General features: G+C 33.9%; 7 protein-coding genes across 11 annotated transcripts in view; 6 read left to right on the top strand and 1 right to left on the bottom strand.

Annotated features, from left to right (window-relative positions):
* The window catches only part of LOC111050150 (piezo-type mechanosensitive ion channel component), a 153067-nt gene extending 112038 nt beyond the window's left edge, over positions 1-41029 (top strand). Inside the window, exons 34-49 of the mRNA XM_039422810.1 lie at positions 2704-2873; positions 3281-3372; positions 3867-3923; positions 8602-8863; positions 9926-10089; positions 11078-11380; positions 12628-12775; positions 14065-14279; positions 14447-14605; positions 15050-15176; positions 15902-16149; positions 17654-17835; positions 19281-19529; positions 29747-29984; positions 37043-37163; positions 37992-41029. Of these exons, the coding sequence (XP_039278744.1) occupies positions 2704-2873; positions 3281-3372; positions 3867-3923; positions 8602-8863; positions 9926-10089; positions 11078-11380; positions 12628-12775; positions 14065-14279; positions 14447-14605; positions 15050-15176; positions 15902-16149; positions 17654-17835; positions 19281-19529; positions 29747-29984; positions 37043-37163; positions 37992-38165 (2909 nt within the window). The 3' untranslated portion in view covers positions 38166-41029. The remainder of the gene's footprint in view (positions 1-2703; positions 2874-3280; positions 3373-3866; positions 3924-8601; positions 8864-9925; positions 10090-11077; positions 11381-12627; positions 12776-14064; positions 14280-14446; positions 14606-15049; positions 15177-15901; positions 16150-17653; positions 17836-19280; positions 19530-29746; positions 29985-37042; positions 37164-37991) is intronic.
* An 890-nt stretch (positions 41030-41919) lies between these two features.
* On the top strand, positions 41920-44291 carry LOC120350466 (piezo-type mechanosensitive ion channel component-like). The gene is made up of 3 exons (XM_039423907.1): positions 41920-42398; positions 43183-43303; positions 43911-44291. The coding sequence occupies exons 2-3, from the start codon at positions 43250-43252 to the stop codon at positions 44061-44063; spliced, it is 207 nt and encodes a 68-aa protein (XP_039279841.1). The 5' UTR covers positions 41920-42398; positions 43183-43249; the 3' UTR covers positions 44064-44291.
* Positions 44292-71281: 26990 nt separating this feature from the next.
* LOC120350465 lies at positions 71282-71910 on the top strand. Its single transcript, XM_039423905.1, has 2 exons — positions 71282-71392; positions 71460-71910. Exons 1-2 carry the CDS (start codon positions 71354-71356, stop codon positions 71724-71726), a joined length of 306 nt encoding a protein of 101 aa, XP_039279839.1. The 5' UTR covers positions 71282-71353; the 3' UTR covers positions 71727-71910.
* An 11794-nt stretch (positions 71911-83704) lies between these two features.
* On the top strand, positions 83705-88454 carry LOC111050148 (putative mediator of RNA polymerase II transcription subunit 26). The gene is made up of 3 exons (XM_022336409.2): positions 83705-83860; positions 85841-86946; positions 87561-88454. Exons 1-3 carry the CDS (start codon positions 83825-83827, stop codon positions 87733-87735), a joined length of 1317 nt encoding a protein of 438 aa, XP_022192101.1. The 5' UTR covers positions 83705-83824; the 3' UTR covers positions 87736-88454.
* On the bottom strand, positions 88278-141652 carry LOC111050151 (cyclic nucleotide-gated cation channel beta-1). Of its 5 annotated transcripts, none has more exons than XR_005570795.1 (18): positions 131007-131231; positions 130465-130667; positions 129282-129375; positions 128381-128531; positions 127237-127373; positions 126423-126569; positions 124952-125211; positions 124006-124095; positions 122145-122332; positions 119960-120101; positions 115385-115544; positions 114639-114820; positions 112676-112839; positions 112063-112164; positions 111350-111446; positions 110892-110975; positions 110011-110240; positions 88278-90272 (listed from the first exon to the last, which is right to left on the bottom strand). XR_005570795.1 is itself a non-coding variant. In XM_022336419.2 (17 exons), exons 2-17 carry the CDS (start codon positions 130489-130491, stop codon positions 110115-110117), a joined length of 2151 nt encoding a protein of 716 aa, XP_022192111.1. In that variant the 5' UTR covers positions 130492-130667; positions 141483-141652; the 3' UTR covers positions 109861-110114. The 5 variants fall into 5 exon arrangements, 3 of the variants coding, with proteins under 3 accessions (XP_022192111.1, XP_039279838.1, XP_022192112.1); XR_005570794.1 differs by lacking the exon at positions 88278-90272 and adding an exon at positions 102249-102562; XM_022336419.2 differs by lacking the exons at positions 88278-90272; positions 131007-131231 and adding an exon at positions 141483-141652 and having other exon boundaries at positions 109861-110240.
* Positions 93991-109259, top strand: LOC111050149 (fibroin heavy chain-like). Its single transcript, XM_039422809.1, has 3 exons — positions 93991-94070; positions 104074-106291; positions 106430-109259. The coding sequence occupies exons 1-3, from the start codon at positions 94041-94043 to the stop codon at positions 108235-108237; spliced, it is 4056 nt and encodes a 1351-aa protein (XP_039278743.1). The 5' UTR covers positions 93991-94040; the 3' UTR covers positions 108238-109259.
* Positions 134812-142541, top strand: LOC111050152 (venom serine carboxypeptidase-like). The gene is made up of 6 exons (XM_022336421.2): positions 134812-135239; positions 137005-137188; positions 137897-138043; positions 138528-138605; positions 139882-140048; positions 141508-142541. Exons 1-6 carry the CDS (start codon positions 134910-134912, stop codon positions 142051-142053), a joined length of 1452 nt encoding a protein of 483 aa, XP_022192113.2. The 5' UTR covers positions 134812-134909; the 3' UTR covers positions 142054-142541.
* Positions 142542-144179: the final 1638 nt, after the last annotated feature.

Genomic DNA, 144179 nt, shown 5'->3' with positions numbered 1-144179 from the left:
TCAATACTACTCCTGTTATTAAATCAAATCCTGGTGCTTTTTTTGTATTCAATTTTTTTATTTCTTTCTCTACTTCATCCAGTGTAACATGTCTAAACTCTTCGCTCTCCTGAATAAAGTCCTCTCCAATTTCTAGCTCATCATGATTGTGTGGTTGAAATGTGTTTACCAGATGATCAGCAAATGCTTGAACTTTTTCTGTATTGCTTCTAGCCCATGAGCCATCCTGTTTCCTAATTGGTGGTGCATGCTGAATGGGTCTTTTCAATTTCCTGGCTGCCTTCCAGAGAGAGTAGTCGGTGCTTTCATCTCCTGTTAGATTTCTCAGATAATTCATTGATTCATTCTTAATTAATTTGTTGGATTTCTCTTCTGAGCTGTTGAGTTAAATGATTGAGTTGTCTTTTATCTTGTGAAGTTCTTGTTTGTTGTCATTTTTTCCTAGCTCTCCTTTTTTCAGCTATCATTTCCTTCACTTCTGTTGGGTAACTATTTCCTACAGTTCTTCTTCTTAGTTGTGGGGTGTTCCACCAGGCTGCCTGTTGCACGTCAATGACAAATTTTTCCAGTTCTCCATGAAGCTGTTCCATGCTTCTCAATGGTACATCAAGGATTATTTTTTCTTCCAGCATCTGTTGAAACCCTTCCCAGTCTGTACGGGTATTAACAAGCCCTGGCCGTTCATTTTGTTTTTGTATTAGAGTTTCACTCAGCTGTAGAAGAATTGGAGAATGGTCAGAATCAAGGTCGAAACTTTCCTCAATACTCAAGTAGTTGGAACTCACATTTTCAAGAAATCTATTAGGTCTGGAATTTTTTGCATATCTGAGGGCCAGTAGGTTGGTTTTCCGGTAGAAATGGCCTCACAACTGTTCTCCATAATAGCCTTATAGAGCTCTGCCTTTCGTGGTTGTTAAACGTGACCCCCAAAAAACGTGTTTTGCATTAAAATCACCTCCAAAAATGAATTTTGTACCCAACATCTCAAATAAAGCTATGTATTCTCCTTTTCGTATTAAATGTCTTGGTGGGCAGTAGATAGCAGCCACAACTAACTTATAAGTTCTTGTTTGAACAGCTACACTAGTTAATTGCACTCTTTCTGACTCATATTTAATTTCTTCATAAGTTTTTCAGGTAGAAAGCAATATAGAAACAGATGTTACTCTTTTAATTTCGACCATATGATTTGGTGATTTTTTAATGAAATCGAATGTACCATTAATAAAATTTAAAAATTTATTCTGAAAAATCTAGATGAAAAATTAAAATTTGGGCTTCCAGGTGCACGAGATTGATATTTTTAGAATCTATGTTCAAAATTTGGAGATCTAAATCATTCCCGTTTTTCCGGTATGCAATCCACAAGTTGACATGTTTTGATGCGAACAAACGAACACACAAACAAACACAACCCTACTCTCTCTTATTATATAGATGAGATTCCATAATAATAATAGAATAGCTTTATTTACATTCTTAAAATTTCATTAAGAGATTTTTTCATTATACAAGCATATTGTTGAATAGTTTTTTTATTATTACTTGAGTTACATTCATTGAATTTCCTTATTTCTGGTTGGGTTACCTGTGCCTGTTATTTTCTCCATCAAAATCAGCAGAGCCAAAAATTTAGCGTTTTGAACAAGCGTTTATACAAGGAAAGTTAATTGAAGTTTACTTGATGCAATAACCTTGATTCAAATAACTTGGCTTCTGTTAAAGTCCCTTTAGAAAGAAAGTAAGAGTTGTTCCTCCCCAGCCGTTGTGTGAGAGAGAGCTAGGAGAAGATAGCCCTATAGTAAGAGAAATCTCTCAGGTTAGATGAGTGGTAACAAACGCTCGGTATGCTCTCTCTTAGAAAAAACAATCAATCAATCTCTGTATAGTGGCTAAGCCAATTATCAATTACAAGCAGGTGTAACCCGCGGTCCGCAAGGGTCTGTGGAAAACACTGATGGATTGCATTATAGTTTCATGCTGAATATTAAACGTATTAGCTTATCAATTTTTCTTGAAATCACAGAAATTTTCAATACAAAATCAATTTAAAAAACTTTCGAAAATAGAATAATTTCTCATTACACGGATAGTCTTCATTCAAATTGAAAATTCATTGTAACATTTAGTAGTAAAATTTAAGTATTGGCTCCGGCTGGGATTGAACCGGATATAATTATAATATAGGTCAAATTGATTGGTCAAGTCGCATATTGAAGGAATTCGACGTAAAGGTCAGCTCTGACATCAGACCAGAGCCAGCCAGGTCACTTGATATTATTATTTGAAATTCTTGCAATATTTTCGTTAACATAAATTCAACTTCAATTTTAGTCAATTCCATACCAGTGTCCACTCTGGTTCACAGAGTGGACACGATTCACCACTGCAATTTTGTGTAGAGGGGGCCTCGCATATAGTCATGTCTCTTTATCATCGTGAAACGTGCCACTGCCACTGCTGCCTCCCGTGAGAGTGAACAAGGCACTCATTGTAGGATTCAACAAAAACTAACATATCCTTTCTTCAGCCTCCTCTTGCAATCTGACATCACGCTTTTCACTTGAAACAGCTGTGTGCAGATAACTCTTTGCACTAGAATAACTGTTCACAACACCAGGCTGAGTTATCCCTGATCTCTAGATCCCTGCTAATGTTTGTTTATAATACTATTTAGCTAAAAAAAATAATTTTATATTCCAGATAAAGAAGAAAAACAAGAAGAAACAAAAGCCTCATGCCTATTGTTCATGAAATTCCTGTGGACATTATTGGTTAGCATCCTTGTATCACTAACCAACATGTTCAATCGTTTCTCGAAAGACTATCGGTTCATCATGAGGATTCTTTCTGTAGAGAAAAAATTACTGAAGGTAAGTTGAAAGAGATGTTGATTCATTGTTCATGAAGAATGGGACACCTCACGTGCCTCTTCATGAGACTAATCCGCTTTTAATTAATATTTTTCCTACATTAATTCAATTTTATTATTCAAACTGTCTTATGAAATAATATTATTTAACAAGAGATTTATACAAATTATATAGATTTCCATTACAGGAATTTGTATTCTTCCATTCGAACGTTGCAATAAACTTATACTCTTATTTTGTTTCCATCCATGCATATCATTTGAGAATTAAGCTGTCTATTCCATATGAAAAGCTCACTCAATAATTGAATAAATGATACGTCTTCATTTTTACGTTCTCTGCAATCTATATAGGTAAATTTATTGGATTCTATTGGATTGGTAATCCCTTTATGTTTTTTTATTTAGGAAACAAGTGGATTCGGCCAAGGTGTTAGAGCCGGCTCAGCCATGATGTGGCACCCAAGGCCCGACATTGTGTGTTCCAAGCCAAAGTTGTCGTAAGTATTGTCTTTATATTATCTATGTTTTCACCATAAAGAGTATTACTGTTATCAATATACTGTATATTATCAATAATGTGACTACTATTCAAGTATTTCGATAGTGATGATTTGAGCGTCTAGTATACTGCTGTAATATTATCCTCATATCAAACATTATTTCGCGAAATCACCGTAACTATTCTCTTGCTTTTCATTTTAAACAAGTAAATTTGAATGAATCAAAGCAAATATTTAACTCCAGAATGATTGCATGGATATATATTATAAATTGATGTTGATATTTCAATATTATCGTTGCTCATTGTACATTATTAATTGTAGAATTGCAAAAGAGTTCAATAATACCGAAATTATGTGTACTGCAATAGATGTATAATGCAATGGAAATGTCTTGAAGCTTTTTAATCATTACTGGTCACTCTAGCAAATCTTGTAAATTTCTTCTTCATTCATCTGCGCTTGAAATAAAACTCGTTTGAAATTTCCAGTCTAATAAAACTGAGTGACAGTTCAACGAGCATTGATATCACCGATAGTCACGAAAGGTTTGACTCCATTAATTCTCTTCCATATTCATTTTCCTGGCGTTTCTTAACTATTCCTTTGCACGTCCTCTTTCTTATGCATTGTTACCTTATCATCCTTTTAAACCCATATTTTAAAATATCGTTTACTGTTTAACTGGGAAGTTTGTTTTGAGAATGGGGTTCTCTTTGAAGTGTTTTTGAATTACTAGTATGGATTGGTGAGTTTCACGCCATCATTGAGTGTGAAATTTAACTTTGAGTTCTATTTTTGAAGTCTTTCAAGCATGAGCATTTTCCATGTATTGTTTTATTTATAGACTGTTGAATCGTTTATTATCAAAACATCACTTGACCTGCTTCATACAAAAGCCTTTCAATATGAAGGGTAATACCAGGTCGTCTGTCTTTTCAAAGAGATCGGTCTTCAGAAAAGCCGATTGGCCGTTCAAGTGTCGACCAACACAGAAATAACTATTTTTGTTATTGATGGTATCAAGTTACCCATGATATCAAATTTCATATTTTTGGCCTCAAATTCGGCTGATGGCCAATCTCAATAACGGTCTCAGGGCCGAAAACATAGAATCTGTTGTTATGGTTATTTTTGTATTGATCTTATTGTATACTTGAGAAATTGGCCTCAAGTCCGGCTGGTTTACTATTCTAATAGCCGATTCTACTTTTGGAGGAATCTTAACTGTGTAATTTTCATGTCTTATCCTTATCACATGGTTGAGAGAGAACAGCAATCATTTTTCACTATAATTCTTAATGCCATACTTTTAAACTATTAAAATAAGGTTTCAGAAGCATTACCCAAGTAATTACCCAAGTGTGATAATACAATATACGATTCGACTAAATAATTGATTTAAACTATCCTAGTTTTCTTATTCGTTATTAATTTTACTCTTACTTTCTTGATCGAATTGAGCATGATATTCTTATCAACTAAACTACAGTACCAGGCTATTGACTTCACATAAATGTAGCCTATGATGGGTTTGATGTTGACAGTTGCATTTTCAACCAGCTTAAACCCCATTCTTCTAATTTTCATATGTTATCAGTTTACACGTTTCTTCTACTATATTTGTTATTTGAATGATATTTTCCATATCTAGTATTATATTTCTACAACTGTTTGAGCGCCTTGCCATTCCTTTTTTATCTGTGTTGGAATTGTCTTGTATACTTCATTTTTATTGAATTGAATATAATTATTTCCTATACTAATTCTTGATCTGTAATCAATTCATTGCTCTTCAAAATATTGATTCTATATATTTTTTTTGATTTCTCAAATTAATAAATTCCACAAATCACGATAAATAGTCTTCAAGATTCTATCAAAAAATTATTTATTAGTTGATACAATAACAAATCATATGAATATGATAGGGAAAGAACAACAGGCATAGGGCATAGCCCAAAACTATTCTGTTCCCAAATTTTGATAAATAAAAATAACATGTCCGAAAAAATTGGTTATGTTCTTATTGTGGGAAGATAAAGTTCAATTTCTGTCTAAAAATATATATGAGCGAGAAATTTTGAATTTAGAATGATTAAAACTCCAAATTATAGTCAAATATTATTACACCTAATATCACCGCACTTTTAATAAATTGAGTTATTTCAGAAAATTTTAAAGCCAAAAATACACACAACTTTCTTTCCACTAAGTACAGCTGTATAATTAATTAACAATTTGTTGACATATTAATTGACAATTATTATTGACAAATTAAGAATTAAAAAAAATGTATGTTTTTATTCTAATACTAACTTACCCGGCGAATTTCATACCGCCAAAAAGTCAATGTATCTTATGTCACACTTGAATTTATTTGGTGAATCATGAAATTTATCTGACAATCAATATTTTCATTTACTTCTCAATGCGGACTTCCTATGTGCTTAGTCATACAGCATTTATTAATTTACTTCTCAATCAATTGGTAGTAATATCAGTAAAGTATTGAATTAAAAAAAATAGATAAGTTAAATCAGTGTTTGAAGATGAATTTAATGTTTTCATAGTTGTTGATTGTCAATAGATGATCCAGGAAATATGCGATGTACGATGAATTACACAGAATTCCATATTCTTCCCATTTTCCATTTTAGGATGAATATAAGCTAAGCCAAATTAAAAAAAAAGTAAATTAGTCATTCTTCAGTAATTAATGAATGCAATATGAACAACTCTCTTTCATGAGGTGAATAATTTTTTTCCAGTTTCTCAATGATAGGGGAGTGATAATTATTTGTATAGGTCTTCTAAGAAACGATTACAGTATCTACAGCTGGTACCAATCAACTACACTAACTTCAACTCCAAACTACCGTTTTAATACCAGTACACAATTTATCACAGGATGCGTGTTTATTATACAGCTGGTAAATCATAATATCACAATATTATCTTGGATCATGATCACTTTTCCATTCTTCGGTGGCCGCTTGGCCGAAAATTTCGAAAACATAGGTCTTTAAAATGGATTAATAAATTATTATTATTAGCAGCCCCCCCTATTAAAATTTCTGGTCAGAAACCATCCCCAATATTCGCACAACATATTCCCAAAGTTCCATGCCGTTCTGTCAAGTAGTTTTCGAGTCTATAGGGAACAAACAAACACACAAACTGACATTAATTTTTATTTATATATATTGGCCTGTGGCACAGCCTACTATAGATAGAAAGTAAGCCATGCCTGTGGCCTTTCTTAATCATCTGTATTTTGAAAACACTGTATTATCATGTTGAATCGAATGTGATTTTCTTAATTCTATAATAAACATCACTTCCGTGCAATGAGTAGCCTTGATTATGATATCCTATATTTAATCATTTAACCATATTTGCTATTCATGGAATATGACATCTATCCCATAAGTAGTTAGAGCATATCCAGATTCTATTAATTTTGGAAAATGTTTATCCATTAAAGTTGTTCATGAGCTCTGCTTATTATAATTGACCGAGTGAAGTGAGGTCTAAGATTCAAGTCGACGGTTTGGCATTTCTCTTAATGTTTAAATGTTTTTATGTTAATATGTTTTTATGTTGCGCATTTACGGCGAAATGCGGTAATAGATTTTCATGAAATTTGACAGGTATATTCCTTTTTAAATTGCGCGTCGACGTATGTACAAGGTTTTTGGAAATTTTGCATTTCAAGGATAATATAAAATGGAAAAGGCCTCCTTCATACGCCAATATTACCGTAAAAATCAGACTACAATTATTCATCATAAATCAGCTGTCTAGTGGACTATAATACTACCCGTTCAAAAACATCGAACATTTTGAAAATTGTATCTTTCCATCAACGTTGTAGACAGTTGCAGCCAGGCCTGATAACAGCGCTCACACTCACATTCCGGGACGATATAGGACAGAAAGCTCTATGTTTATTTAGGATTTTTTCTAGACATTTTTAATTGATAAATTATTTATTAATTTTTGAGAAAGCATAACAACAGGTCAATGTAACTCACTGAGCGCGAGGTCTACTGTTCACAGAACTAGTAGTTATATGTATAAGAAATACAAAATGAAATTATCAGAATATTTACTTTTACTTGAATAAATATTACGCTGTTCAAAAATTTCTTGAAATTATCGTTAATTTCACCTTTAGCCTATTTATTATGTTGAAGCTCCTCATAGGAAAACATCCTTCATATACTGTATGATTGAGCATGTTTTTTGAATAGATCTAGCATGGTATTTGAGTTTCATCTCGAGTTTGACTTAGTCTAGCCTATCATTTTATTAACTATGTGTTAATTTTCTAGGCTTAACTACTTGGTAACTTTTTATTCTCAAGCAGCTCTTTTTGATGTTATTCCATTATTTATATAATTTCAATCACATTGTTTGATATCAACCATTCAAATGTTTTCAAATCAAGATTTTTTAAAATTGTACTTTCAACTAATATAACTTGTTTACTTGTAGGCAGAATTGTTAAATCCAGTAGGCTCTAGATGATGATGATGAAGATCAATTTTATCTTTCCAATATTACAACTGGAATGTGCTGAGTTTAAGAAGATGGATGCGGAAATATCGCATCAAACGTTTATAAGCTATTTCTAATTTATAAGACATCTCATGAAAGAGTCATGAACCGTTTTGAAATTGGGATTTAATGAGTTTATTGATTTCAATAAGGGAAGTCTTTACATGAGGATTCTAAATGTCAAATAGAAACAATTAATTATTGTTATTATCAAAATTGTGCATGAAAGAAACTCATCTCATAAACCTTGTTTTAAAAAATATATTTAATGCTTCCAATGCCAGTTTATCATGCTCTAATATGAAGACTCTGCATGTTTTCTGATGAATGAATAACATCAATCACCCTATCAATTCATGTGGAAGATCAAACAATCAAATCATCATAGATATCAAAATTGTACGATATATATATATATATTGAAACATTCTATTTGGAACAGAGTTGAATAAGTGAGAAAGCTGAAGAATAAGTTTCCAATATAGTGATATCAATTAATTTATTTCAATATAAGTTTTAATAGTGAGTTGATGATATCAAAAGAGTCAAACACTAACAATCAGTCATTTTTGCCATTCAATAATTTTCATAATGTACTCTTGCTATTGTTTTATGTTTTAATAATTGTAATTTATTTAGTATAATTCTATTTTATTCTTGCAGAGTGGAATCACTAGAAGATCTGCAAACAGCTAAAGACAAGAGAAACACTGAAAAGTGGCTGATAATTCAGTTCATCCAATCTCTGTGGTTTGCTCTGATGTCACGTTCTGAACTAGTTTGCTACTTTATGATATTTTTGAACCAAATAAAGTCAGCCACTCTGCTTTCTCTGCCTTTACCTTCTATGGTCTTCCTATGGGGTACTCTCACCGTTCCCAGACCCTCTAAGAACTTCTGGATCTCCGTCATTGCCTATACACAGGTAAGATAAATAATCAATCCACATTCACAATGTACACACCGTGTCTCACGAAGAGGTTTAGACGTTTAATTTTATATTACGTGCCCATTCATGTACCGAACTTAAATTTTACACAGTTTACAAAGTAGGTTCTGAAAATATTCTGGGAAAATTTCAGCTCCCTAACCTTTGTAGAAACAAAATGGCGGCATATTGAAAATTTTACTAATTCGTTTTCTATAAAAACTACTTTTATGAGTTATTATGTGATTTGTTTGCTTAGTTGCGGAAGTCTTGGCTCATTTGATGGTGCTAGAAATGGATCAAGCAATCTTCCAACAAGATTGTGCTCCACCTCATTTCGCAAATCATGTCAATCAATTAGTAAATGTATAATTTACGGCCTCTTCATGGCCGCTGGATTGGTCGTGGAAGTGATTTCTTAGATTGGTCACCAGATTTAACTGTTTGTGACTTCTTTTTATGGGGTTACTTGGAGGAAAAAGTTTATACCCATAGCTTCAATAATGATGAGGAACTAAATCGATCAATAGAAGAGGAACTTCTCCGGATACCGAGGAGTTTCATTGTTAAGAGCTTATGAATCATTTCTTAAGCGCTGTTATCAGTGTATTGCTATGGATGGATTTCAATTTGAATGATTTTGGACTTTAAGGTTTTTCATTAGGCTATGTTCTAGTTTTTTTTATTTGAAAGTCATATTGCAAACAAAAAAGTGCAAAAATGAAAATATTTTATAAAACCAAATACACCTTTTTAATGTTCTTTAAGTATCGTTTTTCAATATGCCGCCATTTTGTTTCTACGAAGGTTGGGAGTTGAAATTTTCCCAGAATATTTTTAGAATCTAGTTTGTAAACTGTGTAAAATTTTAAAAAAATCGGTGCATGAATGGGAACGTAATATAAAATGAAACGTGCAAACCTCTTTGTGGGACACGGTGTATATCATTATGTGGACAAAATCATATATACACATATTCTACTTCATATATTGAACTTTATTCATGAAGTTCTTAGTGATATTCAATAATTAAATGTATTTAATGTTCTCATTTCGCAGACTGTGATTGTCATCAAGTGCCTATTCCAATTCAAGATTTTGTCTTGGGATGAACAAGCCCCCGATAATAGACCTTTCTTCCTGCCTCGCATCATTGGCATTGAGAGGAAGCCAAACTATGTCACATTCGATTTGTTACTGCTGTTAATGGTATTTTTCCATAGGTAAGATTCCATAGTAATATAATTCATTTATAAAATTATACAGTTATTCTTCCAACAAAAGTATTCTATATCTGTAAGCACCCTATTCAAGATGTCAGAATGTTCAGATTTGAATGAACCTTTTTAGCTAATGAATGATCACTCAATATTTGTAAGAAAACAATGAAAAGACTTATGAATTATCGATTATTTGATCGAAATTAGTTCAATTATTCAGTGTGATTTTATCACATTTCAATTTCTGAACAATATACAACAGTAGAAATGACAAGTTCCAATAGCAACAGATTTTATAAACTAAATTGAGAATTAATTGAGTTGATGTTTCATGCACATTGCTTAGTTCAACTTGCATCGCATTCCCATAATTCCCGTTTCTCATTTACTATGACTCACTAGGCTATTGGCCTCATTCGTCTCATAGTTATGAAACATTCAAGTAGGAGTCCAATTCAATTCTATTTATTCGAATAAAGAATGATTACACAAAGTCATGGACTCGTCCATTCGATTCAGCTCTTCCACTGCATCAAGGCGCTACCATGCATAGCAAAAACATTTGATCAACTAATTGAGCTTTTGTCAGCTAATTGAGTCAAGATTCTAGCAAGCCGTAATTTTAATTATGAATACAGCAATCAGTAATGCGCAGGCTCATTTCAACTTCCGCCCACCCCCGAACCGAACTAGTGGGGGACTTTTCATTTCACCAAACCATACATTTATTATTGTTATAGAATCACAACTTGAAGTTGCCGTTTCTAGGACACTAATTAAATCTTATGGATCATCAAATCTTTAGGTTTGATGGATCATCAGATTTTATAAGTTCCTTAGAAACCGGCCTTGTACTACTATATTATGTATATTGTCTGTGCAAGACGTATAGTTTAATCTATGCATGCCTCACACATAATTTTGTGTTATATAAAGGATTCAATTATTCTATTCATTCAATCATTCTATAAAACAAAAATTCGGTTGACAGATCGGTGCTGAAGTCGCTGGGCCTGTGGAAGACGACGAGTGAAGCGAGCTCGCAAACAATGCTGCAGCTGCGTCAGATGGAGAGTGAGGCGAACCTGTTCCAGGGTGGCAGCGGGTCGGAGCACAAGCAGAACATCCGCGAGCGTCTCAAGCGCTTCTTCAGCAAAGAGGCGTCGGTGCCCACTGATGTGTCCGAGGACCTGTCAGAGTCGGCCGACGGGTCACGTGACCGGAAGAGCATGCTCACCATTCGCTACCCTGTTGAGACGCCTTTCGAGTGTCTGCCGCAAATAATCCCGCTCACGTAAGCTTCTATCTATAGCTTATATTCATAGAACTCCACTGGAACTACATTTTATTCGATCTCATTCATTGTGACATTCATACTTGGAAGTACAGATAATGAATTATAATTTTACTTCCATAGAGCATGAAAATCTTCAAAACAATATTGCATTATTGTAGTTAAAGTAAAAATTAATTAATATAAGAGAGGTATACTCATTCGTAAACAGCTTAATGTAAAAACATAAAAGGAGTTGAGAAACGGGCCACTTGTTGATGTGATGTGATATAAGACCACTTTATTAGGCCTACCAATTCTCAGCAACCAAGCTAAAATTATGAACAACATAAAAATGACGATCGATAATCAACATTCCACACTATACTAAATTGAAAGCTATCAAAAAAATGAATAGTGATAAGAGGAGGAGGATGACGACTTAAAATTTACAAATTATACATATCATAATTTCACTACTTATCATTATGTTTACCTACCTTTTGGTGCATTCACTTCATACTGTCAACATTCCCTTTTCATTTACAGTAGAAGCTCTCTTAACCGACCTCGGATCAACCGCCTGTCGGATTAACCGACCGTTTTCAGGAATATACAAACTTCCGCTGCTGCTGCGATAACGATCCAAAAATAACTTTCATGTTTCAACAGGTCGAACATATGATTCCGTAGCAAGTCAAAGTTCAGTCAGTTGCTCTCAATATTATGTGCGGGCAGTTTCTAGTGTGCTAACTGTGTTTGCAAACTTTGATATTTAACAGTTTTTGATTCCGTAATTGTTTATGTAATTGACTTTGTTAGTGTAAAGTACAGTAGTGTAAAATGAGTGGTGTTAAACGTAAGAGACTGGTTGTGACGATGGAACAAAAACAAAAAGCAATAGAACGGCTTGATAAAGGGGAATCTGTTAAAAGCATTAGCGATGAACTCGGTGTCGGTGTTCATCAAGGGACATGGAAGATCATAAGGACTATTGGGTGAGTAATGGCTACAGTAGTTTTAAAAGTTTAGGAACAGTTTTTAAAAGCTTTTTTTCACGTGTTTGAATGATTTTAACACCTATTACGACTATTTACAATTTTATTCGGTTTAACCGACCTTTTTCGTTATCCGACCACGGTCCGGTCCCGTAGGGGTCGGTTAAGAGAGCTTCTACTGTAAATCAAAGCTAACTGTTTGTAAGTGAATCTCACAATAACAGATTTATTATTTAGATGGGTAATTTTCATTGTGATCAATTTTTTCAGGGCTTCAAAATATTTCAATCCTGCAAAAGGATTTTTCAAGTCTCTTCTTGAACCATCTGTGAGGGTAACAGCAGATGTCTATGCTTACATGTTCTTCTGCGATTTTTTCAATCTCATCGTGATCATATTCGGATTTGCTGCTTTTGGAGTAAGTAATCTCCAACTTCCATAGTACTACTATATTAATAAAATTGAATCCTGATCGAAAATACATCGTAGTCCAATTCAATTCGATTTATTCGAATAAATAATGATTACATAAAGTCATGGACTGATTTATTACTTGATCCCTGAATCGATGATCCCTTTCATATAGCATCAAGGCGCTACTATGCATAGAAAAAACATTTTATCAACCAATTGAGTTTTTTTTCAGCTAATTGAGTCAAGATCCTAGCAAGCCGTAATTTTATACTTGACAAGAATATAGAGAGTTCACTTATTGTAATTCAAAAATGAGGTTGAGCATTCAATTCAACACTATGTTATTGTATTTCAATTTCAGATTTAATCCTAGACTTGACTCTAGTACCAAATTGATCTTAAATAATAGGGTCGTAAATCATAATTGAATATCACTGGAGGGTTTGTATTTGTAACTTTCAAGTATTTTTAATACTATAATTTTTATTAATTATCAGAAGTTCACAATCTGTTGAAACTGATTGACATCATAATATCTGGTCAACTGGTCATCATCGACCAAGAAATAGTTCGGATTGTTGTCAATAATATTACTTTATGTTATCCGGTTTAACAACATAGAGCCCCATTTGCACAAAAGCCTGTTCAATTTTAATCATGATTAAATGCCACGAGAACCACTCGGAGATGGCTTTTTCCAAAAGAAGGCTTCTCTGATAAGTTCTCATGATATTTGATCAATTGAAAGAATGAGACGTTGATATTGTCAATACCACTATATTTGTTCTAATATAAATTCACATAACAGAACCAGATTCATGATAACACCTACCACATCTTCAGCTGAACTCAGTGGTATTGACTGACAATATCACAACATCTGAAGAAATACCACAACATCTCGTACCATACAATCAAATTACATTTGTTAAAGATAAAATTTTCACAGCCTTTTGTGCAACCGGGACTTATTCATACATTTAAAACCTATTTCATTCTATTTTACTTCTTTCCAATTTACAATAAACCCTCACTTCTTTACAATAAACCCTCAAACTTTATACACTGATCATTACTACCTTGATATTTCTTTATAATTCAAGATTTATTCCTCCAAAGTTTTGGTAATTTTGATAGTTACTGCGAATTTTGCTTTGTTAATGTTTATGGTTGACAATTTCTCAATAGTTCTGATGAGTTTCTTCTTTGTTTTATGCATTCAATGATAGAATAAATCTCTTTAGAGTAGGAAATCATAATTCATTTTCTACTAATCGTATGCTTGTTTTGCAGTCGCAGCAGGGTGACGGAGGAGTGGCCAAGTACATCGAGGAGAACAGAGTTCCGATTCCATTCCTTGTTATGCTCATTCTCCAATTCCTGCTGATCATTGTTGACCGCACCTTGTATTTGCGCAAATACATTCTCGGCAAGATCGTCTTCCAATTTATACTTGTCATTGGTATCCACATTTGGATGTTTTTTGTACTACCTGCAGTCACTGAAAGGTACATCTAGTCACAATTATTTATCATATTAATCTATTCTGTAGCTTGATTAGGCAACGTCAAATAGGTAGTTACTCTTATTTTTTAATTCATGAAAGCTGAGAGTATTGCAAAGCTGTACTGAAAAATATATATCTAATATAATGATTTCTTATGTTCATTTTCAGACAATTCAATGCAGCATTACCACCTCAAATATGGTACATGGTGAAATGCTTCTATCTCTTGCTGTCGGCTTACCAAATACGTAGTGGTTATCCTACAAGAATTTTGGGAAATTTCCTCTGCAAGAGCTACAATATTCTGAACATGTACCTGTTCAAGTTGTGAGTATCTCTTTCTGTTTCTATTCCAAATTTATTTGACAAAACCTAATAAAATCAGAGAAAAAAGTCGTTTGAATAACATAGCAAGATACATAAAAATTACTATCATTGTAGTAGAACATAAAAATATTAATGTTCTTTGCAGAATTTCCTTGAGCGAAAGAGACTACGGTAAGTCTACCGATCAGTCTCGGAATTTATTATTATTTCTTCAGTCCACTGGTAAACTCTGGAAATGTAGTTTGTTACAAAAAATGTCACATAGCTACATTGTCATAATTGTATCTTGTCATTTGTCACAATTAAATTTCTCCAATATTACCTCACAGTTATAAGTCTATCATTTGAAATGATTGAAATATTTTTACGTTGATCAATATTTTACTGAACTTGAATTTATCTACAAAAAATGCAATTTTCATCCCTGACTTCACTTATTAACAGGTTCATGTTAGTGCCTTTTGTATTCGAAATACGAGCTTTAATGGACTGGATTTGGACTGATACATCAATGACACTTCCCGATTGGTTGAAAATGGAGGATATCTTTGCTCACATATTCCAGCTCAAGGTATTCAATTCACGTAGCCTCTCATCCTATGAACATTCCCAATACCTGAATTTCATGACTAGTTTTCTTTTGGATAGAGATTTCAAACGTCTATCAAAAAGCCAAATGAATGACTTTATATCACATCTTTGATTATTTTATATTATTAAGATTTATTAAAAATATATCTTAATATATATCTTCCGAGTTGTCGGAAGATAAAATACGGATACACGTATGTCTTTTATAATTATTATACACTTCTCGACTTGCATCATTAAAAATCCAAATTCATTGACTGAAAAACTCTTTGAAAGTGTTGCATGATGTGAAGTTTCAACTAATGTAAAGTTTTGAATGTATATATTAATGATTCTATTGAGAGTTAGTTTTTTGAAGTGCTCTTGTTATAAGAAACCAATATAAATTGCTCATGTGATACTGATTAGGTAGGTTTTATTCTATCATAGATATTATACGTTTCATATTATACGTTTTCTGTAGCTTTGTGTGTTTATAGTTTACCAACGTTTCTACTCTCTTTGCTGTTTATTGACTGCCCCTATTTAAAAAAAACCGTTCTATTCTCTTCTGTCTATTGACTGTTCTGATTCAAAAATTATGATTTAAAAAAATTAATAAATTCACTTTCAATACTTCCTTCGACTAATATTATTCTCTCTCACCCAAGCTACTGTACTCTACCTCTACAATGAATAATAATAGCTTTACTTGTCTAATTACAGTGCCAGCGTCGTATGGAAACCGAGTATCCTCAAGCCAGAGGAGAAAAGAAGACAGCTTCTTCCAAGTATATCTATGGTGGTGGATTCTTATTCGGTATTTTCGCGGTTCTATGGTTCCCACTGGTGTGGTTCGCGCTCGGTAACACAGTCGGTGAACCAAACCTGCCTTACGAAGTATCTGTGTCTGTGAGAATAGGCGGCTACCAGCCCATATACTCTATGTCTGCTAGGAACAACTCCATCCACAAGTGAGCTCATTTTCTAATACTAATTATATTTTCCTACAGCTACGTTGAAAAGTGGCCATTGCTGCACTGATTACAGAACGCAAAGAATCACTTTTCCGCTCTAGTGCGGGAAAAATTTTTCTGCACTCCAGATTTGCAACATTGCAACGCAAAATACTTAGTAGGTTATATGGAGCAACAGTGCAGCAAAATCAAAATGAAGTTGGTAACAGTGAGTGGGCTGCTATAGTGAGCAGAGGTGCAACGAAGCACAACGCACTAATTATTAATTAGATATTATAACCAAGGACAACGAGGACTTTAGGATTTTAGGATTAAGGTTTTTATCAATAATAAAATTACACAGAAAAACATTTGATGGATTTCAGGCAATTTTACCCATAATTACCCACTTTTGATATTCAATGGTAACTGTAGGAAAAACTTAATGTGAAATACGTGCGCAAAGTTCCTCTGCTGCACTCAAGAAACCATTCCGCCCTCGCCTACGGCTCGGGCGTAAACGTTTCTTTCGGTGCAGCAAACTGTCACTTTGCGCACTAGTTGCACAAATAACTATTCCATCGTATTTTCAAAAATAATACCATCCGACATCATATGTTAATAAGAAATCATTAATGTAAAAAAGTAAATTTCTAATAGTTTCTAATTGTTTTAAAAAATGTTTTAGTTTTTATGTTAGACATGAAAAGGGGGTGTGCTTGCAATTTATATGGAAGTTCTGATTTTTTATTATATTATTTGGATACATGAGAGAGGTCCAGAACCAATTTTTTCATGCAAAATTTCAAGATATAACGTAGCCCAAAAACCTCGGTTCATTTTCCAGTTTTCAGATATTTCTGCCAAATCTCGTAATCGGATAGAAAAATTTGCTCTCGCCTTTTTTTAGATTATAAAATCAGATCATTCGGAACTCTCTATCTCCAATGAGTACTGAGTTATGATTTTTTTTAAATTAGTAAAATTTGAAGAAAAAATAAATTTTGATGAATTTTAGTTTTTGATCAACAATATTTTCCGATTTTTAACATTAAAATGTATGATTCAAAATCCTTCTGGGCGTATTCTTGTGCTCTACAATCTGAGATCAGGTAGAGCGCTCTATGTCATATAGATTTCCAGGTACACCAGACAACAATGCTCCTTGTATTGTGAAAAACACCTAATTTTCAGCTTCAACCATCATCACCAACTACATTGTCTTCACATTGATATTTCGCACAATGACATTAGTTCACAAGATTATGTTCAATGAGAATCACCCGTTAGATACACTTCATTTCAGCATTCCCTAGTGGAGAGGCGCGCTTAAGGACACCTCAAGGATCAAAATTTCAAACACTTATAACTTTTGGCACAATTCTCAGATTTCATTGTACTACACTTCATTCTTCTCGGCTCGTCAACGCGGTTCATAATTATGCATCACACGTTATCCAATGAATAACATGTTATGTATTTAATTCCATTGTCTGTTATCTTTGTTTATGTTTTACTTCAGATTGAACGAGCAGCATTGGGAAAGGATTAACTCAGTATACAAGAGATCAAGGAAAGCGCAAACGTTCTTATCAAGTTACAGCTACCAAGATGTCGGTGTCGTACAGTTCAGTTCACATTCCACTTCCATCTGGACGATATCTCCTCCTGATCTTGGCAGTCTCATCAAAGAAACGCAGTCAGGTATTAATTATTTTTAGATGGACCTGATGAAAGGATAACATAACCAACTATAGTAGAGTAGTATTCTTCTAGGTTTAGTATCAATCTGGCTAATTTGTAACCTACGGTAATATTAATTTCAGTAGAACTTTGGATAAAAATCTTGTTCATCCGAAGCAAATAAATTGTAGTCAGAGATTAGACTTTTAATCATATTTTCAGAATGTCCTTGAGAAAGATCAACATAAAAAACTATTGCAATGAAACCATTATTAGATGGACCTATAAAATATGTTTTGTGTATCATGTAATGATACACAATACACAGTAGTTATGACTCTTAATTCAGATACCTCTTGGTGATTATTGTGTTGGAAAATTATTCAACATTTAACTGACTTTATAGCATATCTTCTAAAACAAAAAATAATTTCATACAAAGTTGATTCATCAATAAAATTTAGAAAAGAAAGAATTTTTTATTATGAAAAATATCACAACATCCCCTCCCATACAATCAAATTATTAAAAATATCGGGGTACAAAGCTTCGCTCTGGAGTACAAAAGCATATAAAATGTATTACGGAAAACGAATTTATAATATAGCTATTTATAGTTTATACAGAAAGGTTCTATCTAATCACAGTGGATTGAGATTAATTCCAAGTGGAATGCAAAAATCTCGCTCACAAAGGCCGCACAAAAGCCGGTTAAATTTTAATCCTAATTAATTTCATTGGAACCAAATGAGAGAAGACCAAATCAATTTAATCAAATTTTAAAAAGACGGCTTCTATGATTGGTTTACCTGGAATCAATCAGGTTTAAAACTTAACCGGCTTTTGTGCAACCGGTACTTAATACCTGATTGAATGATTGCAATAGTTCAACAGCTGAGTCATAATTTTGACTCAGTCCCACACACATGCCTCGCTCACTCAACTCACTTCCATTATCGACAGACGACGAAATTATCAGCTGTTTTTCCAAGGATGAATAATTATTATCCTTTTTTTGCCCTTGAGCGAGTTTTCCCGGAGATGAGACCTAGTGCAATCGAATTATATCATAAACCTACTATGTGTTCAAAATTTTCGTGAAAATCGTTAGAGCCGTTTTCGATATCCGTTGGTCATACATAAATACATACAGAAATTGCTCGCTTAATATAATAGGATATAAACAGAAATTTCTCGTTAAATAGTTTGAGAACTGAAAATATTCTATAATTTTTAGAGACTTCTCATGTGATTTGCTGTTCTTTCTCTTCGGCTCCTCAGCTCTACTTATAAGGTCTTTTATGGACGCCATAGTCCTTCTCTGTGTAACAATACACCTATAGCTTTTTCAATGTTATTTGCTTTGTACCACTATTGAAAATTGCAGTTGAAATTATCTAATGTAGTAGATAATCTGTTGTTCGCTTGGTTTAATAATAGACTAATGACTGGTTATTCAATTTCAGTAAATCCGATGACAATAAAGATGGACTGGTCAGCACTGAAAATCAGCACCAACCCAGAGGAGCCTTCGCAGCTGAACTCGGGGACGGAGGTGGTGCTGATGCCTGACGACCCCAACCGACAGAACCTTGTCAACCTACTTCAGAACAAGGATGAAGGCAAACCTCTGTACCTCAAGAGCATATTTCCCAAATTCATTAAAGTAACCAACCGAGGAACTATCAACCCTATTAAGATGTTAATGAAAACTGGTCAGTAATTTTCATTGATGTTGATTGAATCGTATTAGAAACGTTGAATCTTTCCTTCTTCTTAGTACAGTGTCATGGAATTGTTTTTCACATTCAGTTGAGTGTTCAACCGATATGTTCTATGAGTTGATAGATAATAGAATTATTAAAAATGAATTGATTATTCACTACCAGCAGGTAACCCGTGCTCCGCAAGGGTCTAATTAAAAACTCGACGTAATGAAATCTTGAAGAATTGAAAATAGGCCTATAACCATCCTCGGTTAATTAAGAATCTATATGCATAATTTCAAGTTAATCAGTCTAGTAGTTCAGACGTGATGATGCGTTATTTGTGAATTTGCTATCTCGTACGTGTATAAGCCGATTCTTTATTTTATCTTAATATACTAAAGATCCTTATATTTTATAATTGAAAAACGAATTATCAACAAACTCCTAACCAAAGAGACTCCATAATTATACAGCTTAGTACAGTGTCATGGAACTGTTTTTCACATTCAGTTGAGTGTTCAACCGATATGTTCTATGAGTTGATAGATAATAAAATTATTTATAGGTTAATTGATCCTTATATCTTCTCTCTTCTCTTCTCTTCTTATCTTATATATTATAAAAGGCTATAGCTATGTACACATGGTAGCGTCGCACCGCGCGGTGCGACGCGCGTCCAAAATTCTGCAGTTGTACACATGCAAGCGTTTTATACGCGGCGTCCACCTCCAGTTTAGCAATGGAAGTTGAATAGGTAACATGTATGTGGCTTGTGTATCGTAGATATAAAGCGAGAAAACGAAGGCAAAGAAACTTTTGGGTTCACCCTATTTTGACCGATAGATTAACGCATGGTGCTTTTGTGACACTTTACCCTAACCTGAGAAAATACGAACCCAAATTTTTTAACTATTTGCGAATGCCGATTTCATCTTTTGATGAGTTCTTGGAGATATTGCCAAAGACGACTTGGCATCAAGTTCTTGTTCCGTTCTTGTAATCAGGACTCGCCATATCCCATATGACATGTCGACTTTCTACTTCTTCTATAAACAATTCTGTGTCAACAATTGTTCATTTCCATGTCTGCACACTGAACAGAGTTGCTGTAAAATCACTACACAAAACAAGTGAACTAGATCAAAACTCGCGTCCGACTGCTCTCATGTGTAGAATCCAACTGACTGTAGTGTACTGGGAACTGCGCTGTCGCCGCAGGTTGAAAGTCTGGGCGGCGCAGTGCGCGGCGCGTCCACATTTGAGTGAGCAGTGCATGTGGACGCTGCCATTATCTCCATTGTATATCGCACCGCGCGGTCGGACGCGCGTCTCAAACCGCGCGGTGCGACGCTACCATGTGTACATAGCCTAAGCCCCGACAGATTGAAATCACACCACAGCCCAAACTACTGAGCCTAAAAACTTGAAATTTTGCACAATTGTTTATGGTAGCCTCAAAACATCCACTAACAAAGGTTTTTCAGAAATTTGCCCCCCTGAGGGAGCTGGGCCCCCCAAAAATTTTGTACTTTTTAATCGCTCATTGCACAGCAAAGTCATGAGGTATTTTTCTGTTCAGCTACGAAAAAAATTACATCCATGCAGAAAAATTCCAATCAGGTACACAGGGGGGTTAAGAAGAGGGCATTTTTCGAAAATGTTGATGTAAAATCACACTACAGCTCAAACTAATTGGCCTACAGACTTGAAACTTTGCACAAATATTCTTCAAACATGCTAGACGCGCACTAAGAACGGATTTTGAGATATTTTACCTCTAAGAGTTTCAAATGATGAAAAAGGATCCTATTAAGTAAGGTTATGAACATGGTAAGGTGAACGCCATAATTTGGAAATGAGATAATTGACACATGATATTCTAACATATGTTGTAATCATTGAAAAGCTTAAAATAATCTTATAAATCAGCTGATCAAATTCATTTTTCGTTTATCGAGAGCGCGAGCTTGCCACGTGTTTGTTCCATTGTTGTATGCTTGGCCAGTTCGGTATGCGCCTTCTATCAGCTGTATAATTATGGAGTCTCATAAATTCTGATTAGAACAGAGCACAGAGATTTTCTTTGGTTAGGAGTTTGTTGATAATTCTTATTTTTCAAATTCAAATTTTATTGCCTTAAAAAATCGCATTGAAAACTTCCTCAATAGACAACAAGATTACAAAAACAAAATGTCAAACATATACTTACATTTATTTGTAGCATGGCCAGAAAAAGACAAACTTGAGTACTAGCCGTGAGTTCATTTAATATAACTTATATATATTTTTTGTTAATATTTTGTGAATAAGAAGTACGAGTTGAAAGATGTGAGTAATTTCTTATATTTGTTCCAAATGTTTATTCATATTGTAGTAGTCGGGGTCACTGCAATCAAAAGTTTTTTATTCTGTAGCTAATAAATTTCATACGTATTGATTGTCCATAATGTATCCAGTGTCCATAATGGAAGTGATTGGACTACTCAAAATTAATGGCTTACTGTTCCCTCATAGAATTTATAGTATTCCTGGTGATTGAGCCTGTCTTTTTTCAGCTTTGACTATTTTAATAATAAAGCTTTATTTACAACTAGCTTACCCGGCGAACATCGTTCCGCCAAAAAGTCAATGTATCTTATGTCACACTTGACTTTATTTGGTGAATCATGAAATTTATCTGACAGTCAATATTCTCATTTAAATCTCAATAGGGACTTCCTATGTGCTTAGTCATGCAGCATTCATTATTCCGAAAACATATTCTTCTCAATCAATTGGTAATAATAACTATCAGTAAAGTGTTGAATTAGAAAAATAGATAGGTTAAATCAGTGTTTCAATGATTAATAAAATGTTTTCATAGTTGTTGATTGTCAATAGATGGTCCAGGAAACATGCAATGTGTTTAAATATCTTAATAACTTCTTAGCCATTTGAAGCAACCATCTTTATTTACGTAGATAACAAACTAAACTTAGTAAACAACTTATTATATTATCAAACAGTTATCATGTGATTAAGTAACATCACATGATATACAAACATCTTCCCCTTTTACTTTCTCAAACATTTTCTTTTCCAATCTTTCCTTTGATTTCATCTTCTTCTTAAGAACCTCTCATTTCTTCTTAATATTCTTCCGCTATTGGACTTCACCACATAGACCGTGGGGCATCAGCTTCATTAATAACTACTCCAGGCTCCCACAATTTTGTTCTCCAATCTTGGATATAAATGGGCTGATTTTCTTTGAAATAAGAAACACGTTTCCGTGACTGCTTATCGTATGTTTCTTTCTGTTGAAATTTATGGTTCTTCATTTGCACTGCTATTTCTTTCCGAGGAAGTTGATGAAGTTTCAAAATATCTTGAGGATAAGGGAACTTTGTTCTTATCATCCGACCAAACATTAACTGAGCAAGGAGAATAATTGAGACCCGCAACACAACTATTCCGATAGTTAAGCAAACTCAAGTTTAAATCGGTTTTGCTTTCAGCACACTTTCTTATCATAGTCTTTGCTATGTCCACCCCCTTTTCAGCTAAGCCGTTAGACTGAGAATAACGAGGACTCATTGTAATAATTTTAAAATCCCACTCCTTTGCGAACTGTATCATTTCTTGGGAGCCAAACGGGTTATTATCAGCTATTATAATCTGCGGAATTCCAAACCTGCCAAATAACTGGGATAAAATAGATTTAACAGCTGAACTTGTCTTACTGTTCATTTTTGTTATTTCAAGCCACCTTGAATAATAATCCACAACTATGAGATAAGCTATTCCTTTTAATTCAGCTATATCCACTCCAATTTTTAAAAATGGAAAATCGTGTATTTCATGAGAAAGCGTTGGACTTCTTACATTGGACCTTCTATATTTTTGGCAAAGCAAGCAGGATTCAGCCAGATTTTTTATGTTTGCTCTTATTCCTGGCCAATAATAGAATTTTGAGGCAATGCTGTTTATTTTTGTTTCTCCTAAGTGCGTTTCATGGAGCCTCTTCAAAATAAAATCTCTCAAATTCTTGGGTATAATAATTCTTGAATTATAATACAATAGACCCTTGCTAAATTTTATTTCATTTCTTAGTTTGAAAAAATGCCTAGTTCTCCTCCATCAGCAATATTATTAAGCCAGCCATTTTCACAATAATCTATAACTTTCCGAAGAACATCATCATTGTGTGTTTCTTTTACAAATTCATTCAAGCGTTTCTCTGAAAAATCAACTTCACCATTTTCAATAACACAATGAACCATATCCGCCATGATCAAATCAACTTTTTCTTTAGTTCTTACACCGCACCTTGACAAATAATCAGCAATATACATGTTTTTCCCAGGTAAGTACTGGAGGCTAAAGCGGTAAGGCATTAATTTTAGTCTCAATCGACGAGCTCTGTTATTCTGTATGTTGTTTAATGGTTTCTTCATTATTGAAACTAATGGCATATGATCAGTATGTATAGTCAATTCATCATGACCGTATCATATAGGTGTGAAATTTATCACAAGCAAATACAATAGCAAGGAGTTCCTTCTCAATTTGGGCATATTCACATTCAGAAGAGTTCATAGATCGTGATGAGAAATAAATTGGCTTGTTGTTCTGTAGTAAACAACATCCTAAAGCGTCTTGTGATGCATCACCTTGGATTAGAACTGGAATCTTGTACGATGAATCACACAGAATTTCCATATTCTTTCCATCTTCCATTTTAGGATGAATATAAGCTAAGCTAAACTCAAAAAAATTGTAAATTACCTATTCTGTCATTCTTCAGTAATTAATAAATACAATATGAACAACTCTCTTCCATGAGGTGGATTATGAACAACTCTCTTTCGCACGTGAATAATTTTTTTCTCGTGATAATTATTTGTATAGGTCTTCTAAGGAACCATTATCTACAGCTGATACCAATCAACTATACTTCAACTCCAAACTACCGTTTTAATATCAGTACACAATTTATCACAGGGTGACGTGTTTATTACAGCTGGTAACTTTAGATGCTAAATCATATTATCAGAACAATTTCGAAAACATAGTTATGTAGAATGAATAAATAAATAATTATTATTGGCCCCCCCTTTAAAAATTTCTTTTCAGAAACCATCCCAATATTCACACAATATATTCCCAAAGTTTGATGCCGTTATGTCAAGTAGTTTTCAAGTCTATAGGGAACAAACACACAAACAGTCATTCATTTTTATATAATATAGATTTACATTTGGCTCAAACAAAAGTCTCTCTAAATGGAGGTAGAATGATAAGGTAGACAACTTTCAGTTCTGTTGTTTTAACATTTTTGTTTTCAAATCACTTTCAAAAAGTTCATGTAGTACCTACCTACTATTGTGTTTGAGACACTTCTGGCGCTATCATAGTTTCACCACTATTCTGTTCCAGTCCTATCTCTTGCAGTCGTTTACTAGTATATCTTCTATAATATACTAAGAGAGAGTAGGATTGAGTTTGTTCGTTTGTTTGCATCAAAACATGTCAACTTGTGGATTGCATACCGGAAAAACGGGAATGATTCAATCTCCAAATTTTGCACATAGATTCTAAAAATATCAATTTCGTGCACCTCGAAGTCCAAATTTCAATTTTCCTTCTAGATTTTTCAGAATTAATGTTCAAATTAATTCATGGAACATCATAAGGCATACGGTACCTACATTGTTGTAGATGTGTTTGTATAAAGGAAGCTCATAGAGAAATTGATACGCTGGTAACAATGTGTTGCAATATATGTGATTGGACACAGGAAGCTCATGTTTCAATACCGGAGTTTTGATACAAATGCTGGAAGCTTATAGCGATTGTGATAATATTATATTATTGTGAGTTGTTAAGTTTTGAATAACAACATTTTATTGATCCTAGATTCTAAATCTTTCAAATTTTCGAAAAGCTGTTTTTTTAATCTTTAAATACGATATTAAATACTGAAAATCATCTACCATACAACACTACCGCCGCCGGTACGAGCGGTGAGTTAAATTATGTTATAGAATAATTATGTAAGAGTTTTGATTTTAAATGAAATCAATACAATAATATAGTCAACATACAATATTGTTACACTGACAAATTCCTAAATTGGCAAAATATTGACAACTTTTTCTTAACATCGGAGATGTAATTCAAGTATGATGAAGGTTAGGTACGGTACCGTATGTAGCCTACTGAAATCCGTGTAACATCAGAAACGAAAATTTGTTGAACCCAATTACTAGCTATATTATTCAGATTTTTGAACAAACATTTTAAATAATATGTGTCGAATTATTTTTAACAAAGTGCTATGAATAATCATTTAATATAATAATCTCTTTCGGGGGCGAATTGAATCGTGGTCCATCCTAAAATATAACAGCATATTTGAATATTGCTGATGGCATTTTCTTCAATTTATTTGTATCACTTCACAAGTAGATGCAAAAATTAATGAATATCGTTATGAATTATAAGACAGGAACGAATTGAATCTTTTTTTAAATGAAATATACCACTATTTTCATTCTTATCTAGGTAGCAAAATAAGAATAAGGATAATGCGATGCGATGGACGTTATAACGTTGTTTCAAGACATCTGATTCTAACCAAAGTCGTGGCGTATTGGTAAAGCAGTCGGCTTTGAAGCGAAAGACACTAGGTTCGAATCCCAAGACTTTCAACTTTTTTTTTGTTCTTAATTTTTTCCCTCGAAACGTATTATTATAAATTATTTTTAAAAGGAAGTTGTTTTCATTACTATTGAACTTGAATTTTATCAAATACTTATTTAATGTAAAATTTTGCAATCAAATTAATTAATTATTATTATTACTATCGTATTTAATAAAACTTTTAATTGAAAAAACACTCACATTCTATTGTAATTATTATTAATAGATGACATTTCCAAAAATCTTTAGCATTGACTTATGGATTTTAATCCATCCATGTCTATCATGGATCATTGTAATCTATCTATGTCTGTTTGTTTGAATGAATTTTCATATTCATCCTAAAATAGAAGATGGAATTCTGTGTAATTCATTGTACATCGCATATTTCCTGGACCATCTATTGACAATCAGCAATCGGAAATTTACGCACAAACAAAAATGCACCTTTAGAAAAAACATAGTTTTGAAACTTCGTTTTTCTGATGCAATGTATAGGGCTACACGTGGCATGGATTATTAATTTTCCAGCTAGAACAGTTTTTGAGACAAAGTGCTAAATAAACGTCTAAAGTTTTATCAATGCTGCATCGGCAATATGAATACACATACAGTTAATATGTCTTTGAATAAAGGTGTTGATATTTTTACATTATATAAATTATTCTCTTCCATTCTTATTTAATTACAATTCCAAAATTATTCGAGCCCTGATAGAATGATTGACTCAGTGTACAGTCAGTCGAAAATTTTAATATTGAAATGAGGGGTATTTTGGCAAGCTGAACAAAAAAATAAGGTCCTATGCACCTTTTCGATATTTCATCAAATGAAAAATGAGTTTTGTAGGGTTGACAAAACTCCCCCTAAAAGGGAAACTATTCAACTTATCCTATCATTTAGTAAAATAACAATGATTTCTGCATTGAATCACATGTTTCTTGCCAATAACAATCGAACTCTTTGTGGATTTAGATATGATCTAAACTGTAGATTTTTTATAAAATTCTCTTAATTAAATTCATGAGAATTTAAGTATTTATTTCAGTCAGTCCATGTTTAGTTGATGGAATTGATTTACAATTTTAAAAAAATTATTATAATTTTAACAGTACAGAATTAGTTGAATGAATTGTTGTACTAAGTTCTTGGTCAACAATATTTCAATATTGGTATTTTTCCAGATGCTATTTTATTCGAATTAGAAAATATTTATTAGGTCTTATCAATTTATCATTCCTAACAATGAATTGTCCAAAACATGAATTTAATCAAAATAAAAAAAGACCCATATACTTCTGTATTCATGTTCGTGAACGTGTTCGCATGTTTACACTTGTGATGGATAGCCAAAGTTGCAGAGCAAACTGCACGGCGAATTGTAATGGAGGACTCTGATTGGCTGAAAAGTTCAGCGTTCGGAGTGCGGTATGGCGAACAGTTAAAACTGAGGCGAGCGGCACGGCGAACGGTTCGGAGTACGGTACGGCGAATGTTTAACAGCTGATTTTCAACTTTATGAAACATGCTCATGTTCGCTGAAAGGCGCGATGTTCGGCGGAATGCACGGTTTGCTGCGCGGTTCGTGGTTCGGTTCAGCATGTGTGGTAGCACCTTTAGATGTTACAGGACATTTATACAGATCACAGGCCAAAGCAACATAATAATCTATACTATAATAAAGGAAAGAACTGGCTTATACACTTAAGGAATAGGAAAATTATGTTTGACACATAATCAAGTCTTAACTACTGGACTGATTAACTTGACATTTTGCAAATAGATTCTTAATTAACCGAGGATGATTATAGGCCTATTTTCTATTCTTCAAGATTTGATTACATCAAGTTTTCAGTTTTTCAGGCTTCCAGTTGTTGTATGGAAGCAGTTGAACATTTCTTTTGAAAGGGAAATTAGAAGATAGGTATGATTTGGAATCATATTTGAATAATAAAAACAGGTTTCCCATCGACCCAAATTTCGTCCACCATTTTTGAGCCGCCATTTTGAATCCAACTTTTTTTAAAATTGAAAGTTGGTCATATGATATATGATCTCGATACAGGATTTCAAGAGAAAATATGGTTAAAACCGCAGATTGATATCTCAAACCTCTCAAAAGTTATTTTAATTCAAAGATACTGATATATAATCCATCTATCTATCATCTTCTATGCTATAATGAAGGAAAGAACTGGCTTATACACGCATATACACCTGTAAAGGATAGGAAAATTATGTTTGACGCATCATCACGTCTGAACTACTGGACTGAGATGTTGCATATGAATTCTTAATTAACACGCATATACACCTGTAAAGGATAGGAAAATTATGTTTGACGCATCATCACGTCTGAACTACTGGACTGAGATGTTGCATATGAATTCTTAATTAACCGATGATTCCTATTGATGAGGCCTATTTTCAATTCTTCTAGATTTCATCACGTCAAGTTTTCAGTTTGTTACGTTTTAAAATAGACCCTTGCGAAGCACGGGTTACCAGCTAGTTATATTATAGATATAGATTACAATAATAGTAATTTTGTTATATTCATGGCCAACATTAGAATACTCTCTAGTCAATACAGTACTAATAGAAAAAAGGATTCTTTTCTCCTTCTCTTTGATGGCCCGCTGAATTTTCACTTCTATCGTTATTTTCCCTCTTCTACTCATATCACTATGTATTTCATCCTGCATTGTAGTCAAATCCTGCATTGTAATCGTGCATATAATTTTATCATAGCTTACTCAGTGTCCATAATCCATCCAATATTGCGCCAGTTATTGTGCTACTTCTCAATTACAGTCATTTTAAAATTTCATGTTCTTATTAAATGCCCAAGTAAAAAGATCCATTCATTTATCATTCTTCTTCCATTTACTTTTGTTCCTTCTCTCTTTTTCTCTCTCCATAATATTTTTCATTCGTAGTCATTATCCTATAATAGCCTATACTATAGCTTAAAGTTATTCATCTTTTTAATCTAATCAAAGTGAGATTACAATACAAATGAGAGATAGAATTTTTTCAAATGCTGAAGAATACGGTATACAGTACAATAATTATGAAAAGAACATCAAAATTAAATACAATATCAGGATGTTCACGCTTTTGTCAATGTTTGCAGTAGGAGACGTTTTCGAAGTGGTTGACGGCATCTAATTTTGGTATTCTTTTCTTAGTGATGATTTAGTTAAGTAATCTTATTTAATTTGGTTCTCAACTTTCCTAATTCTAAATTCCTACTTTATAAATATTTTGGACTTAAAATTGGAAAAAATCGTAAAGTGTAAACATAACCTATTTTTGGACAATTTCTATCTAAATTTGGGAAAGGAACAGTTTTGGGCTTTAAGCCTGTTGTTCCTTTCCCAACCATTCATAGTTGAGAATGATATTGTAACCTATGTATCAATGTATAAATAAATAATTTATTATTCGATTTTTGTTGAACAGAGGATGATGTTATTATCATTTTGTGTGTTTATTTTGTATAATTATTTGATGATTTATAATTTTGTTGTGTGCAGATGATGAAGGTCCGGACGGTGACGAGTTCAGGAATGTGAGGATGGACCTGCACAGACTGAACGCAACCGGCGAAGAGCCGACGGTGATGTGGTGGGTGATCAAGGAGGACTGCAACGACACCATCTACAAGGACATTTTGTCCAAGCTGCCCTACGAGCACACCTGTGACAACCTCATCATGTACACCTTCAACGACAAGGCCTTCCCGCCCACCTTCAATTTCATCTCTGGAAAAGGGTGAGTATTATTTCAAGTGAATACATTCGAAATTTATTCTACATCAGCCAGTCCAGATCCACTCAGCTTAAATTTCCAATCAGGAGGCCCTCATTCACTGGAATTTGAGACTAGAAACTGAGTCAAAAGAGTCAAAAACTTTGTTATTTTTTGTAGGATACGATATTACAACTATGTAGTTTATTGTCTATTCATATTGGACAGATCTAATACTAGTCCAGTCAATATAGACATAAAAAAGGGGGTGTGCTTGCAATTTATATTGTAGTTCTGATTTTTTAATATATTATTTGGGTACATAAGAGAAGTCCAGAACCAATTTCTTCATGAAAAATTTCCTTGTGCTAGATACAGGGTGACCAAAAAACCTCGTATTTTCGGCTCATTTTCCAGTTTTCATCTATTTCTGCTAAATCTCGTTATCGAATAGAAAAACTCTATTATTTTTTCTAGATTATGAAATTCTGAATAGAATGAGATTATTCGGAACTCTCTATCTCCAATGAGTTCTGAGTTATAATTTTTCAAAAATGAGTAAAATTTGAAGAGAAAATCAAATTTGATGAATTTTAGTTTGTGATCAACAATATCTTCCGATTGTTATCATTTAGATGTATAATTCAAAATCCCTCTGGGCGTATTTTTGTTCTCTACAATCTGAGATCAGGTAGAGCGCTCTATCTCATATAAATTTCCAGGTACACCAGACAACATTGCTCCTTGTACTGTGAAAAACACGTAATTTTCAGCTTCAACCATCATCACCAACTACATTGTCTTCACATTGATATTTCGCACAATGTCATTAGTTCACAAGATTATGTTCTATGAGAATCACCCGTTAGATACACTTCATTTCAGTATTTTCTAGTGGAGAGGCGCGATTAAGGACACCTCAAGGATCAAAATTTCAAACACTTATAACTTCTGACAAAATGCTCAGATTCCATCGTACTACACTTCATTCTTCTCGGCTGGTCAAGGCGGTCCAAAATCATGCATCATAAGTAAAATTCGGTCGAAAAGTGGAAAATTTATTGTTGATTGTATTTAAGCCCATATTCCAATACACAAAAAATGACCAATTTCTATATTCAAAGCTGCATATCTTTTGAAATACTTCTGATAAAATTTCCTAATCTAGTGAAGATGTGAAAATTGTCCCCCTCTGCCCATTCCAATAAATAATGCTTTCAATTCCAATACTGTACCATTCGAAAGTTTCAGAAGATTTCAAAAATTGCGATTTCAGTTTTTACATTTTTTCGTTATTTTACTGTTGATCAAGAGTTTCTAAAACGAGTTTGACACATCATAGAAACTCACGATTGATTCTAAATTCTAGATAAATTCATCCTCTACAAGCTGAGTTACCTAAAATCCATCATGAATCACTTTTCCCTATCATAGTACTGCCAAAACCGTTAATATGATAAAAATATCTACAATTTCCGGATTTTTTTCAACAATCAAATCTCACTCTACGAAAATAATTTTTCATAAATTGTCTACAACAAGTAAAAGAGGAAGTTATATTGTACATTTCAAGATCAAGTAATGATTTTTATAATAAGGGGTTACCGAGATACATAGCTTTGAATATAGATATTGGCCATTTTTTGTGTATTGGAATATGGGCTTAAGTACACTCAACAATAAATTTTCCACTTTTCGACCGAATTTGACTTATGATGCTGTTGTATTGAGAGGTTGGTGACACTGTCAGATGATGATGGCACAGGTGTGGTGCGTGTGTGTGTTGTGGAATGACTTGACAACATATAAATATCAATACCACTTTCCATACTATCAGGTTTTACAGGAACAAAGCAGTTATTAAAAACAGAAGTTACTCTTAAAGCTTATGGGGGATTTCAAATTAAACCTGTGGGAATAGTCAATTTAGATTGTACTAGGAAAACTGGAGAAAATATAACCTTTCCTTTTGTTGTAATTGATAGTTCACAGTTGAAAGAAAATATACAGCCAATTCTTGGTTTACAGGCTGCAATGAAACTAGGGTATTTGAAAAGTATTGAGACACTTAAAACAGGTCAGGGTAATAATAGTAAAGAGAGGTTTATAAATGAAAACAAACATGTTTTTTATGGTACTGGGAAATGTGAATATTTCTGTCATATTGAACTAAAAGATGATGTAAGTAACACCGGTAGTGAAACCACCTAGGAGAATACCGTTTGCTATAAAAGATAGATTGAAAAGCAAATTGGAACAATATTAGAGAAAGACCAGATTATTTCTAAAGTGGATCAACCTAAACTGGATGAGTAATCTCCAGTAATCTCAGTGGGTGAGTAATCTTGTTGTAATTGAAAAAAGTGACAAATCTCTTAGAATATGTTTGGATCCAATTGATTTAAACAAAGCTGTAAAGCGTGAGTATTACATAATTCCCACCTTTGATGACATTTGTAGTAAATTATCTAACAAGAAATTCTTTAGTGTTTTGGATATGAGGGAAGGATTTTATCACATACCATTAGATGATGCTTCTAGTGAGTATTGCACTTTCAATACAGAATTTGGATTATATAAGTTCAATCGTTTACCATTTGGTTTGATTAATTCAGCAGAAATATTTCAGAAAGTAAACTCACAAAATTTTGGGGATATTCCTAATATTGTAATATACATTGATGATATACTTGTTGCTACAGAAACTGAAGAAGAACATAATAAAATAATGAAGCAAATTGTAGACAGGGCTTTGAAGTTGAACATAAAATTTAATTCAGACAAGCTCCAGTATAAAGTAGATGAAGTCAAATTCTTTGGTCATGTTTTTACTGCTAAAGGGGTCACTCCAGATCCAGAAAGTGTTAAGGCATTGTTGGTACTGGAAAATCCCAAAGATAAGACTGAATTACAACGATTAATGGGTCTTTTCAATTATTTGAGGGCATTCATCCCAGATATGGCATCTATAACTGCACCACTTCGAGAAATGCTCAAGAAAGATGTTAAATTTCAATGGCTGGATTGTCACACAAATGTATTGAATAAGTTAAAAAGTCTGATAGGAAAAACTCCAGTTTTAGCTAATTTTGATGAAACAAACGAAATTTCTATTCAGTGTGATAGTTCAAAAAGTGGAATAGGTTGTTGTTTATTGGTTGATGGTCAGCCTATGTTATATGCATCCAGGAGTATGTCAGATGCTGAGCAAAATTTTTCACAAATTGAGAAAGAATTCTTAGCAATTATATATATATTGTAGGAAAGTCAAGGTGCTAACAGATCATAAACCTTTGGTGTCTTTGATGAATAAGCAGATTGCCAATATAGTTTCACCAAGTTTACAACGGTTAAAACTTAAAGTGTTGAAATATGATTTACAAGTTGAGTATTTGCCAGGTAAATCAATGTTTGTTGCTGATTTGTTGAGCAGGGATTATTTGAAAGATAGTTCTGACAGATGTGATGATTTTGTGAATGAAGTTGTTCACTGTGTAGGATTATTTAATAATGTATTGATTTCTGATAGAAAGAAAGAATTTATAAAAGTTGCTACTAAAGATGATGAAATATTACAGGAAGTAAATTAATTATTTGAATAATGGATGGCCTAAAAATAGAAATAATGTAAGTGATAGAGCTAGATTGTATTATACGTTGAAAGATGATCTGTGTGTTGAAAATGGTTTGCTTTTTCTAAGTGAACGAGTTGTCATTCCTACAAAAATCAGGAAGGAAATTTTTAATGATTTGCATGTAGGTCATTTTGGAATTAGAAAGACAAAGTCACGGGCTAGACAAGTAGTGCATTGGCCTGGTCTTAATAATGAGATCTGGTTTCGCAATGTCTTATTAGTGAAAAATTTAAGCCTAAAATTTAAAAGAATCGTTAATACCTCATGAAATACCAGATCTTCCATTCCAAAAAGTTGCTGTAGATTTATTTGATTATGCAGGAGATAGCTATTTAGTACTAGTAGATTATCTGTCAAAATGGTTGGAAGTTAGGAAATTGAGGAATAAAAAAGCAAATGATGCTATTCGAATACTATCATCAATTTTTGCAACACATGGTATACCAAATTTTGTTGTAGCAGATAACGTTCCATTTAATTCAATTTTGGAAATTATCAAAATATAAATGATAATAATCAAAATATTGGTTTAAGGAGATCAAGATATGGTAGAATAATTAGGAATAGAGGGCGATTGGATTTGTAAAATTTATTCTCATTGAATTGAATTTGTAATATGTAGAATTAAGTTTATATTATGTTTGTATCATTTTATGATACCCTTTAAGGAGGGAGATGTTGTATTGAGAGGTTGGTGACACTGTCAGATGATGATGATGGCACTGGTGTGGTGCGTGTGTGTGTTGTGGAATGACTTGACAACATATAAAAATATAATGTATTTTTCATTTTAGAATATGTGTTTGTAGCCTTTGTAGTGGGAATGGAGCTTTAATTTGTTAACTCAGTGCTATCATAGATTTTAAATGTGTTGTTTAATAAAATATTCAACCAGGTACATGTAACAAAATACAGATAATGAACTCTGATTTAAGTTCAGTTGTTCCATTTCTACAGTTTTTTTAATGTTACTGATAGACTAATAGATTAATTGTATTATCGGCTACATTAACCTACTAACCTGGTAATCACAGTTCTCTTGGCCCTATTCTATTTTTAGAAGAGTTTGGTTCTCAAAAAATAAATAATAGTATAGTATCTCATCATTTTCAGGATATTTCGATGTAGAAATAGTCTATTTTTTAATAATACAATATAAATTTGTTTTTGTTGCTAGCATTGAACTTCATCAAGAAATTTTCCTTCAGGAATATTCAACAACATTTTCAAGTTTTTCAATTTTCCTTTTTTTTTATTAAATCGGAAAAATCAAGATTATCACATTACTATTTTCCGTTGATTATTGAGTATTAGAACGTTTGGGTATGCAAATTTGATAGAATTGTGATGCGGTCCAATATTGATGCGTTATTATGCATGTTACTCGGTTTGTATTCCCTCAATTTACTTAATTAATCAACTTTACTATGATATTGATACTATTTATCCTATTAACTATTTAAACCAAAATGTAGATTAATTTCGTAAATGGAAGTTTGAAAATGCATGCTTTCATGCTTGTTAAAGTCTTGAATAAGTTTATAGCGTGATTTTCCTTGTATCATTCAATAATACTTGAATGTTATTGTCTAATTGTATAATTTCTGTAAATCAACAGTTTTCCAAGTAGATGCGTTATCAAAATTTCCTTGATTGAATTAAAAAAATGAAATTGATTGTAAATTTAAAATATTAAGCGAAATATTGAATTAAAATCGATTGTAGTGCAAGTAGTAACTAGGTATTTTAATATTGTGAACTGATGTTTAATGTAGACGAATAAATAATTATTATTGACTGCTTGCTTGAACAATCTACACTCTGATACTATAGTTGTTCGAATTGTTGGAGCAACTATTGAGTTTTTGCTAGTCAGTGATACTGCTGTGAGAACACTGTGTATTACAATAATAAATTGTTGTATAAAACTACTTAATCAATATAATTGAATCTTATTCGACTAGATTTGATAGAATAATGAATGTTGTCCTCTTTATTGATGTAGATAACCTTCGAATCCCAACCAGCAGTGATTAGAGCTACTACCTAGTATATCTATCGGGTTGAGTGTTATTTACCTTTATGATTCACGTTCTACTCGTACTTTAACCAATTTTCTTTTAACCTCTAACATCCATTCCCTAGCACTAACTTTAAATACACATTTTCCTGGTCGGGAATGCCCTGCCCTGCCCTGCATGAGAAGAATGCGACAAAACTAAAATCGTTGGTCGTCCATACATCAAGGTAATTGAAACCTTCTCTTCTCATTGTTATCCATTCTTGCTTGTGCTTGATTGTTCATTTCATCTCCACCTCTGTAACCAATGCAACACTAGAAAGTAAATCATCCATCATAATTGTATCATTCATCAGCTCGTTTTCTCATTTTTCCGTGTTATCAATGCCTGTGTATTTTCTTGTGCACGTTCAGTATGTAAATTATGGGAATGTCTATTTTCTTTTTATTGATGTGCCAATACATTTGCATCCACATTTCCTTCATTCAACAAAATTTGAGAGGATTACTATTCATTTTGCATTAAAAATGAATAGTTTTTAATATTAATTTAATATTATTAATTTAATTTACTATTCATTTTTTCCTGTGAAGTATGTTTCTTGAATTCCCATTCTCCATGTATAGAGCAATGAATGAATACTGAAAACTATAGTGAATGGACAATAAAATTCCCTTGATCTTTGAACATGTAAATTCTCATATCAGGATATTCATTCATTCACAGCACAGCAGACTGTAGTACAATCGATGTAGTGATAAATTTATTGTATCGGCAAGAATGAATATCAATGTTGAGGTAATAATTGGTTTGCCAAAGTAAAATACTATTGGAAATATTAATGGCTAATGACAATTAATTTGATGAATTACAAAATATCTACATTCAACATGATTAATCTATTATTTAGACCACCTTGATTAAGGCTAGCTAAATTGCCCCCATTCATCCAGAATGATTAAGTTGACCTATTGTTGTTCTATATATTTGTTGAATAGTACTTTGTTGCTTTTAGTGTTTTATCCAAATTTATCTCATTGTTATGTATACGATAAAAAAATGTATTTGTATTTGTCATAATGTTCATCTTAAATCTCATCATGATTTTTTTTATTTGTATTGATTGTGTCAATGTCTTCCTTTATCAATTTTCCTCTTCACTGTATAATCAGTACCCGTATACTACTGTATCAACATATACTGTAGTTGTGTATCTTCTTATGCTTTCATTCACATTCATTTTGATCCCGTAATGCTTCTTTGTTAAAAATTAATGCTGATTGTTTGAATTTTCTATATTTTGAACCTTTGAACGTAATGCGTGTTTTATGAGCACATTGCTTACTAAAAAAGAACTTGAAGCCATTCAGGCCTTTCAAATTGATTGCTGTAGATATATCATCTTAATATTATTGTTCTATTACAGGATTATTGGAATGTACACAACATTCGTGATCGTTGTACACTCATTCATAAGAGGATTCTTCACTGGTGTCTCATTCCGTATCATGTTTGATGACATGCCTTACATTGATCGTGTTCTTCAGGTAAGTTTTCAATCAAACTAGTTCAATTGAGAATTATTCTGTGCATAGTTGATAGTTTTTTGTAAGATTCAATTTTACAAACCAATGGATCAGTTTTTGAACGAAATTACTCATTGTAATTAAAACCTTCTTCTCAATTGCAATGTCAATCAAATTTATCTTATATGTTCTTGAAAAAACGTATAAGATTTCATTTGGATAGTATTTTCCATTCTTTAATAAATTGACTTTATTTTCTGTCATTGTATTCCATTTTTATAATAATTAATAAGAATTAAAAAAAAAATGTTTTGATAAGTATTATTTCAGTATTATTTCTCATGTTTTCTCAAATGCAAGTATTGAAAACAGGTTTTATGGATTGATTTGACAATAGTTTATGGATATTTAAAGAAATTTATAAAGAATTATCAGTACCGTATCCTTTATTATTTTTTCAAGACACGACGGGTTCCGGCAAATTATGTTATTTTGAAATAATTATGCAAATTTGGACACTTGATAATAGCATTATTGGCCGAAACCGGTCGTGTCTTCGGAGAAAAGAAAAAAGTGTATTAGTGATTCTATAAAAAAACTATCAAGTAGTCCTATAAAGATACATTAAAATTCTGATAGATAACTCATTTGGATGTTAGTTACTTAACACATAAGATTTCTGTGCTAAATAATTATGTGATTTTTTCTATTTATAGAATTGTTTTCATTTTTATCATTTCACTTGCGATTGATTGATTGAATGAGATGACTCGTTTCTCTTTATCCCTTCTATTTTTGTTACACTAAAAATCTCGTGTTGCATTAATAACTTGGTTCTGCGATTTTCAGCTGTGCCGTGACATCTATCTTGTGAGAGAAAGTGGTGAACTGGATCTGGAAGAAGACCTATTTGCTAAATTAGTGTTCTTGTATCGTTCACCAGAGACGTTAATAAAGTGGACCAGACCTCCAGACGAAGTGCCTGCTAATGAAGAGGAAGACATTCCACCATTAGAGAATTGAGATTAGAGACCCACCCAACTCCCTCAATTAGCTTGTTAAACATGAACCAAAACTACGATAAGTACCCAATTTGAAAATCATCCTACATTGAGAGTTTTGTAAATAATCTTGCTATCTTTGAAATATTTAAATATCTTGACTATTCAAGATTTTCTGAGCTCTTTACAGGAGATGTAGAAGTAGTTTGTCGTATTTAGCGTTGATATACAAGTGATTGTTTTTAGTCATGAGCTTCACTGGTGATTAATAGTTTAAAAATATTGTATCTTCCATATCTTGTCATGATAATCATTTTGAGACCTTTTAAACCTTGCCCTATAAGGTTGAATATTTAAATACGTAATTAATATATAAGTCAGTTTGTAATCTAAAGTATGTATTGTTCGATTCAAACTATTGTATAGCTAATCTGTGAATCGGAACTAGTGGTAGCTTTTAAGTACTTGATTTCAATTGAGAATGAAAATCATTGCATACAATTTGTGTTCGAAGAAGCATTTATCGATGATTGTTTTTTCTTATCGGATATTCTCATGATACTTATTTGAATGAAATTCATCCATCCACAGTAAAGTCTAAAATAGGTATAAAGTTATTTTGTCTAGTCAGAGAAGTCATTGTGATGAATATTTCATGAGCAGTAATTTTACTATATTTTATTACATTTTTCGCTCCTAAATCATCATACTAAGTCATTTGCATAGTAATCTCATCATCCAGATAAAATGTGTTTACGTTCAAGTTATCAATAAGGTCTAAGCTGAATTGAGATTGCTTATCATTCAGACAGAATCTATCAGATAATCCACTCATAGTGGATCATTGTTATTGAAACCGCAATTTCGCAAGGAACTCATGACATATTTGTAAACGAGTAAGCTTGTAAATTACAAATATATAGTAAATTACAATTAAAAGTCAAAATTAAAGAGTTGTGGAAACATACAATGCAAAAAAAAACAACCACACCCAGATAATATTATCCACTAGCATCCATTTTGTTTCTTTCTCTATCTTGAGTAATTGAGAAAGTACATTTTGTATTTTAATTTATGTATTTTACATCGATCATGATCGCTTCCTAATGTCCAATTTTTATCTAGAGAGTAATTTTAAAGCGACTCTGTACTGTACCAACCTCGTATACGTCTAGGCCTAAATCATCTTTTATACTCTTAAATCGTCAATGTTTACAACTTGACTCATCTATTCTATTTCAATTGATTCACCAATTGTGCTTTATTATCACCTTCCTCATCGTATGCCTTTTCATGGACCCCAGAAAGATATTAGCTTCAAGGATAGTTCAGAAAATATAAACACATTGTTCTGATATATAACTCATCAATCATATATAATAAATTGTAAAATGTTTAGGATTTAGAATGTTAAAAAGTTTATATACTAGGAAGGTATGGATATAATTTTATTTCGTTTTTATGAACCTATTCGTAGGTTTACTTACTATTTAAGATGTAAAACATTAGTCTTTAGCTTATAACATTGAGTCTTTTGTCTCAACTTATCAATGAATTTTGGGAAACCTGTGTATGTAGTGTGTAGTCTAATATATTAGCGCACAATTATCATTGTTAATGCATTTTAAAAATGTACTACTATAACGTTATTATTCTCTTTTGATTTTTTAAAGCGTTTGATATTGAATTTAGAATAGAAAAAGATGATAGAAGTAGAATAGATGTAACGCTTGAGTAAATCATCATTCAAATATCTACTTCTTTTCAATGCGCATCTTATTTTAATGATAACAATCATTTACAAATATCAAGAAAAATTAATATATTCGGTTAATATTATTTATTTGTTATTAATTTATAGTTTTTATTTCATTTTTATGTTTTATTGTTTTAAAATTATTCCTAACATTTTTATCGTTTTCTTACTTAATCACCTAGCCCTTAGAATAATAAAATATGATGCTTAACTAGACAATCATTCTCATATATCATGTAGAACTCTTCATTCTTCAAGGCATCTCATAATAGCTAGGTAGTAAGTCCCAAACAGTACAATTCTTGCAATAACACATGAACAATAAGACAATTTTTTATAACTTTATTTAAAATGCTCATCTATGGCAGCAATAATGTACTTCCTACTTCAAAAACATATTCAATTCATCTTTATTTTATTATCTCAACATGGAGTGATCATATAAAATCAAGTTATTCTGTGTTATTGTACTTACATGTTTTATTTTACAACACTCAAGGTCTATTATAATCTTCAACTATATTATTTTGTTTTGAAAATACTCATTTAGTTCAAAGAAAAGAAGAGAAATCTTGTGTTGGAATTGTTTAATTAAGCACTGTATCAATTTCAATTACAATTCACTCAGTGAAGAGATTCTTTGGTTATTTCTTCAAATCCATGTTCCTTCCTTTGAACACATAGCGCTTTAGCAGAACCTCTCTCTATTTATTATGTAGGAAGTCCTGGATTTAGTCAGTCATGAGGATAATTTATTTACTTGAGGAATTGTTATTATTATAAAAAGCATATCCTGTACTTACAGTTCTTTGAAAATAAATGTGTTTATAAATTCCTTACTAAACATAAAAATAAGTTAATTACGGTACGTATTATATACTGTACCCGCCCTAATCAATAATTTTTTGCATACGTCCATTTTTATTATTGATCAGCCTATATTCTATCCTTATCATTTAAGAGAACTATTATGTAGAAATGTTATTTGGTACACTTTTTTGTCGGGATATCATCGTTGATGATAATTAAAAACATCATCAAAATAGGGTATTATAAGATCATTGAATGGTGCATTTTCCTTTTTGAACTAGTGTTTTGGAACTAATTATATGAATTGCTAAAGTACAAAAGTCTCAGAATATTTATTTTTTCAACAATACACGCAATCATTTTCTTGAAATATATTGTTCCAAGACTGTTTCAGAAAAAAACCTTCTATGATTGTAAATGTTCATGTAAACCCCAATCATATAATATGCTGATTCTCGTTTCTAAAATTATATTTTTACAATATCAAATGTTACTGATTAGAAGTATAACCATTGACATTCAGCTGGAATATACTTCTAATATGCGACTTAATAACATGGTTCCAGTAGGATGAAATATGAATAAACATTATTCAACACTACTGTAGTCATAAGAAATTCTCAGTGTTTCATTGTGCTTTGTGAATAATATTCGCATTTATTTACTCAAATGTCATATTGCTGTAGATTTTTGACTGAATAATACTGGTTTTGTTGATGAGGTCATTTCGTTGCTGTTTATTGTAATTCTACCTATTCATCATACATTGATTTATCAAACCTAAGTCTACGGTGATTTTAAGCGTCTTACGATACTTCTTAGTAAGTTTCTGCACCATCTTTCAACTGAGTTCACATTCGATGTAAAATTTATCTGAATCTGAATATAATTTATTTGTTTAGAAAAATTGTTATTAAGGAAACCGTGATTCTAATGAAAAAATATAAATTTGCAAGTAGATATTTATTTGTTCTACCTACAAAGAAATTATGTTGCAATTTATTCTCTGTAGGCTTCAGGTCTATCTATTTTGACCTGTGGCTCTTATACGGTACTTATTATTCAAACAATATCCAGATCAAGAGTCGATGAGACGTGAAGTTTCTTAAATCTTAAAACACTTGAAAACCGTTATTAAAATAGGTAGTTGATAGAGATAAAAAATTGAGTCATTACGGTACTTATTATTCAAACAATATCCAGATCAAGAGTCGATGAGACGTGAAGTTTCTTAAATCTTAAAACACTTGAAAACCGTTATTAAAATAGGTAGTTGATAGAGATAAAAAATTGAGTCATTGCTCGGAATATGTTTTCTGGTTGAATCTCTTGACTATCATTACAATAAATTCTTCATCATAAGATTTAGTTATTGGAGAAAGAATTAAGTGTTTGGCATAAGTGTTTTATTCTAGATCATAAGATTTATTTTGCTTTCGACTATCATATGAATAATGATCATTAGCAAATTTGTTAAGAGACTATTGAAAGAGTAAAAGTATTTCTAGATTGAAAAGTATTTAAAATGTGAATACTCAAGCAATTTTTCAAGTTTTTAGGAATAGGTAGACCAGTGTACACCAGTGTATCTCTTACTTCTAGAAAAGAATGCAGTACAAGTTTCCATTAACATTCTTTTCCAGTTAGTGGATTCGTAAAAAACGTTTCTGACTTATCTGAATTGAACTGGTAAGACTTTTGCACTACTAGATATCGTCTTTTTTCTCCATTAGAAGAAGAAATGTCTTTCAATTTTAGTGTAGGCCTAGGTAATATACATATTTTATTTTCAAATTGTGTACTCCTGTTCGGGTTTGGTATTAAAAGTTTCTGTGGGCATTCATTATTTTTAGATGTACCGTATGGATGAACATTTTGGAGTACTTCATTATTATGACCGCGATAGAAAATGTTTTTAAATATGGAGTATTGTATTTCGGTATAACTAATTGAATTTTGTGTAAATGTCTAATAACTATTCATACATTAATCTGGTTTGGGAAATTTAATGTCAAAGCTGTTATTATTGGACATTTTTCACTATAAAGAAACTTTACACTTGATTTTTCTACAATCAAATTTCCAGGTGCAAAATATTAATTCGACATATTTATTACAATCAATAAAGTCTAGAGGATGCAATAATTTCTAATAAATTATCATGCTTGAAATATATATATTTTTCATTTTTTATTTAAAGATGATTTCAGTTTAAATTGATTGTCTACTAATTATTCTTGTTTTTGAATTAGTACCATATTCTAGTTGTTATTTTTGAGATAAAATTTTTAAAAAATGAGCTGCGCAATTTAAATTTATTCTCCATTCAGTGCAGCCTACTTGTTCATTGTATAAATAATTGAATTTTTCAAAGACTTTAAAAAAAAAAAATTCCATGCAATTTATAATAATACTCAAATAATGTAACAAGACTTCCATGATTGATTAGTAATGAAATTATTTGTGATTTCAGCTTGATTGGTTTGTACTCCCTCACCATATTTACGGTCAACAGACTGATACGAACATGGAGATTCCGCATGTCCTTCAGGATTATGTTCGATGATATGCCCTGCGTTGACTGGATTCTACAGGTACTGTTCTTATTCTATTCTAATACTTTTCTTCGTTTAAAGTGTAGACTTGCTCATTTGTTCTGGCTGCTAACCAAAATTCAATGTATTCTAAGGACTTTATAACATGTTTTCTGATAGGTACTACTACATTTATGTTGAATCGATTAAACATTTTGAATTATTATACCTCTTCCAGATACGATCACACTTATTTCTCAGTTGTAAATTGGAAATCAGCTTTTATGTATATACGTATTTGTGGTCAAATCATCCAATATCTCTTCACAATATTTCAATTTTTTGGTCATTGTACTGCAGAAGAGGAACTCTATATAGGAAAGGAATCCACACATATTTCATAGTTCCCAAAATATGTTAAGCCCCTCTTATTAATCACGTTAAATTATATGAATGTATTGTGTTGATACTGAACTTTCCCTTTCTTTTAAATACGATATTTCCTGTTCTCATAACTGCCTGCCATACTTTGTATTGATGGAAGTTCCGTTTGTATGAGTGAGATCTACCTCTGTAGATACAAGTATTTGTTTGATCCATGTTGAGTAACAGTGTCCAACTAGGATAAAAAATGAATCTAATGCCTATTATTGTGTTTTTGTTTCAGTTGTGCTGGAATATATACTTGGCCAGAGAAAGCAAGGAGTATTCTCTGGAAGAAGACTTGTATGCAAAATTGGTGTTCATCTACAGGTCACCTCAGACTCTCATAGAGGTCACGAGACATTCGCCCGATAAGTATAAGATAAAGGATGAGTGAGGTCGTTTCTCTATATGACTTCCTTTAGTTATATATTTTATATTATCTAATACACTCTTAGCTCCTTTGAATGTATTTGGTTTCATAAGAGTTTAGAGCGGGTAGATTTATTTCAAATGTATAATATTAGTATTTTTAAAATAGTCTCTAATTATATGTTATAACAGCTTACATTCTCAAGATAGTTTAAGGTGGTTGGATATTTTTTATAAATGGATTAAACTTCCTTCGTGAGTTATAAGTTTTAAAAGGGGCCCCAATCTACGCTTCGAAAATATTTCAGTGCAGAAAAACATAAATTTTTCTTCGTTAAATTATTGGCCACGCCGACAAGCGCTTTAGCATTTAAGAGTCTAGAATTTATTCATATTAAATTTATAAGAATTTGTAGTTGATTAACTATCCTCCGCTGCCTGAACCACGACCCCGAGCATTTTAAAAAATATTTTTATAATTCATTTTTTCACTATTTTTTCAAAACTGTTCAATTTTATCAATTGTAAAATTCTGTCGAATCACGCATGGTATCATGCAAGCACAAGAACACTTTTAACTCCTTTTGTTAATGCTAAATTATTATCAACCTGTAAATCAAATTCTGAACCTGCACTGTATGATTACATATTTTATTATAATATATTTCAGTTTTGTTAATTCGCTTTCTGAGTTCGATTATTTCTTAAGCCTGTCAATTATTGTGTCTGATACGTTCTATATCATCAAGAACCGATCGAATACGATCATTGGAATAATTGAATCAAGCTGGATATTGGAACAGGTCTAAGTGGATGTAGCGAGTGGGGTCAGATCGAGATATTTATTCTTTGTCCTTACCTGCTCATATATCGGCTTTTATCTGTTACCTACCTCGACTTTGGAGCGAATGCATCAATTGTACAGCAGAGGCAGCCATAGATCATATAAATTCCTACAATAGAGCTTAAAACCCGACAAGACTCTGTTCTCGAAATATATTCTGAACGATATTTGGTTCAAATACCGTATTTTAATCCTTCAGAACTTATTAGAGACGCAGTCCCGTAAATTATCTACATCGGGATTTTTGCTCGACCTGTATGATTTTGTATGCTCATTCTTCACAGGTAATAATTTTAAGGTATCCGTATTCAGTGTTTAGCGTCCGCTACACTACTTATAAAAATTTCATCATTATACAATCTGTCATTAGAAGAATCAAGGGTGAGCGAGCGTTTAGGCCTCCCGCGATTCCGACAATTGTATGAATCTTGTAGTGAATCAATCAGTCTGGTGTTCACTCAGCGTCCACACACGCATTGCAAAATTTATAGCCTCTACACCATTGACTCAGTACAAGATTCACCCTACATGTGTGAAGCCGTTAAAAAACGCACCACATGATTTGCCGGCCCAACGTGAGGCATTTAGATTCAGCACTACATGATTTGGCAAATCTCTCTACATATGTGAGGCGAGTCAAATACCGCTCCACATGATTTGGCGCCCAACAGTGATAGGCATTGAAGAGGTGGATAATCGACTACGAGGATTATTTAGTTGCTCAGTATACTATAGCGCTGACAACGGGAAAATTTTTTGAAAAAATTCATGGTTGTGAATTTTTTCGAATTTAATATTGACTGTTCACTGTTATATAAAATAACAAGAAGTACCATACCCAATTTTTGAACAGAAAAGAAATTTATCGATTGATGAATTTTTAGAGAAAAAATCGAACTCAGAATTTTATTATCGTGTTATTCGAAAATTGGTCATACTATAAGTCATAGGTATAAGAGATATCATAAGAAAGGTCATATTATTTGAAGAATATTAGGTCTATATTGAAACAATTTATAAATATTTACAGAAAAGAGGATTGAAGTTATTTACATTTTTAAAAGTTTTTAAAACATAAAGAGGGAAGTAAAATTAAATCACGGATATATTGCGGAATAATTCAAACAAAACACTGCCCCTTTTATATAAAATTTTGCAAAGAACACTAGCCTATATATTGAATTGCGGCAAGAAATTATAAAAGTAAGATATTTATAATAATAGTAATAATAAATTATAAGAGGCGTACCTGTATTACCGCATAAGTGTTCACTGTGTATCCTGTATGTTCTTGTCATTTTTATGTTAACGATATTGCTAACTTGACTCATTTTATCACTGAACACATTGCTAAACCACTTTTTCTGTATTTCACTCACTACGAAGCTATCACAATTTCTATTGGATTCTTATTAATTATTTTGTATATCACAACACTTTCACGTTTATTCACTGCACACTTTCGTTGCGCTATTTTTCCGCAAACTATGGCAGGAAACGACCAGGTCAATCCAAGTCTGTCGGACACCGAAGACATCTCACCCGATTGTTCGCCGCCATCCGCATCTGCCGCCGCATCCGCCGATTTCCATCCCAATGTACTGGATGATTTATCTTCGACGCAGGTGGAGGAGAGCTGCATTCTGTGGAGGATACGTTGGTAGCCCAAGAGCCGGAGGATGAAACATCAGAAGAGCACTCAGTCGATGACGTCTCAGAAACAGGAACTCCCATTTCTCGCACCGTTGCTCGGATAAAAAACCAGCGGCTAACCGATAACCATGCACCCACTCCCGCCGTTGACTGGACCTCATCCTGAAAGAAATAAGGAAAACAATGAAGCAATAAATAAAACAAATGCAGAAATAAAAAACTTAAATGAAAAAGCGACCAAACAAAGGAAGAATTAAAAGAAGACAACAAACAAACAAAGGAAGAATTAAAAAGGAAGTTCAAGAAGCAAAGAAGGTAAATGAACAGGGTTTGGAGAAATTGAGTCAGCGGATGGATGGAGCATTCCGTGACACAGATAAAACCATCAAAAAATTAGCTGAGTGTCTGGATAAATCAATTTTAGAAACAAATAACCGATTGGATAGGATATCTGAAGATATGCATATGGGAAAAATCAGCGTCGAAGTCAGCATTAAGAAACATATACATGTGGAGAAGGATACAATAAAGGTGGTTAAAGTCAAACAAGCAAGCGAACATAACACATGTATGGAAAACCAACCCACCGAGAATGTCAGGATTGAAGTCGCGCCGCACCCCGCAGAACGCCGAGAGGGACCAGCCGACATCACCCGCCAGGCCGAGGACGACATCCATCAGGTAGAGGGACAGCCCGTACCACCGCGCGCCGGACACCAGGAGTCCAAGGACGTTGCCCGCCGCGTAGAAGAGCAGCCCGGACCGCCGACCGCCCACATCACCGTCCATCCACCGAGGACAGCGCCTGCAACATATAAACCCAGCATTCATGAAGATAGTCACATAAACAATAGAAATGAAACAGAAACCCACAACAAGTCAAAGTCACAACTGAAAATAAAAACCTCTAAATCAAAACAACACACAAGTAAAATAGCAGCTTCACAAAAAAGAAAAATGGTCTCAAGAAAAATTTATCTACACCGCCGTCATGTTAGGCTAAAATCTTACATCACGATTCCCACCGACATGCAAGGAAAAAGGAAGACGATATCCAGAAGAACCTACAACCACCGCAGTCATGTCCGGTTAAAATCAAGTAGACTGTACACCGGCATGCAAAAAAGGAAAATATCATTTGGAAAGACACACAGACACCACCGGCATGTAAGATTTAAGGATATCAAACTACATGTCACCGGTAAACAAAGAAGGACAACATTGGCTGAAGAGATCTACCTACTTCGCCGGCACATTCGTTTTAAGCCAAGTTTGATAAAACGGATAGTTGCAAATTGGAATTGGACCTTGAATAATACCGAAATCAAATTTAGATGGGGGCTTAAGGAAGAAATAATCTTTTAACCAACTGGAAGCTACGTTGTGAATTACACAAATCATCAAACTTCTTCATAATCACAGCCTACCCATTGAATCACATCTTTGCAGACTAGCATCTTTCTACTGCAGCCTAATCAATCAACATAACCTAAACTTCGCCGCATCTCAGCTAATAAGGAAATATTATTAATCCACATCAAATGAAGAAATTATTATCAACTTTAAATCAAGAAATAAAACTGAAAACAACTTTAAGAATTTACCAACCTGATCAAGCCATCCACCTCATGTCAGAGTCATCACCGAAACAATCGCCTGGTATCATCTGCACAACTGAAAAATAGAAACAAGAATTATATTATCCACGGAAAATAATTATAAATTAGAAATCAGATGAAATTAGTAGTGAATAGGAGGAAAGAAAATAAACAAAGTTTATTTGAAAAAATGCGTAAATATAACCTCAAAATACAGAATCGATCAAGAAATCTATTCAGAACCAAAGCCTGTTCGTTCGATAATTTTCTTCGTCACCAACCAATGTGTGCGAAATCACAGAGTCAATCATTATGAATCAAAGCAATATCGTTGTTAAATATTGTAACCTATTATTTAATGTGGAATTATAAGTAAAAAACGCAAACAAAAATATATATTTATGTTAATTTGCACGAAATGCGCATGTTCTGTGTTATATGAATGTATCTCTAAAAAACTCCAAAGAAAATGAAATTCTTACCTTCAAATGTGAAATTTATTACTGTTGCATCAAAAGATCATGAATTGAAATTCAAATTGATAAATGTAAGACTTAATATTTGTAACCAACATTGATAAAAATCAAGAAAGCCATTTCAAGTGTAACCCTGTTTGTACGCAACGTACTAAGCGCAAATAAGAAATTGCTCGAGTCAAACGGTAGACGATTGTCAAGTCACCGAAGTAAAATCACACTCTCACCCAATTTATGTAAAAGCCAAACCAAAGAGTCGAAACTTGTAATAACCATGAAAAAATGATGAAAATCTATATTTGTTGCAAATACTGTTCAAATCTTAAGAAGTAATATGTGAAATTTTGTATATTTGTTATAGTTATGGGTCTGCTCATAAGCCACCCGTGAATGGAAGTTGTGGAGTTGTTTTAATGAAGGATCCAAAGAGACCTCATTAATTATTGTATTTCGATTGTATCCAATGGAAGGAACAATCAATTATTTATTTTCTCGTAGCCAAAAGTGCACGATATATTGTTTTTAGTGTTAAGTGTTGAGTTTTCGTAGAAGTAAGGAGATGAAATAGTGTATTCATCACAATATCGGATTTTTCAAATAGTCATTGTTTCGACTCGTCTCCCAATTACCTATTTAAAATATCCTGGGGGCTTTTGTGTGATGAATCTTTCAAATAGATCTCATGAAAAGAGAGAAAAATTGTGATTACCTTTTAAAATGAAAGAATTTGCTAAAGGAATAGTTAGCGACCGAGCGATAAAGCTTACTTATCAGTAACTGTATATTTGATAAGAGTACCGTTCTGTACTGAATATTTTTCTAGGAAAATTATTCAATAAAATTATAATTATTTTGCAAATAAAGCACAAATTATTTACGAATTGCTCATTGATTTTGAGGTTACACTTTGTTTACTATCGATCAGATGTTTTTAAAACAGTTCGAACGCAGCTGACTGATTCAAAGTATTGTCAAATGTCACGCTGGCTTCACGTAAGATATAATACCATCTCTAAAAATCAAAACTATCCATAAAGGATCAAGAATTTCAAATAAAAAAATAAAATGTATGTGTTATCGTTGAAATTATTTATTATTTAAGAAATTATATTATATGTCAGGTCTTATTGTAACTAAATAGGTCATAGCATGAAATTATATTATTGATAAAATGGCAGAAACTAATTATAACAATCTCAAACCTAATAAAAATTGTACAAGAGTATTAATTTATTAACGATTTAATTCAACTGAACCACATGGTAATTAAATCTCTTTGGCAGGTCTAAGCCAATCACAGTGCATAGAAATAGCACCAAGAAGGTGATCGTTTGAAAGCAACACATGTTAATCTATTATCAGACACCAACCCTGCCTTATCATTACGCTAGCACATGTACATTGTATGAGAGGAACTATGTCTAGAAGATTAAGCAGTTTTAAGAATTACATAAATTAAATTATTATTGTAATTAAAGGAATTGTATTCTACTGCTTGCCACTGACGTCATGTTTACGTCACAAGCGTTCTACCAATGGCAAATTTTTATGCAAATTATTACATCGAGATTCTGAGAAGCAAGGTCTAGCCTAGAAGCTTAGAGAAAAGACAGCACTTCCCTTTTGAAATCCTCACCGTGCAGATCTCTTTTATAGTTACCAAGACCTATTTGTGAAAATTTCTTGTTCGATTTTAAATGTTCTATTTGTGAGCCGATATTTTAGGCCAATTTATTTGTTATTTGTAAATTTCTGTTTTCATCAATCGATAAATTTAAAAGTTTAAAGTAAATTATCCCTTAATTAATTCGGTGAAGGAGATATTTAAATTAAAATTCCCCACGTGCTGAAACCGAAGCCTGGATTGCCGCCGATCAAACGATTTTTGATCTAAAGAAGAAAACCACGACCGCCAAGGAAATTCACGTGAGTTATAAGTTTTAAAAGGGGCCCCAATCTACGCTTCGAAAATATTTCAGTGCAGAAAAACATAAATTTTTCTTCGTTAAATTATTGGCCACGCCGACAAGCGCTTTAGCATTTAAGAGTCTAGAATTTATTCATATTAAATTTATAAGAATTTGTAGTTGATTAACTATCCTCCGCTGCCTGAACCACGACCCCGAGCATTTTTAAAAATATTTTTTATAATTCATTTTTTCACTATTTTTTCAAAACTGTTCAATTTTATCAATTGTAAAATTCTGTCGAATCACGCATGGTATCATGCAAGCACAAGAACATTTTTAACTCCTTTTGTTAATGCTAAATTATTATCAACCTGTAAATCAAATTCTGAACCTGCACTGTATGATTACATATTTTATTATAATATATTTCAGTTTTGTTAATTCGCTTTCTGAGTTCGATTATTTCTTAAGCCTGTCAATTATTGTGTCTGATACGTTCTATATCATCAAGAACCGATCGAATACGATCATTGGAATAATTGAATCAAGCTGGATATTGGAACAGGTCTAAGTGGATGTAGCGAGTGGGGTCAGATCGAGATATTTATTCTTTGTCCTTACCTGCTCATACATCAGCTTTTATCTGTTACCTACCTCGACTTTGGAGCGAATGCATCAATTGTACTGCAGAAGAGGAACTCTATATAGGAAAGGAATCCACACATATTTCATAGTTCCCAAAATATGTTAAGCCCCTCTTATTAATCACGTTAAATTATATGAATGTATTGTGTTGATACTGAACTTTCCCTTTCTTTTAAATACGATATTTCCTGTTCTCATAACTGCCTGCCATACTTTGTATTGATGGAAGTTCCGTTTGTATGAGTGAGATCTACCTCTGTAGATACAAGTATTTGTTTGATCCATGTTGAGTAACAGTGTCCAACTAGGATAAAAATGAATCTAATGCCTATTATTGTGTTTTTGTTTCAGTTGTGCTGGAATATATACTTGGCCAGAGAAAGCAAGGAGTATTCTCTGGAAGAAGACTTGTATGCAAAATTGGTGTTCATCTACAGGTCACCTCAGACTCTCATAGAGGTCACGAGACATTCGCCCGATAAGTATAAGATAAAGGATGAGTGAGGTCGTTTCTCTATATGACTTCCTTTAGTTATATATTTTATATTATCTAATACACTCTTAGCTCCTTTGAATGTATTTGGTTTCATAAGAGTTTAGAGCGGGTAGATTTATTTCAAATGTATAATATTAGTATTTTTAAAATAGTCTCTAATTATATGTTATAACAGCTTACATTCTCAAGATAGTTTAAGGTGGTTGGATATTTTTTATAAATGGATTAAACTTCCTTCGTGAGCTATCGGTACACATTGGTATCACACATTGGTATTCGATACTATGTGTTAGAAAAAGTTGAAGACGTCATCCATTCAATTTGATAAATTCTATTATTGTATTCATCTGTATTAAGTATTCTAAGATCAGATTTAGTGATAAATCAATTGGAATTGATGCCCTTGAATTTCTAAACCAAATCTTCAATACTTGAATCTCTCAAATCGATTTTTTTAAATCAGGCTATCTCACTATATTATTCTTCCATGTATGATTTTACTTTTAATTCTCATTTTTGGACTAATAATTCGATAAAGTAGGAGGTACTCGAAATTACGTTCTCCTGATATTAAAAGCATGACGCACTCATAAACATTGAAATTTAAACCCAAATTGCTGGCAAGTGTGTAAGGCTAGCTACACACACATTGATGTTTGTTCGTACGGTATTTTGCCGTCCTTATAAATTCTATTATATTAAACAGGTGATGTTTGTCAGTTCAGTTTAATCTGATAGAATTCATAAGGACGGCAAAATACCGTACGAACAAACATCGATGTGTGTGTGCGAGGCTTAAGACATACATTTGTGCCAAATTTAAACCGTCCGAAGTTTATTACTACTGTCAAACTATAAATAAAAGATACCGTATTCTTTCATCAATTAGTGAAAAGAAGAAAAAATTTATTTTCCTGCCGGATGATGATTCGCTTGTGCATGACTAATGATAATGACATTAGGTGATTACTTTAAATATCAAATGTAGGCCTACAGATGCTTAGCGGGATTAGAATCTATGACTGTTCAGAACTATAAGGTTGATATAGCTTGCGCAGTCAGCAAATATAGCCTCACATATTATTTTTAAATGAATGAATCAATAACATTACTACTATTATAGCTTGAATGCCCGCTGCTGCCAAACACCAAAAATTAAAAAAAAAGTTGAGAGACTAGTAGTGTATTTACAAAACATAGATGACTGCCAAAACCAATAATTATTAAAATTTACAAAAAATGGGGAAACGAAATTTAAGTGATCAATTTTCCCGACTTTTTAAAACCACTCCACGTGAATATTATTTTTTTTTCATTTTTTGTAAAATTTTCCCTATTCATATTAAATTTCCCGTATTCCATTTTGAATTACAATAAAAAGTATTTACTGGCTCCAGAAGTATAGAGGACTTCAAATTTTTAAGTCCTGCTTCTTGTGAATTACTCCATTGCATTTTTCTGTAAATTTGGTGGAATTCTATTCATCAAGATATAATGCTTCTAATTCAAATTGATTTCTTTTAAGCTTTTATTGATGAAGTGATATGAGCCTACTTTTACAATAGAAATAGAAATCTCTATTTGTCATAAGGGCCATGCCCTATACAAAGAGTTGCACACGAACATCAATAACAAGTACATAAATTACAAAAACATCAAAAACAGAGCAGACTAGAAAGAAAAATTGATAATCACAGAAGCACAATTTGTAACATCAACACAATAAAGACTAGGTATAACAAACAGAATAAATGATCCCGGATCAATAACATTATCAGGTAACGATGCTACTTGTACACTAAAAAATGGCACATTGCAAATTCATCAATTTATTATGGCACACCACAGCAATATCCTCTTCTATTTAATGATTCCACAGTGTATGAATAAATATCTAATATTTTTTGCCTTGAGAAATTTGAAAGTAAAACTATAATCTTATCTCTATCGTCCACAATATTATTTATACATACGTCGCAATGTACCGTTCTCTTACATCCTGATATACTCCACAGCTCAATAGACAATGGCTCAAAGACTCATTCTGAGTGTTGCAAGATGGGCAGGCTTTATTAATGTCAAGTAAATATCTTCTACTAGCAAAGTTGAGTATAGTTCCCAAGACAGTAGGAATTCTGAGCTGAGTCACGCATCTTGAAACATTAATCGGAATCCTACATGACAACAATTCTGACATTTGTGAATTAGGGTTTATTCTCCAATACATGCCACAGCTCTGCGATGCGAACGCATATTGGGCATCTTCATTCCTAATATGTGTCCTATAATCATCCAATAAACGCTTGTAGTTGTTTGTGAGATCAACCCTACAAAAACCATCATTTCCCCACACTTGACCAAAGTTCAATGTGTGAAGCCAAGATTTCACGTGGGTAACCCAATTTCGTTCCCCAAATTCAGCTTCCAGAAGAACTCTATAACAAACGTACGGGTACCTAGACTCACACATATTTAGAATTTTCATGAGCCATAATAGAGTCAACTTGAATATATAGAATTTTAAATGAGGGCGACCAATTTCCAACCAAACTGAATCACGGGAACAACCTAACTGAATTTCCATCCTGGTGAAGCCCGCCCCAGTAACAGTACTCTTCTATAAAAGAACAATTGAGCCTTCTCTAATGCTTCTTCCATGCCCTGCGACCAAATTTCAGCTCCGTAGAGCGTAGCTGGAATCACGATAGATTCGTATAACCTTGTCTTAGTCTCCCAAGTATCAGATTTAAGCTTTGATAAGGTATTCATAAGTGCAGCGGTCTCTACTTTAGATTTATTTAACGCTCTACTACACATATTTTTGAAACCACCTGATGACTGAAAAACTACTCCCAGATAATTATATTCCTTGCAAAAATCAATTCCCCCCCCCCTGACATGCAATACTCCCCATTTTACTAAGACGTCCCTTGTGGAATGGCATTACTTTTGTCTTATGATAGTTTATCTTTAGCCCCAGTGATTCGCTAAATTCGAACAAACAACGAACTTTATTTCTAGTATCTGGAATACTGTCTGCAAAAATGACGATATCGTCTGCATATTGCAGCATAAAAATATCATGATCCCTTCCAAGTCGCAGGCCACTCAATCCCCTCTGTCTAAAAAACGATTCCATGTCCGATATGTACAATGCAAATAAGAGTGGGCTCAAAGAGTCCCCCTGCAAAACCCCCTTTGTCACCTGTATAGGTTGTGATTGCACTTTACAATGATCCTCTTCCTGAACCTCAATACTAAAGCAAGCTTTCGAATATAATTCTTGTAAAACTCTCAAAATATTTCTACTCACATCTAACGATCCCAGCTTATTCCATAGCCCTATATGAGGAACAGAGTCAAACGCGGACTCATAATTCACGTAAACGGCGAAAAACTTTTTCCTTTTATTTATTAAATAATACTTAATAAGAGTGTTCATTACGAAAATGTTGTCTAAGCAGCTTCGATTTTTTTCTGAACCCAGATTGGCTTTCTTCTAGTATGCCACAGATATCAACCCCTACTTTTACAATAGGCTAGACTAACTCAATATTGTAATTTCAAAAAAATGGTACAGCATAAGCTTTGGGGAGCTTGTTAATAAACTCAAACATGATAAAACCATTAAAAAGCATTATGCCTAGTTTTTGAACAATATTAAGTGTGATTGATAATAGTAGTGATAATTATTTGAAAAACTAATCCAAGCGTATACTTGAAAGTAGCTATAGGTAGTCTTTGAAACTAAAAAAACTCTAAACTCGATGAGGCAAATTTGATAAGCCTACTCAAATTGAAGCAATATTGAAACCAATAGATATACATAATAAAACACTCATGATATTTTCGAAATCATATATTAATATAGGACAGTCTAGGCCTAATTATAGCGATAGTAATGACATAGATGATAGAATAAATAATCAACAAAAACTCTTTTAAGCGATTTTTCTAATATTACAACTACTACTACTGTATACTCTATTGCTAGTGGAATAATATACTAAAATGTACATTCAATAAAATGTAATTGTAGTACAATTTATATATTTGTAAATATGAATAAAAAATAACAAGTTCGAATATTTTCTATCAGTTTGATTTACCCTCCTGTTCTGTAGTGTTCTCCATATCCTTCATAGATTACACACCTTACTTTAGGGTTCAAATACTACTATAAAAGTCCGATTATAAGAGTCTCATTTGAATTTATGTGAATCCAGAACAACTGACAAAAACCAGTAATTAATATTGTAAGAATCACGATATAAATTTGATTGAGTAGATTAAACTTTCGCGATATTGACTGATATTATTCTAATTTATTGGGATATAATCATGAATAATTTTGTGATTAGTCATTATGTATTCACTGGCGATTTTTCAAGCCTAATTGGAACAACATATTGAAGATTATATTTCAAAAACAGCAGCCCCCAGTATTTTCAATTACCGTACCGGCCGCCACTGAGGCATGTTATTATTATAAAATGTGGTAAAATACATTCTCCAGCATTGCAATATATTAAATAAATTACTGTGATTTGAACAAGATATTTGTTGATTAAAATTATATTTTCACACGATCAATATCCTAATTTCTAAGAAGCATTGCATTCACTAGATTTTAGAAGTATTCTTTGTGAAGTCATTCTTTTTCTAGATTACTTATATAAAATTAAGACTGGGTGCTTATGTTTACCGTATTTTCGAAATTCCAGGTTTATTTAAAAAGGCTTTATTGTTTCTGTTAAGAAATTGATATTGGTAAGTTAATGTTCCGTCTAAGCTGATGGAAATATTTATGTGGAAATTTCACTAGAAATACTCTATTGTAAAGCTGACTCCCACTTTGGAGCCACCTCTTATAAGCAGTTGAGTTGTTAAGTAGTCTAGGAACGAGAATAGTTTTATAGTGATTCAAATACTGTAATCCCAATTGAAAATTGGCAAAGTTCTGAAAGCGATTAATTCTTCAAGAATAGTGCAAGTGCATCATTTGAAGATTTTTGTGTTGTAATATTGAAATTGAACAAGGACAAAGGCCACTGTGATTACCCGATTAGTAGCCTAGGGACGACTGTACAAATAAAGCATTCAAAAGTAAGGTATATGCAGGCTATGTATTTTCAATCTAAATCCAAATAATATACAATCTCATCAGCAATTGGATAAGTTTCAATACAAAATAGAAAAATAAATTCTCCATTAATACTGAAGGTCTTTAAGAATGAAATTCTTCGTTTGTGATAGGTAATGATTTTTTATTATAATCACTGTGATACATAATTTTTTCTCTAGTATGATTTGAAATAGTTGTTGCCATTCCTATCCCATACATTTTAAAAATCAAGTGTACCGGTAGTTAAGAAATAACATGAACCCTCACTAAAATTCTTTCAATTACATTTTCACAGAATGCTTGGAGCTTACATACTTATTTATGCCATATATACCATATCAAAAACCCATATAAGAGAAGTATATAAGCTCATATATCTTGAAGAGACACCATGTGTTGATCGAATATTACAGGTGAATCTTTCAGCCTCTCGAGTATTTTATCTCTAGCGTATAACTTTTCCTGATTAATTTAGTATGAATAGTATGAATAGCCGATTAGCATACAGTAGAAAGGAGCAGAGCTATGACTAATATTGTAAACTGGATAAACTATACATTATAATCCTAGGTAAATCCTTCAAATGTATTAGAATCACATTTTTAGACACTTATGTTGATAACTTGAAAGCTGATTTACTCCAAAAATATTGTGATCATCTCGATTTTAGACTTTTAAAGGTAGGCCTATAAATATGTTCAATGACGTGGAAATTGAGAAAACTTATTTATCTCGATGAATGATCACAAATGTTTTCATCAACTGCAAGGCAGTTCTTGCAGATTCTGAGATAATTCGACTTCGCCGTTTTTCTAATCTTGAATTGACAATTATTTTGTTTTGAAATTAGGCCTATTACCTAATAAAAAAAATAATTTTCCAGTTACTTTTGAGTATTTACATGGCGAGAGAGAAAGAGGAATATAAAATGGAAGAAGATTTATTCGCTAAACTCAACTTGCTGTTCAGAGACAATGAGCTGATGATTGCATACACGAGACCTCCAAATAGCAACATCGAGCCAATTAATTAATAGATGAACATGAGTTGAAACTGTATTCAATGAGCAACAACTTGATGTTGTTGAGTGTAATAGGAAATTGAAATTACGGCCATTGATACCTTTATAAACTTCAAATTAAAAACTGTTACATGAATGAACTAGAAATATAGATTGTAAAACCGGATTTTCAAAGGTAAGCGCTGTCAAATATTCATTCATACCTGTACAGGTGCTTGAGGCGAAGAGTCTAGCATTCGTCATTGGAGCAATGGTTCAAGGCTATTACCATTTGCATAGCAATATATAGATAATACTAAAAATTCCAGTACGCAGTTATGAATTGTAAAATACCTAAGTAATCTATACAATTTGATACTCAATACAGTAGAAATAACTTATAAGTGCATTGGACTCTTAATTGTATTGTATATTATAATATATTATGGACCAAAGAAATGTGATTACCAGTGAAAAAAATTATCTTATAGGCCTATTTTTATTATATCCGGTAGTTGTTTGAAAATTTATTTAGTATCGAAATAATTATTATTAGTTATAATAAGTTGTGCAAAGCCAATAAAATATGACATACCTACGAGATATTAATTTCAACTCCATGTCTATAATTGCTCAAATTATACGTGTTTGTGTTTCATAAAATCACAAACCTTGTCCTTTTCCTCTTGTGGTGCCTCCACAGTAGACTACCTTAATTTACAAGGGTTCCCACTGGGTGGGGGGGGGGTTTAGACGCAGATTGCGTCCTTGGAATTCTGGAGGGGCGGAAGATTATATCTTGGTAGGTCCCAAAAAGAGTCAGCAGTGTTTATAATGACAACAATTCATGGATGTTTCCAACTCAAGGGGGGTAGCTGAATTTCTCTAATTTCAAGGTGGGGTGTGTCCATATGGTCTTTCAGGTGAGAAGTAGAGAACACAAAAACGTTGTTCATACCTACATCAATACCTATTCGAAAATACAAAGTGTTCAATTCAAAAAAGAACTCAACTCTCAGTTCAGTGTGTGGATAACAATTTATTGACAAACACTTGAATTACGAACTTACAGCAGTTGTTAAAATGTTGTCCATCCATTTCAATGCACTTATCATCACGTTTCACATTTGTTCCTGGCCACTCTTTCTAGCTTTCTCTGTCGATTTCATCAATAGCATTAGTGATTCAATTGTCTCCAATTCCTGTAGGGTATTAGGATTGCTCCTGTAAACAATTTCTTTCAAGTAAACTCATGGAAAGAAATCAAGGCTAGACAGATCCATAATCCTCTTCGAATGACCCTTACATCAAGAAATAATTATTAAATTCCACAAGAAACAATCAGAGTTTTTTTTTAGAAGAAGGCAGAGTCAACAGCAACCGGGTGTAGGACAACATAAATTCACTGTAATGACAGAATTGTAAATATTATAATTCAATTGACAAACTTGGATCTACTCTCATAACTTGTGAGCCACTTAAATTATATTGATATTATTGAATACCCAGGTACCGTATTGAATTTAAAGATTTTTTGTAAGGGAGAGCTTCAAACTGTCATTAAATAGTTTTGAAAAAAAAAAAGCTCCAAGGTTAGCAAATGAGATTCTCCTTCCTTCAAAAGACCAGTCATAATCATGTTCTTGAATAACTATTTTCTACATCCTTTGGACATTCATATTCCTTTCCTAACACCTCTGGTTAGCCCAAATTACAAGCGAGAGCAGAGGACTGTCGATAAATATAAAGAGCAAAATATTGAATGATAATATGCTAGAATAAAGAGAGCAATAATTAATAGATTGAATGTAGTAAGTAATATTTTCAGCATTAAATTCATACCAGAAGTGACTTATTTGGTTACTCACCAGCACATAGTTTTCTTCAAATACTAAATACCAACTTACTCCAGGAATTGGAATTAGGTTTGTGGTAGGACAAGACGGAGTCGGGAAAAGGTGTTGGCCCATCTTGTACATCTGCTACCCCTATCCGATGTATGTTAATACGGACTTAGAATTGTAACGCAAAATAATTCTAGCATGAAAAAAAATACAAATTCGAAACAAATTGGGTTCATATCCAGCCTGGAGGACCATAATGGTTAGCCCAAATTACAAGCGAGAGCAGAGGACTGTCGATAAATATAAAGAGCAAATATTGAATGATAATATGCTAGAATAAAGAGAGCAATAATTAATAGATTGAATGTAGTAAGTAATATTTTCAGCATTAAATTCATACCAGAAGTGACTTATTTGGTTACTCACCAGCACATAGTTTTCTTCAAATACTAAATACCAACTTACTCCAGGAATTGGAATTAGGTTTGTGGTAGGACAAGACGGAGTCGGGAAAAGGTGTTGGCCTCTCTTGTACATCTGCTATCCCTATCCGATGTATGTTAATTCTGGCATCAATTTAATTACTGATCAGTCCGAAAATTGCTTGGAAGATAACTTTACTATATTGACTATTACTTTACACTGCTGTACAATTCAAAGTCCGATCACATTAGTTGAATATTTCAATTTATATATTCACAAATAACAAGGAAAAACTGTACTTTTCCCCAACTTGGGACAGTTAATATATCGATAATAATTTTAACACAATGACGAATGTGTAAAATTGAATTTCAACGGCAACAATCGAAAAAAAACAGCAACGATCCTGTTTTTTCACCGTCCGATCTGAGCTGACAACTTCAACTAATGATTATGCGATAGAATAATCTAAATACTAACTTATCCGCTAGGGCGCAGCAGCTGCCGGCCTCGCCACTACAACTACCGCTAGACTTAAAACTAATTTAAAACTAGACTTAATTTAAATACGCTAAAGGGCGTCACCAACCTCAATCTTATTGATTCTGTGAAAAATAATTATATTCTATGATTTCTAAACCCATGTCCATTATAAATTTCACCTTACATTCAGAAAAATGAAATATCTGAGTAGATGAGAGAAGATAATAGAAAATAGTAGATACAGTACCATGGCTTACTTTAGATAAAGGCTGGAGCGCACAACTTGGCAACGTCGCAGTGAAGCTCAGCTTCAGGCCAAGCAAATTGAATTCACTTGGGTAGACTCCCGATTAACTACCAGCTTTATGCCCTTTATCAAATACCAATACTGAGAAATTCAATTCAATGATAGTAAGAAAATATATAATATTAACTGATAGACTAATTTAAACATTAATTCTAGGAGTTTCAAGTATAATGCCTAGCTTGGCAATATATTACACTGTACTTACTTTCTGTGTCTGTATTTCCTACAAGCAATTTTAATGATCGAATGTATTTCATTAATGGACGAAAGTATTGAATAGTACCTTCTAAATGTAAAATAAAAATATGAAAGTCAAATATTGTCTTCTTTTTAAGAAACTTCTGAATTTAATGCATTCGCTTTTTGTGCATCTATAATTAACTACGGTATACACCGTAATGATAATCGATAGTTCAATAATATCCATCAAAAGGAATATATTCTACTACCATTTAGTTTTTGTTCGTAATAATATCTATTTATATTAAAACACATCATCAAGTACCCTATCCTTTATTATAATTTTTTCTTTTAAAACAAGACTTGTTTCAACTCATCTTTTTTTATTCAGGAAAAAGGCTTTAGATGAGTTGGAAATAGTCGTGTTTTGGAAGAAAAAAATACAAAGAGTACGGTACTTGAAGATTTAAATCATGTTTTAATAATTTCAAAGTAACCATATAAAGAGAAGTGATAATTCATATTAATAATGAATTAATAGGTTAAGTATTGAAAGAATAAATTGCTTGAATAATGATAATTCATTCAACTTTGTTCATTAACTCAATTATATCTAGGCATAATAGTATACAACAAACTTCACAGAAGAATTGATATCCAATAGCAATAGTTTAATCTATCTTTACATATCTTTGTGGGTTTATAATCAAATTATTGACATAAATCAAATACTTACTATCCCTACTAACAAATACAAATGATTCTACAAAATACAATTTTTCTGATGGTGTAATGAATCTATGCATATCAAGTAAAGCATGGTCGGCCTGAACAACACGTTGCCATATTGAACATTACATCTATCTATGTATAGCCTATATAAGGCTATGACAGTACGGTACTGAGAAAAGCACAAAACATTTTACTTCAATAATTGAATAAAAACGCACATATGTTGTCAAATTCTACACAGTTCTGTGTAGAATTTGACAACATATGTGTGCTTTCATTCAATTATGGAACGGTTCTACAATATTGACAATAATGACCCAGTCGAAATTTTACTTCAACTTTTGAATTCCATTTTAGATTTCTTGGGCTCTTCTATTTCATTCTATACAGATTCAATCACTTATTGCGGATATGGACTTTTAGAGTGATTTTACGTTTCAAATTGGATGAGATGCCTTCAGTTGATTACATTCTGAAGGTAAACATTTTATACCGTACGGTAATTTTAATAATTTTTCCTCTATATAATTCTCTCTAATCCAATGATCTAATTGAATCAAGCTGGAATACAAAATGAAATTTTGCAATTCAGTACAATAATATTTCAACTAATTCACACTTTTTTAAATAAAATCAAGCTCAAAGAACTTGCTGTAAATCCCCTTTATAAATTTGTATCCCAAAAACCGTACTGAACCATTCACTTGTAATAATGTAGTTTTATGTGACTAAGCAAACTGAGCAAAGATTCCGTACAATTGGGCGCTCATGCTTAAGTGCTCTTCCTTGCCATAGCACTACTTTTTTCGTTCCTCTACTTGGTCAATTTTTATGTGTGGGTTCGCACTATACAACATCATTCAAAATTCGTCTGCAGGGTTCTAGTAAAGGACTCATATTTCATCAGCGGCAACTGTACTTGAATTCAATTTTATAGTTATTTATTTTAATATAATTTTCTATATTCAGGCTCCAGACACATTTGACCTTATAGTTCATCTTTTCTTGCCATATTCTGTATTATTATTATTACATACTGCCTCATATTCTATATGATGGCTGCTGATATTTTGAGCAAGATTATTTCTATGTTTTCTTCTACCGGCTGAAAACTTTTGAAAACTTTATTACTTTCTGAATTTACCTTGATTAAAGTGTAGAAATTATAATTCAAAAAATGATATTTTATATTTTCTTGATAAATAACTACAAATTGTAGGCTAATGATTCTTGAATACATTTCACAAAAAAACATTTATATTTATTTGCAAGTTTAAAATTTGTCAATGACTACAGAGTTTCCTTTTGAATATTGCAGTTGTGTGAAGATGTTTATATGGCTAGAGTGGCCGACGAGTTCCAAATTGAAGAGGACGTTTTTTGCAAGATAATATTTATTTTTAGTGAGCCATCAGTCATGGTTCATTGTACAAGAAGTAGGACTGAACGAATTGTCAGTGGGAGAATAAGTAGTGTTCAACATTTATGCCTATAGATAGGCTACCATACTCTATGTAAGTCCATGCTGAATGCAATTGTCCTGCGGCTTACTGTTTTCTCCATTACCATTCCTATTCTTCAATTATCATTTTACATATCAACTTATTAAATTGGAGATTATTTGAGTGATTGATCTCTGAGAGTTTGATAAGCATAATTAACAGAACAGTCAATTTTATCCTCTGCTTATTTTATTGTTGCCTACATTATATAAGCCTTTTTATTGCTTACCTAATAAACCTAAGTTATTGAATTAATAAATTGGTTATGGAGTGTTATTGAATTAATAGAATGTGTTTGGCAATCAAATCTTCTAATTATATTTGTAAATCTTGAATGATGTATTGTTCATAAGAAAAATGCATTTCCTTTCCTTCCTACTTCTGCCAAAGCTGTTAGCATTCTATAGTAATAGCTCTCACCATTTTATTTGTTTCCAGATTTGAGATCTATGAGGACTATGTATTAGTTCGCTCTCTACAGATTACTTTTTATGCTTTAACAAAAACGTAATCTCATAGGTTTATTATTTTCTTTCAGCCAATTGAAAGAAAACACCAAGCATAAAATTTCTTTCTTCAATGTTGTTTTCCATCACGAACTGCTTATTATTAAATCACTTTTTGCTTTTAGAAAAAACGACTAGCAGTCAGATATTGGTTTACAACCAAGAAGATGGCGGAACTGCTGAAAGATCTCGTTGTCACAGTGAGTGATTAATTCATTTATTGTAAAATATCTGACTGCTAGTCGTTTTTTCTAGAAGCAAAAAGTGATAAAATTTCACTTTAATATATTCCTTTTTGCAGGCTAATTGGTCTCTACATACTTTTCATATACATGTCCTTCATATTATTCCGAAATCTATCATTCCGACTTGCATATAACATAATATTTTCAGAGATTCTATATGTGGATCGTGTATTACAGGTATGTAGATGAAGTTGTAAAAAAGTAGTACTTACCTCATTATGTTTAGTTGTTTTTTTTATTACGGCACATGTAGTGTGCTAAACGTGTGTACGGTGAGGTGTTCTATAGTAAAAGTATTGGTGTTTATAATATCATTAAAACGTAGTTCATGTCAATTAGTAGGCCTATATACTTTTCTAAAGGCGAGATTTTTTCACCATGACATGAAACTTACTACTTACTCAACCTGTGAATCTTGTGTTGAGCCTCAGCCATTGAAATTATTGACTTGATAAAAATTCATCCAAATTATAATGCAAATAATTTATACAGAGTGTCCCACAAAGGTTGTAACAGCCGTTGACCATAGATTCTTCACAACATTTCTGACAAAAAATGTTCAGTAAACTTTTCTCCTATCGACCTTAGTTTTCGAGATATATCGATTTTTCGATATTTTCAGAATATGCCTACTTCCGTTCATTAAATACTCAATAACTCGAAAACTACTGGTCGAATTTTAATTTCAAGGGTATTGTTGGGGAGAGAAAAACATTTTAATCAAGATTAATGTCATTTTATCTCTTGTTAGATATTTTGTAGTTTTTTATTAGGGCTTGAACTTGAAAAAATGCTATTCTTCAAATTCAATTTCAAACCGATTTTCTCGATTTTTCTCCGGGTAGTTACAATAGTTTCAATATCTCAAATACTTCTCCATTCCATATGCTTTTGAATGAGTATAAATTCAAAAAGGTAAGTTCCATGATAGAGTGTTCACAATTATTGCTCATATCTGGAATGAACACCTTCAAAATGAGGAAATCCACAAACAGGTGGGTGATCCTAAAGCCTAGAACCATCAAGTGGTGATCCTAAAGGGGAGAAATCACCTGATTTATCTCTGACAATATTCATAAGTTTTATCAACATTCCAACATTCTACAATGATATTACTTTTTCAATAACTTGCATTATTTCCTATACCATAAATCATGAATAAAATAACAATAAGTGTATCTTTCAGCCTATTTTCAGTGTGCTTTCCAGTTAATTGGCATGATATGTATCAACTTTGTCTAGTAGAGAAGTGTTCGCGTTCATTATCATGAAATTTATCTTGATTGAGTAATTGAACATGTTATTGGTGTGTGGATGCAATTCAAGAGAGGCAGAGAGAGTATACAAGAGACGTTTTCCTGACCGAAAACACACATCTCATTACACGTTTTTAAAGGTTGACAGATGTCAAGATGGTAAGGGTCTAGGATCAGTTTCAAGGTACGAGAGGCCCATCTTAATAATTTCTGAAGCTTTTGAGAATCTTATTCTAAAGTATTTCGAGCAGAATCCTCGATCCAGCATCCGCTGGGCAGCTGGGATGTTGGATGTTTCAAGAACAGTTCAAAGAATATAGAAGAAGAATAACTCTGACCATTTCATGATACCCAGTTCAAGTTGAATGAACCTGATACTGTTTCAAGGATGCAGTTTTGCCGTTGGATCTTAGCACAAGATTGTGTTTCAAACATTTCATTGACAGATCACAGATAAAAGTACGATCACAAGAACTGGTGCTGTAAATTTCCACAATACACATACATGGACCTTTCATTTTCCCTGCAAGAATAAATGGTAAAGTTTATATGGACTTTCTGGTCAATGAGCTTCACGAATTGATTGAAGACGTGCCTCTCAATTTGAGGCAGAATATGTGGCTCAAGTTGGATGGCTGCCTCCTCATCATGCAAGAAATGTCTGTGGGTGGCTTGATAACAATTATGCTGGGCGGTGGATTGGCCGAGGTGGACCCGGTTGTTGGCCACCATGCTCACCTGATCTTACTCCAATAGACTTCTACTTTTGGGGGGTTGTGAAAAGTAAAGTTTACAGAGAACCTGTAGAGACCAGGGAGGAACTGATTCTCAGAATTCGATTGACGTTCAAGGTAATGAAGACACGGCCCAACAAAGAGAGACGGGCAACTCGAAGCTTGATGAACGGCAGCAGAAGTTGCATAAACAGAAATGCAACAGGCTATTTTGAATTCCTGTGAGAAGAGAGCAAGATAATGTAACTTGATTACCATCTGAATGATTGCCATCAGTTTTTTCAATTCTGTCATTCATAAAATTTGAATTGTTATTCTATGAATAAATTTTGTTGGATCTAGTAGAATTGTATGATTAATATTTTATAGTGATACCTCCCTCGCGTTTGCTACCTTTCAGCCTGCCGCTCTGCTCTGCTCCCCACGCCACGCATCAACCAAATGAGTGGTTGACCCACCCGCCACCAGGGTGCGCCTCAGTCGCCGCCACCCGTTCCTGCGTTTCTATTGGCCGAGCACCGCCGGCCAATAGCAGCGCAGGTGAACTTGGGGACTGTGAATAAAAGGGGGCTACTCAGCTACCCTCGAGAGCACTTGCTCACTAGCAGCCTTCCACTGAAGAGCCAGAAGAGACCACTACCAGCCGAGACCACTACCGAGACCAGGAGCAGAGCAGCGAGCAGGCCAATGAGGGAACCACGGCGAGACTAACCGCAACCTGAGGTGTCTTCCTTGTCTACTACCCAGCCGATGCCTAGGAGGAACCGAGCCGGCCGCCGAATCCAGAAGAGGAGGGCCCTACGTCGGCTTCGCCAGGTGGAGGAGAGGCTGAGGCTGTACACCGCCGCGCCAGCTGTGCCCCAAGACTTAGCGCCCCAGCCTAACAACTGGCGCGCGGTTCTGGATGCCGGGTTGGGTGCCGAACCGACATCGGAGTGTGTGCAGCGGAAGCCTACGACCCTGCCTGCCCGGGGTTTGACCGAAGGCCCCTTCTAAACGAGGAAGTGGTCGAGGAGGTCCTCCCGGCGGAGATTCGGCACGGCCTCTGGCTAGTACATCACCCGGTCAGCCCTCTCCGTAGCCCGGGTAAACCAGAGTGGAGACTGCGAACCATTGACTTGAGCCCCTGCCGGCCTGCTCTCGCACCAGACGGACCTGCCCGGGACCCTCGCGCAGCGTGGTATCGCGCCAGTCGACGACTACTAAACATCTAGCCTGCCTTGGTCCCTTTTAGGGCCACCAGCAAAAATCTTGGTCCCTTTTCAGGGCCACCAGCAACAAACTTGGCCCTTTTCAGGGCCACCACAAGCCACTTTTTCAGACAGTGGTAACAAACCCCTCGCTTGACCCGACTGACTAGCCCAATTGATGAACGAGCCACACCTTCCACCATATCAATTATTGGCGCCCAACGTGGGGCCACTCACTGTATGGAGATACAGTAACCCGTTACCACTGTCAAAACTTTTTTTTCAAACATAATGTCAACCTAAATTTTCAACTAAATGTATGTCTTAAATTTTTCATCTAAATGTATGTCTTGAATTTTTCACACAAAAAATTCAAACTTATTTTCTTTCAACAAAATGTGTCTCTGAATCTTTCAATTCAGAATACCTGTCTGGGAACAGGCAATTTCCCAGTGGTGCCCATAACACCTGAACATGGTAGCGACTAGAACCGGAGCCGGAGACAGTGGAGATATGACCACCGAAGATTTGATGCAGTCAACCAGCCAGCACACCGAGTCTACATTCGCCGGCTGGCCTGCACAGACCACTGGTCAAATCGACAGCAGCACTACGCACCCGCCTGCTTCCACCATCGAAACCGGGGCAACGCAGCCACCCGCCTTCACCAGCGAGCCCGCTCGACCAACCACCCTGCAACCCAGCGCGCTGACCGTCAACCTGCCTGCTCCACCGTCAACCTCTAGTCACGCCACTACCGCAACCAGCAACATGGCCAACTTACCGGCTCCAGCCGTCAGCTACACCGGCAACCTCAGCCAGCTAACCAGCATAGCGACCCTGCTACCGTTCTTCCACGGCAAGCTCCATGAAGACCTCATCACCTTCATGCGACAGTGCACCGAGCTGCTACAGGGTCACCACATTCCCAGCTATACCTGGGTCATGCTTCTAAAAGCACAACTACAAGACGACGCCGCCACCTGGTGGAGAGACTACGGAGAATTTGTCACCACCTGGGAACAGTTCCGTGACCGACTTCAGGCCCGTTTCTCGGGAGCCCATAAAATCGCAGCCGCTCACACAGAATTTTATGGCACCACCCACAAACCAAACCAGCCAGTGGAGCGATTCATCCATCAGAAGCTCCAACTACAGCAGCGCTTAGGAACCAACCTGGCTGAAGACAAGGTGATCGCCCTGCTCATCAGTCAGCTGAGTTCCAAGCTTTGCACCCTAGTTCGAGCTGCTCGTCCCACGAACTATGAAGAGCTAATCATGATCGCCAACGACCTGGAAACCGACCTCAACAGTCGACCAAAATATAAGCCGCCTCAACCTACGGCACCCGCAGGGCCACCCCATCGAGAGCCGCCGCCGAGGTTCAACTACAACCAGCTTCCTCAGTGTCATTACTGCCCGGCCAAGCATTTTCATCGCGACTGCCCAGAACTCGCGAAGAAACGGCAGGGAAACGGCGATACTGGAGAGACTCGGACTCCACCCCTCCAGCACGGAAAGTAGGAGTCCACTACACTAACGATGAGGTGCAAGACCCGCAGCGCCAGCCTCGCAGGTCACCACCCCAACTACAAGCGATAACTGTCACCGAACCGGCCAGCCAGTCATTCCTTGGTCATGCCACCGTGGATTCTGCCAGCGTCACCAAGCCTCCTTCCAACGTCACCGAAGACCCCTCGCTCTTCTCGGCTGACGGTGACTCTCCACGGTACCTAGCAGCCGCACCTCCACGGGCTATCAAGAATGACCCAGTACCAGTCGTCACCTGGGTCACCATCTCACAACAGCAACCGCGTCCGGCACACCCTTGCACGTCAACCACCCAGCTGTCACTCATGACCGTCTCACTCACAACGGATCGATCGCCTACCCGTCACGCCACCGTAGACCCTGCTAGCGTCGCTAAGTCTCCTTCCAATGTCACTGAAGACCCCTTGCTCTTCCCGGCTGACAGAGATTCTCCACAGCACCCAGCAGCCGCGCCTCTACTGGCCCGCGAGAGGACAGCATCACCAGCCGACGATGAGCGCGTCATCGACCACCAGCCTGGGGAGGAACATGCAACTGTGACCCACATGCACCCGCCACCTACCGGGATCGCTGTCATGGACGGAGTCACCAACACTGCCCTCGCCGCAGTGCAGTCGATGACCAGGTCACCAACACTGCCCCAGCCGCAGTCAGCCACCAGGTCACCAACACTGCCCTGGCCGCAGTCACCGACAAGGTCACCAACACTGCCGCCCCAGTAGTCAACAACCACATCACCAGCCCTCCGCCCAGCCAAGCACCGAACCTAGCCGTGATCCAGATAGATGGACAGACTCTACCCTGGATCCCTGTCATCCTCTCGGGTAAACAACTACACGCTCTACTCGATTCAGCCGCAACGCACAACTTCGTGAGAGCTGCCCACCTCGACCACGGTACACGGATCCAACCGCTGAAGCTACCTGTACTGCTGGCCAACCGTCCCACTAGCTGCGAAACGGCCATACAAGGACATCTGGAACTCCAGATCCAACAGCACATTCAAAATGTTCCCTTCTTAGGTCTACCTGACTTACGCGAAGACATCATCTTGGGACAACCATGGTTTCGGGAGAATAAGGCAGTGCTTGACTTTGAGCAAGACAGGCTAATCTACGGCAAGACGCAGCAAGATACGATCTTCTGGATAGCGCAACCACCAGTCTCAGTAGAGATGGACACTCACCTGGTTGACAAGTTACTAGAAGACACGCCCAGCGACCAGCACCGATGGTTAACAGTATTACTGCAACAACATGCAAAATTGTTCATGGAGCAGATGCCACCCTCCATCACCACGGCCGCCACCATGACAATTCAACTCAACAGCTCAGAAATACGCAGCCAGCGGCCTTACCGATACTCACGGGAGAAACTGCAAATTATCGAGTCCGAAGTTGCCGCCCTCAAGGAACGCAACCTGGTAGAAGCCAGTGATTCGCCTTACAACTCTCCAATCGTCGTTGTCCCCAAGAAGGACGGCACATCACGGTTCTGCATCTATTACCGATGGCTGAATTCCATCACCGTTCCAGCCACGGCACCGCAGATGACCCTACAGGACGTCATTCGAAGCCTGGGAACTTCAAAAATATTCAGCTCACTCGACCTACGGATGGAATACTGGCAGGTACCACTCGCACCCCAGTCTCGACCTTACACGGCCTTTCGGCCTACGAAATGCACCCAGCTGCTTCCAATCCATGATGAACAAGGTACTGAGTGGATACGTCGACAAGTTCTGCTACGCTTATCTCGACGACATCATTGTGTACTCGGATACCTGGGAAGAACACTTACTCCACTTAGCCAAAGTGTTTGAACGGTTAAATCTATACAATCTCTCTGTCTCAGCAGCAAAATGCCAGATCGGCCGCAAGCAACTTGAATACCTCGGTCACATAATCACCTCCGAGGGCAACCAAGCAAAACCGCAGGCTATCCTAGCTGTGACTTCTGCCCAACCACCCACCACCAGAAAGAAACTGTGAGAATTTCTCGAAGTAGTCGGCTGGCTACGAGAATTTTTACCCAACGCCGCTGACATTTGTGCGCCTCTGTCTGAGCTACTTAGCACGAAGACGCGATGGAAATGGTCACCAACAGAAGAGACAGCTTTCCGCCGCCTACAAGCATTGACCGCCAACATCCAACCACTCTGTCGACCAGATTTCTCCAAGACCTTCATCCTACAGACAGACGCCAGCAAGGTCGGTATAGGGGCTGTCCTATACCAAGAAATCAACAATGACCGTAAGGTGATCGCATACGCCAGTGCCAAGCTGAACCACACGGAAGTTTCCCAGATGGGGATACCCAAAAATCCTACTCTCCAACAATGGCACTCAGTTTACGGGGAAACTATGGAACGAACTCTGCCTCAAATGGGGAGTCTTACACTACACCACGCCAATTTATCACCCCCAAGCCAACCCTACCAAGAGAAGGAACCAGGAGCTCAAGAAGGGACTACGGATCCGCCTACAAGAACAACACCAAGAATGGGAGAACCAACTACCATCCGTGCTATTCACCCTGCAAAATCGACAGAACACGGCAACAAGATACAGCCCCAGTCAAATCCTGTTTGGCCAAACCCTTCCACGGCCAGGGGAATGGAGCAACTGGCCCGAAAATCAACTCGAACCGCACAAATACCATATTAACCAGCGTCTACACACGCTAACCACAATCCAACGCGAAGCCGTGTTGAACCAAGAAAATTATCTCAATAGGAAGGGAGACCCGATAGCCGAGACACAGCCTCGTTACCAGATCAGCGACCAGGTGCTCACACGGAATCATCAACTATCAAATAAGGCTCAGAAATTCCACGCGGGCCTAGCACCCAGATGGAAGGGACCATATACGGTCGCCCACAACCAAGGAGCTGTCTACTGGATCACCCGTGACAACGAGACCATCAAGGTGTACGAGACTCAACTACGCCCGGCTCCAACCACCGACCAGCAACATCTCTTGGAATAACAACCCACCTGTTGGGGGAGACCCTTCTGGTCTTATTTCTGTAATTATTGACCACAACCCACCTGTTGGGGGAGACCCTTCTGGTCTCACTTCTGTAAAATTATTGCCCAATGGCACTTTTGTATATTTTGTAAACATTGTATCTTGTTTTTTTTTTTTGCAATCAATAAATTCTCGCCGTGGCTACCTCAAACGGGAGGGGGGGGGAATTGATACCTCCCTCGCGTTCGCTACCTTTCAGCCTGCCGCTCTGCTCTGCTCCCCACGCCACGCATCAACCAAATGAGTGGTTGACCCACCCGCCACCAGGGTGCGCCTCAGTCACCGCCACCTGTTCCTGCGTTTCTATTGGCCGAGCACCGCCGGCCAATAGCAGCGCAGGTGAACTCGGGGACTGTGAATAAAAGGGGGCTACTCAGCTACCCTCGAGAGCACTTGCTCACTAGCAGCCTTCCACTGAAGAGCCAGAAGAGACCACTACCAGCCGAGACCACTACCGAGACCAGGAGCAGAGCAGCGAGCAGGCCAATGAGGGAACCACGGCGAGACTAACCGCAACCTGAGGTGTCTTCCTTGTCTACTACCCAGCCGCTGCCTAGGAGGAACCGAGCCGGCCGCCGAATCCAGAAGAGGAGGGCCCTACGTCGGCTTCGCCAGGTGGAGGAGAGGCTGAGGCTGTACACCGCCGCGCCAGCTGCGCCCCAAGACTTAGCGCCCCAGCCTAACAACTGGCGCGCGGTTCTGGATGCCGGGTTGGGTGCCGAACCGACATCGGAGTGTGTGCAGCGGAAGCCTATGACCCTGCCTGCCCGGGGTTTGACCGAAGGCCCCTTCTAAACGAGGAAGTGGTCGAGGAGGTCCTCCCGGCGGAGATTCGGCACGACCTCTGGCTAGTAGATCACCCGGTCAGCCCTCTCCGTAGCCCGGGTAAACCAGAGTGGAGACTGCGAACCATTGACTTGAGCCCCTGCCGGCCTGCTCTCGCACCAGACGGACCTGCCCGGGACCCTCGCGCGGCGTGGTATCGCGCCAGTCAACGACTACTAAACATCTAGCCTGCCTTGGTCCCTTTTAGGGCCACCAGCAACAATCTTGGTCCCTTTTCAGGGCCACCAGCAACAAACTTGGCCCTTTTCAGGGCCACCAAAAGCCACTTTTTCAGACAGTGGTAACAAACCCCTCACTCGACCCGACTGACTAGCCCAATTGATGAACGAGCCACACCTTCTGCCATATCAATAGATTAGGCTATGTACTACAGAAAATAATGCAATAATCATGTGATTTCACCCTTTTAGGATCACCACTTGATGCATGCTGTTCACATACAGCATGCCATTTCCTCTTTTTGAAGGTATCATTCCATAATATTAACAGTTTTGAACAATTTATCATGGAACTTACCTTTTCGAATTCATACTCATTCGAAAGCTTATGAAATGCAGAAGTTTTTGAAATATTGAAACCACTATAATTACCCGGAGAAAAATCGGTTTGAAATTTGACTTTGAATTTGAAGAATAGCATTTTTTAAGTTTAAGCCCTAATAAAAAACTACAAAATATCTAACAACAGATAAAATTACATTAATCTTGTTTAAAATGTTTTTCTCTTCTCAACAATACCCTTGAAATTAAAATTCAACCAGTAGTTTTTGAGTTATTGAGTATTTAATGAACGGAAGTAGGCATATTCTGAAAATATCGAAAAATCGATATATCTCGAAAACTAAGGTCGATAGGAGAAAAGTTTACAAAACATTTTTTGTCATAAATGTCAAGTATAATCTATGGTTAACGGCTGTTACAACCTTGGTGGGACACTCTGTATAGACTTGAGTATAGTATCATAGAGAAACAATATCGTAAGTAGATATCCCATGGTATAGGGAATTTATTTATTTCAAGCCGATAACTGTCGATTATTGTCAATTTTTACTGTTTTGTTGGGGTGATAGTGTATGAACGGCACAATTTGAGAGACCACCAGCGTCACACAGCTGCATAGGAAAGAACTACGTGAACTATCGGCTTGGGATAACAGTAAAAGTTGCGACATAAACGCCCTATACCATGGGATATCTACTTATGCTATCGTTTCTCTATGATAATATGTATAGCCTACATGTCGTAGTTTTATGACATTTGAAAACATAGGTGTACCTCAACTTTCAAGCCCGTATTAGAGAGATTAGAATCCAAGGCTAGAACACCTGTGGGACACCAACTTAGTTCTTATTGAGATCATAAAACTATAGGCACATCAGATTTTGGTGCCCGGACACCGTTGGTGTCTCATTGGTGTTTCAGCTTACTTCACACACGGACACCACTGCGATCCCAGCTTGGTAGCCTAATGTAGGTTGTAAGTGAATGACATTCTATAATAGATGTGATATTTTTGAAGTGTATTGATACTTCTGATAGGTACCGTACACATCATCATGACAGCTATTTAACTAATTTTTGTAAATTCCTTTTGGAATAATAAACTGATTTCAAACATTATGCTCGAAAATTTTCAGCTAATTATTAATGTGTATCGGGCAAGGGAGATCGGTGAATTCAAGATGGAAGAAGACTCTTATGCCAAGTTGATATTTCTGTACAGGTCACCAAGGACAATGCACGAATTTAGTAAACTTCCAATCGATGAAAATAAATCACAGCAATGAAAAATTGATTTGTGAAATCTGACAAGAGTAATAAAGCATTTTTACAGTGTAGATTTTTAATTCATTTCAGACCTCTTATCCTTTCAGGGATGATGCACCCTTTATCAATCCGTAAGCAAAAACAATCTAAAATCTTTTCCACCTCCTCTAGCAGTGAGTTGGAATAATCAATATTTCCAATTAGTCCAGTCACTATATACATTGGTGCATGCAATTTATATTGTAGATCTGATTTTTCAATATATTATTTGGGTACATGAGAGAAGTCCAGAACCAATTTCTTCATGCAAAATTTCCTTGTGCTAGATACAGAATGGCCCAAAAACCTCGTATTTTCAGCTCATTTACCAGTTTTCAGCTATTTATGCCAAATCTCGTAATCGGACAAAAAAATGTACTCTCGCCTTTTTTCTAGATTATTAAATTCTGAATAAAATGAGATCATTCGGAACTATCTATTTCCAATGAGTACTGAGTTATGATTTTTCAAAAATGAGTGGAATTTGAAGAAGAAAATCAATTTTGATGAATTTAAGTTTTTGATCGACAATATTATCTTCCGATTGTTACCATTTAGATGTATAATTCAAAATCCCTCTGGGCGTATTTGTGTGCTCTACAATCTGAGATCAGGTAGAGCGCTCTATCTGATATAGATTTCCAGGTACACCTGACAACAATGCTCCTTGTATTGTGAAAAACACCTAATTTTCAGCTTCAACCATCATCACCAACTACATTGACCTCACATAGGCGATGTAAGTGATGACGTAAGCCGTTGCTACGACGCCATTTTGGTTTCTAAACAAACCGTTGCTATGGAGAGAGATCATGTCATTCAAATGGGACTAAACATCACCTTACATTTACGAGTATATCAATGAAATAATAGATTTCTAAGAGTTGAGAATATTTTTTTCAAGTTCTACACACTCAAATCATCAACTCTCAGTATTTATTCAGATCAAATACATTTTTTTGGGACAGCCAAGGCAGAAAGTCTAACGAACTAGAGCTTAGTACCATGTCTGTAGTCTGCTATGGAAAACCTACCTAGAGAAAGTTGAAGTGCAATTTGAATTATTACATATAATTTCATCAGATTGTTATAAAGTTGTAATTTAAAAATTCATATAAATATATTCTGTTTTCCCATTGTTTAGTGTAACTGTTAGAGTAGACTAAAGCTTAAATAATATATAGGTCAGGTGTTTTGGTTTAGCCTAGGTTTTCTGGAGTATATAATTGTTTTCAATTTACGTGAAATAGTAAGATATTGAATGAACTCAACACAATAAAAAGATGTAGATGCTGTGACCACTAATCATCATGTTTTATACTTCCTACATTCTAACTAAACGGTGATGATGTTTACAAGAATTTAAAAGGGTAAAGCCGTGTTTTCGTAACGGGCAGACGACAGAATTCACTTTCAATTAACATTGGTTCTTATGGGAGTGTTCACCCATCGACAGAAAGTTGAGCAGAAAAAAAGAACTGTTCAAATCAGAAACGAACTGTCGTTCATTTTGCCGTTCTCTTTAAGGCCTATCAACACAATGCTATTTTGCTTCGACCGATCACTGCTCGTGAACCGTTTTGTCGAAAAAGAACTAATTTCGGGATTCTGTCGATGGGAACAGACAGCTTCGAATTCTTTTTCTGCTCTGATCACGTGACACCGGCAGAATAATTCTTCTCTGGATCAGACGCCATGTTCTTTTTAACCTCAATCTTTGATGTTGCTGTTGTTGTTGGTTTGTTTTGATATTATTTTGCTGTCGGTTGTCAGATTCGGATTGCTACTATTATACTGTGAAATTATTTGCAGTAGAAAATTGAGGTTAAAAATATTTCCATTGATTTCTTTATTCTTATAATTTTTACAAGAGAAATTGAAAATGGATTTACAACAGAAAGGCGTAAAATTCATTATAAAATTGATGTGACAGTTCAAAGTTTTGTACTTTCCAGACCTGCACAACGAATTACCTATTTGAAAAATAGAATATGGTTAAAAATTGCTGATATGATAGAGGATTCAAGTAAGTAGACTTAAAATTCTCATAATAAAGTAGGCTAGATCTACCGTACACAATTTAATATAGTTTTTATAAGTAGACTCCCAGCATGTTTACAATTTTTATTCAGGTAGCCTAAGCCTACTGTAGTAGGCCTTTAATAACCTAGTCTCTAGGTCTAAATTGCTATCTTTTTCATTTTTCAAGAAGTTAGAAGTTGACAAAAGTTTATTTATTTAAAGTATAATTTCTAGTATTTAATAATAATGTAATTGTTACTTAAAAATATTGTAAACCCATAGTTTATCAATACAATAACAAAACTAACCTGACTATTAGAACATTTACTTTGTCTTTGGTACCTACTATCTATAAATTAATCTTCTTTTAATTAATTAAATTCACTTGGAAACAAAATTACATAGATTGTTAACCTATAGAAATAACTTGATCAGAGTCAGTGTAATTGAATATTGAAAGAAGATAAAATAGGTACTATTTTTCTGGTTGACCATTGCTACCAAACTCATTTAAAACTAAAATAGTAATGTATTTGAAACACTTATTCATGCTCTATAGATCGATATATTGCGTGAGGCCAGGTAAATCAATGTAAATAGTATGAATAAAACACGAGACACACAACATAGATCGATAATAAAGACACTGGAAAACTTACATTATAATCGGAATATTCAAGGAACTGTGTCCCTTTTCTCGACCGAACAGAGAGTGTAATGTAAGTTATTTAGTGTTTTTAATCTAAGCTATCCATGTCGTGTGTCTCTGTTTTAATTTATTATTATAAAACTTTAAAGTGTTTTCTGTTATGTGCTACGAATGTAAGTAGGCTATATACTTATAGTATGTATAGTCTATCTAATGTAAATAGTTTTTCGAGGCCCAGTTCACTTCTAATTTATTCAAAGTCCAAATAAGTATTATCATTGATGATTAACTTCACTTTATCTCCAAAATGGATATATGTTGAAAGATTAAATATGTTCTTTTTTCAGGTACTATTTACAAACAAAATATTGAAGAGAATGTGCTCAAAAGGAAATGCATATGAATCTTTTTTGTTGACCAGGATGGAAAAATTCTTGGAACCCATGGTTAGGATAAGTTAGTTAGGTAAGATAAAATTACACCCATTTTTCAAACTTCATATAGGCGATGTCATTTTATACAGTTTCCCATTTTTTTCAAAAAGTTTATCCACTTCGATGTTTATTATCGACTTGATGTTAGATATTCAAATAGTAAGACATAACTATGGTATGTGACTAAAATAATTGAAATACTGACTGAATTTTGAAATCATTAATAGCTTACAGTATAGGCTACAATATTTCGAAATAACGTGAAACCACATGAGATGAAGATGGACAGTTGAGAAGAATGTTTAAAAAATAATGTATTCACTGTTTCAGGGAATAGAGCTGTTCATAAAATTTGGGATTCCTTCCATAAAGAAATAATTTATGTAACAGAATCTAATAATGTGATAACATTAAATCAATAATTTGATGTTAAAATGTTATCACATTATTAGATTTTGTTTCATAAATTTCTTTATGGAAGGAATCCCAAATATTATGAACAGCTCTATTCTCTGAATAGATAAGTGAATACATTGTTTTTAAAACAATCTTCTCAAATGTCCATCTTGATCTTGAGTGAATGATGAACTTTATGAATGACCATACATTAGAACTATGAATAGATGACTTCAAAAATTCACTCAGCAAGTGCTGGTAGAAAACACTGAATAATAGCTTTAATGACAGTGATTCCACCTTTTAAAATTTATGATTGAATTTATTAAATGCCTGCATTATTTTGAGAGATTCATGTATTTACAGTTTGGTATTTATTTTCAAATCACTTAGTTCTACTTATAATGTTGTAGATAATCATCATTTCAGATTAAGCAATTAATTTATTGATTATTCCCATTGTTTCATTAAACTTGTTTCTCTGAATGTAGTGAACTAATAATTACTTTATGCAGTACATTTGGAAGAGTTTAGTAAACCAAACGGTCGAAAAGTAGGCCTACTGACCACAGAAATAAATGAATTGTTCATGGTATCCAAAAATATGCTGTTCACCAACAAGTTCTTTTGACCTTGGGGCACACTGATTAATCCCAATTCCTGCATGGAGATTTATTTATTATTCAATCAATCATTCAGAATTACACAACTTACAGATTGATGCTAATAATAATTTAACTGATTGTTGGTTTATTATTTCTCATATAATATTACTTTGTCATTATTGGGGGGTTTCTTCCCAAGAAATATAATTAAAAACTTATACAGATTACAAACAATCAATTCCAGAATTCACTTTGCAAAGTTTTTTATGATGAATAATAAATAATTATCAATAACTTTTTGATTTCAGGCCTAGAGGTGTACCAGCCAGAAGTAGAGGATGACAAAGAAAATCAACTATGAATAATATTCCATGTATATGATTCATGTATGATTAGTAGCCTACAGAAAAAAGAGATGGACTAATCTAAGAAATATATTCATTTTTCAGTACATCTTGATGTATTTATTTAATGTTATTCATAATAATATCTTCTTTTTCTGATCGCTCCTGCTAACTGCTTCAATTCAGGTAGTTTTGAAGAAAACAGCAAGTGACATGAAATTAATAAAATATGTTTTAATTGTTTATACTTGAGGGATTTTTAAAACTATATTTAACCAAAAGCATCGAACTCTTATTACAACTTTATTGGTTCTGTATGGCTTCTGCTTTTTTGGAACTAATAAAATTATTTAACATTGCTGACTGGCAAATGCTATAGGTAACACGTAGTTAAATAATAGACTTGAATTGGATATAAAAATAGGGTATCACAATTATTATGTATTGTATTAAGAATTAAGTAATAGTACTTATTTACTGCATTGAAGGGGTAATAATTCTTTGAATATGAAAAATAACTTAAGCAAAAGTTGAAAATATGATGTTCCAAGCCACATCAAATATAATCACTTTCAATTCTACCTTTTAGGCTATATTTCCAAGGTTTTGATTAAAATTGATAAGCTTTTAGAACATTATAGTGAATAAGGAGTTTGAAAGGCTACTCTAATTCTAATTAATACCCTAATAAAGTATTAATTTAATAGGGCAACTTTAATGGTTAATTGTAGAAAATAACTAGTAGGCCTACCCTAAAATATTCAAAATAAGCATGACCAGTTTCTAATTATGTCATTGTCAAGAGAGTCCTTATTGAAAATGTCGAAACTAATCATGTTTCATTTTGGAATATCACAAGGGTACTAGTTACCTTCTATAATTAATAAATATTCATCCGTGCAATAAAACAAATAGAAATTTTAAAAGAATGTGCTGAACAAGTAGGCTTACAAATATCATTTGAAAAAACTGTTTTCACAACATCAAATATAGAAGTTACTAAATTACAAACAAAATATGGAACAATTAAGAAGGTACCATACTTTAAATATCTTGGGGAAATTATATCAGAAAAACATGCACAAAATGAAAGGATACAGAAAGCTCGTAAAGGCCTAGGGCTAGTGCAATATATTTATAATAAGAGATGTATGTCTATCAATACCAAAATCAAACATTATAACGCAGTAATCAAGCCAACAATGTTGTATGCCAGCGAGACCCTAACACTTAGCAGAAAAACAGATACTGAAAATTTGAAAAAAGAAGAAAGGAAGATAATTAGAAAAATACTTGGACCAAGAAAGACCGAAGATGGTATAGACTACAGAAAACAGCCAAAGTTGAAGAATACTCTAACATAGAAGCAGACATCAGGAAAAGGCGCCTTAAATTTTATGGTCACATAATGAGGCTTCCAGATCACAGACTTACAAAAAGAATAGTAACATATGTAGCAACCCTTAGTAATGGAGGTGCATGGATGAAAAACGTCAAGAAGGACTTAATACTTGCTAACATTAACAATGATGAAATATACAACAGGAACAGTTTCAGAGAAAAGGTTGAAAAATGGGAAGTTAAACAGAGATGACTGTGCCAAGAGTGGGAACAAAATGGAGTGAAGCAAGGAAAGCGGAGTTCTCACTGAAAATGAAAAACTGGTGGATTGATAAAAAGAACAAGAAAAACAAAAAATGAACCAAATTTTGCTCAGCGTCTTCCATCTGGGAGCTTGACGGCTAATAATAATAATAATAATAATAATTTCCAATATTCGTATAGTTTTTACTGGTGAGGAGTCCCTAATTGAACATTGCCTGAGAAGGCATATTGATTTAGGCAGTCAATTGGCCTCACGATTCTTATACATGATTGTATATCAGCCGGGACCGTACCCATCAATGATCAAAAAGGGGACTGCTAAAATAAAATTGCCTAAAAAACGTTTACAATATTGATATCCCTTGGTGTAATATATCCCATAGATTCCAAAATGCCAAAATTAAAGCACTTATTTGTTATTTATTTATTGATTTTCTTTTCGATAGAGCTTCAATAGGCCTTTGAAGTTGAATACGGTACTCATAGTAGGTAGGCCTACCTATAAACGATGTGATTCAAAGAACATGCATTGACTCTGAAGGCAATTGATTCTAGTTAATAAAATAATTATAATAATATCTTATTAATAATGGAATGCTTCTAGTTAATAAAATAATATCTTATTAATAATGAAATACAATCAGTTATTTCAAATAATTACCCTTACAAATTTCAAGCATAGGAAATGAAAAGTTAACTCTTAGATTGACATGCCTATAAAGCATAGAATTTTGCATAATTATTGAAGTAACTAATAATTGTGGAAAAGTTATCTGAGTTTTAAAAAGCAATTAATTCACTTTATTGAATTAAATCTCCAATAATCATTTCAGAATTACCTTTTGGACAACCCAAAAAGTTCATTACCCATAACACATAAAGCAAAATTCATGTCAAAGAACTAGTTCTTTGAATGTTACTGTTTCTGCCCGCCTGGGTGCGCTGCAATCGATTCTGCTTCTGCCCGTTACGAAAACACAGCTTTAGTGAACATGTAAAGTAAAGCAAATAATTATGTATTTTATGTGCTACATTTACTGTAAACATAATTGTATTTGAATTATTGTATTAATAATTCCACTAATGTAGTTATTTTAGATAAATTTGACAAAAATATTATTTTTATTAACAATAACATAACCTAAAAATGTAGTACAGAACTTATAGAGGCGAGCTAGGCTTTGGGATTTTCAGGAAATCTAAAAAAAATGGTATGTAGCCTGCCTTTTCACTGTACGATAATGTTTACAGTCAGGAACAACGAAAATGTTCGTTTGCTTCAAACCATTTTGATTTGTGATCGAAATCAGACTGTATACATTTTCAAATAAACATTCTAATGTAAAACAGCAGACTGTAAAACTTTCAGCATATGCTGTGAAAGTAACCTTATATTGAAAACAAAATAATAATTAGAAATTTCAGGTAAGAATTCATGTGGCACTTTAACTTTCTCTTCAACTAGGCTCACCATGGTAAGCCTAGATACATAGCACTATGCACTACTTCGTGAGACTTTCTGCTTTGGCTGTCCCAAAAAAATTTATTTGTTCTGAATAAATACTGGGAATTGATGATTTGAGTGTGTAGAACTTGAAAAAAATATTCTCAACTCTTAGAAATCTATCATTTCATTGATATACTCGTAAATGTAAGGTGATGTTTTAGACCCATAAGAATAACATGCTCTCTCTCCATAGCAACGGTTTGTTTAGAGACTAAAATGGCGTCGTAGCAACGGCTTACGTCACACTTACATCGCCCATTGGCTTTTCGCACAATGACATAAGTTCATGAGATTATGTTCTATGAGAATCACCCGTTAGATGCATTTCATTTCAGTATTTCCTAGTGCATAATATACAAATGCACAACATAATCTCATGAACTTATGTCATTGTGCGAAAAGCCAATGTGAGGTCAATGTAGTTAGTTGGTGATGATGGTTGAAGCTGAAAATTAGGTGTTTTTCACAATACAAGGAGCATTGTTGTCAGATGTACCTGGAAATCTATATCAGATAGAGTGCTCTACCTGATCTCAGATTGTAGAGCACACAAATACGCCCAGAGGGATTTTGAATCATACATCTAAATGGTAACAATCGGAAGATATTGTCGATCAAAAACTTAAATTCATCAAAATTCATTTTCTTCTTCAAATTTCACTCATTTTTGAAAAATCATAACTCGGTACTCATTGGAAATAGAGAGTTCCGAATGATCTCATTTTATTCAGAATTTTATAATCTAGAAAAAAGGCGAGAGTACATTCTTTTGTCCGATTACGAGATTTGGCTTAAATAGCTGAAAACTGGAAAATGAGCCGAAAATACGAGGTTTTTGGGCCCCTCTGTATCTAGCACAAGGAAATTTTGCATGAAGAAATTGGTTCTGGTCTTCTCTCATGTACCCGAATAATATATTGAAAAATCAGAACTACAATATAAATTGCAAGCACACCCCCTTTTTTATGTCTTTATTGACTGGACTAAATATTTTCCAAAGAGTTTTTGAAGCAATACCTTACGCTTTGGTAAATGAGAGAATTTGATTATGAGGCAATACAAACTTGTGAATAATGCTTCTCATCTGGCTCTACAATCATAGGTACCTAAAACTGAGAGACATGTAGGAAGCCTCAATGTTGCACCAATAAGAAGAGATTTGGATTACCTATTTAAATAATATTTTTTTAACGCACTTATTGATCTTACAAACTTACATAATGTTTTATTGGTACCGTAATAATGTTATTTCCAATTGCAAAAAAGTATTTCAATTTTATAGATATTTCAAGTACAGTAATAGATCATTTTTTAGAATTAAAAGTACATACGGTATCTATTTTCTTATCATCTTATCAATTAAAAAAACCAGGAAGGAAGGAAATGGACATAGTCCAGAAATTTCTTCATATACCAAATCTAGATGGATTGTAATTTTATGGTTATACATATAAGTATACAGCCTACGGTATCTCTCCTAGTTATCAGCTTATCATGCTGTAATCACAATAATTTATTACATAAATATCCTGCAAAGTGTAAATAGTCCTTTACTAAAGATACCGGCATACATTACTCTGCTGTAGAATAACAATGCACTTAAAAATAGATAACAAATGCATGCAATTGGCAACCAGTTGGTAAACCTTGCCACAGCCGTAGGATGAGTGTTCTGCAATGAAGGCCTACAACCAGTCTCAGCATTGAGTAAAGCGCTGACGAATTCCTGTCCAGTTTCTTGGATTTCTCCGAATTGTTTCAACATCCGCCACCACTAAAATCATCCTCTATTTAAAGTGTAGTGCTTCTAACTAATCCATTTAGTAGTTAGTTGTGCCACTCGATGAAAGCTATGAGGACAAGCAAGGCGTTTTTGCTGGTAATTACCACAATTTTAATATGAATTGTTCACTTTATAATTTATGTTTATTTATATTTATTTATCCATTAATCACTTCCAACTGTTAAGTTATATTCATATTTTGCAAGTGTACATCTCATTTTTGTTAATAAAAGTACCGAACAGTATTTTTCTTGTAAATTCAAATGAAATTTAATGGAATTTTTGAGTTATTATTCGACAGTAAAGTGTATAATATTATTCAGTGATTTATTTCAATTTATCAACATAAAAATATATAGTTTATCTATTGAAAAAAAAAACAATTTGAAACGTTTTTAATAATCTTTATTACATCGATAACAAGCAGGACTATTCTTCTGCTTTCAAGTTTTTATTTTATTTTTGTTTTCGAGATTGTACGGTACTGTACTAGAGTACCGTACCAGAATATAGGGTATAATATTATTTTTCTTCAACAAAGACAAATTCATTACTGATGATTTTCAATAATGACTTATAGGCTACCAATATATCTCTTTGCATAACTAACGACTTACTATCTTTCAAGCAAATTTTAATGCTGATGAAGTATTTTTTTCTAATAAAAAAGGCTAGCTTTATGAAGATTATACAAGAATAGGAACCCTGAATTTTTGCAAGGTTTAAAAACTTCTATTCTCATCAAGTGAAGAATGAGGAAGTTGAGTTACTTATAATAACATAATATTGAACTGATAAACTTAATGGATAGATCCTACTGAGCCCATATAGTTAGAGAAATGTTTTGAAATCGACCAAATTATTTATAATGAGAAAAATAAATCATAAATCATATTTCCTCTAAACATGTTAAAAAACAGATAATAAAATAAAATGTACTATATCTTGTAAATTGTTGAATGTTACATTATAGCTTCATACATAGCTAGCGTTCATAACGAACAAAATATTAGGTAATACAAGATTTTGTAAGTATATATCGTTCATGAAAAAACTTGTGAGAATACAGAAAATTATTATTAATTTGGTGAAAATGATGGAAACAACTTAATATTTCTTTTATAAGGATAATTTGTCAGTAGGTTTCATTGTGAATCCTATTCGAATTGAAAAACACTTTTCTGTCGCATTAAAATTTTGGTCTGCCATCTTGGATCTTCTTAAGAAGTTGATTCTTCAGCCAACTTTTGATTCCCTATATTATGAAACAATATTTATTTATTTATTTATTAAATTATTATTTATTACACTTATAACTCTTGACACTATGCTCAGATTTCATCGTACTACACTTCATTCTTCTCGGCTCGTCAAGGCGGGAAAAATTTATTGTTGATTGTACTTAAGCCCATATTCCAATACACAAAAAATGACCAATTTCTAACACAAGGAAATTTTGCATGAAGAAATTGGTTCTGGACTTCTCTTATGCACCCAAATAAAATATTAAAAAATCAGAACTACAATATAAATTGCATGCACACCCCCTTTTTGAAAATGTGGAATAGTGACTGGACTATTATGAAACAATTTGATCTCGATACAGAAATTCAAGAGAAAATGAATGACAGAAACGACAAATTTAAATATCAGACCGTTTCAAAGTTATTCACATTCAAAGATACTAATAAATTATACAAAAATTCAATAAATGAGTTCATTGAATATCTGACAAATCAAACTTTTATGTTTAATTTGTTAAATATTCTTATTACTTATATTAAATATTCTTATTTGTTATATATTCTTATATTCTTATAAGTTCAGTCGCAGGTGCAACCACAAAAAGTGGAATTTGTTGATATTTGAAATTTTTTATGTATACTCATTCATAAGCCAATTGGAGAGCTTTCTGCCCTGCCAAATCATCTGCCAAAAGCTTAAAAAAACGCTTATGTGGCCTCGTCCTAATCAATATATTCAAAGAAATCATCCTTGTCCAATTCAACTTCTTTGTACATTGTAAAAAATCAGAGCTATTACGGAATAATAAATCCATGTGTATCATTTTTTCAGATTGTGGCTTTATGTACAGTAGTACCAAGCCTCAACGGCCAGGTCCCAGTCAATGTAGATCCCAATCAGCAACCTGGACTTCAGAAGTTCTTCCTTGTGCCAGAATCCGTTCTAGCACAAATACCTCACCAAAACAAAATCATCCCAATACCGCAAAACATTGTCAGCACTGCTCCAGGCACCGTTGCAGGCCAACCTACTTTTCATGCAGCGCAAAACTCGCAGCAGAATCCAAGCAGGGTGTCGTTGACTGCCGAACAGGCAGAACAAGCTAAGAAGCAGGAGGCTTTCAGGAATCAGGCAATTGAAGCAAATCGTAAAGCAGCTGCCCAGAGACAGAGACAAGAGCAGACAGCGCCAAGCAACCAATTCAGCCAGAACCCAACAGGACAGTTTGCTCCTCAGAATGACCAGTTCTTTGCTAATCAGCAACACCAACAGGTTCATCAAGTTCAGTCGCAGGTGCAACCACAAGTGCAGCCAGACGGTTTCAGGAATGTACAAACACAGACTCCAACAAAAAGAGTGAAGCTCCAGAGACAGAAGGCCGCTCAAGCTGCTGTACAAGGGCAACAGCCTCGTGTCCAACATCATCAATCTCAACAGCCACGTGCTCAGCATCAACAGTTCCAACAGCCCCAGGTCCAACAACAGCAATTCGCACAGCCCCAGGTACAACAACAGTTCCAACAGCCACAACAGCAATTCCAACAGGCTGAAGTACAACAACAGCAGTTCGCGCCCGTTCAACAGACCCAATTCCAACCACAACAGGCTCAACCAGCTCCACCAGTTCAGAGACAACAAGTTCAACAGCCAGCAGCCGCATCCTTCATCTCAAGCCAGCACTCCACAGAAACACAGAGACGTCCAGCCGACTCCAGGTCTCAAGCCCTCAGAGATGAGGAGGAAATCCACAGGCATCAGGCTGAAAACGCCAAGTACTCGTTCGCCACGGCTGTCAATGATGGAATCAACGACCAGCAGCACATCAGACAAGAGACGCGTGATGGTCTGAAACTGTCTGGACTGTACTCGTACAGTGACGGCTTCTACAAGCGCACCATCCACTACGAGGCTGATGAAAATGGATACAGAGTCATTAAGTAAGTGTGATTACTCACCAACAATATCTATGACCTGAATCTTTTGTATAATAATGATCCCAAATGGTTCGGGCACTTCTATGGGGGATTTTATTATAAAAAAACATGCCGTTCCCACCTTCCGCACTCATCAGTGGCGCAAGTCTTGAGTTTGAGCCCTATAAAAGAGTGATTCAATTATTGTTGATACATTTTCTAACAAATAATAACATATTATGTAGTGATTGAGATAAATTTTATTATTATTTTTTTTATAATAATAGTTCGAGGTTGATTGGTAGAGAGAAGTGAAAAGTCCTAGCTCCACCTAATTTCTCATTTCATTACACTATTATAGTGATAGAAACTTGGAATTGAGAGTTAGTAGGTATAACGTTGAAAGTGAATAATAAATATTAGCCTAAAGTATCAAGTAAGTTTACTAATTATAAGGAAGTTTCTTAAGTTTTTGTTTTTGAGTAAATAACTATCGTTCCTTCACCTCCCCATGGTATTTATGCTCGTAACTTATCATCTGAATAAAAAATAACAAATATAGCAAACAACGACTTTTCTACCAGTCAACTGTTCTTCATTGCAATGTTTCACTAAATAGTCGCTATCTATTTTTGCAGCGAAGAGATCGAACCGATTGGAAATGGACCCATCAGCGACCCCTCCGGAACCGCAGAGGTTTCCTCGGATGTGGGAGGAGCCAGTCTTCGTTACTCCATTTCCGGGCAAGATTTTCCTCCCAACGCCTTCACTGGAAATGAACAGGATGCAGCCACCAATTTCCAACGTATCTGAAGATCTAGCTAACAAATTGTCTACGTTCCAGTAGAGACTTTTGTGGTTTTGAATCAAGATGAACAATATTTCATTCTTGATTGATTTTATAGAAACATGAGATTTCTATCTCAAGATTATGCAATTCGCTCAGCTTTAAATAGGTACTGAGTTGCATAATTGGCTTCCCACTCGGGATGAATAAGTTTATTGAAGCTCAACTGAAAGAATCAACAAATAAAAGATGAAAACAATTCAAGAATATTCCGAGATAGTGTGCTGCTAAGTAATCAGTTGACCAATTGACAAAAATTGACCAATTTATCGGGACTATTAAAATAGTGCAGTCATCGAATGAATTTTAAACAAAAGAAAATTTGAGAGAATTGGTGTTCTTATACTTTTTATTGTAGAAAAACCATTGATACGTGAATCAATGAATATAAATTCTTCCTTATATTAAACATAATATTCATTTGAATATTTATCTGTGACCAAAAGAATTTGGTTGAATGTAATCAATTTTTGAGATGATGAGAAATCCATATATTATATGTAAATATTTTTATTCAATTTAAAATAGTTACTGTGTCAAAAAGCAGAATAAAAAACATAAATTTGTTTTTGACTCTCAATTTTTGTTGACAGTAAAAACAATGTATGGATTTCACCAAATATGCTGTTATTATAATATTGTTGAGGTACTACAATAAATCAAATGAATAAATAAATTGAAAGCGTTTTTTCCATCATTCTCAAATCGTCTACTAAGCTACTAATAATCATTAATACTCATAATTATAGAATATGAAATAAATTTATTAGATTTATTATAAAACTTGTAAACCCGGAAACCAAATTGTGAATTATTATGATTCATTACACAAAAATGCATAACATTCATCAGAGATGTAACATTATATTATTGATTGGATTGACGATAATAACGAACTATCTGGCAAACAGTTACCTAATACTAGAAGGCTGTTGTTGAAGGTTATCAAAATCGTTTGTGATTATCAATGAAGTGAATTTATTTCTATTTCCTACATTTATAAGAAAGAGAAAGTTTGCAGTCTCTTGGAATATTCCTCAACAAAGAATTGCTCAGTTACTGGAAAGTGTGGCTGGAAATAGCTTACAAGAAAGTATCCCTTGGGCTGGATTAAAGAATTTAGTTTCGAGTTCTAGTATTTACTATTTATCAAACAAACAAGTATAGAACAAGTTAAACAAAACTTGGATTCTATTTTCAATTGAATTTTAAAATGAATTGCAGTATACAAAAACAAAAATGTTTTTTTTTTTTAATTTGAGTATATACCTTGCGTTATTATTATTCGAGAAATCATGTAGGTAAGCATTTTATGTAGATAAACTAGATTATCATTTGAAATTAGTGACTGTTAAGTCAATGATCATTGAAATTTACCATCATCTTAGAGGCCTATAATATACCAGGGGTAAAATTTCCTGGAATTCAACTCTTGTTGGAAGTTAAATATAAATGTCAATCTAAAACATTATTTGTAACGTTGAAATAGATGTTGTAACGCACATTTTTTTGCATAATATTGGGGAATTAAAATTGCACTAATTGAGAATTGGGATTTCAATTGGAAAATGAATGCAGGTGATGATCCAATGCTATTTTATACATTTAAGTTATCACTAATCTGAAATCCATATCTAAACATTTTATGAATTTCATCTCAAATAATAATAATAGAAATAAATTTTGACAGCATAATATCAAACATTTTATAAAAATAATCGAGTGCTGATTTCAAATTAGCATTTGCACCTACAGTGCTTAGCGTACCGTACCTATTGATTGTCTACTATTTTCAATCACCTCCTGATCAAAAAAATATTACGGTACTAAGATATTAGAAAACATATTACTGGTATGTTTAACTAGAATTGAGAAGTCTTAAAAAATGGAAGCAGTTGTCAATAATTTATGTGCATACATTATAATTATTCAAGCCCTATTTATAATTATTGCATATACGCCTTCTATGTTTGTCTAGGGTGTGATGAAAGTCAACTTTATCCGTTTTGCAAGACTTCTATTTTTTGTATCCTTGATCACATCAAAAACAGCTTCCAAAGTAATGATTCATTATATGTATTATTTTTATTGCATTATGACATTTGTATTGGGAAACTACAAAAATGCAGTATTCTTCCACGTAACGAAAATTACAATGCGATACAGTAAAAATACAAATGAGTGAGTTTTCGTTATTCATTAAATTAAATAACAATGAAAATATTTGTCTGTATTCGTCTTTCATCAAATAATCATGAAAAAATTTTTCTGTATTCGCTGAACGTCAAATGGACATGAAAATATTGGTTCAATCACCTCAGGCCAAGTGAAGACGTGATGACAGCTCGATGTTGATAATTATTATTGCGAAATGCCTTGGGGTGCTACTTACTCTTCTTCTTCTTCTTCTTCTTCTTCTTCTTCTTCTTCTTCTTCTTCGAAGTTCTCTGAAGCTTATTTGAGTGATTTGTATCTTGTTAAACACAAGTTTGAAGGGACCGTACTGTAATTGTAATTATTGATTATTCATCAAAGGGCAATATTACTCATTGACTTCAAAACAAATCCTTTTTTGAGAGATAAAAATATATGAAAAAGAAGTTGAAATTAACAGCACAATATTTAGACAGGTGAATAATCAGTTTGTAATAAATTAAAGGTCATTTTATCCCAGTTGAAACCGGAGTGCAAACAAGTCATTATTGGGATGGAGCCGCGCACATGTCAGAGATTCAGAGTGTACCTACTGGGAGGAATGTTGGTCGCCTACGAGGATGGGAAACAAAAGCCGATTGTAGTGAACCGATTAACTGTGCTTGCAGACAGTCTAAACTAATTAGGGTCGTCTTGATGAACTCGAGCACAAAAGAGAAGCATCGTCTGCAAAAATCAATCAAATCAAAGCTGATGTAAAGGATGATAATCTAAAAATATATAGAGCACACTCATAAATGAGGACACTGACAATCAAAGCATTATCCATGAATGGACCTTAGATGACTTGTCAAATGTATTGGTAGGTAGGCTACTCTTTTATCATCTGAGGATGGGAAAAGTGAAGAATTCATTGAGAGTTGAAATGAATTAATACGGTAAGGACTAATTTTCCACAACGCAGAGAATATTAGACTTACCTGAAGAAATGAATACTTATATAAAAATTGAATTGAATGTTGAAAAAAGCAGCAACTGAGTTTTCTTCTTACAAAATAAACATTACAACATGACAACATAAGATCTAAATTAATAATTGAAAAAGTTTGAAGGATACCGGAAATTCATAGAATTTTCTCAGATTAAATTACTTTGTTTCAAAAAAGGTAGGTACATTGGATAAAATTCGCTTTTTAAATCAAGCGAAGAAAAGTAGTTCTATTTAAGAATGCTATCTATATATTTCTTAGCATGATAAGGTGCGTACCGATATACGCGCCGCGAACATGAGCAATTATTCACTTTTAATCAGCTGATTATATCTGTATTTTTACAGAAACGGTAAGATACAGATATAAAAAGCTTGGTATCAGCTGATTAAAAGTGAATTGCTCATGTTCGCGGCGCGTATATCTGTACGCACCTATATAGTAACGTATTTCATATTTTTAAATTGATGAACTATAGTTTGTGTAAATTATGTTGAGACTTGGCCGTCCATCCGAAGAAATTACAGGGTTGCCAAATCGTGTAAAATTGCAACTTTCTCAAATTTCCAATTCAACATCAGAATTGGATGTAGAATATCATCCCCGATATCCTAGTAGTACTAAAAAAGCTTCAGGGTTGAAGGATTGAAAGCATAAGGTAGTGAAAGCGAGAAAGTTTTTCAGAAATAATTGAAATTATTCTTCCAATTGTCAAACGTATTCGGAAGAGCGTATTTTGGCCTCTCAGGAGTTTCAAAGTCAAGGATAGCGGCTGAATGGTGTGCCACCATATGCTATCAATAGCTGGGATCAAGAAAGACAAAATACAGAACGATTAAAAAATTCAGCAACTGCAAGCCACATGGTTATAAATAGTGGACATGACAACCTCGCCTCGAATAATCCAAGCAGTGTTTCATTACAACCTTTCTAGAGGCAATCAGCTGCTTGCACTTGAAATAATAATTCAGTCAAATATCTTGCAAATTGCCAGCCTTCAGAATACAATTTGGTACACAATGCATACCAGCACAGCCTACTATAGATAGAGTAAGCCATGATACCACGCAGCCGCTCTCCTAACTTTAAAATTCCTTGGAGACCAAAATACGATCTTCCGACTACTTTTGCCAATTGGAAAAATAATTTCAATTATTTCTGAGAAACTTTCTCGCTTTCACCACCTAAAAACAAAAAAGATCGGTTCTGAAACAAAAAAGTTTCTAGCATGTCGAAAATGTCATGTTTCCTGCTCGACATTGACGAACATAATCATTAATTATTAAAGAAATATATATAAGTCGGATAAAAATGATCCAGACACCAATAGGAAGGAAACATTCTCCCTGTTAATTTGATATAGAATTATTACGCATTACGACGCCCCATGATTCTAAGAGAAGTAATATTCAAAAGAAAAACAAATGTTTCCAATTGTATCATTAAATTTAAATTTCCTTTTAATACTTCAACCCTGAAGATTTTTTAGTACTACTAGTATATCGGGGATGATATTCTACATACAATTCTGACGTTGAATTGGAAATTTGAGAAAATTGCAATTTTACACTATTTGGCAACCCTGTAATTTCTTCGGATGGAGGGCCAAGTCTCGACTTATTTTACATAAACTATAAATAGAAAAATTGATGTTCCTATATCCTCAATCACATGATAATTCATATCACGCTTTTACGCTACACTGAATCGCATTGCAAAGCATTGTATTTTTAATCTCAACAAAAGAATTTTCAATCAATAATATCAAGTGGGTATGGCACGGCAGCAGTTTCCAACTTGAATATTTAAAGCAATAAAATATTTTTTGGGGAATTTTTTACAAGTGGAGTAAACATTGAAAATTAACATCTATCAATGCATTTCCCAAGTATGAAACAGAACTTTCAATTTACAAACACTCAAAAAAGTTTCCCAACATTCTCCTAACGATCAAATAAATTTCTCCTCCCACACACTCTTTGACAAAAAAGTCAATTATTCAAAATTACCGCCCTACTAACGCATCCACCAACCCCCACAATCATGTCGACGTTTTCCTCCACCTTCATCCTTCATCCCTTACCACACACATAACTTGAAATGAGAGTCAATAGTGAAATACAGTCTGGTTACGATCGTAAGTGCATTTTCACTTCATAAGTGTGTTCAAAATTCAAGAAAGTTTCATTTTTATGGAGAAGTATATCTCGCATATAGTACAGTAAGGGTCAAGCCACATGAAGCGTTTTTTCAGACGAATCGGCAGAACAGGAAGCTCTTTGATTGGCTGATTGGGTTGGAGTTCGGGAATCAGCTGATCAGATGATGGGAAGCCAATCAGAGCTTCCTGCCCTGATGACTCCAATTTGATAATTCCAATAAGTAATCGATAGTAGTGTCTATAGTATTTAATATTTGAAAGAAATAAAATTATAATATTTAGTGGAAAAGAAAATTTGAGCTTTTTCTAATTACATTCTCCACATGCAGACAAATACTCGTACAATTCTGCAATAAAATCACACAAAAATGTAGTATTAAATATGTGTAGCCTACATGTGCCTTATGTACTTTCCCACTATTTATTGTTTTTATTTACTAGTAGCATTTTCAAAATGGCACCTTTCTTATTATATTCGCTTTTTTAATGTTTTACATTATTATAGAACTACTAAGAATACTAATGATTCACTGAATCAACATTTATAAGTGTACATGCTATCTGACACATTATAATATATAGTAAAAAGAAATAATACATTGTAAATCAAAGTGCCAAATCATTTGCTGGGGAATCATAATCTGTAATCAGGAGTATAATGCACCCTGCACTTGTCTTGGGTTCCGCTGGAGGCCAATCTAACAATCAGTTCTAGGAAAGGTTGCATTGAATGAGACAGCTGAGAGGTGAGGCGAGTCTTCCTACTCATCTCTCTATTCTTTTGTTTCTCTCATCTCATTTGGCATGCCACTTTCTTTGTGCCATCCTTCTTTATCGAGCCCTTTCAATTGATAATTAAACGTCCTGCTCCTTGAACAAGGGGTGGGAGACAACTTATATATTGCACTGATACAATCAAGGTCACATTTTGACTCTTGCTATGGCTGCTCATACATAGGCGCTTAGCATGGCATTCAAATATCTTTCGCTCGTTTTGGTAAGTACTTCACACTTATTCAATAAGTTTAATTTTTGATAATGATAGGAATGGTTCATATTGTTCTCATGCAATTTATTTCAAGTGTTTGACTGAACTTTAAAATTTGATTAATTTAAACAATGTCTTAATTTTATGATATTGTTAAAAACGTCCTCAAGTGCTTTTCAATCTGAATTATAAGTGGATATTACTGTTCCAAGGAGACTTTTATTATCACCTTTTAAATTTACTAGGTTGAAAATAAGAGCAAACATCATACAAAAAAGAATTACCAAAATATATTTGAAAGAGTGTACTCCATGAGTAAAATATTGTAGAATAAATTCATTAAAATGTTATTCTCGGAGAGATTGGATGATATGAATATACAGATGAAAGAGAGTAGAAAACATAAAACCGATATTTAATAGGAAAGCCTGTGGCTTTTCCAGGTCTGCTTGCTATGAATAGGTCTACTTGTGGATTTCTAAATGATCAATTGATAATTTCATCATTTTTTTAAGTTAACTCTTGAAATTACTGAATTTCTATAACATTATTATTATTATTAGGTTAAGGTTCGATGCTAGACCGATAGATCAGCATTAAATGAGAACCAAATTTGTGAACCTATTTCGCTTGTCATCAACTACTATATAGTACCAAGAATTTCTAAAATCTTTACTCTCCTCGTAATGCGCTTTTGTTAACTGTAATTTGGCGCATTTTTTAATAATCTTAGACAATGTTGTCAAAAGAGTCTTACAAGATGGATCTGTAATTTGAAAATTGATTTTTAGGTCCTGATTTGTAGATTGGGATAATTTTTGCAATTTCTAGATTTTCCGGAAACTGTCCTGTACGAATGAATGCTTTAATTTATCATATGATGGATAGGATTAATCAATGAATCAAGATTTTCTTTGATTAATTTAGTGGGTATGAGATCGTACCCCCGAGCACTCCTACCTTTAAGACTGTGTATCACCTTCATTAGTTCATCTTTTGTGCCCACCTTAAACTCAAATACTGCATCAACTCCATACTCATGATCATTAATTTCCGGTTATCCAACTAAGTTCAACGAGTTCAGGGAAGATCCAACGGACGTGAAATATTGATTGATATTGTTACAGATATCGTTTATTTTTTTCGAGTTCTTTTATATTTTGAGTCTCCATTTTTAGAAAATGAATTGAATGGGAATGTTTATAAAATAGAATTATACTGGAATTAATAAAATAATAGATTATAATTACAAATTATAACTAGTTCCAGTGTTCACACCATCTTAAGGTTTGAAAAAATAAATTTCAAATAAAAAAATTACAAATTTTAGATTAAAATACTTAATTGTAATAACAACTAGTTTCAGTGTTCACATCATCTTCAGGTTTTAAAAGATACATTTCAAATAAAAAATTATTTTTTTTTATTTTGTTTACACCATCTTCAGGTTTAAAAAAAATTGAAAAAATATTTTTTATTTGAAATTTATTGTGAAATGATTTGTTTATTTGACGATGGTGTGAACACTGAAACTAGTTGTTATAATTTGTATTTTTTAATTTATTATTCTATTAATTTCAATAAACGGTAGCCTACTATAATTATGATTTATAAATAGAAATAAGTAGATGAATTTATACATTTTAAGAACGAATGGGAATGATTTACTTATGGCTTTTTGATTTTCCAGCAATCTCTTTCATTAGGTGCAAAACATTTGTGGATTATCTGAAACCTCGTCAATTTTATTCTAGTAAAAGTTATGCTTGGCTTGCTTAATTGTTGAGTGTAATAAGTTTCTGAATCGAATGAATTCGTTTCTCAAAGCGATACAGTAGGGCTGTCTGTTAAGTCTCTCCTTAAGTAACGTATTGAATTCATTAAACCTCTGGTAATCAATGGTTTGATTTTTGTATATTTTCATTATACTTTTATTTAAGATGTCTTCTCAAGTATAATATTATGAATAGTTTCTATAAATGAGTAAATATGATAATAAATTATCATGGAATTGAGTATCTAGTATTTTGTATCTTAATAATTCCATGCAAATAATTGAAGATCTCAATTTTTATTAGACTAGAGGATTAGACAATATAATTGTGAGGATTAGTGTGCCTATTCATAACATTAATTGGTATTGCTCATGCAGATTGTCACGTCAAACAATTGTTGCTATATACTCCATCCCAGTCTATTATGTTTTTCATTACAAATAGATTATTTGTCTTATACAACTGTGTTATGCGATAGTCGGATATGATATTTCACATTCACAGTTAGCTCCAGTACAAAATCAACTTGATAAGATATCTCCTGAACAGTCCAATAATTCAAAGAGATATTTCACTGGAAAAGGGGCCTTTAAAAGGTGACCAAATCCTTATCAGTGGAATTTGATAATTCCATCCTAGAGTCATGTCGCAAGTTTCGCTAGTGAAAAGTGAAATTAGTTTTACTATCAATTTCCTCTTTTGTTTTTAAATATTTCTATCTTCTTATGTATTCATGAAAAGTAAAATTAGTTTTACTATCAATTTCCTATTTTTTAAAAAAAATTTATATTCTCTAATGTATTCATAATTTTTCACAGGCACTCTCGTTCATTAGAATTTTCTTCAGATACTTAATTAAATTTTCTTTTTTATATTTCCATCTCATTACTGGTCGTACGGCTTGCCGTAGTTTATTATTTTTTCTTCTTTCTTCTTATGAAAATGCTGTAGACTTATTTTTTCATTTGTTTTCATTCCACTGACCACCTATGAAAGGGGTATACGGATTTGTAAATTATATTCTAAGTCGTCAATCTTTGCATTTCATAATGCAAAAAGAATTCCTCACTGGAATAAGGACAAACCTGCAACAACTCCTCCCTCACCTTAATTCTAAACTTCTCACCTGTGAGAGCCTTAACGCGTGTTGGCAATGAATATTATAAAGCCGAATTCCTGCACTCTTTACCCCCCTCTCATACATATTAGTTCGATAAATGTCGTCTCTGAGGTTTTGTCTATATCTGGTATTGTATGAGTGGAACAACTCTCCTGTATTGAACCTATATTTATTCTTATCAATAAAACAAAGAGCCTCCAAAATATATACACCTGGTAGTGGGAGAATCTTTACCTCTTTGAAATAATCTCTAAAACTTGCTCTAATAGATTCACCCACCATCACTCTAACTGCCCACTTTTGAATCCTAAATATATGTATTGCATGAGTTGAATTGCCCCAAAATATAACACGGTATGAAAGAAGAGAATGAAACACAGCAAAATAAACACTTCTAAGCATTCCTGTATCTAGCAATTTCTTCACGGTTCAAAGAACAAACACTGCCGAGTTGAGTTTGCTTTTTAGTTGGTCTAAATGAGGTCGCCAGGAGAGTTCAGAGTCCAGCACTACTCCAAGTACCTTTGCCTCGTTTGCTGAACCTATGTTACCATCTCTTGTATCCAATACTGCAATACTAATATTAGATATCCCACCAATTATTTGTGCAGAGTGTTCAGATATTAAGAAATTTTGTAGTACATTTTTGGAGAGCGGGGGGCTTGAGAAGATAGAGAAGATCCAACAAACGTAAAATATTGATTGAAATTATTTTACGTTTGTTGGATCTTCTCTATCCCAATCGTTGAACCCTGTTTGAGAACCAGAAATTAATGATTCTGAGTATGGAGTTAATCCTATCCATCATTCAATAAATTAAAGCATTCGTACAGGACAGTTTCCGGAAAATCTAACAATTGCAAAATTTATCCCAATCTACAAATCAGGACCTAAAAATCATTTTACAAATTACAGACCCATCTCTCTCTTGACAAAATTGTCTAAGATTATTGAAAAATGCGTTGAATTACAGTTAACAGAATATTTGACGAATAATAACGTACTTGCAAAAGCCCAATATAGATTTTACAAATAAAAAAATAACAACGATGCTTTATTTGAAGTGACCAAATATATTATTCAGTCAGTCAAGTTGAAAAATACAGTTTTAATGATGTTCCTGGACCTGGCCAAGGCCTTCGACTCTATAGATAGAGGCAAGCTCTTTAAGAAGCTTGTAGCTATTGGAATCAGAAACTGGTTCGACCATAACAGCCTAACAGTAAATATAACTAAAACAAAGCAAAGTATATACCAATTGTAACAAGGAACCAATCAGATCCAGGCTCAAAGCAAGTGATTAGAATCCTCAGTCTGTGCATGTAGATCAATCATGAAAGTTGACCAATACAAATATCTTGGGGTTATTTTTGACCATCACTTGAGTTGAGTTCCCCATATTCAATGTGTCAAAGAGAGGCTTAGAAGGATGTTGCATGGACTCTCTTAGCTCAGCCAGGTACTAAACATTAGATTGTGTAGGAGGATCTACCATGCATATGCCCAATCAATATTGCAGTATGGAACAATAGTTTGGGGGAACCGCTTGCCTGGGGCCGCTGGCCGTTACTCAACGCACAATAATCAAAATTATCTTAAAAAAAAGAATCCAGGTACCCCACATTGCTGCTATTCTCGGACTTTCCTGTACTCAAATTAAGACAATTATTTATTAAAACAATCCTCACATATATAAGGAAACATAAAATAATCCTATTCGCTAATATATATACAACACAATTACCAAACACGACTCAGGAACAACCATGAATATTCAACACCCATATTACTGCAAGAAATAGAACTCAAATCACCATACTACCTAGCTCAAATTATCTATAGGAATTTGCCGGACGACATCAGGGAGGCTGAGGATTGCAGCGATGTGGTAAATAAAAGTAGGTTGGTTGATAACGTATATTTTTTGAATTAACTATAAACAGCAGTTACATTTGTATTTATACAGAGTGGGTGAAAAGTCCGAGAACGCCTTAATATCTCATACACAAAGGCAATTTTGCGGTGGGTGTGATTGGGGATCCTAATCAAATTTAAAATACTTTTTACTACGACTTTGAAAATCTAATCCGCCATCTTGGATCCGCTATGTTGAATGCAACTTTATTTTTTTTAAATAGGAAGGTGGTCATGCGATACATGATTTCGATACAGAATTTCAAGAAAAAATGAATGGCGAAAACCGCATATCGATATCTCAAACCGTTTATTTATTTATTTATTCGTTGATATAATTACAAATCATATGAATATGATCGGGATAGAACAACAGGCATAGCCGATACCTCCGTTTACGGAGGTAGTGGCATAGCCCAAAACTATTCTGTTCCCAAATTTTATAAATAATGAAATGTCCGAGAAAATAGTTATTATTATTCAATACCATGCAAATCAGTAATGAAATACATAAGTGGTATTGATTAATAATCTGAATATCTTCTAAACGGTTTGAGATATCGATGTGCGGTTTTCGCCATTCATTTTTTCTTGAAATTCCGTTTCGAAATCATGTATCGCATGACAACCTTCCTATCTAAAAAATAAAGTTGCATTCAAAATGGCGGATCCAAGATGCCGGACCAGATTTTCAAAGTCATAGTAAAGTAGTATTTTCAATTAGAGTAGAATCCCAATCACACCCACCGTCAAATTACCTTTGTGTATGAGATATTAAGCCGTTCTCGGACTTTTCACCCACTCTGTATAGGTAGTATAGAACATAAGTTGAAAGTACATAGCACAGATAAAGATACATGTTACTCTATTTTTCACGCAAGAACTCTCCCCCATTCACGCCATGTGTATACTACCATTAATGTAATAATGTATCATTTTCTATTTAAATTGATTTATTGTATTAATAATTGAGTTTATGTTATTTTATATATTTTTGTAATGCAATGTGGAAAATGAAATGATTTGATTTATTGACAAACTTTGACAGACGAATGTCTGGATAAATGATTTTTTCAAACTGAAAAATTAGAACTGATTTATTTTTATGTGTTTAGTAAAAATACAAAAGATATTCAAGTGATAAACATTGGTGGATCTCAAGTGAAGATATTGATGAGAATTTTTTGAAAGCAGTATCCAACCTTGAAGTTTGAAATGTTATATTTTCTAGTTATCTGTTTTAGGAGTAAGATTTCAATCTTTAAATATAACACATTATTTTGGGCTCTTCCACTCACATTTGAGTTATGGTGTGCGTCTATGGGGTAATTCCGTTCATTCATAACAGTGTTCCTATGACAAAAAAAGCTCTTAGAGCTATCCTAGGACTAACACAGAGAGATTATTGCAGGCCAAATTTCCCTAATATTGGTATAATAACCCTTCCATCTCTCTTCATTTATTTCAATTAAATTTATTTTAAGGAAAACTCAGAAAACTTTTTCATTCATGAAGACTTCCATGCAGATGATAACAGGTACAGTAGAAACATTGTAGCACCACAAATAAGACTTGAAAAAAAAACTACGAAAAGCCATACTTACCAGCAGTATTATATTGTATAATACACTGCCTCAAACAACCAGGAATATACCTCTAAACAAATTCAAGAAAGTTATAAACAGTTATCTGAAAAATAATGCCTTTTACCATAGAGAAACAATAGCGTAAGTAGATATCCCATGGTAATTTATGTCGCAACTTTTACTGTTATCTCAAGCCGATTACTGTCGATTATTGTCAATTTTCACTGTTTTGTTGGAGTGTTAGTGTATGAACGGCACAATTTGAGAGACTACCAGCTTCACACAGCTGCATAGGAAAGAACTATGTGAACTATCGGCTTGGGATAACAGTAAAAGTTGCGACATAAACGCCCTATACCATGGGATATCTACTTATGCTATCGTTTCTCTATGCTTTTACTCACTTGAGGAATACCTGAATACCCAACTTGAATGTAATATAAATATACTTCATCATAAACTAATAACAATATAAAAAAATCTTGTAGTAACCTCAATTTTAAATAAAAAACCTTAAAAATAGCTCAAAGGGTACTACAAGAGTTTTTATACTGTTTTTATTAATTTGTTCAAAAGTAGCCCATGTGAGTGAAGTGCTTTTATGCTTTATCATGTATGATTTTCTATCCAATTGTATGTACTTTCAAAAAATATATATTATGATTGCCTAATGCTCTGATTGTAGTCTGATGGTTAATAAAATGAATCTTGAATCTTTCTGTTTGAGTTCTCTTTCCTTTAAAACAAAGTATTGAGATATTCCACACATATGTAAATTCAATTTGCATTATTCTGATGTTACTTGCCACATTAGCACTAACTGTCAGTGTGCTATTGCTCATGCTCAGTCAGCGAAGGAAACTATCGGCTCTGGGGTGTGGTACACTCCAGTTTTACAATAACCTATGCAATTTTCCTAGTTCAGTAGCGTACTATTTACCAAGTGTTAATTTTTGATAGTTGATTTTTCTTTGGAAATTTACATTTTCTTAGTTGGTTTTTGTAGGATTTTTGTTATTTATTCATGTGTTTTTGCTTCACCTGACAAAAGTACTCACAATTTACAAGCTAATCTAGATTCGACTTCTACTCAATTACTCTAAAAAAAACTTATAAAATGAATAAATAAATCGAGTTTTAAAAGAAATAGATATTGTAACAATTTCGTCCCTATTTGGGCACAATGAGTAACAATTTTGTCCCTATTTGGATGCAATGTGTAATGATCTTGGAGTATTATGAACCGGATAGCTCATTGAATAACGTGGGGCCTGTTAATAAGTTTTGTTTTCAACCAAAAATGAGAATGTATAAATTTGACGGAAAAGGGTTGCTATGATAAGCAGAATAAAATTAATTAAAAAAACGGAAAATCTGTTCTGTAATAGTATATTTCGCACCTAGGGCCGAAAATGAGACTTTTCCGGCTCGAAATCGGTTTTCAAGTCCGAGGCCTACGGCCTACGGCCTCGGACTTGAAAACCGATTTCGAGCCGGAAAAACGTTTTTGCCCGTGGTGCGAACGCTATTTTTCGCCACAAAGAAAAATAAACAATATATATATATATATATATATATATATGAGAATAATTGTTCATTAAGCACTTCCGAAAGCAAAAGTGGAAGGTCATAGCTCTAGCAAATCTGAGGTAATCTGAATATCACGAAATAAATTGTCTAAGTATTTTTATTTTTTATTCTGATTTGTCTAAATAACCTAAAAGATTATGTTCAATTATGTGGGAGGTTGAGTTTATACTTTTTTATTCTTTCAAATGACAATAAGATGATATTATTATAAATGTTTTAATTATTGAATCATAAACACAAATAATGAAAAGTTTTTTGATCAGCTGTTTTAGCACACTTGAAATTTGGCCAATCTGAATAATATATCTTATCTGTATTTCATTCATCCAAATAAAATGATAGTATATTATTGCAGAATACTTTATTCAATTCTAGAAGCATAAACTGATTCCCTTTCATAAACTATTTGTAAAAACGTTCAGCACCATGGATATTGCCCAAGTAGTTCCAAAATTATCCACCAGGTTTCGTGATAAGCGAAGTACTATGAGGTTTGAGGTTGGATTCTATTATACTCTGAAAATTGAATTTGAATAGTTATAATATATTATTTGTATTTCATTCATCCAAATAAAATGTTAGTATCTTATTGCAAAATACTTTATTGAATTCTAGAAGCATAACCTGATTCGGTTTCATCAACTATTTTGTAAACACGTTCACATCAAATCAGAATCAGCTGACTTCAAGGTTATTTTACAGCCCTAGGGCCGTAAAAATTTTACCGGCCTAGTCAGAAAACAATCACTTTCGGCCTCCATATGACGCACGTAAACCAGCTCATTACATCCAAGTGGGGCGAAAAATATTTTTTATGAAGATGATTAAGAATAATTAGGCCAGGTTTGGAAAACATGGATCGATGCTGGCAAATGACAAGAAATAAAAAATGTTTATTTTTGCACTCACTGACACTGTGTTATAAATGGCTGCACATATTTGAAGTCATTCGTGCCTGGCTGGCTCACATGCGGTTTCATTATCAGCATACACGGATATTAATTTTTCGGCATACCGTTTCACAAGTTTTTATGGCACACAGCAACTCAGAAACCGCACATTGTCATCCCTTATCAATCATCGGCAGGGTTGTTTTTCGCAGGCTTGATGTATTTTTTGTCATTTGGCCAGTATGGGATAAGGATTATATGGGGTAAATTGTGTAAATAACAACTATTCTTTAGCTGTGCTCCTACTTGCACGCGGATATTATTTTATAATTGAACAAGTAGTACTTTTATTGTACCAGAAACTGTTTATTTTTCTTAATGTCTTATTTGTTTTAGAGCTTACTAATTTTTTTAAACATTTATAATAATCATTATCTGAAATTTTGGATGGATATTGTCAATTGTTTATAATGCTTTGTTTTTGGTCAGTAAAATTATTTGAAGGGGAGATTCAATCATTTTTTAAATTATTTTACTTTATTTGGGATTTGGATAGATAGAGGTATCATATTTTAGATTTAGCCTGCACCGGTTATCAGTTACGTGGGAGCTGTCCGTTATCTAAATGAAATCACTCATTTTTGACTTTCAGATAATGTTGATAAATGATGGAAAACCAATTAAAAAAATATTCTCTCAAACCAGTACTTTTTTGCAGAAAAAATTGCAATGATCAGAGAAAACTCAAGTAAAATGTATACAAGAATGTTTTTGTCACTAAAAGTGGTATCCGGCTATCAAAAAATAACAAAGGAAAGATCTGTAGAAAGAATTTTGAAAATTTATAGGAATTATGATAAGAAATAAGTTGGAGTGTTATAATAATTGTTAGTATATCATTTTTTAGGTTGAAACTTTTGTAAAATATCTAGCCTCCACCCTTCCATCCACTGCTAAAACGTTTTTTTGTGAAACCCATGATTGTTTCATTTCTCATGAACACAGTAGGTGGATTCCATCTTCATCAACTATTGAAATTATCACAATTGATTTGAGAAAATAATAAGTTGAAATACTAATCATGAGTTATTACTTATCACTGAAAAGTATTTTAGACTTCTCTATCATTTGTTCCAGATACTGAGCATCAATTTCATCTCAACCACGATATCAGGAAAAGTGGAGAACAACCAAGCTGAAGCCTACAGAAGACACATCATTTCACCTGCTGCGTCTCCGCGAGTTGAAGGATCTGCTACTCAGAGGCAAACCAGGAATCAGAACATCGTGTTGAAGGCAGGTAAAGCTCATCATGATACTGTCAACGACGTCTACAGGAGCGGAGCGACAGGCCTGATCCATGGCGCCAGTTCCGGGGTGCCGTTCGGCGGAAGTGCAATCATACATGGTGGCATTCCAAAGCAGCAGTATGTCTACAGTGGATTAGTGTCTCCAACTTCATGGCAGAGCGCCAAAATTCAGAATGCTGTTCCAGAATTCGACAAGAGTTACAAGATCAGCAATGTCAATTCGCAATCTATGATGCAGGAAGAATCGACAAACATGGATGAAGAAGGAAATGAGACTTTTGACAGTATTACGGAATCGGAAATGTTAGATACAAGTAACGTTACCAATACTTCAAACTCACAACCAATCAATAGCAGTGTTGAACAATCGCAAAGTTCAGAGACCGTATCTAATTCCGGATCGAAACTCGAAATAACCACTGAAGCTTATGAGACTGTTACTGTGTTCGAATTCAACACTGACGATGTGAATTTTAATGTATCCTTTTCAAGCAATGGAACCGGCAATGCAAACGCTACCTACGAATCAATTAACAGCGGACTGGGATTGAAAATGGATCAAACCTCTCATATTATGGAAGACTCAGATGACCGAAAATTAATTGATGTGAAATTGGAGAACTCTACATTTGATAACAGGAATGACAGCAGAGCGGGAGTCCAAATCAGCCAAAGTGTATTTGGAGCATCTTCAGTGAATGTGGATGGACGACCGAATCCAAGCACACTCAAGCCACACAACGCTGGAGCGAGCCCTACTTCAGAGAATATATCCATTAACCAAACAGCAATCGGTGTAATTTCAGGTGAATCTGAAGGTACAGTATTGATAAATCAGAATATTTCAGGGGTAGGAGGTCAAACAAACGGTCAGATAACTGTAGACCAAAATGCTATGGGAATTATAGGAGAGAATAGTTTGCTATCCCAGCCTTCAGGGACATACTATCCAAATCAATATGGAAATTCAGGAAATCAGAATAGTATGGGGTATCCAGAAAATTTCAATCCAGGATCTCAACAGAACTATAATGGTGGGGGATATAACCCTCCTATTTATGGAGGATATTATCAACCAAATCAGGGGAACATGGGTAATTATGGTAACTATTGGGGTGGCTTATCAAATAACTACCCCATTTATGGTTCAGGGAATGGAGGTTACATTGGACAAGGGAATGGTGCATTGTATGGGAATCCTGGCTGGTCAAATTATGGTTCACAGTATACTAATTATGGATATTATCCATCACAGTCACAACCAATCAGACCAGGCAGTGAATATTATGGTGGAGGATTCAACAATCAACAGTATGCAAATTATCCTAATTATAATCCAATGTGTGCAACTCATCAGAGTTCAGGTTCTAATTCATTCAATAATCAAGCATATCCAGCGAATATTCAGAACACCGGGAACTATTACCAACCAGGGAATAGTCCAACCTCTAGCAGTATGTGGTCTCAGGGCAGCAACTCAAATCAAATGGGTAGTACAAGTGGTATGAATAGCAATGCTTGGGGGAGCAATTATGTAACGAGTTCTTCAACTGCAGATAATAATATGGCCAGTGGAAGTGGAATGAGCTGGTCTCAAAGTGCTGGAAACTCAAATTCTAATGGTGGTCAGGTTTTGAGTGAAAGTAGTATTAGCAATGCTAACAATGGAATGCCAGCAAATGTTGAAAGACCAGAATATGTAACAGTAATAAATGGAGATAATAAAGAACAAACTTCAATCATCAATATGAATACAGGCTCCAGCAGTGGGACATCAGGAGGAGGAGGAGCAGGTTCCGGGAGTGGAGGAGGATGGGGTTCAGGAGTAGGAGCGGGTGGTGGAGTAGGTGGAGGAGCAGGGGGAGGGGGAGGAGGAGGCTTTGGCGGTGGTGGAGGAACTGGGGGAGGCTTTGGAGGAGGAGCTGGAGGTGGATTTGGAGGGGGTACTGGCGGTGGATTTGGAGGAGGATCAGGTGGAGGATTGGGAGGAGGAGCAGGTGGGGGATTGGGAGGAGGATCTGGTGGGGGATTAGGAGGAGGAGCAGGTGGGGGATTGGGAGGAGGATCTGGTGGGGGATTAGGAGGAGGATCTGGAGGGGGTTTTGGAGGAGGATCTGGTGGAGGATTAGGAGGAGGAGCAGGTGGGGGATTGGGAGGTGGAACAGGTGGGGGATTAGGAGTAGGATCTGGTGGAGGATTAGGAGGAGGATCTGGTGGGGGATTAGGTGGAGGATCTGGTGGAGGATTAGGAGGAGGATCTGGTGGAGGATTAGGAGGAGGATCTGGTGGGGGATTAGGAGGAGGATCTGGTGGGGGATTAGGAGGAGGATCTGGAGGAGGTTTTGGAGGAGGATCTGGTGGAGGATTAGGAGGAGGAGCAGGTGGAGGCAGTGGATTTGGTGGTGGTTCTGGTGGCGGTGGTGGATTTGGTGGTGGATCTGGAGGTGGTGCAGGAGCAGGATATGGAGGGGGTAATGGTGAAGGGGCTGGTAGTGGACAGGGAAGTGGAGGCGGTAATGGTGTAGGCGCTGGGGCAGGAAGCAGTAGTGAAATTGGAGGAGGGGCTGGTGGTGGCACTGGAGGAGGGTTTGGAGGAGGAAGTGGGGTAGGTACTGGAGGTGGTGAGGGCGCGGGTAATGGTCAAGGAAGTGGAAGTGGCAGTGGTGTAGGAGGAGGATCAGGAGGAGGAAGTGGTGAAAGTGTTGGGCAAGGAGGAAGTTATGGAATTGGAGGAGGTGTTGGGGGTGGTGCTGGAGGTGGATTCGGAGGTGTGGGGGGTGGGGCTGGAGGTGGATTCGGAGGAGGTGTTGGACAAGGCGGTAGCAGTGGAATTGGAGGCGGGGCTGGAGGAGGATTTGGAGGAGGGAGTGGTGGAGGAGCTGGACAAGGAGGAGGATCTGGGGGTGGCTCTGGAGGAGGATTTGGCGGAGGAAGTGGTGGAGGTGCTAGTGGTCTAGGAGGTGGAGGAGGATTTGGTGGAGGAGCTGGAGGTGGTTTTGGAGACGGTGCAGAAGGTTCAGGCACTAGTTCAGGGACCACAGGGGGAAGTGGAAGTGGACAAGAAAGTAAACCAGAAGTCGAACAGGGAAATACTAATTCGAATAGTGCATCAAACAATATGAGCTCAGGGAATGGAGCAATGATTTCCAGTAGTGGAACAAGTGCCTCAATGATTTCTAGTAGTGGATCTAGTACTTCAATGACAGCTAGCACAACTAGTGGTAGTTCAAGTACTGGTAATCAAGTGAGTCAAAGTGGAGGAGGTTCAGGTGGTGGAGTTGGGGGTGGTGCAGGAGGTGGATTTGGGGCAGGTGGTGGAGTCGGCGGAGGCGGAGGATTTGGTGGAGGTGGAGGGAGCGGTGCCGGCGGTGGTTCAGGAGGAGGTTTAGGCGGTGGTGCAGGAGGAGGTTTAGGCGGTGGATTTGGTGGAGGAGGCGGCGGTGGTGGCGGAGGAGGATTTGGAGGTGGTGGAGGTGGAGGAGGAGGCGGTGGCGGATTCGGTGGAGGAGGAGGAGGTGGAGGCGGAGGAGGTGGTGGAGGATTGTTTGGTGGATGGGGGAACCACCACCACTCTGGCAACCATCATCATCATCATCACCATGGGGGCTTTTTTGGGAACCACCATCAAGGTGGTCAAGGAGGTGGTGGTGTCAGTGGACATAGCAATCTATTTGGTGGTGGCCACGGACTGGGCTTCTTTGGTAGTCTGGGTCATAATAAACCTGGAGTGGGCTTTTTTGCTGGCGGGGGCCACAGCCATGGCATAGGCGCCGGTGTGTTTGGCAACGTGGGCAGCCACCACTCCAGCTCGGGTGAGACCGGCATCAAGGAGCAGCACCACCAATACACCGGCGAGTTGTACGGTGAGGTGGGCGGCCACCTCAACGCCGCCGGTCAAGGACAAATCAATAAGACTGACAATGCTGCCAATTCGAAAAACAAAGGCCCAAAGAAAAATTATCAAATTCAAAAATTGAGTGTGATCAAATGATATAATCCACAGATTGATTGAGTACAGTTGCACACTGATAATTTGTTCATACTGAGAGTACTGCCTTGAGATTATGTGCTCCAACTCACTAACTTACAATACTTGCAATAAAAAATCAACGTGCAGGATCCCATGGGTGGTTTGCAAAGGGGTTTGTTTGACACAAATTATAAATGATTGAACCAATAGAAATAATTTACTTATTGAGTGCTTCCCATTATGTTGTTTCTCTCCCAATCATTGTTATGATTTTGTGCAAACGGAATAAATAGAATTAAATGTTGAATGGTATATGTTTTAGGATATTGAGTCAGTTTGATTCAAGAAATTATTAAAAGACAAAAAACACTGTATAATTCTGTTGTTGTATATGAATTGAACATGGAGTTGATCTCTTGTTAATATTATAACAGAAGAGTGTTTAACGTCATTTACTGCAATTCAATTATTTTTAATAGTCATGTTCTGAAACAAATATTATATTTATTGAAGGGATGGTTTGTCTGCATTTGAAAAATAATTGAGGGAAAATTTATGTATGGAGGTAACCATTTGTTACTACCTATTATTCTCGAAACAAATATATTATCTGTGTGTAACACTTCAAGGATTCAAATATAAAATAAAGGTTGTCTTGTTCTCTACCAAGTAATTATATTTTTAAAAAGTGAAGAATGAAGATGTTCGTTTCTCATTAATATTTCTGTGTGCTTTTATTTTTTTAAATAAAACAAGTTGACCGTCGAATGAGTTTTGAAATCTTACTCCAATCTTATTTCACAGTAATAGTATTAAATAGTATAGTAGTTGGATTCAAATAATACATTCTGTATTAAGAATGGAAATCATCTTTCAACTTGTAGTTTTTGAACACACCCCAAAATTCTTATTAAATTAATTTAATTCAGTTTTCAGTTGAAAAAAGGGTGGTATTTAATATTGAAATTTTTGTTTTGCTTTTCACGATTTTAATACATAGTAGCTCAAAATCCAGTATCTATCATAAAGTTCAGGGTATTGAGTTTTGGACCAGGCTGTATAACGATATTGAAATTCTGCATGAAACAAGGTAAAGGGCATTAACAGAATTTCTGTAATTTCTCGTCGGAATTGGAATCTTTTGGAGAAGAGAAAAAACACATCACCAGATACTTTGGAGATTCGTCTTACCAGAATTTTCATTTTCATGAACCGTAAACCTCCAAGGGAATTTTCTTCTCGTATGATGAGTGTATTTTCTTCAAGTGTCACATGAGTTCAATTTAGAAGTAATTGGAGAATGATTTTACTAATAGTCAACGGTTCTCTAGTTAGAAGCCTTGAACTAATAAGACTCATAAAATAGTTTTTATTTGTTTGGGGTTTTGGGGGGGGGGTTCACTATTTGAATTTCCATTAGGAATCCTGAATGGGTGGAAAATTCAGTGGGTGAGAGTTCCACTATCAAAAGAATTAAAACACCAAACGACAGAACTATGTGTTGATTGATTTCCTGTGTTGATTCACTACTTGGAAAAATCTACCTTCAGAAAACGAAGTCTTTAAATTTGATAAAATGAAAATAATAGATCCAGAATCACACTCTAGAATAAGAGAAAGTGGTGAAAATGATAGGGAATTTCAACTTTTTCTATGTTGGAAGTTTTTATTTATGAAGCTCTGAAAATAAAAACTCATATCCACAAAGAATGCGTATTACAAACACAGACTCAACAATAACATGAACAATAATTTATATGAATAATTATGGTAGAAAACAAAACTCTTACTTACATAGTGAATGACTAGCTACATCCTACATGGTAACTTATTTTATTCAATACTGTATTTTTACTGGTCCATTGATACAGGGAGATTTTGGTCATAGTATTTAGAATTCACTCTCTTTCTCTGTGGACAGTGACATCGCATTGGAAAGTATTTTCTACTTTTGATTCATCATCCTCCACAGAGTGAGATCTCAGTTTTCCCAAGTCAAACGAATTGCTTCGCTTGTTGAGCTTCTGAAAAACAGCATATAAGATACTAAATAAAACAGCAAATACCATACTGAAGAAATACAATGTTTTATAACAATACGGTACCATTCAAAAATTATTAAAATTGTTCGAAATCTAGAATGTCACTTAAAATTCAGATTTATTCTTTTAGGTTCTTTATGGAATTATTTCTACTTAATTGGGAACACATTATATCTATCCACTAATAGTTGAGATGTAATACCATAGCATAGAGAAAAAAAGCATATTTAACTATTTCATCTTTATTGCAATACTTATATTTCAATCTATACACCGGTTGAATGATGAAGAAAATAATGAATTCCATATAAGCTAAATGTTTTGATGGTGTCACACGTGACTCAACTAATGTCCATCAACACCCGACAGAATATCTCTCATATTTGAGTTTGATTCTATTGCATGGAATAACAGTTTAAATAAGCAAAGTTAGTTGTTTATTTAAACTGACATTACATGCAATAGAGAATTTGCATGACCAAGAACAAGACATAAAGTCCAAGACCATGAGCTTGCATGACATTTTTTGAACAAGACAAATGTTTATGCTATCAACATGCTACCTACTAACATGAATAATATGTTTAGGATGTGAAGCTAAAAAGGTATTTAATACGTTCAATGATCACTTACATTCTTTATTCTGACACTTTGACTACCTCTACAGAATCTAGAAGAGCGAGTACGCTTCGATCCAGACTTGTTACGGATTCCAATCTGTGAGAAAGAAAAAATATCGTCTAATCAAAATGGTTCAATTATAGGGTGATAATAAGATTTTTCCATTCCATGAATAGCTTCATCCCATCATTTATATCTTCTCAACGGGTGATTAGTTTATCAAGTTGGATATTTTCCATCAAGTTCAAACCCAAAGATGATGAGATGAAGCTGATGAGATTAGAAATAAGTAGGCCAAGTGAAAAAAGATGAAATGATTTCAAAGCTTTGTGAAAGACCAGTAAGATAGTTGAATAAATAGAAGAAGAGTTCTCCTTCGAATCTATTAATAATTATTGAATTATGATTTCAATTAAGATTTTAAGAAATTCACATTTTTAGATTTTGAAGAGACATTTTACAAAACTTACATCTCTATCAAATAGTCTAGCATTGTCCAGACCGGATTTTCCTCGCAAGGGCTTACTTTGAGTCTTCTCTCTAGCTTCGTTCTGCTTCATAATTTGCCTGAAAAAATTTCTTCATGAATCTACATTGAATGTAGAAATTACATTTAAATTTATTAATTTAATTTTTAATCAATCTAGAATTCAATCAGTTTACCGTATATTTTTTCATCAATCCACATTAACTAGGACTAGGGTGCATTACATTTATTATTGGATGTATTATAGGTTGTGTATTTATAATATTGCTTGAAGATATGACTTTGATGATATATTGTTCTAAATTCTAATCACTCCTTAGAAAAATATCTTTTTAGCAATTTGAAAATATGTATTGAACTTGGAAAAATGTTGATGCTATAGGATTCAGAATTGAAAAAAAATATTAGTGAGTTTTTAATCTAGGCTCATTTAACAGTCGATATTTAGTTTATAAATGGATCATTTTCTTAATAGAGGAATAACAAATCTTTAAATTCATAGATAATTGAGTTTTATCATTTTTATACAATAATTGAAAAAATTCTCAAATAGTCTCATTTCATGAATCAGATAGCCAATGAGTAAATAAGTTAGAAAGAAAATTAAAATGTTTACTAGATTCCATGTTTTGTTAAATGAGATTTACCAGATTATTATTGTTACAATTTATTAGAGAAGGGTAGAATTCAACTTACTTGGCTTTCCTCTTGAGAATTTCTTGAGCATGTGGATAGAAAACAAGTGCTTCATTCAGATCACTCTTGCTCAATACAAACAGATTCGAAAAACCAGGAGATCTGAAAAAAACATTAACCAGTTTCAATAAAATAACACAGTTTATTTGAGAAGAGAGATTGTGGTTGATTTCTTGTAAAGCTCATTAGAGCTTGTAATGAAGTTTAAATTTAATGCCACCAATTCATAATTTTAGATAAATTATCACAGAATCCATAGATAAATATCCGGTAATTTATTTGTGTAGCAGAAAGTGTTGAAATTGGAATATAGGACCCGCATGCAGAATCACATCCTCATCAATTTACTGAGTCGGTATAAAATATTATTATATAATTTCAGATAATGAATTACCATTGCAAAGACATATTTTATTTGGTTTACGAATATCAGATTGCCTTAATGCATCATGTTTGTAATTAATTTGGTAGATAGAATAATAGTGAATAGGAAATCCTTAGCTTAAAATATTGATGGAAAGCTTATCAAGTAGGTTCAGAGATTTTTGAACATTGATTCATATAATTATTAATTATTTTGAAAATATTAGGCTGGTGTTGGACAATTACACACCTGACATCAGCAGTACGCCGATTATCTCCAGAAAGTGAGAGTAAGCTGATTTCGCCAAAAACAGAGCCTTCGGTGAGAGTGGCCAGCACTTCCGATCCATCTTCGCCAGAAACAACTTGAACCTGCCCTGTTTTCACTATGTACATTTCCCTACCGACCTCACCCTGAAATCATGAATATCCCAAGTAAAATCAAGGTAGATAATTTTATGATTAGATTAAATTAATAAATTATAATTGAGTATTTAATTTTGGCAACATAGTAATGTCTTATTTCTCTTAATTGTTAAGATAAATCAGAATTGAACTTCAATCGTCCTTCATGCTATTTTGTGAAATTTGTAGAACGGAAGTTGAAAGTTGAATTACCTTAAATAAAGCATTTATTTTTTTTCTGAATACTTATTATACTGAGGGTCCTCCAATATTATCATCATGCATTATTACGGTAATGTCTAAGGAAGGAGGCTGTTAAATTAGGATAAAATAAACGGGATAGAATAGAATATATTGAATCACAATAAACACTACCTAATGGAGCATTGCTCAGTAGTGACCAAAGCATATGCTCATAAGGTTTTGCTCATGAGCATTAGGTAGAAGCATAAACATTTGCTCATTTTTATATAAGCTTTACCTTATGCTCCTGAACTCTGGAGCAAATGCTCACGTATTTTAAGGATTTTTCATCAGCTGATTCGCCTTTGTGGCCTTACTTTGTATCGCTCACGTAAGCGCTAAACTTTACTTTTTATAGCTCACGTAAGCGCTAAATATGCATGTATAGACACCGCTTGTGTTTGCGTCGTCTGCTCTTTTCTTTTGTCATGAATTGAGTTTTAGGTTAGTTGAGTTTTGAATTTTTTAATTATTGCGTGAAAAAATGTCATCTCTATAATAATTTTCAGCATAATCTTATAATCTCAATAGCCTTCTTATAATCGTCTACACTCTCATCTTCTTAAATGCCTATTTCCTATTCTGTGATGGCTATCAGATAGGTATCTTTTGTATATATCCCTCAACTATTGGTTGTGATCGTATCTGGCAGAGTTTCCTCTTACTCACACGAATTAGTTGAGCTATTTCACTATGAGCAAAAGGTAAAAAGCTGCTCCAGACTAGACTCACCTTTTTCAAGCATTTGCTTTAAAAGTTGAGCAAACGCTCTAGTTAATTCACACACTTTTGAGCATAAGCTTTTACTTTTAAGCAAATGCTCAAACTATTGTTTTGATGAGCATGAGCAAAGGTTTTGCTCACGTTTATTCATAGAAAATGAAACATAATTATGCTCCATATTTTAGAAGTTTAAGCAAATGCTCAACTTTCTTCATATGGCCCTATATGAGAAAACAAAATAAGGTTGAGAAACAATCAGAGTATTTAAGCAATACCTACTATTAATTCAGGCCCTACAACTAATCAATGACGTCATAACATGTACATTGATTCTTCCTAGAATCACAGTAGAGTTTCTACTAGCTTATCAATGTATGCTCTCCAACTTTTGTTGCTGTATTTTTTATTGCGTGAAATACTATTTAAACTCAAGATTGAAGATATTTGTATTTTATTAAATAGCAATTTGAAAAAAAGTTAAAAAATCATTTGCAATGCATGTGTTTGGAAAAAAATATGCTTGAAAATTCTAAATCCATCTACATGACAATAACGTCCAACGTTATTCAATCAAACGTTTCCAGCTCTGATTGTATCAATGGAGTTTTAGTACAACCAAATACATGAAAAATTGAAGCCCAAGAATGAACAAAATACTATCAACTAGATAAGAGATTTAGACTCAGGTAAATGAGTGAAATGATAAACAACTATTACGTATACGTGATTACGTTTCTCATGAAACTAAGTGAACATCAACACTAAACAGGCAATCTACAATAAAAATTAGAATTTAGAAAAAGTCTAAAAATTAGAAAGTAATAACAGTTTTAATAATTTACCTTCTTACAAATATAATCTCCAGGCAGATAAAGGACAGGTCGCAGTTTCAACACAAGGTCCCTCAAAAGTGCTTCATCACAATCCTTGAATAGTTGCACTTTGTTCAATGTGTGAAAATGTACGTTGATGGCCACATCAGTTTTCATTTTGTCAGGCAACGAGTCCAAAATTCGACTTTCATCTGTGGAAGGATAAATTCTAAGTCAATATTTCATTCTAAGAGGAGCAAACATTAGGCTCTATACCTACCACTGTATCACTTTACAATACATTAACGTTGAAAATGAGATTTTATAAAAATCCGTGTTTATATATAAGTTCGGGAAGGAACAGTTTTGGGCTAGGTCTGATCATGTAATTGATTTGTGTATTATGACAAATAAATAAATAGGTAATATAATAATGTCAGCCTTTCAATAGAGACTTTTCAGGAATATTCTATTGACACCATAAGAACTAACAGATCTGAATAGCCCAGGAACCTTTAGGGATACCATTATGAAGAATTATAATATATTATATTTATAAATATAAAATATAAATATATCAATATTATAGATTATAATATATATTATACAATCACAAAATTGATATTTCTATTAATAATAATGGGGGTTTCCTTACATATACTAAAAGAAAAACACATAACGCACAGTTTCATAATTTAAAAATTGAAAATAGATTTATAAAAAATGAATTTGAAAATTAGAAAAAAGAACATTTAGCTATTGGAAGCCGCAATTACCTAACGTATGCTGCTGTTCCCAAGTGAAAGAGAACCAGGTCTTTACGCGTTCTATGACTTTGGGTGGAAGATTCATGCGGCGCATGTGGTCCATTGCATCGTCGACTCGTTTGCGGTACTCAGTCTGCAACCGAGTTGCGTTCGCTATTATATCTCTTATCTACAACAGAAAACATAAACAGTAAATGATTCGGTCGTACATGTTGCAGTTACATACATTTTTTATTGAAGTGTTTCCGTTCCATAGTTAAGTCTATCAAGAGCAGATGCCTTTTCTGTTGCATTGATTTAAAACAACTTCTTAAAGAGTGAGAAGCAAATTTTCGGTGTGATGAGATGAATATTTAGTCATAATGCCACCTTTAAAACTAGGAAATCTGGATGTATTTCTAAGTTGAATTTCAGGATTGATTCAATTCAGATTGAAATGTATTATTATTGATCATAAGAAAGGGATACAGTTATCATGTATACCCAAAGTATAACAGTTATAGTTTGTGTAAAATAAGTTGAGACTTGGCCCTCCATCCGAAAAAATTTCAAGGTTGCCAGTTGGTGTAAAATGGCAACTTTCTCGAATTTCCAATTCAACGTCAGAATTGGATGTAGAATATCATCCCCCATCTCCTACTAGTGCTAGAAAAGTTTCAGGGTTAAAGGATTAAAAGAAAATTCAACTTTAATGATAAAATTGGAATCATCGCGAAAATTTTCTTTTTGAATATCACTTCTCTCAGAATCATTGAGCGTCGTAATGCGTAATAATTGTATATCAAGTTAACGGGGAGAACGTCTCCTTTCTATTGGTGTCTAGATAATTTTTATCCTACCTATAGTATTTTTCATTTAATGATTATGTTCGTCAATGTCGAGACATTTCAAGCAGAAAACATGAAATTTTCGACATGCTAGAAACTTTTTTGTTTCAAAAGAAAAATGGGTGGGGAAAGCGAGAAAGTTTCTCAGAAATAATTGAAATTATTTTTCCAATTGTCAAAAGTAGTCGGAAAATCGTATTTTGGTCTCCAAGGAATTTTAAAGTTAGGAGAACGGCTGCATGGTATGCATTGTGTAGTCGTGTATTTGACTGAATCATTTCAAACGTAAGCAGCTGATTGCCTCTAGAAAGGCTGCAATGAAACACTGCTTGGATTATTCCAGTCAAAGACCTTAGAGAGATATCTTTAAGGTCTTTGATTCCAGGCGAGGTTGTCATTTTCACTATAATAGTTCATTGTACTGAACTTGGTGAAGGTTCGTATCAATAAGGATAATAGAAACGTATTGATAAACACATTAACTAGAACCAACTATCCTGCACTATTGGAACGCATAAGGAATGAAGATTGGGAAGAAATCTATACCGTGAATGGAAGCATTGACACTATTATGGATAAATTTGTCGATCGTTTGACCAGTCTCATCAATCAATGCAGGAAGGTAAAAGAGATACCTAACAGACTTCGTCCCCTGAAGCCCTGGATATCTGAAGGCATCATAAGATCAATAATCACGCGGGACAAAATGCATTCTAGACTCAGAAGAGATCCTAATATCTTAAAGAATGAATATAAAGTTTATCGTAATGGTTTGAATAAGATCATAAATCATGCAAAGGAAGTCTACTATAAAGGGAAAATTGAAAATTGTAATAACAACAGCATGAAGTTGTGGAAGTGCATAAACGAAGTTATAGGTGAGGACAGTATCAAGGACAAGAGTACTGAACTTGATGCTCACTCCCTCAACAATTATTTCACAAATGTGGGTAAATTACAAGCTCAAACTATCAATATCCCTGATAATACTGGTGATCGATTTCCTGCAATACAGATCGATAACACGTTTTTTATGAGACCAACGTGCCCAGTTGAGGTTGAGGCAACTATTAAAAATCTAAGAACAACTGCAGTCCTGGTATTGATAGTCTAGGTAATATTACGCTGAAGAAAATAGCCAATTTTATATTTCAACCTCTCGCTTTCATTTTTAATAGATGCTTTGAGGAGGGATATTTTCCCGATCACCTCAAATCAGCCAAAATAAAACCTCTATTCAAACAAGTTGACCCGACTAATCCCTGTAATTATAGACCGATTAGTCTTATCAGCAACCTTGCTAAAATAATGGAGAAACTAATAAAGTCAAGAGTTGTTTCTTTCTTGAATCTTAACAAAATAATCAACAAGAACCAATTCGGTTTCCAAAATGGTAAAAGTACATCTGACGCTCTAATAAAATTCGTCAATACTTTATCTGATAAAATAAACTCCAATAAGAAAACTATTGCGGTCTTCCTGGATATACGCAAAGCTTTTGATACAATACCTCATAATACTTTGTTCAATAAACTGGAGTCCTATGGTTTCAGAGGAGTCTCGCTTAAATTGTTCAAAAGCTATCTGAGTAATAGAACCCAGTCCCTAACCATAAATGATCAATCTAGTGTAACTAACTTAACTTCTTATGGTCTTCCTCAAGGTACTGTACTTTCTCCCATCCTTTTCATACTCTATGTAAATGACTTTTTAAATTTAAGACTTCTAAACTCAACTGTGATATCCTTTGCAGATGATACTGCAGGTATTTTATCAGATATGCAGCTATTTTTCACGGTAATTCATGGAATGAAGTTCATACCATAGCTGAAAATAATATGCTTTTAATTAAGAGGTGGTTAGATAGGAATACCTTAAGTTTGAATATTGAAAAAACGAATTACATAACTTTCTCTGCAAATAGAGTAGGGCAGCCCAACGAGAATCAAGATTTGAGACTCCATTCTCAGTGCAATTTAAACTTGGGTAATTGTGATTGTCCCACCATTAAAAAAGTCAATAATACTGAGTACTTGGGAATCATAATTGATGAAAACCTTAAATGGGATGTTCATATTAATTACATATGTAGAAAAATTAGATATTTATCTATTAAAGTTTACCAAGTTAACAGAATTCTTAATAAGAACCACCTGAAAATGATGTATCATGGTCTAGTCAAGTCAATTCTGCAGTATGGCATAGTTGTTTGGGGAGGCTGTTTCAACTGTCATATTGCTGAATTATTTGTAGCACAAAAACTGATAATTAAAACTATATTAAGCAAACCCAGGCTCTATCCAACGGATATGGTTTTTAGTGATTTTGAGGTCATGACTATACGTCAATTATACATAAAAACCGTAATTGAGTACTTAATAAAATATAGATCCGATTTTCCTCTCACAATAAACTCTACACTTAATTATTATAATCTAAGGGCCACTGCTAACAAATATGTAACCTATAACACTAATATTGAATGTATAAGGAGGCAGTTAATTTACATAGGTACTAAAATAATAAACCTCATTCCAAATCACTTTCTCATGGACAATAAGATCAGCGGAAAAATTAAACTGGATATAAAAAACTGGACATACAGTAATTTCTTCTTCCATTTAGATATATGACTCGAGATTTCTGCTCCAGCATTGTTTTTTCATTTTTCAGTGGACTCGCTTACCTTTATTTTGAGTACCTATTCCTCTGTTTTTTTCCTTCACCCATTTCTCCCTTACCTTTTTCCCTCATTACTTCTCTTCTCTTCTTTGCCTGCCTATTACATGGGAAACCATAGTTGGCTAAGTATCTTCCTCTCTTTTTTTCTCTTCTCCAACACACCCAACCACAAAGCCCATGGTTTTTTATATTTGTAACATTTTATTGTGTTTTATTTGTTTCATAATTCTTTGTAATTTTGTTTTGTCTTGTTTTGTGTGTTTTTAATAAATAAATAAAATAAAATTGAAATTGAAAATTGAATCATGTGGCTTGCAGTTGCTGAATTTTTCAATTGTTCTGTATGGTATTTTGTTTTTGTTGATCCCAGCTATTGATAGCATATGATGGCACACCATTAAGCCGCTATCCTTGACTTTGAAACTCCTGAGAGGCCAAAATACGTTCTTCGGAGTACCTACGTTTGACAATTGAAAAAATAACTTCAATTATTTCTGAGAAACTTTCCCGCTTTCACCACCCATTTTTCTTTTGAAACAAAAAAGTTTCCAGCATGTCGAAAATTTCATGTTTTCTGTTCGAAATGTCTCGACATTGACGAACATAATCATTCATTAAAAAATAACTATAAGTCGAATGAAAATTATCCAGACACCAATAGAAAGGAGACCATGATTCTGAGAGAAGTAATATTCGAAAGAGAAAAACATTTTCGCGATTTTTCCAATTTTATCATAAAAGTTGAATTTCCTTTTAATCCTTCAACCCTGAAACTTTTCTAGCACTATCAGGATATCGGGGATGATATTCTACATCCAATTCTGACATTGAATTGGAAATTTGAGAAAGTTGCAATTTTACACGATTTGGCAACCCTGTAATTTCTTGGGATGGAGGGCCAAGTCTCAACTTATTTTACACAAACTATAAGATATGTGATGACACAAGAGCGTTTAGTTCAGTTTTGTCAATTTTATTCAAGATTAAACTACAAATCAGAATGATCTGTTTGCATAGATCAGATAGAAGCTGCAAGTTATTCCACTTTGTTATCTGGAAGAATGCTTATTCTTACCTGGCCAATGAGGAGAGCAAATACAAAAACACCCATCAACCAGCAGGCAGTCATGAAAAGGTATTCTAGCTCATTTTCTGGCCTCGGATTTTTCCCAATGGATGTTGCAGTTTTGGTAGCAAAGTAGAAACAACGAATATAACTATAAAAAAGTTTATTAATAGTAGCTGTTCGTAAAAGAGAAAACGTTTCAATTATAGATTTAAAAAAATATTAAAAGTTTGAATCTAGTACCCATACACAATATTACAGAATTAGAAACAATTGTAAATGCATATCAGTAGGCATACTCAAATAGAGAACATACCCAATATACTTCATATTCAGAGATCATACTCATGATACTGAAACAATCTAGAATGAGAATTAAGTTGTTGAACTAGGCTGTGTTTTAATTCATATCTTGCTTCTCCTTAATAAATAATATTTTAGGATAATACATCTCTGGAAAGTTTCATTTCTGTTTTGTTTTGAGTACTGTAGCTGTTGCTTTTCTTTGATCTTTTTTTAACAAAAATGCGCACAGGTTCAACATCTATGCAGGTATAATTTTCCCATTAATTTTTTTTTTTTTTTTTAAACATCTTTATTGCCCATAAAAACAAAATACAAAATAAAAAACTTACAAAAGAAATATTCTAGATTATATTAATATATTATGCTATTTTACATATAAATTAAAATTACATGGCACCACCCAGCAAGGGCAAAACCCTGACCGCTGAGTGAGAGTATCAGCTGTTAGACAATATTAAAAATTTATTTACTAATAATCAAAGCTACAAAAAAATCGAAGTTAACAATAAATTACTAGTCTAGTAATTATAATATTTGACTGATGTCGAAGAAAAAATTTTGTATCACCCACTTATTTATCTGTTCCATCCTCTGTCTACCCCTATTAGAAAGATATTCTGACAATGCATTTGGCATTATATTTATTATTTTGAGCTAAGATACCCCAATTGTCTTCTCACTATTGTCAAATCTGAATAGTTAATATTATAAATGTTATGAGATGTAACTCTCAGGTTATACATAGAAACGTTATTATTCACTGTAAATTCCTCCTTCCTCATCCATGCATAATAGAGAAGTTTCTTTATATAAATTTGACGTACTGTCATCACTTTAAATTCGGCAAATGTTTCACTACTAGAAAAAGCCCTTGGCTTATTAAGAATTGCTTTTATTATCATTTTTTGAAATGTAAAAATTTTATTCATGAAAACATCATACGCTCCTCCCCATACCACTAACCCATATTGCAGCACCGATTGAACATAGGCAAAGTAAAGGACCCTAAGTAATTTAATGTCTAATATTTTACGGACTTTATAAAAGATAAAGGAAATAAATTTTAAGCGTTTACAAATATATTCTATATGAGGCTCCCACTTAAGGTTATAATCAACCATGATGCCCAGATACTTTATAGATTTTTCATTTTTTAGTTTAGGGCATGCACAATCCTTCCATTTTTCAAAATCACAATTTGTATGTATTTTTAAATTCATAGCATCATTTGGTTGACCAACTATTGTAGGAGAAAATGTAATATATTTAGTTTTTGATGTATTTATACTCAATGTATTAATATCAAGCCATTGTTTAACCATGGATATTACTCTTTCTGCTCTCGAGTACGTCTCTAACCATGCTCCACTACTCCACTCCACTACTTGTAATTACTCCATTACTGATACCACTACTTGTAATTACTCCATTACTGATACTCAGACCATACTCACATGGGAAAGTATTCACAAAGGCATATTTATTTATCGTATACGCCATATCTTGTCTTCAATTGAATTAAGGAAAAATTTTGCAATATAACTTTTGTTCTGTAGGATATGTACTGAGCGATCAGAATATGGTGGTACCGATTTTCGATAGAATCAATTTTGCCACTGTCATCAATCATGTAATTGATGAGATATAAATTTTCTTGAAGGATTATTAACAGGAAACGCCTATACTGATCCTTTTTATGATATGATTTCAAGAAATATTAGTATTTTTAAGATTTTTTTCAGTAGTGTTTATAAGAGATTATGTTTGTTTTCCAACAGTAATGTACCTGATTAGAAATATACCATATTGATATAACTTAATTACATACAAACTTTTTTCTATAAATAGTTGTTTTTGGAATACAATATTTGTGACATTGAAAACTCACGCATTTCCTTCTCCATTGAAGACCCACTTGTTGGTGCCGAGTCCCTCCTTCACTGACACAGCGTAGTAGGCACATGCATTCAAGTGGACCAGGTAGATCATGTAAGTCAATGTTCTGGCCACCCTAACTATGTAAGGCGAGGATAATACATTATCAAAGTGGTTGAAAAATTCCCAAAATGTAGAAAGCTGAAACAAAAATACATAGTTAAGAGCTTCAAAATAACTTATGATGTAACTAACACACATAGGAGTTTTAACATGTTTATTATAGTTTAATAATATATGAGGAACTTAAGCGAGAAGCAAGCAATATATTCTCATTTTGAATAACTGAATCATCTGGAGTGGAATGTAGAAGAAACACGTAACGGAGAGCAGACTGATTGTGAAATAAATTACAGTTTCTTTATTGATAAATGAGAATGAATACAATTAAAATATTACATAGCTTAAGTAACTGAAATTAAAATATCAATAATGAGATTTGGAGGTTACAAATTTCAACATTAACTTCCTCACTTCCTCTTCTTCTTAGTCTTTTCCCACTCAGGTGGGGTCGGCGTTTCGGATCAGTCGCTTCCAGGAGTATCGGTCATGATCTTGAGCGATGCAATTTTACCATTTCTTCCTGGGTCTTCCCCTCTTCCTAGTGCCTTCCTCCAACTTTTCCTTTCAACTTTAACTTCTATCTTTTATATACAGAATGTTTACCAACTCCCTACCAATACTGTAGGTCATTGTTCCTTGGTGAGAAACATAAATCCAAATATCATATTTAAATTGTCCGGAAGTCTTCAGTTATACTCACACAGCGGCCATTTTGCTTTTTTCACTTATTATTTTTTTCTAAATAATGGTTGAACATACGAGACTGAAACTTTGCACAATCATTTATCACAATTTTAATTTTTCAAATTCATAAAACAAAATGGCGGCCATTTAAAATTGTGTTTCTTAAATAACTCAGAAACCGATGGTTTTACAAAAACATCACAAGAATAACTTTTTTAGTAAATTTAATTACCTATCGATTAGTACCAGAGTTTTCAAGATTGGACCAATATTAACTGAGATATGGCAGCTTTAGTGGTTGGTGACCGACTTTTTGAGGGTTATGTAACGTTATTTTATTGTTTGAAATGACCTAAAATTGCTTACTATTAACATCCAATGCAAATAGACATTGTTGCATCATTGAGGCGACTCTATTAGCATGCCTTGGTTTGCACTGCAACAAACTTTCAGTGGTCACATATCACTAAGGCAGCCATATCTCAGTTAATATTGGTCCAATCTTGAAAACTCTGGTACTAATCGATAGGTAATTAAATTTACTAAAAAAGTTATTCTTGTAATTTTTTTGCAAAACCATCGGTTTCTGAGTTATTTAAGAAACACAATTTTAAATGGCCGCTATTTTGTTTTATGAATTTGAAAAATTATCATAATGTTTTTGTAGCTTTGTCCAGTTGTAATAAATGATTGTGCAAAGTTTCAGTTCCGTATGTTCAACCATTATTTGGAAAAAAATAATAAGTGTAAAAAGCAAAATGGCCGCTGTGTGAGTGACTGAAGGCTTCCGGACAATTTAAATATAATATTTAGATATGTTTTCTGCCCAGGAACAATGCCCTAGGGATGCAATGGTAGGGAGTTCGTAAACACTCTGTATTTTGGATTCTGGTTGAACCGATAACTGCATGCATGATTATACAGCATTATTATTTTGTTAATTTGAATTTTAGGAACAAATAATAATTAGCGTCAATCATTTGAATGAGAATAATTGAAATGGTTAGAATTAATATTGCTATTATGATGTTCAGTTATGAGAATTAAATTTTGTACGTATGACATACCTTCAATAACCTTGGAAGTCTAAAAAGAGCATTCATCTCACGGAGAGAGACGTACAGCATGTCTATTGGAATGAGAGAGAGCATATCCATCTGAAATCATCCTATCACATTAAACATTATATTCGAATATTATTAAAACATTATATTTTAATGTTAGGGGATATAAGTACACGCGTAAAAACTTGAATTGCAACAAGAAACAAATGAGTACCTAATAATAGAAATTAATTACAACAAAAATTCATTTTACAATGTACAAATCGAGTCTTAGATCAACTACATTCCATCAATGGAAACTATTAATTGGTTGATAATAAACAAATCCTATACCCTTCCAATAAACATACACCACTCATAAATATTCATACACCATAATTGAATAAAAACACAACCCCTGTGACCAAACCCCTCACATTTTCAAGTTGGTCGTGTACCAAATAAAACAGTGTAGAATTTGACAACATATTTGTGTTTTTATTCAATTATGGAACGGTTGTACAATATTGACAATGACTCAGTCGAATTTATTCATACACCACTCATACATATTCATACACGACTCATAACCATTCATTCATTCTCATACACCCCAAAGGATTCATGGTATGAGAAGCTGTACTCTTGTTGAAATATTACACATCTATCACTATTACTCTGATAAGAATCGAAGTTGTATATTAATATTTCATTGAAAGTAAAAAGTATGTTTTCGACCGAGCTCAAGATTATAAAAATTGATATTTCAAAGAAGACAATTATCTGTGAGATTATGAAATTGAAATAAGAAATCATCCGTTGCCATTAACACTCGAAACGAAATGTCATGCATGTTATTTATTGCAAAAGTTAATATTGGAAAAAAGATCGATCCTTTCTGAACAAAGTATTTTCACGTCTAAGAAACTTTCTCGAAATGAATATAAAAAACCATCATTTCTTAACCAACCTTAAATTGCAATTTCTTCATGTAATTGCTCCTGGTGAGCTTGGGGTCGTGAACCCAGAAGCCTTGATCGATGTACATTATTCTCGGCTTGACTACCATCAGATCCAGGAAGTAGATGGCGTCCATCGAGCAGTCCAGTATCAGCCAGGTGTGCATATTATCCTCGGTCTGGTAGGGAAACGTTATCCTCAGTGGAATAACCCAACAGTTATAGAGGTAGGAAAACGTTACCAACGTCAGCCAAGTAACATAGAAATAACCTGCAACAAGTTGAGCAAGTATTGAAATCGTTGTATAATTTCAGACTACTTTTCAAGTTTACAGCACTGAATTCTCAAGCTCTCCCCATCTTTATATTATTTTATCCTATCGATATATTTACCCTTTTTTATTTCACTATTTATTATTATGAGTAATTATAAGATCATGTAGTATTATTATGAGAATGTAATGAAATCATGTCATGTAACCGTGTTATCATTTAGGATGATTTGTAAAACTGTGAATATTATTGTAAATAGTATTAATATTTCATAGTATTGTAAACTATAAATATATTGTCATGTAACCATGTTACCATAGGCGACAAGCCTAGTAACAATTGAAAAATGAAATCTATCTATCTATCTTTTGGAAAAAGTTCCATGCTTCAACTTTCTAGAGTTCCTGGGATGAGTCAAGAGTAAGTAGATTTTATAGAGTGTTAGGAAAGTAATTGCATTGTTCCTTAAGTATATCATTTCCATAATTCAAGTTGACAGTGACATTCCGAACACCAGTGGATTAGAAAAATCCTTTCAAATAAAGAGGAAAAATTACATTGATAATGAGTACTTGATCAAACAAAATTATTTCTTGGTTTCTTTACGCAAACCTGAACAAATATAAATGTTTCTGAATGATACTATGACCATCATTATCTGTAGGTGTTAGAAACTTATTAAAGGAAAGAAAAATTAAACCAAACCACTCACTTTGCGTACTCTAAATCTTCCTTGGAAAATATAAACGTTGTTAAATGTGGAAATTAAAAAATCAAAGTACCCTCTTTCTACTCTATTTGATCTCTCACGACATGTTTCAACTAGTAATGTAATTTTCAAGTGAGAAAGCTCTCTTGAAAATGAAATTATAAGTCTTAAAATGTCGTGAGAAATAAAATAAAGTAGGAAACGGCTACTTTGATTTTTTAATTTTTACATGAATATGAGTAGCACTTACGTCCTTAAATATATTTCTAAAGGTAGCAAATATTTACTCTAATTTCTCTGTTTATCTTTCTCTCAAACCTGGAAATCTTATACTCAATTCCTTTGATATGAGATACAGGTAACTTAATGAATGATTAATTAAAAGTTAATATTTTATAACTTGTTTTATACGGTAGTGTATGTAACTTGATTAGTAGATGATAAATCTTGAAAAAGACATATTCTTACTAAATAAGTACGAACTGTGCTAGATTACTTACTCTGAGGCTCACAGACGGTTCGACATGTTCTGAACCTGGCCCGCACCGATTCACAAACCGATATTGTCGAACCCCATTCCTGGGAAAACCATCGAACAATCTGGTCGCGCTTTCGCAGTGGAGATGGATAGATGCTATTGCCTTCTTCTGAAACATACATAATATTGTCCCTCTCACTTGCAACATCCAAAAAACTTTATTATTCAAAATAATTATTCAGGTAACAGACAACTCAATAAAAATATTTCACATTATTTGATTTTCATTAGCTGCTTCATAAATTATTAGAAAGCTCTTGAAATAATAATTATTGTAGAACCTTTAGAAAAATATTTGTTATATATCGTAAAAATAGTGTTAATAAAAAAATCCTATGATAGAGCTAATTAATTTTTGTCACAATTACTAAACGGGAATCCAAATGAATCGCTAGAGTTTAATATTCATTTTCAATTGCAATATCATAATGATTCTTATCTCTAATTTCATTAAATTGAACAATGTCGTAAAAGATGTATAATAAAATGAAATAAAACACTATAGACCTGTTAAGTGAGTGAGTAAACATATTATGTTGCCTATTCTAATGAAATTTTATAGAATCAAAACCTTGATGATGATCATCATCATTGTTGAGTTGAAACACAGTTGATCAGTTGACTCAGCTTGAGTTTGAACTTCATACCATGTTTTATTTCTAATTTTATTTACATTTTATCATAATCTAGAATGATTATGAAAAATTTTAATGTTTTAGTAAATCAACAGATGATCAACAATGGAACGATAGTTGGGTGTAACATTGGCCGTATACCTGGATCACTACTGACAGTTGAAGGCGTTGGTGGGAATTCTAGTCTGTTACGCATGCGTGCTGCTCTCTCCGCAAACGCTTGCGCATAGATCTGTAAACGTCTTTGAACTAGTTGCTGTTGATCATCCGATTCTCTCCTGAAAAATTAAAATATTATAATGAATTATTAAAGAGATGATAAGCAGAGAGAATTTAATGCTATTATTATTATTTCTTTTCTGCTACTAACAACGTCATTCAATTCAACATAAGTACATTCAATCAAGCACATTCAATTGTATCACACAAGTACTGAATGATTATAAAGATTGTACACTAGTCATAGAGGCTAGTATCACATATAGGCTACTAGTCACACTGATCTAATATTTGGCTTATTTTGGTATCGACAAAACAAGGAGAGTAACAGTTATATATTCTAGTCAGACATTTGTTAAAATATAATTCCAAATCCAAAACTATTTTAAACAATACCTACATTTCACAGTAATAATTCTTAATTCATTATTATTCTATTGTAAAAGGCCAATCAAACAATCATAACCAGTAGGGACCAGATATGTGTGTGAGAGAATCTTTCGGTTGGTTCTACTATAAGAATAATAATAGAAGTATTTTTAAACAGGAGTGAGAACATTGATTTCAATTTCCTGTCGAAAGTAATATTTGATCTACTTGATCAAGTAGAAGAGCCATCTCCCTAGTTCATAGATTCAATTGAAAAATTCACAATTATCATATGAACAATGCTTACCAATGACAATGCCTTGCCATAATTCAAGCACTCACCATTGCTCATCATGACGTACGTCAATCGATAATGACGATGATCGAAAACTCTAAGGGTCGGTCTCACACTTCAAGACACACATGATAAGACAAAAGTCTGAAGATGTCAAACGTTAAAAATACAATTATTTTGAATTTGAAGCCTATTCAATTAATCGGACCCAACAGAAAAGATGAGAAGAGTAAAATAAATTATTCCTCATTATTAAAGAATATAATGAGAAATATAAATATGTATTCCCTTATTTCTAACTCATATAAACTCAAAAACCTTACTAATGACGAAATCAACCATATGCACAAGGCAATATAATCTTATAAAAGAGTGAATAAAATGTTGAAAATGTTTACTTACTTGTTAAGTTCACTATCATTAGCTGAGAATGTGGTTTCAGACTGCTGGCATTGTGTTGAAGTCGAAACTGAATAGTATGATGTATCTTTTGATTCAATGTCAGTTCTATCGATAGCATATTTTGTTATTTGCATAGCCTCGAGGCTGAAATCTGGAAACAATCCTCATTTACAATCCAAGTTACTCAATTGCACAATGAAGAATAAAGTTTTGAAAAAAATCAGTAAACATGGTACATTGTTCTTTTTAAAATGTATGTATTCAGGACCACTTATTTTTTATTTATAAAATAGCATCATAGTACCCTTTTCTTGAAATTTTTTTATTATAAAATAACAGATTAAAAACACAAATTAATCCAAGAAAAACAGCGATAAAATCTTTTATTTTATATTAAAAACTTTAAAAAAGGGTACTATGCTGTTATTTTATAAATAAATTGAATGAGTTATTCATGAGATACCTATAGATTGATATTAAAAAAGTGCAAGCCTTGGCAGAAAAATGAAATTTGGCAAAAATAAAGTACAAAAGAGTTTGTGTCCAAGAAAATTCTCTAAAAATAGCTCTTGATATAGCACATACATGCTATTTCAGTTAACAACACTGGAGGCTACACTCTCGACGACAGAGCTTTTTAGGATAAAATTTCTACCAGATTTAAATGAAATAGACAGAATTTGATGATAATATGTTCATCGGGTATTTGGAAGAGAATGTCTCATAAGGAAAACTTTATAATGAAAATGAACTTGAATCAATATAACGATAAAAATGGATTATATATTTGATTGGAGATGAATACAATTCTTCAATCTCGGATTAATGCCTCACATACATCTTCATTCATTTGAATGGTGAGATTCGAAACATAAACAAAATAAGAGTAATAAACACATACCTTTATTTTTTATATTTTCTCGGCGATTTGTAGGACACCAGTTAAGAACAGCAGGATTCTTTTTCAATGTTACATCAGGATACACCACTCGATGCTGAAAAATATATGTTTTTTATCTACATTTTCAACAAATTCTATAATTTGCATTGAAGATAAATTTTTATTTTATTTGACCAAAATTTCAATAAATTAATAAAATTAAAAAATTATATAGACTATTTACAAAAATTAGATTGAACCAGGAACAATTTTTTGATTTTGGTATCACACTTGAGTATCAAATACGAGGCAGAAGGAATGAAATGAAAACTGACGACGCTAATAGCAGACACAAACTCATATCTTTAGTTTATTGATTTCACCCACATCAATATGGTATTCATAAGAAGAATAAACGAATATACTGTAGAATTATGCTGGTGCCAGGCAGAAATATCATACAGTAAACTAGTTATACAAGTGCAACCAATACTAGTTGTTTGGGAAAATTCAATTCATGGTGGAAGTAATGTGATTTCTATACAGCTTAGGAACTGTTGAAGATATTACCATAGAGAAAAGATAGCATAGGACATCTTCTTATGCTACATTTTCTCTACGATATTACCTAGAGGTACCTGAGATAAATATTAAGGATATATGTACTAATCGAATGATGATCATTCATCAATAATAAGTACACTGAGGATAGCTTCAACAGGAATTCACCCACACCTGCCACAATATTCCTTTTCAGACTTTTATAATATAGGTAATATAGGAATGATATTTCTCAAATTTATCAACTAGTGATCTTTGTTTTATTTTAAAACAAGTTTGAACTCATTGGGTAACAATCGAGTGTCAAAATAACATTTATTTATTCATCTATTGTACAAAACACTATAATCATAATATAATAATGACATTAGAGGAAAAACTAGGCTGAGCCTGTACAATAAAGAGAATGATGGTTTTTGCAAATGACGATTGAATATTTCTATGAATAAAGTACAACTGAAGAAGGACTTTCATTTTGAGAAGTGAGCCTTGAGGTTAGTGAACCTTTTTTAATGAAAAAAGCAACAAATATAGAAATAATTCTCAAAGGGTAGGTAGGGTATATTTGTTAGTTGCAGTCAGAAGCATGAATTGATTTGATAATTTATGATAAGACTAATTAAGATCAGATCAAGATACTCACTTTTCTTGACCGATACAACTTGTCCATTTCGGGTGAAACTTCTGCGTCAAAATAACATCACATGAGTCCGGAAGTTAACGTTCAAAATTATTCCAAATATTTATGACCTTTCAATAAATGTATGCAGTTTCTACTATAAGCAGTTTCAAAAATGAATGTTGTTCACCAAGATTATTCCAAAAGGCTAAAACGGCTTATTCAATCTGAAATCACAATATACAAATTGTATGAGAAAGAACAGTAGGCTACATAATCAAAAATGTATAATTTTCATGTTACATATTTAATATTGGATTCTGTGAATAACTTAATTTGAGGAAGAATAAGTGATGTGATGAATCAACACTGAATCTAGATTTCCAGTAATGTTTTGAATATTTCTACAGTAGGGCATAAATCTTGATTCTGTTCGTTTGAATCTCAATCTGCATATTTTAAACATGTTGATGATTTTTATAATACACAAAGTAATATAGAATTGTTAAAAAAACATGAATTTCATAAAGGAAAGTATCGTTAATGCAATCTTATGAATACCGTACCGTGTTAAATTATTATTTAATGCTTAAATAATTGAATTGTACAATTATTCATCAAAGTCAATGTATGCAACTAATTAACATGGATTGGTTACTATTTATAATTTGGTTGGATAGATGAGTCAACAGACAGACATGAAAATTTGACGATATCACGCTGAAAAACGGCCAGAATCAGCCGATTTGTGTGGACGTCCTGTCAGCCGCCATCCTACACATTTCAAGGACTCGGATCAATAAAATCCAAGATGCCAAGCTCAGCTTGCCTGCAAATAATATTCCCGCACACAGCAAAGTACCAACACTTAGAGAAAATCAGAAGCTGCATAAATATGATTTTTCGGAATCAACTTAAGAATAATACATTCATGTTGATACGGTATTCTAACCGAATAATATAGTCTATTAAATTATAGGACTTTTGATATAAGAATTATTTACGAATCAAAATCCGGAATAATGTTAAATATTTTGCCTTCATTGGATTATCTAGAGCTGGATTATTTTTAAATAACGGATTTAAATATTCAAGTATTGAAAAACTATAGAAAACGATCCAATTTCTTATAATGATTAAATATTGAATTCATTTCTTAAGAAAGCTGCTAGTTGATTGAATTGAGAGAGAGAGAGAGAGAGAGAGAGCGAGAGAAAATTGAATTAAAAAAAATTGCTGCTTTCATTTTAAATCCGAATTCTCAATGTTAATGTCTCCTGGGATTTATTCAATTGATTTAATCATAAAGTTAGTTGAAAAAAGTATATCGTCTGAAAAAAATCCTTTATTTTGTATTTCAACTAGCTTAAACGATTTTTTAGAGAATCTCCCAGTATTATGATTTGTGTGTATAAGTATATGAAACATGCTTGGTTTAATTATGTTTTTAAATTACGTACTTGAAAAGAGTAGGTAGGAATAATTTATCAAATCCAGACACTATAAGCATTGGGGCTGGCAAAATGAATTGTAGTTCTGATATTGTAATGATAGGTTCTTCTCGTACTATAGCTCATTTATTTTTCAAATTGCAAAAATTTATTCGGTTCTGGACTTTTTTTACGTAGGTCTATCCAAACAACTTATAAAGAAATCAGAGCCATAATATACTTTGCAAGCACATCCCTTTTTTATGTCCATATTGTCTAGTTTACATGGAAATTGGAGAATTTCTAGTACCTAATACTTCATGAACACACAACAAATTTTAATTGTTATATTTGATGAAGCGAATAATATGTGTTAATGAGTTTCTATGGGTTCCATAAACTTAATTTATAACTTTTGTCTAGATTTGATTTCTTACTCAATAATGCAAAGCAAAACAAACTTGATTGGAAGAAGTTCTAAAAGTATTTCGAAAATATTTTTAACTACTGTATATTTCACATAATTTACCATTAACATAGAATTGGTTTACAGGACGATTTCTCTGTCATTTTATATAGGAAAGTAATATTTAATAAAGTAAATATAATCATACTTCTCTATCATACATATAGAATATGTTATAGACTGGTAAAAAAGTAATTTCCAAGACAATATCAATTTATTCAAGTATTGGAAAACTATAGAAAAACGATCCAATTTCTTATGAAACCTAATTTCTACCTTCATGTAGGAGAGTGTCTTTGAAGATTTCATTGTTGCCAAATTACTTGTGATAAAATGGCTGGAATGGATTTACTTCGAATGTTATGTTTCCATCAAATACGCAAGCCATAATTTTCTTGTTTAAAGGTACCATAAATTTGAAAGTCCTCATGTTCCTCATAGAGACCTACTGCTATTTTGTTGATCCCAATAATGATCTCCACCGAAGTAATGTATTTTATTCCTCAGAAAAAATTCAAAGATTAATTGTCTATATTACTTATGCTTTGAACATAGACCTGAAATAGAGAAGTAATAAATTCAAATATCTTTCTTAATTTTTGAAAACTGCTCGATCAATAAATTCCAACACTCACAGCTTCAAGAAATCTTTAGGAAAAACTGGCGAATTATCTGTCATTAACTATCAACTTATATTAGGAAGGCGTCTATATCATTCATTGTTAACGATATCATGAAATAACACATTATCACTATTATGAAATAGTTGTTATTTCATTAAAATCGTTATCGATACTATGAAATAACGATATCATAGAAAACATAATCTAACTACACTGTATAGAATAAAGGATCAACAGATCCTTTATGAGGAGTTGAGGAATCATTAGTGAATTTTCAAATTTATGGTATTATTTGAACGAGAAAATCATCACTTGCGCAACCTATTTGATGGAAACATAACATTCAAAGAAAATTCATTCCAGCATTATATCACGAGTGATTCAGCATCAATGACTTACACATTGATTGACTCATGAATGTAAGACGGGCTGCACATTGGTGTCACAAGACACGCGTCTCAAGACGCGTGCCGTGTCTTATCAAATTTCATGAGACATGCATGTCTTTTGCATGTCTCTGTCGCTTGTCTCGTGATTTTCGGTTATTACAAAGCTGTATTACAGACTGAGCATGAGCAGTGACTAAGAGTACCAAGTGCTGGCAGTAGACAGTGGCTGGAGCGCATGCGCGGAGTGATGCATCTCGCGCGACATGTGTCGCATGGAACCCGCTAACCGGTTCCGTGCGATACCTGTCCGATACACAGGCGATGCCTCGAACATCTGTCGCAGGCAGTGAGTAAGCTCTGATTTTACAACACAGGTTGGTTTCATATGCGACATGCCTCGGACATGATATTTGTCGTAGACATCATGTCTACGACACCAGTGTGTAGCCCGCCTAAGGAATACGAGATACACGTTTGACGCATCATCACGTCTCAACTACTGAACTGATTAACTTGAAATTTTGCATGAAGATTCTTAATTAACCTAGGATGGTTATAAGCTTATTTTCATTTTTATTAATCAATTAATTATAGTTTTAATAATTAATTGAAACAAATTTATTCAATTTGTGGTACAAAGTTAACGTAAGATAGAATCCCAATCAAAACGTTTTCCTATTGTAGATTATTGCAGTTGTTAATACTTTCAATATCATCATGGACGTATAAACTTACCCTTTGCGGAGTAAGCAAATTTGCGGAGTAAGGAATTCTACAGCATTGAAAAAAGTTAAAATTATCGAAGAAATTAACCAACTTGTTTCGAGTACCTACTGTACGGTACAATGAAATAATATGAACAAGTCTCTATCGTACAGCAGTATCATAAAGTAAGGAATTAATTTCGATTATGATTATTGATTATTTCGATTATCTCTGATAGTATATATTGGCTTATTCCTGATTCGATAGATTCTTACATTATTAAAATTATAAATACGAGAAGTTTTGAAAACAGTGATCCCTGCAACATAAGAGATAGAAGAAAATTATATATATATTAGTAGGCCTACATATCAAGTGCAATAAGTAAACTATTTTTAACAAACAACCCATTATCAGTTATTATTAATTCACAGTAAGAAAATTTCTTATTACGACGTTTCATTGATATAAGTAAAAGCAGAGACAAGAAATATATTATGCTTATCCTTTATCTATGGTAAAAGTTAGTGCTTTCAACGTTTTTTCCATAAAATATTTAAATTTATAATTTTTTAAGAATGATCCTATGGAAATTGAAGCCACAAGTAACTTATTTCAAATGTTTTTGCGTTTCTTCTCTTCCATAGTTTTTCAAGTATTATTAATTATTCAACACAAGTAAGCAGACCAAAAACCCGGCACACGCTTGGTGTGAATGACCTAGTAGAACCGGTTGTCGCTGCTGGACCGTGAAAAGCATTCACATCCAGCGTCGACCCGGCAGATAAACACAATTTTTGCATTAATTTGAAAAGGGCAGATTTAGTTGATCTCGCACGAGGCAGCCGAACGGACGATGTTTCTGCTCTGCCACGGAGTGGCTCTGGTTCTCCTTACAGGAGTGGCCTGTACTGAAAATGTCGATTACAAATTCGATATACCCCTTTTAAGGTCGGCGTACCCGGTCTGGGATACGGTCCCAATATCGGGCAAATCAGGGGTCGGCGATCCCCTAATTTTGACGCCTTTCATCGAGAGTAAGGAGTTGGGAAAAGCTCGCGATCTCGCTCTGGTAAAAAATCTCCCCGGTCTTAGTGAATCCGATGATATTGAAAGCTACTCTGGATTCTTCACTGTCGATGAAGAACACAATTCGAATTTGTATTTCTGGTTTTTCCCATCAATGGTGAGTAAACTGCATAAACGATTCAAATGGCCAATAACATAATATGAGTCACAACGTTTTCGTTAATTATTATCTCACTCTATGAGATTGTATTATATTATAGAATTTATTTTCATTATTATATCACTATAAAATTATATTCTACTATATTAAAAAATATAGACTATATATTCTACAGACTAGATCTAAAACGTTACTGGAGGTGGGCCCCCTTCTGAGTATTCTCCAGAGACAACACCCCCCCCCCCGAACATTGCGTACCGGAACCTATATTGTTGCTTTGGTTGTAAATTATAATGCATAATCTGAGTGTAATAAATACATAATTTGAATGTAATACATACAAATCTAGTAACATTTTTACTGATGATGTTCAAATGTGCACACAAATATGCGTTAGTCATGAATCATGGGATGATTGATAGCCTACTGTTTCATAGCAACTTCAAAGAAATACAAATTTATTTCATAATATGCAATGAACTATAGAAGTTTGTGTGCTGCTCATTGATAGGCCTCAAATAAGCATTGGCAACTGAAGCATCGATACTCATAAGTCCTCTTTCACAGCATCAAGACGCTACTGTGCATAGTGTCACCTGGTCATATGGGACATATATATGAATCATATATATATATAATATATATATATATAATATATATATATATATCTCATATTGATCAGGATTTTAGAGTTTTTAATTAAAAAAGTTTAATGAACTGTGTTTTTTTCTTTGAACAATCTTTGTCATCGACAGAAAGATTGTTTATTTCATTTGTTGTCAAAATTAACGTAGCTTCTCTTTTGTTTTTAATAACAAACGTGCCGCTTGTGCGACAGATAAAAATATGTACTTGAAATGGCTTTCATGTTTGGCATTGACTGAGTTTATATTTAATACCCAAAATTTTACTTTTGGTCGGAGAGTGTGAGCTCGTTCGATAGGACTGGAGTTAAGTCCGGCTGATCCAGTGGAAAAGGCTAGATTTCGGTTCGTTTAATAATACAGTTATTCTGTCACAGATCGGGCAGTATAAAAATAATTGTATTTTCAAGGGAGACGGGTTCTGAGCCTATTCATTGGTTCAGTTAATATTTGTTCTTTTAAAATACTAAAGTCGCGAATAAACCAGTGGATGCCAAAGTGGGAAGCCATTTCAAAAAGTTAGGTGACTACTGAATCATTGTTCTTAAATTTTCATAGCCACAAAGATTGAATCATTATTAGCTGCAAGCGAGTGTTTTTCCCAATTAATTCATGTCAAATATTGTGTTTATAATCAAATTAATCTTGTTTTGTTCAAATGTATATATGTTAAAGATTCATTAATTGAAGTTCTAGTTATTCTGTTCTTTTTTGTTATAATAGTTTTTCCCCTCACAAAAGTTATCATAGTTCTTTTTCCCCCTTACATATTTGGTGGAGGCTTCTCCCGCCGTTCCTCAGCCTGCTTACAATAGCAATAACATTAGTCAATAAGCCGAATTTATTGTAGCCAGCTATCTGAGCTAGCAAGCCGTAATTTTAAATTATAAATGAAAAATTTAGTCAAGCGCAGTTGGCTTCCTTCAAACTCCGCCAAGCCCCGTACCGAATACGAATAAATAGGGATCAAAATATCACTCCACATCTGTAAATCATCTCTCACCCTCACTAAACTACAAGCATAACATAAGAATAAAGAATAATAATAAACAATTTCAAGTTGAAATGTATGAATTTTGTATTGAGTAATATTATTAGTCCATATTTTTCGTTTTCAGACGAAAAATGAAAATGATCCAGTACTTTTATGGCTACAAGGAGGCCCTGGTGCTTCATCTCTTTATGGGCTGTTTGAGGAAATTGGTCCATTTTCAGTTACCACAGATATGAAACTGAAATTAAACAAGCATTCCTGGCATAGAAACCATTCTTTGATTTTCATAGATAACCCAGTTGGAACAGGTAAGACATTTTTGTTTCTGAGAGCAGGTCTACATTATTACAATCCCAACAGAAAAGCTCGTCACAATGAATTTTTATTCACAATATAGATCCAATTATATTGAAAAATCTGGTACAGTAGAGAAGTCTATATTAGCCTAAGTACATTATATCGAAAACCCTGGATCACCACTGAATACGATAGATACATTATATTATGAAATTGATAATAATAGGCATACATCATGTTTTACAATAATTATTAATTGGACAAAAATGTTTACCTACATTCAATTTGTTAGATAGGGCTACCACTTTTGTGCAATACAATATAAAAAGGAAACCTACCTTGGCTATCAGTGACTAAATAGTTATGAAGTCAAAATTCGTACAAGTATTCAATTTTTTATGAACTTGTCCTCCTAATAGTGTAATTGGATTTCTGCATGTATGACATAAAGATTAATATTATGATGATGATGATGATGATGATGATGATGATGATGATGAATAGATAATGAAGATAATAAAATCACATCACTTATATGGGCTACTTTTGTTCAAATTAATAAAAACAATATAAAAACTTGTAGTACCCTTTATTAAAAATTTAAAAATATTTTTACAGTTGGAATATTTTAAAGTTTTTAATAAAGGGTACTACAAGTTTTTATATTGTTTTTATCAATGAAGATAATGTATGTGAGTTACTGAATTTTCTGTGTCTAGGGTTCAGTTTCACAGACACTGAAGAGGGCTACTGCGAAAATCAGGAAAAAGTTGGAGAGCACCTATATTCAGCTTTGACTCAGTTCTATTCCATATTCGAGAATTATAAAAGTGCTCCTTTCTATATCACTGGAGAATCATATGCAGGTAAACGTGATCTTCATTCATTTTACATTTTTCAAGACTTTTCAAGAGAACGGAAAAAATTAACTCAATACAACCAAAATTCAAATTATAATTAACTAAATAATTATGCATTTAGTCAACTTTATCTGTGATAATGTTTGAAAATAAAATTAATAGTGAAATTCAAGTTGATGAGATCGGATTATTCTATTTCTGATAGGCATTATTAGCTTCAAACATACACAGCTTTCCAAACTTATGTTCATTGTAAAAATATTCCACTTTTTGCAACCTTCTTCACTTGAAGGTAATAATGAGGAATTGAGTGATACATACTGTAATAGGTACTATTTTTCAATATTTATAAATGTTTAAGACAGTTGAGGTTTCAATAAAATATCAATATGCTGATTAATAAATCTTAGCAATATTTTATAATTTATGTAATACTAACAAATTGTTAAAGCATCTTTTACAATAATTTGTTGTCATTGATGATTTTCAGGAAAGTTTATCCCAACTCTTGCGCATACTATTCACAAGAAAAATTCAAATAATCCTGATTTCAAGATCAACTTACAAGGTGAGACTGCATTATAGTGACAGAGGTGATTATTGTGATGGAGAGATTGTAAATCTCTTCTCAAGTATGACTTTTTTGCTTAGCACTTCAAGTGCTATATATTTATCTTTCAACACTCAGTATACACAGGATCACTGTTGAAACAAAGTACCATATCAAGAACATTGGAAGTAGGGCTTCTTATGGCACAAAAAAGGGCTTCGAGGTCAGTTTAGTGAATAGACCCAAATATACTGATTCTAGTGAATCTTATGATATCCAAACTTGATGGCCGATTCAAAATGACAGATGTAGCGGTTCATTGAAACGGCCATAGAATGGTTACCATCAATGATAGAGACCTCTAGTGAACGGGACTCTAATAGCAATAAACTGTTCTCCAAAGTTTGTTATTACACATTTTCACCTAAAACATAATTTCAACAAAAAAAAGACAATTTTTCATTTTTTCAATAGTGTATTTTTTAGTATTCAATAGTGTATCTATTTTGAGTGACGTTTTTTTCGTTAAAAGTTACAGAACAAAATTTCTGAGATATGTAATTTATGATCTAGTTACAATTATTTATTTTTAATGATGTTAAGTTGTACGATGAACCAAGTAGTTATCATTAAAACAAACTTTCGTGAGTTGCAAATGACAAATTATTAACTCACTGAGTCCTGTAGGCTAGTCCATACAGTTGACAACAATAATTAAGATAATAAAAAAACTATTAAGTACTAAAAATGTTTTATTTTATCATTTTCTAATTTTTCTTATGGAGATCTTCATCTGTTTTATGATTTCAGTTGAATTGTTTTTTTTTCTATGGAGTTCGGTAATCCAGCAATAATTGTATTAAAAAAATCAATTTCAAGAAAAATAGGTACCTAGTGATTGTAAGTCAAAAATTTCAACCGAAAATTGATAGTAATTGCATCACAATTCGTGATTAATCAAGAAATTCACAACTCTAATTCAGTTTAGGAATAGAATATTTATTTGAGTTAGGAATAATTCCGGGCTAAGTTTATTTTTGCATGCATTACAGTGTGTGAAAAATTGAGTATGACTCTTACTTTATTTTTTCTATACAGTTTCCTTTCCTATAATTTATTATTTATACGAGTTTCTATATTACTATTATGAGTCTGAGAAAAATAATAGTAATTACTGACAATATTCAGTAAATTTGCTGAATACCAGTATGTAGCTAAATTTTACTGGGTTATTTTTATTTTGCAAATATCACTGTGTCTCAATAAAATTAACTATTAAAACTTTATTTCATAGGTGTGGCCATCGGAAACGGCTTTACGGACCCCAAAACAATGCTCCATTACAGCGATTTCGTCTATCAATTGGGTTTAGTGGATAGTCATTATAGAGATGCAATGGCAGTAGCAGAAAAAGAAAGCGTTGAAGCTTTGAAAAATAATAATACAATTAAAGCATACAATGTGAGTATTCTACATTTGTTTATGGTAAAAATATATTATAGAAATAATTTTTTTACAAAATGATTACTTCAAAAATGATCCGAGATCGCATGGAAATCAAAGAGAATATATTATATGGATAGACAATATCACAATGTTCAACTCATAAAATTATTGGCAAAGATTGTAATATTTGTAATACAAATATATTGTATCTGAAACCAATTTTACTTTCTATAGGAATAACTGTATATTGTATGAGTTCAACAGTGATATATGCATGATCTTCTTCAAAACTACATAAATTATTTTTCTAGCAAAGTTATCAAATATGTCACTCTACTGTTTTTAGAAGCAGGTTTCTGACAAATGGGTGGTAACATTTCACACACTTCTTTATTACATTTTTCCCTATAGATATTGGTTTTGCGTCAATGCCTAGTTAGGAACATTATGTAAATGGCTTCTTCACATGTAGGTCGACAATTATAATGTGATTCACAAACTTCAAGAATTTGACACTATGTAATAATTATGACGTCCGCTACATAAGTATTTTTATAGGTTCAATTCGGAATATTGTTTTTCTACAAGTAGTAATCAACACATTACTGAAAATAATTATTAACATTTTTGAAGGATATGAATATAACGGAGGAGGTTTATGAGCACGGTAAAAATATTCATTCATTTATTGTATAAAATACTATAATCATAATACAATTATGACATTGGAGGAAAAACTAGGCTGAGCCTGTACTATTTCTCTCCAAAAATTTTGATAAAATGTTAATGTTGTCCAAAAGATAAGGTTATGTTATCACACACTGCTTCGTTACTTGATTTTCGGTCCAGGAATGATGATTTAAAATTATGAAGGTTTATTTTATACTCTAAATGAATCACAGAATGTATCACAATAAATTAAAAACTTTAGAAATATTGCTCTTATTTAAAAAAAATTATTACGAAATCAAAAGCCTACTCAATGAAGGAAAACCTTCGAAAAATAAAAAAGTAGAATAGAGATGATGATTAAAGAAGAATGGGCGATTTTATCAATACCGTGCTAGGAACGATAATTGTTCTGAAGTTATCATTCGATATTGTATTTGAATGAGCAAATATTTATGATTCATTGATAATGGTGTATAATAGGTTAGTTGTTTTGAAACCTCAAGCAGAATGAAAAACAATTACAGTATTGAAATAGTTGAGTTTCACAGGTCAATTTATTATAATCTATCCATTGATGATAAAATAATACGGTACGGTATTGTAGGCAATTCTTATTTGAACTACCGGTACACAACTATTCTCAATTCAAGACGCTCATAAGACGCTTAGAATATAGGTAGTTTAGTTTATAAACAAATTGTGAGTTTATCTATCTTTCTATTTGAGATCTCTGACTTATAGTAGATATTTCAACTAATCTTATTTTATTTACAATACCTGCCTCGTGATTGATCTTTTTCAGGGCTGGGCTGAGACATTACTCTTGTTCGCTCATGGTTCACATTTTCATAATCTGTACAACTTTCTCAGCCCGAAAAATAAGCCGTTGGAAGATTTTTTCGCTGTGTACCTCCAAACACCAGAGGTGAGACGAGTTCTACACGTGGGAGACCTGGAATTCACAAGCATTGGAAAAGTTTACTTAAAAATGATTCCAGATTTTATGAACTCTGTACAGCCGACAGTTGAGGAAGTCATCAATAATTACAGAGTATTGTTTTACAGTGGACAAATGGACATAATTGTGGCATATCCTCTTTCTGTTAATTTATTTGAGAATCTCATGCATTCGGGATCGGATGAGTACAGGAATGCTACAAGGAATGCTTGGATGGTAGACAATGAACTGGCTGGATATATAAAGCAAGCTGGCAATTTCACTGAGGTATTGGTTCGCAATGCTGGACATATGGTTCCTGCCGATCAGCCTGAGTGGGCTTACAAGCTGATATCTGACTTTGCTCTCAACCAATTGAAGTCATCAAGCGATGACGAGTTTATAATATAGATTCAAAACTAGTTTTCTACTGTGAAATGAAAATGTCAATAGTTAAGTTATGTGTTTCTTAGGAAACAATTACACGACGAATTGCTAAGGAAGAACGTTAGAATTAATATTATCAACAGTTATATATATTGCTTAATTACTTAAATTAAGTTTGTAGCTTGAATGTTGATGTTGTGGAACTTTTCCATAATTGAAGAGACTTGAAATATTGTCAAAAATTCACTTTATTTGAATAAAAATTGATATTTTACAGGAGCATGCTTTCGTGTATGCTCATACATCATCACTGTAACTTACAGCTGATGATATGTGAGCACACACGAAAGCATGCTCCTGTAAAATATTAATTTTTATTTGAATAAAGTGGATTTTTGACAATATTTCAAGTCTCTTCAATTGCTTAATTACATTTTGAGTGTTCTAGCCATTCTCTCTAACCTGCAACAAATAAAATTGCAGGCGATAAAATAAATGTTGATTGAAGTAAATAATCCTTTTCATTGTGAGAGAAGCAAATAACTCAAACTGATTTCCTCATAAGAAAGCATGACTCATCACTTCCTCCGAATTTCATTCATCTAGATCAGGGCTCTCCAACCTACGGCCCACGGGCCACATCCGGCCCGCGGATAGATTTTGTCCGGCCCGCCGAGAGTTATTGCAACAGATTTTTAAAACTATATAATTATTTATACACATTTTTGACAAGAACTATGAGTTTAGTACTTTTCTCTTACTAGCTACTCCATTTCTTAAGACTTAAGGGCCCTACACACCTACGGATTTGGCTCGCGGATTTGGCCTGTATTGGCTCGTGTCCTTGAACGACTCGGAGCAAAATCACTACACACTAGTAGTAAGCAACGCGAGCCCGGCCTGCCCTACTTTCCAAGGCTATCCTCTCCACCAAAATCTAAATCGTCCAATAATAGAGATAGAGGAATTTTGATTTCAGATTTGAATTTTTTTAATTTTAAACTTTGAAAAGATGAATTCAAATATGAAGTCAGAAAATCAACTATGAATATGAAAAGAGTTGAATATGAATTCAACTCTGACCATTTTCACTTCTATTTCCTCCTTATTGTTATATAACAATAATATAGACTAACAATTCGAACATCATATTTGGTTAATTCTAAACACTTTGGTGGTAAAACCAATCCGATATCTCCCACAATAACTGAATAGCAAGCGATATAAAAATTTCTGTCAATAATGACCGCCATCTTAAATTTTTCAATTATGTCGAATATTTTCGTTGTTTCCATCATAAATATTCTTATCCGGCTTGTTGTAACGAAGAGATTGAGACCATTTGCAAGTTTCTATCTTGAAGTAGTCATGAAAAAATCGATTTTATAGTTCTAGCTTGTTACCTCATGCGTATGGAAAAACGCACCAGAAATCATGCAGGGTTTTCTTTGGAGGGCGCTGGAGAACTAATTTTTTGACGTACAGCGAATGAAGATATATCGTTGACGTACAGCGCATGGAGATATATCATTACAAAGATGAAAAACGCTCTAAATTTCATAGATTTAAAATTTCTCTGTATCTCTTGCACCAAAAAAGTTATAATGGAATGAAATTTTAAACAAATTAGAAAAAAAGTTTTTTTGGGCTTTTGAAGGTTATAACTAGAAAAATATGCGTTATAGAGGAAAATTCTATTTACAAAAATTGTGGAGGAAGATTTAAAAAATATTTTCGTCTAGAAAAACGGTTAAATATCTTGAATGGTTATTGAAAAATACAAGCGATATAGCAAAACCCTGAAAATTTTGGCGGCCATCTTGTTTCCGAGGTGTTTGCCTGTGATTTCGACTTATCATCACAATCCTTATTATGCTAGACCTAACGAAGAAATCGAGACATCTTCCACGGCTGTTACACAAAAATGACCACGGAATGACATTTGCGCCCAGACTATGAGATAATTTTGATAATTCGAATGAGTAGTTCACATGAAAATTACTTTTGTAATGTGAACTATGATGAGGTGACACTTTTTCGAAACAAAATATGGTATTGTGTAATAATTGGAGGTGGTAGAATCTATATCAGAAATATAAGTCGAATAATCTCATATCATTACTGAAAAACGAAATTATCACCAAGGTAGA

Source organism: Nilaparvata lugens, chromosome 3 (assembly GCF_014356525.2).
Source record: "Nilaparvata lugens isolate BPH chromosome 3, ASM1435652v1, whole genome shotgun sequence".
Classification (NCBI taxonomy): domain Eukaryota; kingdom Metazoa; phylum Arthropoda; class Insecta; order Hemiptera; family Delphacidae; genus Nilaparvata; species Nilaparvata lugens.
The sequence above is the reverse complement of the archived record's forward strand: the minus strand, read 5'-3'. Positions and strand labels throughout refer to the sequence as shown.

Bases quoted from the DNA above. Each gene is read 5' to 3' on its own strand.
- LOC120350466 (XM_039423907.1), top strand. From the start codon at position 43,250: ATGTCCTTCAGGATTATGTTCGATGATATGCCCTGCGTTGACTGGATT. The intron at 43,304-43,910 runs GTACTGTTCTTA...TTTTTGTTTCAG, and splicing joins GCGTTGACTGGATTCTACAG to TTGTGCTGGAATATATACTT.
- LOC120350465 (XM_039423905.1), top strand. From the start codon at position 71,354: ATGGAGCAACTGGCCCGAAAATCAACTCGAACCGCACAA. The intron at 71,393-71,459 runs ATACCATATTAA...TTGAACCAAGAA, and splicing joins AATCAACTCGAACCGCACAA to AATTATCTCAATAGGAAGGG.
- LOC111050148 (XM_022336409.2), top strand. From the start codon at position 83,825: ATGAAAGCTATGAGGACAAGCAAGGCGTTTTTGCTG. The intron at 83,861-85,840 runs GTAATTACCACA...TCATTTTTTCAG, and splicing joins CAAGCAAGGCGTTTTTGCTG to ATTGTGGCTTTATGTACAGT. The intron at 86,947-87,560 runs GTAAGTGTGATT...CTATTTTTGCAG, and splicing joins AATGGATACAGAGTCATTAA to CGAAGAGATCGAACCGATTG.
- LOC111050149 (XM_039422809.1), top strand. From the start codon at position 94,041: ATGGCATTCAAATATCTTTCGCTCGTTTTG. The intron at 94,071-104,073 runs GTAAGTACTTCA...CATTTGTTCCAG, and splicing joins AATATCTTTCGCTCGTTTTG to ATACTGAGCATCAATTTCAT. The intron at 106,292-106,429 runs GTGGGGGATTGG...GATTAGGAGTAG, and splicing joins GGGATTAGGAGGAGGAGCAG to GATCTGGTGGAGGATTAGGA.
- LOC111050151 (XM_022336419.2), bottom strand. From the start codon at position 130,491: ATGGACAAGTTGTATCGGTCAAGAAAA. The intron at 125,212-126,422 runs GTAAGTAATCTA...AACTTGTTGCAG, and splicing joins AACCGTCTGTGAGCCTCAGA to GTTATTTCTATGTTACTTGG. The intron at 115,545-119,959 runs GTAAGAATAAGC...TTTCTGTTGTAG, and splicing joins TTGCTCTCCTCATTGGCCAG to ATAAGAGATATAATAGCGAA.
- LOC111050152 (XM_022336421.2), top strand. From the start codon at position 134,910: ATGTTTCTGCTCTGCCACGGAGTGGCTCTGGTTCTCCTTACAGGAGTG. The intron at 135,240-137,004 runs GTGAGTAAACTG...TTTCGTTTTCAG, and splicing joins TCTGGTTTTTCCCATCAATG to ACGAAAAATGAAAATGATCC. The intron at 138,044-138,527 runs GTAAACGTGATC...GATGATTTTCAG, and splicing joins CACTGGAGAATCATATGCAG to GAAAGTTTATCCCAACTCTT.